This window comes from Thunnus maccoyii, chromosome 22, assembly GCF_910596095.1.
Source record: "Thunnus maccoyii chromosome 22, fThuMac1.1, whole genome shotgun sequence".
Classification (NCBI taxonomy): Eukaryota; Metazoa; Chordata; class Actinopteri; order Scombriformes; family Scombridae; genus Thunnus; species Thunnus maccoyii.
This window is the reverse complement of record NC_056554.1, coordinates 20,397,582-20,536,863: the sequence shown is the minus strand read 5'-3', so window position 1 is coordinate 20,536,863 and position 139,282 is coordinate 20,397,582. Positions and strand designations below refer to the sequence as shown.

The 139,282-nt window shown below is 38.5% G+C and overlaps 12 protein-coding genes and 3 long non-coding RNA genes across 41 annotated transcripts in view; 8 read left to right on the top strand and 7 right to left on the bottom strand.

Moving 5' to 3' along the window:
- The window catches only part of LOC121889430 (E3 ubiquitin-protein ligase TRIM7), a 60,675-nt gene extending 52,672 nt beyond the window's left edge, over positions 1-8,003 (top strand). For all 3 annotated transcript variants that reach the window (XM_042401385.1, XM_042401384.1, XM_042401383.1), the window contains 12 exons: positions 125-351; positions 1,123-1,227; positions 1,497-1,592; positions 3,209-3,442; positions 3,549-3,696; positions 4,595-4,642; positions 4,934-4,960; positions 5,072-5,136; positions 5,618-5,728; positions 6,587-6,705; positions 7,452-7,548; positions 7,632-8,003. In XM_042401385.1, the coding sequence (XP_042257319.1) occupies positions 125-351; positions 1,123-1,227; positions 1,497-1,592; positions 3,209-3,442; positions 3,549-3,696; positions 4,595-4,642; positions 4,934-4,960; positions 5,072-5,136; positions 5,618-5,728; positions 6,587-6,705; positions 7,452-7,548; positions 7,632-7,784 (1,430 nt within the window). In that variant the 3' untranslated portion in view covers positions 7,785-8,003. The remainder of the gene's footprint in view (positions 1-124; positions 352-1,122; positions 1,228-1,496; positions 1,593-3,208; positions 3,443-3,548; positions 3,697-4,594; positions 4,643-4,933; positions 4,961-5,071; positions 5,137-5,617; positions 5,729-6,586; positions 6,706-7,451; positions 7,549-7,631) is intronic.
- Positions 8,004-11,859: 3,856 nt separating this feature from the next.
- Positions 11,860-19,543, bottom strand: cmasa (cytidine monophosphate N-acetylneuraminic acid synthetase a). Its single transcript, XM_042401608.1, has 8 exons — positions 19,096-19,543; positions 18,278-18,420; positions 17,040-17,195; positions 15,966-16,102; positions 15,608-15,702; positions 14,807-14,978; positions 14,557-14,722; positions 11,860-13,732 (listed from the first exon to the last, which is right to left on the bottom strand). Exons 1-8 carry the CDS (start codon positions 19,317-19,319, stop codon positions 13,545-13,547), a joined length of 1,281 nt encoding a protein of 426 aa, XP_042257542.1. The 5' UTR covers positions 19,320-19,543; the 3' UTR covers positions 11,860-13,544.
- Positions 19,544-32,068: 12,525 nt separating this feature from the next.
- Positions 32,069-42,787, top strand: ovol1a (ovo-like zinc finger 1a). 2 transcript variants are annotated; one of them, XM_042400273.1, is made up of 5 exons: positions 32,069-32,692; positions 40,097-40,326; positions 40,593-40,802; positions 41,676-41,820; positions 41,913-42,784. In XM_042400273.1, the coding sequence occupies exons 1-5, from the start codon at positions 32,593-32,595 to the stop codon at positions 42,257-42,259; spliced, it is 1,032 nt and encodes a 343-aa protein (XP_042256207.1). In that variant the 5' UTR covers positions 32,069-32,592; the 3' UTR covers positions 42,260-42,784. The 2 variants fall into 2 exon arrangements, with proteins under 2 accessions (XP_042256207.1, XP_042256208.1); XM_042400274.1 differs by lacking the exon at positions 32,069-32,692 and adding an exon at positions 38,387-38,641 and having other exon boundaries at positions 41,913-42,787.
- Positions 42,788-47,002: 4,215 nt separating this feature from the next.
- mus81 (MUS81 structure-specific endonuclease subunit) lies at positions 47,003-56,266 on the top strand. Of its 3 annotated transcripts, none has more exons than XM_042400960.1 (17): positions 47,003-47,103; positions 47,302-47,452; positions 48,582-48,711; positions 49,323-49,408; positions 49,995-50,123; positions 50,300-50,380; positions 50,499-50,587; positions 51,448-51,633; positions 51,712-51,882; positions 52,028-52,155; positions 52,552-52,664; positions 53,020-53,139; positions 53,407-53,502; positions 54,516-54,644; positions 54,842-54,945; positions 55,710-55,793; positions 55,939-56,266. In XM_042400960.1, the coding sequence occupies exons 2-17, from the start codon at positions 47,312-47,314 to the stop codon at positions 56,003-56,005; spliced, it is 1,854 nt and encodes a 617-aa protein (XP_042256894.1). In that variant the 5' UTR covers positions 47,003-47,103; positions 47,302-47,311; the 3' UTR covers positions 56,006-56,266. The 3 variants fall into 3 exon arrangements, with proteins under 3 accessions (XP_042256894.1, XP_042256895.1, XP_042256896.1); XM_042400961.1 differs by having other exon boundaries at positions 47,014-47,097; XM_042400962.1 differs by lacking the exon at positions 47,003-47,103 and adding an exon at positions 47,104-47,188.
- Positions 56,267-60,199: 3,933 nt separating this feature from the next.
- LOC121889392 lies at positions 60,200-64,838 on the top strand. 2 transcript variants are annotated; one of them, XR_006093510.1, is made up of 3 exons: positions 60,200-60,240; positions 61,364-61,486; positions 64,753-64,838. It is a non-coding gene; the product is annotated as an uncharacterized LOC121889392 (long non-coding RNA). The 2 variants fall into 2 exon arrangements; XR_006093511.1 differs by lacking the exon at positions 64,753-64,838 and adding an exon at positions 64,379-64,465.
- Positions 62,188-68,556, bottom strand: tmem185 (transmembrane protein 185). The gene is made up of 7 exons (XM_042401310.1): positions 68,340-68,556; positions 66,353-66,529; positions 65,063-65,270; positions 64,750-64,833; positions 64,372-64,548; positions 63,469-63,592; positions 62,188-62,676 (listed from the first exon to the last, which is right to left on the bottom strand). The coding sequence occupies exons 1-7, from the start codon at positions 68,375-68,377 to the stop codon at positions 62,426-62,428; spliced, it is 1,059 nt and encodes a 352-aa protein (XP_042257244.1). The 5' UTR covers positions 68,378-68,556; the 3' UTR covers positions 62,188-62,425.
- Positions 68,557-73,513: 4,957 nt separating this feature from the next.
- Positions 73,514-77,772, bottom strand: LOC121889290 (myelin-oligodendrocyte glycoprotein-like). Of its 2 annotated transcripts, none has more exons than XM_042401140.1 (4): positions 77,060-77,772; positions 75,056-75,433; positions 74,372-74,464; positions 73,514-74,207 (listed from the first exon to the last, which is right to left on the bottom strand). In XM_042401140.1, exons 1-4 carry the CDS (start codon positions 77,157-77,159, stop codon positions 74,077-74,079), a joined length of 702 nt encoding a protein of 233 aa, XP_042257074.1. In that variant the 5' UTR covers positions 77,160-77,772; the 3' UTR covers positions 73,514-74,076. The 2 variants fall into 2 exon arrangements, with proteins under 2 accessions (XP_042257074.1, XP_042257075.1); XM_042401141.1 differs by having other exon boundaries at positions 77,200-77,769.
- Positions 77,773-78,994: 1,222 nt separating this feature from the next.
- On the top strand, positions 78,995-83,399 carry LOC121889477 (low affinity immunoglobulin gamma Fc region receptor II-b-like). Of its 5 annotated transcripts, none has more exons than XM_042401462.1 (5): positions 78,995-79,078; positions 79,337-79,591; positions 81,080-81,319; positions 81,958-82,029; positions 82,953-83,399. In XM_042401462.1, the coding sequence occupies exons 3-5, from the start codon at positions 81,145-81,147 to the stop codon at positions 83,027-83,029; spliced, it is 324 nt and encodes a 107-aa protein (XP_042257396.1). In that variant the 5' UTR covers positions 78,995-79,078; positions 79,337-79,591; positions 81,080-81,144; the 3' UTR covers positions 83,030-83,399. The 5 variants fall into 5 exon arrangements, with proteins under 5 accessions (XP_042257396.1, XP_042257395.1, XP_042257394.1 ...); XM_042401461.1 differs by having other exon boundaries at positions 81,076-81,319; XM_042401460.1 differs by lacking the exons at positions 81,958-82,029; positions 82,953-83,399 and adding an exon at positions 81,424-81,522 and having other exon boundaries at positions 79,001-79,078; positions 81,076-81,319.
- Positions 83,400-83,672: 273 nt separating this feature from the next.
- On the bottom strand, positions 83,673-87,239 carry LOC121888882 (myelin-oligodendrocyte glycoprotein-like). 2 transcript variants are annotated; one of them, XM_042400449.1, is made up of 3 exons: positions 87,065-87,239; positions 84,283-84,595; positions 83,673-83,883 (listed from the first exon to the last, which is right to left on the bottom strand). In XM_042400449.1, the coding sequence occupies exons 1-3, from the start codon at positions 87,162-87,164 to the stop codon at positions 83,814-83,816; spliced, it is 483 nt and encodes a 160-aa protein (XP_042256383.1). In that variant the 5' UTR covers positions 87,165-87,239; the 3' UTR covers positions 83,673-83,813. The 2 variants fall into 2 exon arrangements, with proteins under 2 accessions (XP_042256383.1, XP_042256382.1); XM_042400448.1 differs by lacking the exon at positions 83,673-83,883 and having other exon boundaries at positions 83,893-84,595.
- Positions 84,571-92,673, top strand: LOC121888880 (low affinity immunoglobulin gamma Fc region receptor II-c-like). 3 transcript variants are annotated; one of them, XM_042400447.1, is made up of 8 exons: positions 84,571-84,620; positions 87,359-87,414; positions 87,838-87,961; positions 88,805-89,059; positions 90,328-90,576; positions 90,681-90,797; positions 91,205-91,276; positions 91,814-92,673. In XM_042400447.1, the coding sequence occupies exons 3-8, from the start codon at positions 87,853-87,855 to the stop codon at positions 91,864-91,866; spliced, it is 855 nt and encodes a 284-aa protein (XP_042256381.1). In that variant the 5' UTR covers positions 84,571-84,620; positions 87,359-87,414; positions 87,838-87,852; the 3' UTR covers positions 91,867-92,673. The 3 variants fall into 3 exon arrangements, with proteins under 3 accessions (XP_042256381.1, XP_042256380.1, XP_042256379.1); XM_042400446.1 differs by lacking the exons at positions 84,571-84,620; positions 87,359-87,414 and having other exon boundaries at positions 87,815-87,961; positions 90,684-90,797; XM_042400445.1 differs by lacking the exons at positions 84,571-84,620; positions 87,359-87,414 and having other exon boundaries at positions 87,815-87,961.
- A 107-nt stretch (positions 92,674-92,780) lies between these two features.
- On the bottom strand, positions 92,781-105,650 carry LOC121889939. Of its 10 annotated transcripts, none has more exons than XM_042402176.1 (6): positions 105,479-105,650; positions 101,482-101,596; positions 98,279-98,545; positions 97,625-97,885; positions 96,185-96,304; positions 92,781-94,260 (listed from the first exon to the last, which is right to left on the bottom strand). In XM_042402176.1, exons 1-6 carry the CDS (start codon positions 105,512-105,514, stop codon positions 94,232-94,234), a joined length of 828 nt encoding a protein of 275 aa, XP_042258110.1. In that variant the 5' UTR covers positions 105,515-105,650; the 3' UTR covers positions 92,781-94,231. The 10 variants fall into 10 exon arrangements, with proteins under 10 accessions (XP_042258110.1, XP_042258111.1, XP_042258112.1 ...); XM_042402177.1 differs by having other exon boundaries at positions 101,482-101,593; XM_042402178.1 differs by having other exon boundaries at positions 101,482-101,613; positions 105,479-105,494.
- On the top strand, positions 104,673-112,914 carry LOC121889942 (myelin-oligodendrocyte glycoprotein-like). 2 transcript variants are annotated; one of them, XM_042402185.1, is made up of 6 exons: positions 104,673-105,001; positions 107,382-107,723; positions 107,892-107,927; positions 108,129-108,224; positions 112,047-112,067; positions 112,103-112,914. In XM_042402185.1, exons 1-4 carry the CDS (start codon positions 104,932-104,934, stop codon positions 108,212-108,214), a joined length of 534 nt encoding a protein of 177 aa, XP_042258119.1. In that variant the 5' UTR covers positions 104,673-104,931; the 3' UTR covers positions 108,215-108,224; positions 112,047-112,067; positions 112,103-112,914. The 2 variants fall into 2 exon arrangements, with proteins under 2 accessions (XP_042258119.1, XP_042258118.1); XM_042402184.1 differs by having other exon boundaries at positions 112,047-112,914.
- A 2,336-nt stretch (positions 112,915-115,250) lies between these two features.
- LOC121888999 (selection and upkeep of intraepithelial T-cells protein 6-like) lies at positions 115,251-125,155 on the bottom strand. Of its 3 annotated transcripts, none has more exons than XM_042400680.1 (6): positions 124,993-125,155; positions 119,958-120,305; positions 119,432-119,645; positions 118,316-118,380; positions 117,200-117,304; positions 115,251-116,135 (listed from the first exon to the last, which is right to left on the bottom strand). In XM_042400680.1, exons 1-6 carry the CDS (start codon positions 125,030-125,032, stop codon positions 115,465-115,467), a joined length of 1,443 nt encoding a protein of 480 aa, XP_042256614.1. In that variant the 5' UTR covers positions 125,033-125,155; the 3' UTR covers positions 115,251-115,464. The 3 variants fall into 3 exon arrangements, with proteins under 3 accessions (XP_042256614.1, XP_042256613.1, XP_042256615.1); XM_042400679.1 differs by lacking the exon at positions 124,993-125,155 and adding an exon at positions 124,528-124,732; XM_042400681.1 differs by lacking the exons at positions 117,200-117,304; positions 124,993-125,155 and adding an exon at positions 124,528-124,732.
- Positions 125,156-127,627: 2,472 nt separating this feature from the next.
- Positions 127,628-131,322, bottom strand: LOC121889002. Its single transcript, XR_006093407.1, has 2 exons — positions 131,218-131,322; positions 127,628-128,746 (listed from the first exon to the last, which is right to left on the bottom strand). It is a non-coding gene; the product is annotated as an uncharacterized LOC121889002 (long non-coding RNA).
- A 1,870-nt stretch (positions 131,323-133,192) lies between these two features.
- Positions 133,193-133,867, top strand: LOC121889003. Its single transcript, XR_006093408.1, has 2 exons — positions 133,193-133,376; positions 133,495-133,867. It is a non-coding gene; the product is annotated as an uncharacterized LOC121889003 (long non-coding RNA).
- The last annotated feature ends 5,415 nt before the right edge of the window (positions 133,868-139,282 follow it).

Genomic DNA, 139,282 nt, shown 5'->3' with positions numbered 1-139,282 from the left:
TTTGGCTTTTAGCTGCATGCTAATGGGATGGGAATGTCTTTAATTCTGCAGGGCTTTAGAAGCTTTTTTGAGGGATGAAGAGCACACTTTAGCTTCTTCATTTTTCTGTCTTCTACCTTTGAAGGTGAGCCCAACCCGACATTGTTGTCACCAGCAACCATTCCCGTCACCACCTCGCTGGCTTCTTCGTTACCAAACAACAGTCCGATCTCGGCCTTGAACCACACCTCCAGACCTCCTCCGCCACCTCCCCCTGTCTCCCGCTCCAGCGGTCGGAGAAGGTTCACTATGAGTGGGGCTGCGAATAGCAACAACCTCCCTATCTGTGACATCCACCACAGGGGAATAATGGTACTTTTACCTATATTATAAACTCATATCTGTCATTGAGTTTTAGCATTTCAGAGTTCAGTATGCTAGGAGGAACATAACCTCTGATGTACTAGTAAATTATAATAGTGGTCACCACAAGGAATCACAAAATCTTTTTAATTATTACCATATTGGCTCGAATATAAGACGACCCTGATTTTAAGACAACCCCCCCTTTTTCAAGACTAACGCCTTGGATTAAATTACTCTTATTTGCTTTTTACTCACAAAACTTTTATTGCACTTACAGTAACGCAACAGGTGTAAGTGTGAACTGTCTCAGAGACTCAGTGTGACCATAATGACAGCAAGACGCAGTAGAGACCATGTTCATTTGTATTATTTACCTAATTTATGTGCTGTTTTGCTGTCAGTTATGGTTGCGCTGAGTTTCTCTCCTCTCCTGTTCCACACACTCACAGAGCTCAGTGCAGCAGAGGAGAGACGGTGAAGCCCAGTTGACGACAACACTCGTTACATTACTGTTACTCAGTTGTTTGCCTACTTTTGAGTGTTATAGCACCATCTTTTGTTGTGAATGTATATTGACATTTAAAATTCTAGACCCCGAATATAAGTCGACCTCACTTTTTTCACACGTATTTCCAGGGAAAAAACCCTGTCTTATTGGACTAATACGGTATTACAATTCATTGAGGAATAAGTAACAATAGTGTATGATTTTGGGTTGCTCTTGAAGTGAGGTTTATTTGTTTATATTTTTTATATTTTCTCTCTCATTGATTTCAGATTTACTGTAGGACAGACAAAGTATGTATATGTCCTGATTGTGAGACCGAGGACCACCCGGATCATGACACAGTGACTATTGAAGCTGAATGGATGGAAACCAAGGTAGGAAAACAAAACAGAGGAACAGAATTCTTTTAGAGTGAATCATTCAGACAATGACTTTGAAGAGGAAGAACAACTCTACAGCAGGTGATTGTTGCCATGACAGCAAGAAGTTCCTCATGTTTCGAAATCTGAGCCAAACAAAGTAAATTTAATGACACAACACAGAAAGTAACTTTTACTGAAACAAAAAATAATATCACACTAGATGGAAAGCAATAAAAAATTGTTAATGCCGCTGCTGCTGCTTTGTGTGTGTGTGTGTGTAGGTTCAGCTGAGTGCGTCGGAGCAGGAGATCCAGGAGATGATCAGACAAAGAATCAGAAAGATTGAAGAGATCAGAATGTCAGTGAATGAACTGGAGGTACGTTGAACGCACACACACACTTGCAAATACCACAGCTCTGTGAAAAAACCTGTAAATCCTCCTGCCATCCCTTTATCAACATTTTTATCAGAAACACACTGTCACTGACTTTTTTTAGGTTTTCTTTTTTTTCTTCTCTGTGTTTCAGGGTTTCATCCAACTTTTACCCAAATTTTTAGGTGTGTTCCCAACTTTTTAGAGGTTTTACACTTTTGTAGGCCCAATTCAAATTTTGGCTTTTTGAATTTTCCATTATCATTTTACCCAATTTTTAAGGTTGTACCCAAAAGTCTATTTTCAATTTTCAAGGTTTTGATTCCCTAATAAAGGGTAAATTTGTGCATGTATTCCAGACTTTGTAGGGTTTTATCTCAATTTTATGGTTTATTCCCTTCTGATTTGAATTCTCAATTTTGCATATTTGTGTTTGTTTGTATTTGTATGTGTGTCTATTTTCAATTTTCAAGGTTTTAATTTCCTAATTTGCCATAGTTATTTCATAATTCCCAGGGTTTGATACAATTTTAGGGGTTTTACCCAAATTTTTAGGTGTGTTCCTGACTTTTCAGGGTTTTTACTTGAATGTTTTGGGCTCAACTCTTTTTTTCGGTTTTTATCTGAATTCTCCATTATTCTCCCTCTCAATATTTACAATTTTTAGGTCTTATGGGGTTTTACCAAAAAGTCTATTTTCAGTTGTCAAGGTTTTAATTCACTAATTTGGTGTATTTATTCCAGAACTCCATCCAACTTTTTGTTTGCATTCACAACTTTTTACAGTTTTCCTTAAATTTATTTTCCTGATGTTCAGAGATTGGACCAAATATTCAGGGTTCAACCTAACTTTTGGGATTTTATCCAGATTCTATTATCGATTTCTAATTTAATTCACAACTTTTTAGAGTTTTATCTGAATTTTTCAGGTTGTTTCCCTCCTCATTTTCCATTTTTTATGTTTTATCTAACTTTTTGAGTTTAACCCAAATTTTTGATTTTGTGTCTAGTTCTAGTAAAAAATTCAATTTTTGAGGTTTTAAATCCCTAATTTGGGGTATTTATTACACCATTCTTGGGTTTAACACAATCATAGGAGTCTTGCCCAAATTTTTTCAGGGCTTTACCCAAATTTTTGGGGCTACACCCAAATTTCTTGTTGTATTGCAAGTTTCTCTAAATTTGCTGGTTTATTCTCAAATTTCAGGGAAGTATTCAGGGTTGTACCCAAAATTTCAAATCTATTATCAAATTTCAAGGGTTTCATTCTGTAATTTGAGGGGTTTCTTACATAGTTCTTGAGACTTTACCAATAATTATGCAAGGTTTAATAATGACTTTCTAGGGTTCTGCCTGGTTTAAGGGGTTTTATCCAAATTTCAGGTTTACTCCTAACCTTTGTGAAATTTTAACCCAATTTTCAGGGTTTTTATTTTTTTACTTACCTTTTCAGGTTGTTTTTCTAACCTTGTAAATCTAAGCCAGAATCTGTACTGTATATTTTGGTCTGTTTTGAGGGGTAACACCATCTTTAAGTTTATAAAAAGTTTAAAGTGTAGAGTGTCTGGAAACATCCAAGTCATAAAATCCATGAAACATGCATGCACATCTGTCCCCAGTTGGCGGTGGAGCGAGAGACAGCGGGCAGCGTATGTGTGTTCTCAGCACTGGTGTCTGCCATTGAGCGCTCCCAGGCAGAGCTGATGGAGGTGCTGGAGATGAGCCGGAGGGCGGCCGAGCACCAGGCTGATGCCATGATACGGCAGCTGGAGCTGGAGGTCGAAGAACTGCGGAGGAGAGAAAGCGTGCTTGCCCAGCTTGCCCAATCAGACGATCACATACACTGTGTCAAGGTTGGCGAGGATCTAACGAGGTTCAATTTGATGATACAGGGGTTGAGGAAATTTTCACATGGAGTTAATATACTTACATACTGCAAACCTTGGGTTATTTTTCCAGACCTTCCCCATCCTCTCCAGTCCTCCACCTGCCAAAGACTGGTCTGGAGTGTCGGTGAACTCTGACCTGGGAACAGGGACCATCTACAGATCGCTGGCAGTTCTGGTGGAAAGGTTCCAGAAAGAGCTGAATAGTATTGCAGAGACAGGTCTTTGATTGCAAAACACAAACATAAATGAATGACAGTGAAGACATTCAACTGGTAAATTCAGATCTTTAGCTCTCTGTTTTTACTGTAAAGCATTGAGTCTGTAGAAACATGTGCAAAAGGTGGTCAGTGTTGATTTATTGCCAAGGTCTCTTGTCAAAAGAACATTTTCATCTCCATCTTTATCTCCTGATTTTGGGAATCAGATAAAGGGTATGGCTGGTGATTTACTAAATTTTTCTTGTTGACACAAGTGTTATGTGTGGATCCAAACCAACAATGAATTGGTCCTACTTACCAGTATTGTGTGTGTATCCAAAGCCTGATATAGCTTACTCCTCTGGGCCGTAGACCTCAGTTGTAGTGAAAAAACTATTAATTCATTGACGTGTTTTTAATAGTTTTTGGACAACAGCTGAAGTCTATGGCACAGAGGAATAAGATATACCAGGCTTTCAATACACACACAATACTTGTAAGTAATCTATTCATTATTGGTTTGGCTCTGCACATCTGAGATCTGTTGACAATAAGAAAACTATAGAAAAAAAGCCTTATCCTTTAAAAGGATCATGGGTCTTCCTCCACATCTTGCTTTATGAAAAACCCCACCTTTCTTCAAGACAAAAAACGCAGTTTAGATTCTGCTGAGATGCCCTTGAGCAAAACACTACAATAGATCTGTCAAAAATACTGCCCTCTGGTGGTAGAGCTAAGAATGAGCTGGCTATCTTGATGTGTGAAATTATAAATTGCAAGTAATTTATATTACTCCTGACTTCTCCAAAGCACACACAAAATGGCACCAATCACATGGGACAAAATGTATCATTTGTGCAATTAAACGTCACTATGGATTGGTGTTTAGCTCCTGATGCATGACTTCTTGTTCCTCTAGGTTTTCCTGCCACCTTACTGGAACCCAGTCCGGTCCGAACACAGCCCAGTGAGTGTCAACTCCCACTCCACCTTAAATAGGCTAATGATAAAGGTCTATACATAAACCAGTGAATGATATCTGCCGCCCACCTTAAACTTGCTGATAATAGAGATCCAGATACAAACCAGTGAGTGACACCAACCATCCCACCTTAAACAGTTAAACACATCCAGTATACTACACACAATAAAGTGAGCATTCCACCTTAAACCGGTTAATGACACAAATATTGGCATTGCATTTGTGAGTTTTAACAACATTTTGTCCTGTTTTCATGAAACATTTCTTTTTCTTCAGGGATGAGGAGGATACAGGAGTATGCAGGTGTGTTTTGAATTCAATGTAAATATTAAGGACACATAAAGTCACCTTGCAGAGATGATTAAATATAAAATACTTTAACATTTTAATTTTTTTCGTCTTCCTTTAACACAGTGGATGTAACTCTGGACTCCAATACTGCCCATCCCAGATTGATTCTGTCAGAGGACATGAAGAGTGTGAGACACATCACATATTATTACAGCATATAGTAATTGATCATTGAGAGTTAATTTATTTTATTAATCATAACATTTTCAAGATTCTTTTTGAAAAAATAAAGTGCTAATCATTCAATTTCCAGGCAGTTCAGGGACTCAAACTGACAACCCTGCAAACACATCATTTTTCTTCACAGTCTTGAAAATTGGTCTCAAAATTGTGACTAAAATCTCGGTCTGTTCTAGCTTTTTGGAAGGCAAAATTGGAGGGCCTTTTTTCATGTTTGCATAAATCACATGGGAGGATTATGTTACAGGCATATAGACTTAATAAATTTGGAAATGTTTTGCTCACTTGGCTTTAAAATTGTGACAGAGTCGTCCTGTTGACATGCAGCTGCCCTCCTGAAGTGTCCATCATTTCCCTTACTGGCCTTGTACATCACTAATTTTGTTGCGTCAATGTGAAGTTTTGCACTGACAAACTGTCCTTCTGCAGGTGAGGTGTGCAGATCGACACCAGCTGGTTCCAGACAACACAGAGAGGTTTGACAGAGTTGTCTGTGTCCTGGGGAGGGAGGCAATTTCCTCTGGGAGACACTACTGGGAGGTAAAATGCACTCCCCTTTAAAGGGGATGTATCATGCAGATTTCCAGGTCTATATTTATATTTTAGGGCTCTACTGGAATATCTTTGCATGATTTACAGTTCTTATTTATCTATACTGGCTTCCTACTACTAGCTTCCAGATGCTGCCCCTTGGCAGGCTTCTGCCAGCTCCAGAGGCTATGTAAACAAAGTATGAAACAGTACAGTAGTAGGATTTCACAACTTTTTCTCCTTCTGTACTCAAAATGTCAGCTCATCCATACATGTTCGAACCAAAATCCAATCTGAAATATGTGAGTAGACAATGTGAACAACCCATGTCTGTTTGTCAGCATGCACGAACAATCTGACATCAGTTCCAGGAGCAGGCTAAAGCCCTGACTTTTGACTTGAAGGGAGCATTTTACATACATTCACCTCACATTACTGTTATATTGACATCAGACAATGTAACAGTATATAAATAACAAAAATTCACAAAAAGCATGTTACGTATATAGGTACAGTATATGAAGTATGTGTTAATTTACAAAAAGCTAAATTACACAACAATTACTTTGGCTGCAAAAACAAGAGAAGACATTTCTGGTATATCTGGTCAAAGAGAACACGGATAAAGATGATTTTATCAAAATTGTGTTTTTTTTATGATCACAATGTCATCTTGACATGATGAAGTTGTTTACTTGAGTCTTATAAAAAACATTGTGTTATTTTTGTGTTTAAGTTGCAACTTTAAGTCATAATTAGATAATGATCACAAGCTAACAAAACATGACCAAATAGCTATACGCCTTCCATACCTCTCATATGTTTTTGCGTTTGATCTCATAAATATTTCATAATCCCTGTGAACAGGTGCAGGTGGGCGGGAAGACAGACTGGGATCTGGGGGTAGCCAGGCAATCAATCAACAGGAAGGGGAAGTTTGAAATTACCCCAAGCAACGGATACTGGTTCCTCAGCCTGAGAGACAAGTGAGTTTTGCCATCAGTTATCAGTCAACCCAAAAATGTTGCATGTTAAATTGATCAAACTGCTACTGACACCAAATGTGATTTCACCCACGTTCTACATGTATTGATCATTATGTACTGTAATAAAGCCAGTCAGAACAGTGGTAAGGTCATAATTTAATTGCATAATGCTTTAAAAAACAAAAAAGAAAGAAAAGACAGAAAACCTTAAATGCTTTATCTAAAGGACCTTAACCTGTGAAGCACTTTGTACACTTGCTTTTGAAAAGTCCAATATAAATATAGTCAAGTCATTTTTATTTGTAAAGCCCAAATATCACAAATCACAAAATTGCCTCAGAAGGCTTTACAGTCTGTACAGCAATGCAACACCCTCTATCCTTAGACCCTCAATTCGAATAAGGAAAAACACACCCCAAAAAACCCTTTAACGTGTTCAGTATTATGTGTGTACAGAACAGTCCAAAATAGCAACATTACAGAAATACAGCAATGAAAAACAGGATGACAGGATTAATATTTCTTCTGCTGGTGTCCATTCTTTTTAAATTATGGATTTCTTTTTAAATAAAATTGTTTTGAATTCTTTAAATATGTTGTTTTCTTGCTCAATTCTGGAGTTAAGTAGGGTGTATAGTATATAATATAATAATGAAATACTGAAAAAAGAGAGATAACATGCTGTTAAATAGCCACCTGGTGATAAATGTGGCAGACATGAACTATCTTTTCCTTCCTCTCCTCAGGAACAAGTACGCCTTTCGCACTGAACCCTCCACAGACGTCCATTTGAACCTCCGACCCCATAAGATTGGGATATTTGTTGACTTTGAGAAAGGACAGGTGCAGTATGGGAAATACAGTATAAATGTGGCATCTCATTGCAGTAGCATCACATGCTATATTGTCTTATTTCTTTTCCTCAGGTGTCTTTCTACAACGTTGACGCTAAAATGCACATCTACACCTTCAATGACACGTTCACTGAATGCATCTACCCGTTCTTCAGCCCCTGTACGAATAAATCTGGAAAGAACGACGGGCCACTGGTTATCACACCAGTTAACATGACAGAGTGACCGAACACCTGAAAGTTATTTGTTTTTATGACATGTTTCTTCTTCTCTCTTACTGTACCTACTTGTAATTGCTCTGTATTAAGGTTCCTGGTCATTTTTTTGCTATGTGCTTTATAAATATTCATTGTTGGGTTCTCACAACGTTCTGTTCTGTTTTAAACAATGTATTTTATATGATTTGCTGATCTTTTATTAAAACAATCACATTTTCTGATAAGACATTTGTATTTGAATATTATTCATGCAATAACTATTATTATGATTAGCTTTCATTTTGTTCATTATATGCACATGAAAACACTATTTTATAAAAAGATACAAAACTATTAGAAAAAGAAAAAATATTGTGGTGTAGTTTTACAGAATAATTGTCAGCATGAATTTAGACTCTATGCTATTATATTATTATTGTTATTATTTGAGTAATTTTTTATATTAGTCTAATTCACAACATATAACTCTTTCTTAAGGAAACGTCATGCTAAAAAAAGAAAAATTAAAACAATAATTTATCTTTTTTAGTTACAGATATTTCGCTTTTAAGTGTTTATGGAGAAGAGTATTTGTTTCTTTTCTAGTGTAACAGATACACCTTTCTATTCCTCTGTTGTAGTTTAGTAGCTTGAACACCAGGGGGAAGTTTTGTTACATCTGTGGAAAATGTAGGCAAATGAGTAACCTGATCCTCTACCCTAAACACACACACACAAAGTAAAACTCACAATAATAAGAATAATTGTTGTTCAAATAGCACCTTTGATACACAAAATGTAGTTCAAAGTGCTTTACATTAAAAGTAAAAAGCAAAAACAAAGAAAAAGCCAATTTAAACAGTTTAAACTTTAAAATACATCTAAAAAAGGAGGAAAGCTACGCAAGCCCAGTATAGCCATGCTTGCAATTTTTTAATGCCATTATCTCAAGATAATGAGTTAATCAACCCATTAGCTTGAGAAAACAAAAAGTCATTTTGCTTGTTACTTATAGAGTTTATCAGAGATCAGGAGTGCCATGCCAGAATGCATAGATGGTGTCTAAATGTCAGATCTCATTATTAGTACTTATTATTAATCAATGCATAATCAACCCTATCAACTAGAGCTCCAGCAATAGGCTGCATAGATTATGTTGGGCCTGACACTGTTGTTCTTCAAAGGTGTGATGATGTGTAAAGCCAACACCTGTGCAATCTCATCCACTTCAATATAATATTAGGGAATCTATCTTTGTAGAATAGAGCTACTCTTGATCAGCATAACCCATTCAACCACATAAACATGATGTTTTCAATATGATTAACATCAATGTACAGGTCTTTTTCCTTTTATCTATTATTGCTATTATAAGACCTATTATTTGTTAACCTAGGGCTAACTATTCTGGGCTAATATACATGGGTTATCACTGTATATACAGTATTTAACCCACAGAAATGATTTAACCCTGGTTAGCCTGAAGCGGAGCTGTCCAGACCCCTGTGGTGCTGATTAAGCTACTGCAGCTTGTTTTACTTTCCCTCCACATCCAACTACAATGATTACTTGGCGTTAAATGTAGTTACAGCTTTCAATTTGGCCATGAATATGTATTTGGCCAGTCAATCTTATTTTCTCCGTCACCAATGGCTAACGAGTTGCCTTGTTTCAACTGTTAATAGTTAGGCCTAAAAGGAAGACGTTGCAGCGTTGAAAGGATGATAAACATGTAGGCTAAACATAAATGTTTTGATTTTAACATCATTACTTTGCACATACAAAGTCACACTGAGTGTGTTTACATGCCCACAAGTATCCTGGTTATCATCAGGTTTTTTGAGTATCCCAGTTATGTGTTCCGCATGTAAACACCTTTCAGAAACCTGAATAATCCTTTATCCTGGTTTTTGAGAAACCTGGGTTTGCTACCTGGAGTACTCCAATAGAAACCAGAATACTGTCACATGTAAACATGTTATTGAGCGGCTGAGATGTTGAGGAATCAAGACAGAGCTGGACACAGATCAGAAACCTGGATACTGTTAGAATCATGTAAACAGGGATGTTAAAAACCAGGTGTCTTGTCTTCCATGTAAATGCCATATCCAGAATATGGTCAAAACCAGGATAAGACTTAAAACCAGGACACTCATGCGAATGTAAACGCAAATGCGGCAGAGTTCAAACAGCCAGAAACCAAACTTCGCTGTTCATTCTCACCTGTTGAGGTAACTCAGTCGGTACAGACATCAGTGGCTCTGATGTTCAAGAATCAAGACACGCCTGCACGCAATCAGAAACATGGATACTGTTATGATTATGTATATAAGCATAACCAGTGGTTGTTGGCCAAAAAAAAAAAGAAAAAGAGCTTTGAATAAGAAACGTTAAAAACTACATAACTATACTTTAGGATTAAAAGATGATGCAAAGCATTTTTTAACGTCAGAAGATCATCAATGCACCGTGAGGACATTTAGTTCACCCGGTGCAGTAAAAGTTCAAGCATACACACAAACAGGTTTAGCGATCAGATTAAAATAAACACCAGAAGGATAATCGGTGCTTCTTTCATGAACGAAGTGATTTTTTTTTTTCACGTCTTGTAACATGAGTTACCCCACCCAGTTAAGTACATAATTTTATTTGTCTCCAAACCTGTATCTTTTCAAAACACATACTATGCCACACACAATTGGCATATTAATGACACACCAAAGCAAGCGCTCCTCCCTAACAGAAATGACAGTGGCCTTTTCTACGAGCTCCAAATAAATGTCAAACTACAGTCACTGACAGATGACAGGAAAGGAGAAATAAAAGAAGAGAAACTAATATAAATGAGAAAAAGAAGCACATGAACAGAGAAAGACAAAGAAAAGAGAATTTTATCATTTAATTGGACCCCCATTTGTTGTTCTCCCAACAATTGTACTTTCTTTCTTTACATGATATGGCTGGCAATTTTCAAATCTCATGTTTGGAGCCAACCCAACAATTAATTGATCTATTTACAAGTATTATGTGTGTATCCGAAGCCTGATATATCTTACAGTATTCCTCTGTGCTGTAGACCTCCATTGTTGTCCAAAAACTATTAAAAATACATCAATGAGCCACCCATCGTGGCCACTGGGTGACACGTTCCTTCAAAACCAAAGGTTGCAGTCAAGTTAGTTTGTTTAGACACAGCTCCAAAGACTGTGATCACGTTTTCAGTCTCCAGAGAGTCGTTCTGTGTAAGGCAGATGCCACTGTAGTGCTCAGCTAGTATGTTGTGCTACATATCACAACATCTTGACTTACAGTGTTGTACAAAGTCGAAGTCAGTCTTTTTCTGTTTTTAAATAACTTATTTCTATCATTTTACTATATTGTTCAATCAATTTAAATTTATTTCATAGGTTTCTGCTGCTTGGATTACCTCCTGTGTTAGTGTTGAAGGACCAGTGTGTAAGTATGTTTTAATTAGTGTATAATCACTTGGAAATTGATGGTTTTCGTTACCTTAGAATGAGCCCTTTATATCTACAGAGGGAGCAGGTTCTCTTCCATGTTGCACCGCCATGTTTCTACAGTAGCGTTTTTTCATCAGTTTCGTGGCCACTGTAGGTTCTCCAAAACGCTTGGAAGGGGAGCGGTTATCAGTTGGTTGCAATCTGAAACCTCACCACTAGATGCCACTAAATCCTACACACTGGACCCTTGAATGTTGGAGTTTATTAATATCATAATAAATTACATGCTGGGACTGTTTCTTAGTTGGACTGGTGACTTCTTAGAGTCTCAGCAAAGTTGAATCACAGCCACAAGAAGACTCCAGGAAGTCTCAGCCAAGAAAGAACTCCAAAAATCACAATTTACCATTTTTACACTTCTGTTTGTCTAAAAATTAAAACATCTCTTGGCTGTAGCTTTATATGTAGCTACAGGTATGACGATGGTATTGATCTCCGCATTTGGCTCTTAGCAAAAAAGCAAATAAATGTATTTTCAAACTATTACTTTAAGGGATTCAAAAATTGTTGTTTGGTGTTAATGCTGAATAAGTTCTGGTAAGCCAACTGCTGCATATTAAAAACATAAGACCAAGACTCTCATTCATCTTCAATGGACAACTTCATTGAAAATGATTCAAACAAAATCAATAATACACAATTATCAAATAAAACAAAATGAAATAAAATTACATGAAAGAGTGAAATGACAAGTAAACAGTGTAATCAAAACAAAACAATCAACCGAGCACCTATGAGGAGGATAATAGAAACAACAGCACACAGAATTAAATATTGCCATATCCCGTACTAAAATAAATAGAGCTCACACACAGGTTCACTGACTTAATGACACCGCAAAAGACCTCGTTCACCTGAACACACAAGATCAAAGAGCAAACCAGGTTACAATAAACTGGTTTTTTCAGGCCACTTTCTAATAACTCAATCGGCAGTTATAAAATTAATCCTCAGGAATCCTGCTAACCAGGAAGTTTCCACGCTGCAACAGGCACTCAATCGCACTTAGCTTTATGCTGCCTTCATGTTCTGTGTGCAGATATCATAATTGCAGGTTCAAGCAATAGTTAGATATTTTCCCGAGAGTGAGATTAGAAAATTGATACCACTCTCATGTTTGTTCGGTAAAGATTAGCTTAACATAAAGACTTGAAACAAGGGGAAACCTTGAAAAGCTAATCTGGTTCTGACCAAAGGTAACAAAATCCACCTGCATATTATATACACGTTATATCTTGTTTGTTTGACTGGAATAAAACCCTAAGCTTGATAGAACATGTTAATTAGTGAGCTTTAGAGATGCTGGAAGGTGGATTTTGATACTTTTAAGGGAGTCAGACTAACTGTTTCCCTTTGTTTCCAGTCTGTATGCTAAGCAAAGCTTCCATAAGGCTTCTGTCTTGTATTGAACATACAGATATGACAGTAGTATCAATTATCTCGTCTAACTCTCAGCAAGAAAGCAAATACGCTGAGTGTCAAACTATTACTTTAACGGCACATGAGCAAAATAAACAAATGGGTACATACAGCATGACAGGTACAATCAGTTTTACAAAGACGTGACATTTAAAGGTTCGGACAGAACAGAAGATTTGTCAAAAAGTGATTTGTTGGACATTGACTTTGTATTATATTTTGGTTTAAAACGCTACCTCGTGTATAAAATACCAAGTTACTCTTAAATATTAAAAAGTTGTATCTCTATTCCTATTTGGTGTTTTTTTTTTTTTTTTTTTTTTTAAATTAACAGAACTTAACTGGTACTGTAGATCATAAAACTTAAAGTTTACTGCTTTACAAAGAGCGGACCTTTTTCTAGTATTACTTCTTGGGTCCTTGTTTTAAAAGACAAGAGTGATAGCAGTTTCTAGTGTAGTATTTTGGGTGATGGTGGTGAGGTGTTTTGTCTATCAATGCTGAATCAATATCTTGTGTCATTTATGCTCAATCTCAGCCAACAAGGAGAATTCTGCCTCAAGCCCCGACTGCTATGACAAACCTCGGTTGGTTTTTTGTCAAATATGCGATAAATTCTGACTCCTAATATTCACAGCGTTACTTAAATTCCTTCTTTTCTGAAAACTATTTAAGAACATGCATAGTAATCCCAAAAAACTTGATTGTAAACAGAGTGAATTATTTAAATCAATCCTAAATCTAGATATGCATCTTAAATAATATCACTATTAACTCTTAAACCCTTCCATGTAGATTTCATTTGAAATTCTCCTTTAAAATCAGAAGCTGCTGCGGCCAATGCGGTCCTACTTCATCGCAGACTTTGCTTTTTCTTTCTGAAGAAGAATGTGCTCAGCGAACTCTCTGACGGCTCCCTGTCCCCCGACTCTGTGGCAGGTGTACTTTGAAGCGTTAACGGCTACCATTGGAGCATCTGCAGGTACTGCGCTCAACCCTGCCAGGTTTAGACAGTGTACATCCGGCTTATCATTACCTGAGAGGAGGAAAGATAAACATAATTTACATACACATATGTAGAAGCACCTGTACAGACAGATTCATTCTGAAATAGCAAGATACGAGTGATTTAGGGGAATTTGTGGGAATTTTCAGGCTTTGAAGCCTGTTGGACAAGTCGTGAACAGACAGTCTGCCTTTCTCTACAGTGCAAAACACTCATTTGAACTGGAATCATAATGCTTTAATCTGAATTAATAATTTTAAATATGATAACGAAATTAAATAAAATATATAACTGGAACAAACTTAGAGCAAAATTTATATTCTGTTGCCCTATATCATCATCATTATAGTTTGCCAATTTACTGAGAGGTTTATTTTTAGATTTTATGATTTTTATTGGTATATTTCAGCACACAAACTTCTACATTTCAGTGTTTGTTGTAAACGGCTGCCTCTTTCTGCAGGTTTCTGTCCAGTTTTATCTTCTGTTGCACCTGACAGTCTAATATCAACTACTGTAGGCGATAATATTCTCTCCTCTAATATCTCTATGACTGTCACATGCCTTGACCGGCTCCCATATTAGTCACAACATTAGACATTAGACATGACTTTTTTTTTAGCATCTAACTTCTTGATTTCTGTTACAGTACAGTGATGTTCTGATGACACATCGTCAGCACATTTTCCAATTGTTTTGGGGCCTCTAACATGACTACTGACACAATTTGTCTGCTAATTTTTGGCAGCCGTGGTGTGAAATTCTTTTTACTCTTTGGTAAAATCTTTGTGAATGAAACTATTGACTAATTTCCTGATCAACACTATATTACTGTAAATGATTAGCTGCTTTACCCATGTACGCCACGTCCTTCCAGTCCAGCTTCCTGGCCTCCACTATCTTCTTCAAATCATTCAGAGGCTCTTCTCCCACCTCAATGACCTGGCAGCCCATCCTCTTGGCCAGTTTGTCAGCCAGTGACTGAGCCACTGGGTCCTCTCTGGAGGTCAGCAGAATGACCTGTTGATGCAAGAAAGAGGGCAGCGTTGGCGATAAAGGATGATACGAGCCAATTCAACAGCTTCTTATGGTGAAAAATCAAACCTCCACTTCTTCTTTCTGCAGCATGCGGATGCCCGTGGTGTCTCTGGTATTAATAGACACCATCTCCTCTCCGGATACAGACAAAAAGATCCTTCCTTCTGTTAAACATCCGGATACGTTACAGAACATCAGCCGAACCACCTCAGGCGTGACGCGACCGAAGTAACCATACCTGTTGGAAGAAGCAGAAATTGGATGAGTGTCTTATCAAAACCATCTGTTCTCAACTACCAGTGCCTACTAAAGACATGCAAATGGATAAGAAACAGACAAACATATAAATGCAAATGAAAGTCAGAGCCTTTTATCTGACTACACTTGAAAAACAAATATTCATGAAGTGGAGGACGTATAGACAAATAGAACAAGTACCACAGGAAAATGATAAAAAGAAGAGAAACATACATGTGGTTAGAGATGGGGAAAGACTAGAAGGACACAGTCTACACAGTTACTAACAGTCTGAAATATTAAATATTCAATCAACTGTCACATATGAAAAGGAAAAACAGCAAAATAGTTTGCATTTTTGCTTGAATGATCAATTATTTAAAATAGCTGCTGATGAAATTTCTGACGATTGATTAATCGACTAATTGTTGCAGCTCTATTATCTAGTCAACATTTGTGAAATGGCATAAATCATCAAACTGACTTCTGCATCTGTCGGGGCGTAAAGCATTCGATCACTTACAAGCTGGTTGTCGTCACAAATAGTTATCTGGCTGCAAAGGTTTGTCACTGGTTGTGTAATATCTTTTTCTGCCCACTAGGTGCTGAGCATGTTTGAATGTATGTTACCTGAGAACCCTCTGTTCTGCCACAGGCCAGTCGATGTCCACATCTATGTCTACGCTGTACTCTGGCAGCATCTCGTAGTAGCCTACCTTGCCACCCTGAAGAGAGGGGAAACAGAGAGATAACACAGGGAGCATGAGGTAAAAGAAGAGGTCATTTAAAATGTGAATGCACAAAAAAAATCCACTAAAATCACTGATATAACTAGAAATGGTGAGTTACAGCCTTTCAAATCTACATTCAACGTGTAACTAAAGGAGGCAGATGATAAACTGTAAACCTGACATGTTTAGGAGAACTGAAAAGAATTATGTAGACATAAAATTATGAGATACTGCAGTTTATTTTGCTGCCAAATTACCTGCAAAAGTCCCTCGTTCAATATGAGGTCTCTCTTGGTGAAATAAAAGGAACCGTTCTCACACAGCTCTCCATCCCAGTCCTGACGCCGCGGCCGGTTGGCCGGGTCCAGATTAAACGGTTTGGTAAGCTCATCAGCTAGAAGGAGGGAGCAAGGTAAGGGTTAAAGGTCCGTTCTACAATACGCTGCTTAAACAAATGTTATTTTGCATCTACAGTTAATTCACATGGAGAGGCTGCGTTGACAAAAACAGCTGCCGGTTACGGCTTGAGGCTGAAGCCAATGTGAGAGTACAATGAAGTGCAATGCCACCGACTGCCGCTAGATGCTGGCTCCAATTCAAAAAGTGTTAACTTCTCTCTAATAATACTAAGTAATTTAGTTCAACAACTCATTATGGTCTCAGTAGCCAATTCGGATATTACTGCTACATTAATAAGATTTGAAGACTTATAGTAGCTTTGATGTCTGCCATGTGGGCGTTGATTGACATCTGTCACCTAACAATTTAGAGATAACGATTCATGCCGCATAACATGAATGTTATGAATCTGGTGCAACAGGTTACTTCATGACTAAAGGTTACAACAAAGAACCACAATGAAAACACCCATGTAGTTTGTCGAGGTGCTGTGTGCAAAAAACTGTGACTGTGAATTATATTGGAGCTGCAACGATTAGTTGTTTGAGTGATTAGTCAATCAACAGAGAATTAATTGCCAACTATTTTGATCGATTAATCATTTGAGTCATTTTCTTAAAGAAAAAGTGCCAAAATTATGTGGTTAAATGTGAATATTTTCTGGTTTCTTTAGTCCTCTATGATAGTAAACTGAATGGACTCTTTGTTGTGACACAATAAGACATTTTAGGTTGCATCTTGGGCTTTGGGATCGCCATTTTTCATCATTTTCTGACATTTTATAGACCAAACAATGAATCAATTAATTCAGAAAAAAACTGTCAGATTGCTAATCGATAATGAATATAATAGTTGCAGTTCTTTGTGCTGTTAAAAATAGGTGGAACTATTTTCGGTGCACTGTAACAACTGTCCCACATCTGTTGACTTACATCCTTTCTTGACCTCCTGCCAGCGGAACTGGTGCCTCCTGACCACCGAGAAGACCGAATCAAAGCCCCGCAGCGTGATCATCTCCAAGGCCTCCTTCACGTGGAACGGATGGAGACACGGGGCCGTAGCCTGGATGTTACATATGACATCCACCTCTGCGAAAACAAAGTCAACACAAGATGAAAGTGGAACAGGATGCAGGATAGTGTTTCATCACTGATTCAACAGAACACAAAGTAAAGTTGAGATAACACTGTGGCAGTTTGAACGAACAACCTGTGACACTGAGACCACACCTGGGTGCATATAAGTGTTTCCATTGTATATAATGTATATGTGTATATATGTAAATTATTCTGGTCTCAGTTTGTCTCCCTGTGGAAATAAAGGTTTCAATCAACCAATCAGACTAGTTACTCATTTTCTTTTTTGTGCCTCTTTTTTGAACCTGAACATCATGGGAGCCTTTTACGTGCTGGGACCCCACACAGCCAAGGAGGATGATGCTGTCAATATAGGAAGTCTCAAGACCCTGTCCATAAAATTCCTGCTGCAGCCAGAAAATCCTGTACTGTAAGCATGGTCGCTGCACAAGCATCATTTGCTAACTGGAGCATTGCAGGTAAAATGTGAGTCACAATTAATAGGGGGCTTCTGCAGAAAGAGGACTGAGGATTAATGTTGTCCCACTGTCTGTGTTTTATATGTTTCAGGATATGGACCACCTCACCATAATAGGGAAACTGGCATCCCAGTATGATGAAGCTCTACCCTTGGCTTAGCCAGCTGGTGGCTACTGCCCTCAGAGTGCCCATCTCCAGAGTGAGCTGTGAGACTCCTCAACTGTGAGTAGGGTAAGACATTTAATATCTTAAATCAGAGATTGTTTAGTTTCTCTCTGGGTGAGTTTCCCTGACAGAGTCTTAGAGTTCTTTAAAAAGAAAACAACAAAAAAAGTTAAGTGCTCTCAGCCAGGCTGCAAACTTTGCCACTGAGGCTATCATACAGTACCTTCTGTAAGTAGAGGGTCAAAGAGGCATTATGTATTAATAAATAGATGTCAATAAATATGTTCTAAAGGTTGTTTTGCAGTTAAGTGTCATTTTATTTCATATCATTAAATTACCTATTGATATTCACTCCGACGCCAGCAGCACATGCGCACCACCCAGGTACAACAAAAAACCTTTGCCCCCGCTGCTGAAAAACATCCAAGAGGAAACACTGGTCTGCGTACCTGGGTTGAGCCTGGCGAACTCTTGGATGGTTTCCAGTGACGTAGAGGAATCTCTGGAAACTTCAGGACTCCTCCTGTGCACCTTGGCACCCCAGGATTTTGCCACCTTCTCGATCTCATCATGGTCTGTTGATACCCACACACTAAGAAAATACAGGTGTGTTATTATTATAAATATTATATTTACAGTCTTTTTAGCGTAAAATTTCTTCTTTGTGTTTCCCTGTTGAGTTGCGGTGGAAGTATAGTGACAAAAATAGGGACTCTGGCACTATAAAGACTATAACGTTGAAAGATATCTACTAGCTTTTACTGAAGAAGCTTCATGTTAGCTTCAGATAAACTTTTAATTCATTTTTGGTCAGAAGGAGGCTTGTGGATATTGTAAGTGTGTCAGATATCCACTTGATATGACTAACTCAGACTGCTGTAGCCTCACATAAGCTTCAGATACACTTTTAAATGCATTTTTGCGCTAAATGAAAAGGATTTTGGCTCCCCATACATTGTAAGTGCATAATGAAGGGATCTTCTAATAGCCAGTATGAACAGGAGGAATGATTACAGCAAGAAAAACCTGTTTCAGTGTTCATTTCAGCACCTGACAGACTTGAAAAACCGTGAACTTGTCCTTTAATGAGGCCAAAATGAAAGGTGAAACGGGTTTATACACAGAACATAAATACTATAATACGAGCTATATAATATGAATACATACACATATATATAAATAAGCTAAGTACTCTGTTTAAAGGATATTTGGAGCCAATTTTAGGGTTGTCTTCATACAACAGTATCTTATTATTTTTCTCATCTACCTGTCAAACATGTCAGAGTCCACAGCAGCCCTCACCACCCATCCAATGAGCGGGACCCCGGCTAACATTTTGATGTTTTTCAAAGGGATCCCTTTGCTTCCTCCCCTCGCAAGGATCACGGCGGCTACGTGTCTCTTGCCACCCGCCTTGGTCTGCTTGCAGGCGGTCAACAGTCCGTCCTGCTCGCCGTTATCACCGGGGAGAAATCTCTTCCGTGTAGCCATAACGGCTGTAGTTATGCGGTTCAGCGGTTTGTTAAAACGGTGGTCGGTATGTCCGAAATATTGCCCTAAAAGAGGAAACCGTAACCACAGATCTCTGTAGTAACTAAGCAAGTATCTACTTGAATGAAGTATGAATCAATTCCGGGTTTTCTTCTTCGGGTCTTTTATTTCTGGTTTCTAAATTGCGGTAGCGAGCTCACTACCGCCGCCGTCTGCCCCGGAGGAGGAAGTTGGCGTCAAAAAAATCTCTCGAGAGATTTCTCGTTGATATTCGTATGATTTGGTCTTTTGCGTCAGTGAAACAGATAAAAACAAACAAACAAACAAACAAAAAACATCATAAGTTGCTCAAAATAAGGCTGCACGTTGTGTTTTACTATGGAAGCGCATCGCAGTCACCAATGAAAAAAAAAATGGAGGCCATAATTATGACATAGTGTCTCATAATTAGGAAAAACTATCTTCTAATTATGACTTTATCTCATAATTACAAGAAAATATCTCATAATTATGACTTAGCATCTCATAATTATGACTTAGTATGTCATAATTACAAGAAAACTATCTAAACTGAAGGAACCAGCGTAATATATTGTGTATATTGTGCCCTCTGCCAGGGCTTGTGTGTGTTGTGGCGTTGCTATGTTGTGTGTGTCTTTTAGTGTTGCAGGTTCCTGGTTGGGTGGAGCTGGAGGCCATCAGGGAAGTGGAGGCAGCTGGTCACCGTTGCCCAACAGGTTATAAAAGACGTGCCCCATCCTGGCAGCCAGGAGGCCTCACTCTACCTACTTGCACCACCTTGTGTTATGTTGGAGTTGTGTTATGTTGTTATTCGGCCTGGCAGTAGTTCCATCTGCCAGCCTTATCTGATAAAGTTTTTATTATCTTGGTTAAACAAAATGAATCTCTGTTAAATGGAATTCCTTTATTTCAGTTAATCCTTTGTATGTGTTTCCCTTATTTGCTATGGTATTATAAAATAAATGAATATGGAGTACATACAAATGAAAGCAGTAGTACAAATGGAGACACCAAAGTACAGCTCACAGGCAGAGGGAAAACATTAATGTGACCACACATGCTTAAAAAAATGCAATACAGAACAATACACAATATCAATTTAAGAAAAAAATTAACTTATTTAAACAGTTATTTTAATTGAAACTATTTGAATCTGCCCTTAAACAGATCGAAACTCTTTATGTGACGAATGGTGATGACTAAAAACTGGAGGAACAAGCAGGCTTTAATTCGCTGCACCTTTGCTCTTCTTGTCTTAAACTGAGCAACAGCTCCACCTGGGCTGTTTTGTATGTTGGTTGGCAGGGATGATGGTAGGAGACCGTCACTAGCTTTCTGTGGGTGTAACAAAGGACATTATCCTTTTTTTTCCCCTTTGCTGCACCTGGACATTTGCATAAGAAATATGTGTGAACATAATATACAGTATGACACACTTCTTCATGACCGCCATATGAAATAGGATCATTCCAATATTATTACCAATTACCCAATTAAAATAACTTGTGTTTGATGTTGAGCTGCAAGGATTAGCCAATTAATCAATTAGTCACCAACTATTCAATAAATCACCAACTATTTTTGATAATTGATTCATCATTTGGAGTTATTCCTCAAGAAAAACAGTTTTTCTGTCATTATTTTTGTTTAAAACATATTTAGATTTGTATTTTTAACATTTATTATATATTTTATTTTCTATTATTTTTGTGATGTTAAACATCTACAAAAAAATACTGATTATCTTTGGATAATGTTTAATTATTGCCACAGTTATAAAGACTTATTATACCCTGGGTTTTGACTGCCAGGCTACATACAGGCTGTATGTTGCTGTTTGATGCCCATGTTTAGATGCACTTATTCATAATTTTAATAAAGGAAAATATGCTGTAGAATGTGCAAGTATATCAATACAGGCTGCAAAATCTGATTGTCAAGATTTGAATTGACTGTGAGCTTATGGTGCTTTTGTTTTAGATATTAAAATATATTAAAATTAGTTGTGTTTGAATGTACCCTGCTGAGAGAATAAAAGAGGTATTTGAGTAAGATAAAAATCTGCTTGGCTTACACGTTATGTTGTTGATTTCAGATTTGAATACAACTGCTGGACTTAAAGCTGCTATAGAAAATGTGTTTACATTAACAAAAGATCAAATGACTATATGAAATGTGAAAGGGGTCGCTCGTAGTGTTGAACCCACAGATAATTATTACCCCACTCATCAGTTCCCATCAGCTTTTTAGTGTCTTTCAGCTCATTGTTTTGGTTTTATAGTTTTGGATTGCTCTCATTAGCATTGTTTTCTGCCAAGCAGGCAGCTGTTTTCTGTGGAAAAAGTTCTGATAAACCTACTGTACGCTACCGACCCATCACTTAATCGCAGACAGACAAAGTTAGCAACAAGCTGATGACTATAGTGGAGCATTTAACAGCTAAAGAGCCAGATATTTCCCTCAGGAGTAGAAACTGAGCTAAAAGGGGAAGTTAATATTGGACTTAAATTCTTTAGGCGGCCAGTAATACGACTCCAAATGTATGCTACTACTTGTCTGTGTCTAATGGATTTATAAACAGGCAACTGTTTGCTAGCAAGTGTGCCATATCAACTTAAAAGGAGATAATATATCAGTGTTGTGTTCACTGCTTTTTTTTCTGCTGCCCTCGAGTGACCAAAAATCAGTTATTACAGGTTCGAAGGACACTTGTTAATTGTGTCAAAGCCCCAGAGGTGTTGACTATTGTTACATAACTGGTAAGTTTGACTGCAGCACCTGACCGTCATGCTTTCTTTGTTCGTTTAACGCTTTCATAGCTATCCCCATGTTCTTTCTTCCCATTTCTTTCCCAGTTTGTTTTCTTTAGTTTTCATGATTCTTCTCCTATCTAGCAAGTCTATCACCTTTTTTTTCTGCTTCATTTGCAGGTTCTTGTTTTGATTTCTCTACTGAAAAAATTCAGCCTTTGTTTGTGAATCATAAGCTTCATCTTAGAGTATAACAACAACACCAGACAGCATCTAAATATAGACACACATTAACACCTGTTACATATATTTCTCGGTGTAAACAACCACACACACACACACACACACACACATACACAGGTATGCTACCTGACCAGTGCTCCCACTTGTTTCCGAGAAAACAAAACCTATCAAATCAAGTATGCAGGCTGACCTAATAATGTGACGCGGACTAACAACAGAGGGAGGGAGGAAGAGAGACAGTTGTAGAGAATTTGTAGAGAATGGAAAAGTCAAAAAAAAAACAAACAGTAAAAAAGTGTCCATGCATAGTCACACAGTCTAAAACCAGACTTCTATCACACATCAGCAGCAACTTCGTCTCTAACCGAAAGAGGTTTAAAAAGCTAACGGCAGTAGCTCATATCTCCACATACCAGAACATTATTGTCTCTAATGTTTTATAGCTCTATGTGATGACTTTTTGTTGTAAAATATCATATTATTCCGATTATCTACGTCTTATTTTTGCCCGTGTTTTAATTCACTCATAAAGATGTGACAAAGACATTGACTTAAGTTGCTTATGCATGACTTATTCTATCTATAGCGTTTTGTGGTGCAAAATAATAGTGCTGCAAAGGAAGTGATGTATTTTTGTTTATAATAAACAGAAGACACACCTGTTTATTGTCTTACATTATCAAAAGTGCATCAGTTGAAAGTGCAGATGCCATTTATTACCGTCTGTAATCAGAGAGAGTTTTATTTAATTAGTGACATTTCTTCGGGTGCTACAGAGTGGCCTTGACCACTTCCTCCAGTACCAGTTAACAGCAAATTGCACTGCCATCTGAAACAGTTGTGTCATGTATGAACAGATTCAACAAAGAATTTCTGCATCACCATCATAAAACCAATACTTTACTTGGACAGCTGAACCAACAGTTTACCAATCATGTTTTTATCATCTTAGAAATATTACAATAAGATGATCTATTTCAACTTTTAAAGACACAGAGACCATATTACATGCTTTCATCTCATCACACCTGGATTACTGCAACAGCCTTTTTACCAAAACTGTATTGATCAACTCCAGATTGTACAGAACCAGAACCAAGAGACATGATCACATCACTCCTGTTTCAGCCTCTTTACACTGGCTCCCAGTATGTTTTAGAACTGATTTTAAGATATTCCCATTTAAGGCTTTTCATGGCCTCTCTCCCTGCTATATTTCGGATGTCTTAGTACAGTATGAGCTAGTGTGTACTTTGGCAGAGGTCTTTTACCTGTTCCAGAGGCCCAGATGAAAACGAGAGTGTTTGCTTACACTGAATTGGTTTTATCTGTTTATATTTGTTTTATTTTGGTACCTTTGTGAAGCACTTTGTAACTTGGGGTATAATAATCTATCAATAAAGATTATTATTATTACAAGGGCCCTTTTAAATGCTTTGATTTTCATGTTCTGGTGACTCCATGGTCACAGAAAATACTTGTTTCTAATTCACTAGCAGGTTCCAGTAAAATTTCATAACCTGACACACTTCATTGTACTGCATTTGCACAGACAGCTTCCTCTGTGAAAGCCACAACTGGAATGGAGGAATGTCCTACCTGATGATATGAAGAGCTGCAGATCCATCAATACGTTCAAAATCAAATTAAAAAATCTACTAAAAACCACTCAGCTCTGTAACCACTGAATCTAAATTTCATCTATGGTCTTCTCATTAGCGCAAGTAGTCTTGCTTTTAAGTTTACGTTATTAATTTCTAGTTGACATGTGTGTGTGGGTGTATGTGATGTGCTGTTGTGTGTAGCTTTGTATTTTGTATTTTGCATAATGTGTTCTGTGTTCTTTTTTGCTTTGTACTCTTTGTTGTTGTGCTGTTGTATGTTTTGATTGTGGGGTTCCTGCAGATGTAAATTAGCTTTGAGCTAACTCTGGTACAGTGCATCATTTATGTTAAAAAACTGTACACTGTCCTGATAAATAAATACAATACAATGTTCATGTAATGATAGCATCTTTAAAACATTCTAATGTTATAAATTGTCGTTTTGGGAAGGTAACAGTGAGGGTTGCTGTCCGCCATGATGTTTTTGATACGACCATTAAGAGTTGCCGAAGTCAGGTCAGAAATCGTTGAACATACAAGTTCAAAATTTCCACTTTTACAGTTTCTGTTTGATTTTCTCACTAAAATCTCTCCAAACTGTGTCCTCTGACTGCCCAGCCACCAAAATCCAAGTGAGAGAAGAGAGGAAATGTTGAAAAGTGTTCATACACTCATCTGAGTCGCCTTCAGCAATGCTCACAGCAACAAGCTCAGGAGCAGCAGTGAGTGATTTGCAGACCTTTACTTCCCTGGGCTCCACCTCTCAGGCAACATACAGAGTGCCTTATCTTATTTATGAAGGTTGTCGAGGATGAACGTAGTCTGAGAAGACTGTAAAAGAAGTCATTTCACATGCTTTGCATGTTTTCCATGTTAAAAGAAAAAAAAATCTGTTTATTTGCGGTTAATATTCCCCTAAAAAAGACTCTGTAAGTGAACATCAATCAAAGATAAGACAAAGATACAACATTATTTATCAAATACTGAGTCTAATTAGAGTCAAGAACATAATTAATACAGAGATTTACATAACTTTCATTATTTTTCTTCATGTCACACTACCGTTATTACAGAGAGTTTAACCACTGTTCTAAATCACTACGTGAGCTATAATAAACTGCAGGTAACCATGGCGACATTGTTTTTGCTTTGGGCTACAATACCAGTTACCTATCACTGGTGAAACTGATCTTATCGTGGGATATACTGACAAATACAAACAAGCTTTTTTAAGGTTTAAAGTTTAAGGGTTTTTTTTAGGGTTTAAGCACAATAACCCACTGCAAGGTGTCCTGATATAGAAAATAACAGCACTGCAGAGGAAACACCACCCTACTTCACACTGTGGCATTCCCTGCCTCCACCTCTTACTACAGGTGTATCAGGTATCAAGACAGCGTGCTGTGTGTTATCGCTTATACTTAACAAGAAAGAAAATGGGCAACAGAATGATTCCCCCCCCAAAAAAATCTTTGTGTACCTTTACTCGGAACATGTGGACAGAGAAGAGGAAAGAGAAAGAAATAACAGTAGTGTGGAAGAGACTGGAGAGGAGAAGAAAGGTTGTCAATCAGGTTGAACTGGTGTAAAATACACTCTGCTCCCCCCCGATCCTGCTCTTGTCTCTCTCACTGCATCTTTGTCTCTCTTCTGCCATTTTAAATCTGTCTGTGAGCTCAGAGAGATTCAGGAAAGCAGCTAATGTGACGCTGAAATTTGATCTTAAGTCTTAATATTTTGGAAAGATTAGTCGTCAGTGATGGAAGAAGTACCCAGATCCTTTACTTAATGTAAAGATACTCCATTAAAAGTAAAAGTCCTGCATGAAAAATAATACTTAAGTAAAAGTACATAAGTATTATGAGCTTGATGTAGTTAAAGTATTGCAGTAAAAGTAGTGGTTTGGTCCCTCTGACTGATATATTATTATATATGACATCATTAGATTATTAATACTGAAGCATCAGTGTTAGAGCAGCATGTTACTGTTGTAGCTGCTGGAGGTGGAGCTAGTTTCAACTACTTTATATACAGTTAGCTAGTTTAGTCCAGTGGTTCCCAACATAGGGGTCGGGCCCCTCCAAAGGGTCACAAGATAAATCTGAGGGGTCGTGAGATGATTCGTGAGATGGACTTTTTCTCTAATCTTTGATTTTTGGTGAAATATTGGATCATTTAAACATTTATTGAAATGAAACCATGTGAGAAGTTTAGAGGGAAAAATCACTATTTGGTGGAGCTGTTAACAACTCATAGACATGTGAAATGTGACCCCGACTACACACTGCTTTTTGTAAGTCAAAAGCCAAAAAGGCTGAAAACCACTGGTTTCATCTTTAACGACGTGTTGTGTTTTAAAAGCTTGTTATATTATCCATTGTGTCAAATCTTCATCTGAAAAGTAACTAAAGCTGTCAAATAAATGTAGTGGAGTAGAAAGTATAAAGTAGCATCAAATGGAAATACTCAAGTTAAGTACAAGGACCTCAAAATTGTACTTAAGTACAGTACTTGAGTAAATGTACTTAGTTACTTTTGACCACTGTGAATCATGTAGATGTGAATGACATAGAAGAACATGGGTATAGTATGTAGCAGCAAAAGATTTTCTCCATAAACACCCTTCAAATGGTATCTTGACTGACATATTTTCCTGTTAATTGAAAATTTATTGAAAAATATGATATCTGGACAAACTGCAGAGTAGACCACACAGCACGTAAACATTTGAGGATTTCCTCTCCCTTAAAGATCTTTTTAAACATAACACACATCTACAGATGGTTTAGACACAAAAAAGGGTTAAAGGTGATGTCAGAAAAAAAAGTCAGTGACAGTTAGGAAAGGGATTTAAAGGAAAGACAAGGGTAGATCATCTGCCCCAACTACTCCGACAGCCCAGACGGCATACCATTCATTCATTCATCCTGCACCACTCCTCTGATCAGACTACTCTCCTTCACAACTGGCTCTAACTGGTTCTCTCGTTGTCTCTAGTCAGAGGAATTAACAGCTGACAAATGCTGTGTAAGTTTTGTATTTTAAGCGTGTCTATTTTAGACACTAGATTTTGTTCATCTGCACATGAAAATGGAAAACCCTGCAGGAGGCTAAGAGAAACCTGGAGGAGCATGGAGGGATAAAATCAAAATCTGAAACACACAAGTAAACAGAAACTACACAACACTGAACAACCAAGTGTATGGCTCTTTGCAAAGGTTAGAGGACCCACACTGCGAGTTTAAGGCCTGTGGAATAAAAGCTGACATTTGAGTGTATATTAGAGTAAGCGTGTGCATCTGGTAAATAAAATTAAAACATTAACATATTCCTGATGCAATATGACAATAGTAGTATCACAGGAAATGTCAATGATACATTATTGGTCCAAGTAATAATAACTTTATTTATATAACACCTTTTAAAACAAAGTTACAAAGTGCTTTAAATTTTTAAAAAAGTAAATAAAATTCAAAACATAAAAATCAAGATAAAACAATCAAGAATAGTTACACAAACTCCTATCAGTTAAAAAAAAAGCAGAAGATAAAAATGAGTTTTAAGAAGAGATTTAAAAGAGGATACTGAGTCTCACGTCTACAACATAGGTTGGTCACCCTTATTGACAAAGCGAGATTTAGGAAGCATTAATATGGCCCTACTAATGAGAGAGATATCAAGTAGCAATCAGGCTCATATATACCATGCAAGGCTTTAAAAGCAAACAATGAAACCTTAAAATCAATTCTAAAACTCACTGGAAGGGCAGGCACTGGAAGGGCAGCAAGGATCAGTGTGATGTGATCGCTTCTCTCTGAACATGTTAAAAGTCTGGAAGCAGGGACTTGTATAAGTTGTAGTCTTTGGACGTTTCTTCTACTTAGACAAGAATAAAGTGTGTTGCATTGCAACAGCAGGCCACAGCTGCCACTGAAGATATCGGCGTCATGCGCTCTGTATTTTTGGCTCAAAATGTGGGTGTTGAGAGGCGAAGAAGTCAGTTTACATTCTGTAATTGACTCTCTGTGACAAACCAGGAATTTGTCATTTAAATCTTTCCATATGACTGTTTTTTTGTGAGCACACAGTGACACAAACATACTGTATGTTTATACAACTGACTAACATGTTAAAAAAAGATGGGCGACAAATGTGAATACTGTGAACTTCAAACTTGTGCTGGGTTGGAGTGCCTGGAGGGAGACTTGGACTCATGACTTCACTATCGCTATGATACTGCCTACTCCCCTGTATGAAACTGTTCCCTTGCTGGAAATTTTGCCACACTACTGGCACTTTGGTCCAGACTGACATACTTCAACAACTATTATATGGATTACCATGAAATTCGGTACAGACATTCATGGTCCCCAGAGGATCCTAATGTACCCAGTATTCTTCATCAGAACTGCTTGTCAGACAACTTTGGAAACCCCCTTGTCCCACGCCTTCCTGTTTTTGGATTAGTCAGTTGTTGTGTACGGCCATTTTGATAACTTTCCAAAACAATCCAATATTCACACCCACTGATTGGCCAGCTGTGTGAAGTTGAGAAAGGAGCCAGTGTTTGAACTTCACTCTCAAGTTCTCTTTTTCTATTCTTGACACAACTACTGCTGTCACTTTTTATGTGAACAACTGAGTGCAACAGTATGATAGCCTTCCAGGAGAGACTGGCTGAAAAAATACACCATTATCACAATTAGCCCCCCCACTTTTTTTACTCTACCTTCGAGTGTGGCCATTCAGAACAACTATAAACACTTTTGATTTCCAACGTGGTCAGACAACATGTTGTACAAACTAGTTTGAGTATAGACCAACCCCCTATGACTTTGGAGATCCCCTGACCTTTCTTTTCCTGGAGGAACCTTTATGGTTTTCAGTGAAATATCTCAACAAATATTGGATAGATTGTTGTGAAATTTGATTCAGACATTCATGTTCGCCTCAGGATGAATTGTTTAACTTTAGTGATCCTGTAACTTTTCATCTGTCATCATGTCAAAATGTTGGTTTATGAACTCCCCAAGAACTACCCTGAGACAGTGAACAAGGTAAATATTACACCTGCTAAACATCAACGTGTTAGCATTGTCATTGTGTGCATGTTAGCCTGCTGGTGTATGCATTTATCTCAAAGCACTACTGTGCCAAAGTACAGCCTCACAGAGCTGCTAGCATGACTGTAGTCTTGTCTTTGCCTCTAAATGATAAGGAAACTAAGCAGCCACAGCCTGCTTATGTCAACTCCACCATATCTGACCATATAAGACTCAGTGGAACAGTCCAACAAATCACAAAGGCTGCTCCATGCAATAAAGGCCTCTTTACACTGTGCAATTATGGGCTGTCTGAGATGAAAGTTGACCTTTTTGAGAGAAATGTGGTAAAATCTTTGGTAGTCAATCCAAAACTGGTCCTAAATGACACTGTGAGACTCATCCACTGTGCCATTATTGGAGCTTTGATGACCAAAGATGGCCTGAGGCAAAATTCTGACAGTGTCAGAAATTTCGGACGAGAATCTCACAATGTGACTGTTGCCATGACCCACAACTATAAACAAACCAATCAGAATGCAATATGAAATGACACCAAATACATTGGCCAGTGTGAGATTTCATAAGTGCAGTTCGTTGAGTAAAATTTAGGGAGAAAACACACTTGTTCTCCCTGATGGCACACAAAAACCAAAACAATGGAGGTCAAATGGAAAAGAAGTTTGTGTGGCTTTGCTGCATTTTCAAAACATATGATCGGTGCAGAAGGATGATGCAAGCTGCTTTCTTACACTTTTTTCTATTTACATTGTAGCGCTACGATTCACCACACATTCAGCGCCTCTGACAGCCTCATATTGACATCAAGATTTCATAATAGGCATTTTGCACAATGTGCCATGCAGTAAACTTACATGATTGTTGTTGTTGCACAGTCTAAAGGCGCCTTAAGAGATGCTGAAAGTCCAGAAAATTCTGCATTTTGTACTTTATATGACCAATTGTTTGTCCCCATAATATCTGTTTGAAGATACCTGATAATGCATTTACATAAAGCCATATGGGACTGCACCGTTTTTCACCTCAGCTGTAAAACTGAACGCAGGGATGATACTGTGAGTCATTATGTTTATTTTGTGGTTAAATGTAAAATGGATGCAGGGTCATGAGGAAGAAAGACCAGAAGGGAGTAAAAGCCTTGCTGCTCTTACTGAAGAAGGAAAACATTTGAGGTGAACGCATCAAAATACACGTAGGCGTCTCTTCATGATGTGTGAAAGAGGTTCAATGAAGTAAGGACCTGGGTATCAGTTGTATATTACACTTGCTTTTGCTTTTTGTTTCTTTGTGCGTGCGTGTGTTATTATAATCAGGTTTCAGGTCTGTCAAGAGCCCATTTAGTGGATGGTGTGTATGTGTGAGTGTGTGTCGGGGTAATTACAAAGACAGGAGAACAGTGGAGAGGCAGTAGGGGGTTGTAAACACACAGCAGGGAGGGAAAGGTGGGGCAAACAATGATCTCTCAATGAGCCATTTACATACCTATTGGCTAATATTTGTCTTTTTAGCTGTGATCAATTAACCACCGTGATGCTGCTGTTTAACGGCAGCGTCACGTAGATGTGAAGTATACACAACTCTCATAGTAATCAGCGGATAATCTATAGCTGATATAAGCAGTAAGGTACAGTGTCTCACATGCATTTAGGCTTGGATTGGCGGGTTCTCCAGTTTAGTGACAAATAATCAGTGTTTGGGTCAGAATTCGCACATACTTCACTCGTGATTCTGACATTTCTTGCATGATTAAAAAGGCTGCACTGAGGTAAAGAGCAACCCTTCCATAACTAAAAAAGATGTTAAAAAAAGATAAAGAAGGAACCCCCCCCCCCCCCCCCCCAAAAAAAAGCAGCTTTCTGTTCAATCAATAACTGGAACGTGGTTAGTAAAACAAGAATGCTTTATTTTACTCCATGACTGGAAAGTTAAGTAATTGTTTTGGTTTGCTGTATGGCTTTAATTCATTGTTGTTACCAGTGAATTTCTCCTAAAGGCATATGTGTACTCACCATAATTACAGAAGCTACTGGCCTACAATATTATTCAAATACAACATTATGTGAATCACCTGCGCAGGCCTGCACAGAGACCCTTTTATAATGATATATTTACATATTTAACATGTACTGTAGCACACACTCCTGAGTATCAACAGTGTGCAGAAGAGCTTTCGGTGCAAAGCTAAAACAATCTAAAATGAAAAAAAATAGTAAAGAAAGACTCAGACTTCCCTAAAAATATACAGAAGGCCATGTGGAAATACATTCCAGTGAGTGATCATTTACAGCAGAAAAGGGAAGAAAACCACATCAGTACCAAAATTGCCCTTTAATTATACAGTATATCAGATAAGCTGATATGATGAAACTTCCTCCCTGAACAGTCTGCAAAACCTGCAGTGAAACTTGATTTCAGTCACATTTTTAATCACTGAAAGTTTCATTTGTAGTAATCCAGAGAGAGGCCTAACGTACAGGATGTTAACCTGCCACCAAATATGTCACTAGTGTCACCCTGAGACATTCACTTAATTTCATCTAGGATTCAGTTATTCATCCTGAAATTAAACCTCCTAACCCTGAAAATAACATATTTCTGTTAAAAACACTGAATTTTCAACCTATTTAGCATAAAAATAGTCAAACAAAAAGGCTCAAATATCAAAAATGATTCACTTGGGCCACCTGCTACCTGAGTTAGTCCCATCATATTCTCTCCTGGAGGTGTTTATTTGCTGGATGGGGTTGAAATAATCGCCTTTAGACTGCTGTTCATGCAGCTCCAGGGGGAAAGTGTGTGTGCAGGCCGTATGTGTGTGTGTGTTCCTGTGTGTCTATATTGTATAACTGCCTTTCACCCCCCTCACCTCACACACTCTCTGTTCCCCACATTTTCTTCTTTGCCCTTTCCACCGTTCCCCACGCCTTAAAGCGGAATGGAGAAGAGGTGGAGATAGAGAGAGGAAAGACTGAGACAGAGAGAGAGAGAGAAAGGAGGGGGAAACCGGTTCAGCAGGTATACTGAGGCCTAACCCTGGCTCTCTCCAGCTTGTCACCGTTATTTCTGAGGCGCATGCGCGCTGGCGTCTGTTTCCTGCTTTTTAAATGAGTACCTGTGCTGCTTTTTGACCCACCTCTGTCGAGTGTGTGTGTGTGTGTGATCAGGATATCGTATCTGCTGTTTTTTTCCCCCCCTTAAAACTCGCTCTCTCACCCACTCACACACACTCCCGTTATTTCAGGGCGCTGTGGCTGATATTCACTCTTTACCTGTCCGGGTTGCTCACCTGAGCGGACTCACCTGTCCCGACGCCATAAGACTTTTTGTTTCCTTTTTGCTTCCAGAGCTGGAAAGAAAATCAAACTGAGAACAAGGTGTGTGTGAAGGAAAAGAAGAGATTAAAGCTTACGAAACGAGCAGAAAAGACGCAAGGAGGAAGGAGAAAACGGGGACCGACACCTTCCATTTTTTTTTCCTTGCAACTTTAGAGTTTCCTGCTTTTGTAACTTTTTGGTTGACTTTACGTCGCGAAAAGCGGCTTCTCCAAAAACAAACGAACCCTTAAAGGATAAGGGTATTCGCTTAATTGAGCATGCCGAGGGCTTTCTTGGTGAAAAAGGCGAATGTTTCGCCGGGAAAGCGGAACTGGAGTGAACTCCCTGATCATGAACGAGGGGACGTCTACATCCCAGGTGAGTCCACACCGCTGTAATGAGCCATATTTGTTGTTTTAAATAAGCAACCAAAGTATAGCCGGTGCCAGGTCTCGACGCGTATTGGGGTGCTTTTACGCACGGATTCGTGGATTTCATGCGGTTTTTTGGGGGGGACACCGGGAATGTCAGTGGGGAGGAGGTCGAGTGGTGATTGTAACGGGGCCGCTTCAGTACGGGGCCACCGAATAACGGGAAACACAACGGGCCGTGAAGAGACAATGTAGTATCTGCCTGCGAGACTGCATATTATATTTCTTTTCACCTATTTAAGCCTCATTTTAAATATTTTGTTCGCCACAAACTTATTTTAAAACTAGTGGGATTCAATTTGTAGTATTTAATTGTTAATATATAGGCTAAATACAATTTAAATATCCCATTAAACATATTATGTCACAGCAAAAGTCGGTATATTTGTACTTCTATATTTTTTTGTCGATGTGTCATTTATCACTCTGTGTCGCGGCCTAACAAGCTGTCACAAGGGCCCGTTGCTTTTCTCATATCGACCTTCAACCCCTGATTGCAGGCTTTCTTCCTTGTACAGCAAAGATACTATGTGGTCTAAATATAGGCCCATAATATAACCTACTCATTCAGCTTTGGGCTGTTGGTAAAGTCTTAAGTTTAAATCTCACTACAGGGTTGTGATTTTTGAATCATTGGTTGGAACTACTTTGTGTTTTTTTTTTTTAAACACCAAACTTGTCCTTAAAATAAACACAAACACACCTGCCCTCTTGAGCTATGAGTCAAGACATTATGTGGTTTAACGGGCCTCTCATGTGATGACAGAGTTATTATCATTGCCACTGAAAAATAACGTTTTCTCATTTGAGTACCCCCAAGTGAAAAAGTGCAAGAGCTGGCATGTAACTGTCAACTTTGAGCTTGACAATGTTTGGCTTCAGCTGCGGTTTGTTTGTCACTGACTTTGCATTTAAATGACAAATTGAGGGAGCCCACCTCTTTCCCAATAACTTCTTTCTATCTCTCTCTTCTCGAGAACAATCCCTATTGTCGCCATCGGCAGAGTTTTTATTGTAGGACCACGTCGGTATCAGATAACAAATAACGGACTACACCCAAAACCTCTCTCTCTCTAGCTCTCACCCTTCCCCCCCTCCTCTCTCTCTCTCTCTCTCTCTCTCTCTCTCTCTCTCTCTCTCTCTCTCTTTCTCTCTCTCTCTCTCTCCCTCTGTGCTTCTTTTCCTCTCTCATCCCGTCACCGTTAACTTTTAATCATTGACTCTTACATCCTTTTGAGTGTTTGAAACCGGAACATTTGATTAGCTGAACCGCCGCTAATTTCCTGGTGGTTTTAAACGCATGTAAAAAAGAGCTAATAGATTACCAAATAATAATTTAATGGTCTCGATTGACGCATGCATGCATTTAAGGCTTGGCCAAATGTAAAGTCTTGGATACTCATTTTACGCACAAAACCAGCGAAATTTACTGATCTTACAATGAGTTTCTGTAATTCTGACTTTTGGTCAGTTTTGACCTTAAGAAACCGGGAAAAAAACACCAAATCATCAAGAATCAGTTAAAGAAAAGTCGCACCTTTTAATTAAAAGATCCAGTTTGCTATGACAACATTTGTCCATACTGAACAACAGAGCGTCAGTGCGTAATTACGCACCAAACCCAGCAACGGTCTTAGCTCTAAGTTTCTGGTATATGCCGTTACTTGATGTACCTGCCTGACGTGTGTGTGTGTGTGTGTGTGTGTGTGTGTGTGTGTGTGTGTGTGTGTGTGTGTGTGTGTGTGTGTGTGTGTGTGTGTGTGTGTGACACACAGAGAGGTATGATAATTGCCCGCAGAAACAGGCGTGTTGAATACTTTTATGAGGCGCCAGATGCCATCAGTTTGGACAGTTTTGTGTGAGTGTGTGTGTGTATGAATGTGTTTATTTTTATCTCTTAATCCAGAAACATGTGCCAGGGCCTGTTTCTGATGGATCATCAGTTCCAAATCAGCCTCTTGTTAGCTTATGATCTATTAACAGCATCCCCAGAGAGTTTACCCAAAGTCAGGCATAACATTGCTTATATAACAATAAATTGGATTTAATATGAAACAAAAAAAGAAAAAAAAAACAGGTTTTAACAGTCAGTACAAAAAGAACCTAATTAAAATACATAGTATGACAAAGGAAAAATAGGAAAGAAGTTTTAAAAAGTATCCTCTCATTATCGATGCATGTAAATCTACAATTGTATTCAGTGCCTTCATTTTGAGCTTTGCTGAAATTGAATGACATTTCAGCTTTTATTACAGGTTTTTAAGATAATATTAAAATCTTATCGAAATGTATGGGACAATCAGGGCATGGGGGAAAAAATAAAACAAAGAAGGAAATGTTAACATAAAATAATTAATAAAACTGCAAAAGATTGAACAAAACAGAATACAAATAAAACATTTTTATAAATTGAATTGTGCTTTTATAATGTACACATTTTCAGGGGAAAATACTGTAGCCAGTCAAATAGAAATAGGTTAATAATGACAATAATAATGATAATATCCTAATAATTTATGTAAAAAAAACAAAAACAAACAAAGCATGAAACATGCAGGATAAAACATAATTCTATATTTAAAATCTTAATGTAAACCAAATGTTTTTTTTTTTTCTATTTTACAATTCGGCAATGCGTGGATAAGACAAGGGGGTAGTTTTTCAATGAGAGCCTGACTGATACAAGATTTTTGAGGCCAATCAATGTCATCAATATTTGTGTTATTAAAGGAATGGTTTGACATTATGATAAATACACTAAAGGTATTTGTTTTCTTGGCAAGAGTTAGATGAGAAGATTGATACCACTCTCATGTCTGTGAAGCTAAAGCCACCTGTCGGTTAGCGTAGCTTAGCACAAAGACTGAAAACAGGTGGAAACAGCTAGCTAGGTGCTGTCTCATTTGTTCAATCCTTACAAAAACCACAGTGTAAAACTGGTAAGTTGTTTTTATAGAGTTTTATGTGCAGGACTATCTCTTGGCACAGTCATCGACTTGTTGTCACAGCGTGTCATTTTTACACTGTGGTTTTTGTACAGATTAAATAAATGACTTTGGGGGATTTTGGGGTGCTAGTGAGCATTATTTTTACCTTTGGACATAGCCAGGCTAGCTGTTCCCCCCTGTTTTGAATCTTTATGCTAAGCTAAGCTAAGCTAGGCTAAGCTAACTGGCTGTTTTCTTATATTTAGTGTACAGACATGAGACTGGTAACATCTTTTCATCTAACTCTCACCAAGAAGTGAGTGCAATTGTCAGACACATGCAACATACAGTATATGCAACAGGTTAATTTAAGCAGAAAATGTTTATGGTGGAGCTCTATTTATGCTATTTACACCAAGGTTTTCCACTGTTTGTCTTAAGGCTGCTGCAAGGTTAATGTTTATTGGACAGGAGGAAATGTAACGGACCCTACAGACAGCCAACTGCTGCAGGCAATACGCCTTTGGCAAACACACACACGCACGTACATGCACACACACCCTGCGTTTTGATAAAGTTATCTACAGATTGTTGACTCTTTCTCATTGCTAAGCGATGTTGAATGGATAGAGAGAAAATATTAAAGAGCATTCAGCAAAACACAACTCTCTGTCTTACTCCGTTTCTTTCTCTCATGTCGTAGAAACTGGAGTATTTTGAACCCCCCTCTCAAACACACACACACACACACACCCCAAGAACACACACACCTCATTCATTGGTGAGGGGGGAAGGAGGGGTGAACAAACAATACAAGATGAGATTAAATATCCAGCCAGCAGCAGTCACCACAGAAACTATCACCACACATGGATAATTAAATTAAATACAATTTAAAAACATATTTGAAACAAAGTCCACTGTTAAGTGAGCTGAAATGATCCGTTCACTTTAACAATTTATATTGTAAAATAAACCACCAAATAAGATCAGATTTCCCAAGTTCTCTCGGGTATATTACATCCTTTATGTAATATACCATATATTTTTGTAGGAAACAAGGCTACATAGACTTTTTTTTTTAGCACAAATGTGAGCCTGTACAGGTAAATATTTTAGGAATTATAATGAAAGGGCACCGGAGGCATACCTGTAAGCTGTCTTCACAAACTTAGTGCTGTGTACTCAGACTTTTATTCAAGAATAGACCATTATACCACTTTTAAAGCAGGCTGTTGAATCTTTAAGGCAAATTCCTCCTGTAGCTCAAGTCAGAGCCGCTTGACCATTTTGTGTTACATATCTAGAAGTGTCTTTGTCTTTCAGCAAGATACTGACTGAACCAAAATCGCTCCGGATGTTGTGTATGGGGAAAAAAATGTTGCTATGTGCAGAAGCATCAGGCATATTAATGAAATATAAATGTAAACAATGTAAGTCTGGTATCTGAGTGCTGACGAATGAATTAACATAGTATTTGAACATTTTTACTTTCAAAGCTGTGCGTGTCAAGTTATCCGTCATAGCACGACACATATGCACTTTAAAACATTTACGTTTAACAGTTTTACCACTCAAAATTCGTAATAATTTTTCATTTCAAACAAAAGTGACAAAAGCAGCTTCTCGTTTCTAGCTGGTATTGAATTTTCAGTCTGGAATTATGAATATCAGCTGTAGCTAGCTTGCTAAGTAAGCTAATGTTAGCTTAATAAAATAGTTGTAAAAAAAACACAGTCTCCGGTAGACTTTTTAATGTGTGCTGACTCATTTCAAAACACAAATCCTGTAATGGGGTCTTAAACATGCACTTCATGGATGATGTCTTGCTAGAAGACTGAGGCTAAAGCTAAAGCTCCATGTTCTATGCAATAAGTCAGAATCCTTGCCGGTTCCCATGTCTCCATGTTGAAGACATAGGAAAAGCAGCGTAGTTCTTGTATTTTTAGGGAAAGCTAGTTAGTCTTTGAAAAGAAAAAAGTAAGACCAGACTGTTTTGTTCTAATAACCCTGTTATGCTGCTTAGCTTACACACTTGGACTAGCAAGTCAGAAGTCAGATTTATGCTTAATTGTTTGTGTTTCTAGCAGTATGTTTTCACTTTTAACGTTACAAGAGAAAAGGCCAATGCGTTTGGCAAACATAACGCTATCTCGGGTAATTCCTCGCTGTGGCTGCTTGAGTGCAAACTTCCCCAAATCCAACAAGGAGCAGGACAAAGCCGTTAACGTTAGCTTAAACTGTGATAGCATCCAGGACTGGCTTCCACACAGTGGGTTTTAAAACTTATATCTTAGAAAGTAATTATGTGATCTTTGGCCTGTGATGTAGGCTTGGTTACTACTGATAGGTAGCTGGACATTCTAATGATTGCTGTTAAAGATTAATATCATTATAAGGACAATATAGGTCACTACTAGGGCGTTAAAACCTTTTTTGTACTGACCAATATGTCTCCGTTACACCCAGTATTGATAACTGTCAAGTACAGAAGGTTAGCATTGAATGCCTTGTCAGGTTTATAGTATTGTTTACATATTCTTTGTTCAGCTAGTTCCTAATGTAAAGTATAATTTTGCCCATTTTGAACTGTATTTTATTCAGGCAAAATATTGGTATCAAAACATTTTAAACAATACCCATAGGCAATTATCAGGAGGCTGCAGTCTTAGGCAGTGACCTCATTTAGGATCCTAGTGGCCTGAGGGTAGCCTCTCAGTGCTGGCCTGGTGTATCCAGTACCTTCTTCCCGACCGCAGCAGGGAGAAAAGACCGTTATCTGTGTGGTTGGAGTCCTTAATGATTCTCCTAGCTTTATTCTTGCAGCGCCTGGTGTAAATATCCTTTAAGGCGGGGTAGAGCACCGCCTATGTTCAGCCGAACAAACCACTCTTTGCAGGGCCTTGCGGTCCTGTTTGGTGCTGCTTCCATACCAGGCAGTGATGTTCCCCCTCAGGACGCTCTTGATGGTGCGGGAGTAGAAATTCCTCAGTATTTTAGGGGATACCCAGTATTTCCTCAAACGTGTGAGGTGAAACAGTCTCTGCCTTGCCTTTCTAACCAGTGAGTCAGTATGCAGCTCACGGTGGAGCTTCATTTGCATTTACATTTGAGTTTTATCTGATGGAGGCCCTGCAGAGTCAACTGATTCGTTGTCTTCACCGAGCTGAACCACACCTGCCTTTGGGCCGCCTGAACATGCACACAAAGAGATGCACGCACACTTTTATGTTGTATGTTCAATGGTTTCTATAGACCCTATATCTCTCTCTGTCTCCCTCTTTCAGTGGTGTTTTGTTATCGTGTGCTTATACACACAACACGCACACACACTTCCCTCCACACACACACACACACACACACACACACACATACAGTCAGGCATTCACCCCTGCGGAGGTGGATTGTTTGAGGAAGGTACACAGAGCTGGTGCTGCAAGACTGTCTGGTCAGACAAGTCTAACTGTAGTGGTTAAGAGAGTGACTATGTGTGCGTATGTGTGCGGGCATGTGTGTGCGTGCAAAAAATAAGTTGCACAAAACAATAGGGCCAAATGTGTGCACACCCACTCCCACACATGAATACATACTGTACACATATTTAGCTCTGCATGTTTGCTAATTATGAGATTGCGCAAATATGAAGCGGTACAGGCTGTCTGACTATTGTGAAATTCTATAGTACAAGAAAGTTCTACCTCAGTGTCCTTATGTTTCCTCCCTGTCCTTGTTCTCTTATATGTCTCTCACACTTTGTTTCTGTCTGTTTTTAAAGAGATTTCCTGTCTTTTTTAACCTGTAGTTACATTAATAAATCAATTATGTGGAGTGGCAGCATCAGAGCAAAGTAAATGAAAGTGTGGTAAAATTAAAAACAGAACAAGAGTTAGAAATCATACAGAGGCTCAAGTAATTCTTATTTCTACTGTAATATAAAGCAAATGGTAAAACACAGTGTACAGTATGAAAAAACATGAATGTAATCATAAAAATAGTACAACAAAATTAAGTAAAATAAACTTAAATCGAGTGAAATCTGGACATACTTTTTTACAATAAAGTGTGTTTAAAGTAGAGCTGCAACAAATGATTATTTCTTTGATTAATCAATTAATTAAGTCTGTAAAATGTCAGAAAGTAATGAAAAACTATGAATTCATTTCCCAGAGCCAAAGATAATGTCTTCAAACATCTTGTTTTTTTTCCGACCAACAGTCCAAATACCCAAAAATATTCAGTTATAATGATTTTAATTGTTTAAAATGCTGGATTTTTTGGTGTATTTTGCTTGAAAAATCAGACACCTTTAATGTATTATTAAAATTGTTGTCAGTTATTTTTCTTTTGATTGAGTAATTGTTTCAGCTCTAGTTTAAAAACGAGACTTAAAATATGACCCTGACTCTTCCTCTCTCTCCCTCCAGTCTCCATCTTCCCTCCGTCCGTCTTGGTGATGGATTCTGAAGCCAGCCCCGCCGAGACGCCTCCTCTCTGCCTCACCAAGCACTCTCTCTCCGACACGCGAACGCACGCCGAGCTGCCGTCCAGCACGGTGCTGGGCCGACCCCAGAGCTCCGCGGCTCCACCGGAGGAGAGGTTAGGGATCAAGAGGAGGTCGCAGGGCGCCTCCACGTACATCCGATCTAAAATTAAGGTGAGGAAACAAGCAATGAGCGACAAAGTATTTTATGTTTAAAAACGACAGTGTGCATCATCTTCTAAATGTGTGTTTATTCATTATTCACCAATCAATTTTGGAATAAAATCCTTTTTAATAGGTCAAGTCCCAGCTCTGTTTGCACCTTAAGTGATGAAAATTAAATAAAATATTGGCTTTATAATTACAGATAAATTAAAGTTATATCAATATTAACAATTAATTTCTGTTCTTATTTCTCTCTGTCTGTCTTTTTACCACAGGTGACTACAGGCGAGTTACCCCCCGATCCTTCTCTCCCTCTCCCTCTCCTTGCTATTCCTACCCCGCCTTCCTTAACCTCAAACGCCACTGCGATGCCGGTTGCCTTGACGACAACCCCTGCCCCCCTAGAGACGGTCTCCACGGTGACCAGATCAGCGGTTCAAAGTCAGAGTTCTTCGACAGGGACGACGGGGGCGTTCGTGTGTCAGGTACGCCGACGAGACGAGGTTTTACTGAAGCTATAAGACTGAAATCCAGAAAGTAATATTTTATTCTTATATGTAGGGATGTAACTAACAGTTATTTTCATTCTCTTGATAAATCGGTTAATCATTTTGTCTTTAAAATATCAGAAAATAATGAAAAATGCCCGTTTCCCAAAGTCAAAGTTGACATCTTCATATGTCTTGATTTGTTTGACCAACAGAACAAAACCCAAAGATAATCAGTCATATGACAGAAAATCATTAAATCATCACATTTGAGAAGCTGAAACAAGCTAATGTTTGGCATTTTTGCTTAAAAACAATTAAAACGATTACTTGATTATCAAAATAGTTGCCGATTAATTTCCTGTTGATTGACTAATCGTTGCAGCTCTACTTATATCACAGTAGATTTAAAGGTACTATGTGGAGTTTTTGACCAATAGCAACGCTGTGGAGCAATGTTTTAATGAGTGGGTCACCATTTTGTTTGTATCATGCACGGACATGAACACAAATAGGCAACATGATTCACATTCCTGCTGCTGGTTTCACATTATTCCACTGATTGACAGTTGTTGGCAGTAACAGGCAAAGAAACGTAGCAATGTACCCGCAAAGGCAGTGAAGAAGAAAACCGCAAGCTAGCAAACATGACTGTAAACAAAACAGGATTTAAAAAGTTTTACGAGGAAGAAAATGCATTAATTATTTTTGTTTGGCTTCCAAGGATACACACAATGCTTTTTTGATGAGAAACACTCAATGTTTGTCTATAAGAAAACTCCACAGGGTACCTTTTAATGTTTTAACTGTGCGATAAGCCCCTAAGATGTGTTTTTTAAAAGAAAAAAACTACATTGTTGTTGCATTTAGGTTTGTCAGAAGACGTTCCAGTACCAGCGGATGTTAAACAGACATATCAAGTGTCACAACGAGACCAAGAGACACCTCTGCAGCCACTGCGGCAAAGGCTTCAACGATACCTTCGACCTCAAGAGACACGTTCGCACACATACAGGTAGATACACACTCTCATATTCACACACTCATAAAAAAGATAGAAGTAACAGTTGAAAGCAAGTTTATGACCTTTTTAAAATTTTCCCTCAGGCGTCCGCCCCTACAAGTGCAGCCTGTGCGACAAGGCCTTCACCCAGCGCTGCTCCCTGGAGTCCCACATGAAGAAGATCCACAACGTCACCCTGAAGTACGCCTACAAAGAGCGACGCAACAAGCTGTACGTCTGCGAGGAGTGCGGCCACACGGTGGGAACTCAGGACGAGCTGCTGCTCCACCTCCAGTCGCTCCACCCCGACAGCGCCCTGTTGAAGGGGAAAGTCGCAAGGAGAGCAGGAGGAGGAGGAGGAGGAAGAGAGGGAGGGTCAGTCGGAGGATCAACCCCAGGTTCTCCCCAAGGAGCTGATAGCGACGATACCACCGGATCAGCAGGGCAGTAGAGGAGAGGGAAGCCCGAAAGATCATCAAAACTCAGGGTGGATGGATGAAGGATGGATGTAGGCATTAACTCATATGAATAGGTGAAGTGATAGAGTTACAAACAGATTACATAACAGTGGTGAAAGTAAATGTATGTGTTTATGGATTTAGGCTTATAACAAGGTTAAATGACATGTCTGACTTTGACTAATATATTATATATATATATTTTTACATGTGATTGCGATGTGGATGAGATAACTAACGTGTGACAATACCAACCTATTTTCCTTCTTTTGTATTGCATGTGAATATTAAGTGTGGGATTCTCTGTACAGCAAAAAGATGAGTTTTCTATGAAAAAAATAACATTAAAGGGAGTAATATATTACACAAGAATGAATTATCCTTGTTTTTTTTTAAAGTATAAATTGTGATTATTATGTAACCTACATTATGGACAGCCTGAAACTGGTCGATGGTGGTATTGGTGGTGGTTCCCGGCCAGTGAAGTGAACTCATAAAGATACTGTTTCATAATGAAACCTTTGATATGCTAAAGAAGCTATTTTGTGGACTGTAAATTTAAAAATAAACAAAAAAGTACCAAAAAAAGTTACCCTTATTCAATGAAAATATATTAAAACTCATTTATTAAAACTCTGCCATCAGTCAGATGTTCCTTTTCCCCTTTCCCAACTCCCAAACAACTTCTGTCCTTGAATCTTTCCAGTACCAACATGTATCTAAAAGCTAAGATGATCTAAGCCTCATTGGGCGCCACTAGACCAAAAATATGCTTTGTGGTGTTAATAGTTAGTCTATTTTACGGAAACAATTAAGCCTATCAACATAGACTTTAAATCAAAGTAAAATGCCTTGATATAGTTGTTCTGTCAGGGTCTATACTAACCATCTAACCATAACAACCCAAATAAACACTAATATATACAGTCAGCGAGTGCAAAATTAATCCCCGACCCTTCAGAACAATCAAACCCTGCTCTTCATTACATACATTATATTCTTACATTAACGAATGCACACAGCAGTAAATCCATTTTCATGCCTGCATGTGCATAGATTGCCAAGAATAGACTTATTATATTAGTTACACTGCATTTATGAGGCACATTTAGACAGTTTAGTTCTATAATGGTGACACTTTTTAACAACTGACAGCTTAAGTTGAGACTTAGCCAATAGAGAGACTGCAATTCACCAATTCTAGGTTCAGTTAGCCTCCAAATTTGCCATTAAAATCCATTTTTATTTGAACTTTAAAGAACTACTATGTGAGAATGAAGACTATGTCACTGTAGATAAATTGCTACCTCAGTTGATACTGAGGTATTTGTTTGGTGATTCAGAGGATAATTGATCCCACACCCGGGGTGTGCAAACTCCAACGTTCTTTAATTGTATTTATGTAGTTTTGTATATACAGTAGTTTGTACAACTATTAACAGGCTGTTGACACCCTTAAAAGCATGAGAGTCAATAATATGAGCCTTTTTACTGCATTTAGCTATTAATTAATCTTGCAAAACCTCATATCTCCAGTTTTCTTGTAAATAAAAGACAGTTTACTTTGTCTCTCGTCTCTCTTCGCCTTTCAAACCAGCTTCATTTCACAACAACGTGCCTCCCAAACTGTGTGTGTGACTGCATGAAAGATGGCTATGATGCACTAATTATGCCGTTTTCCTTTTTTTTTTTTTCCTCTTCCATGCTTTGACTATGTGTGTGTGTTTAAGAGAAGCGAGAGGTTGTGGTTGGGAGGGTGAGGTTGGATTCCTGGTCTCTGTCGGGTCTTGTTGGAGGATTCCAGCAGACTCCCTTCAGCCTGAGGATACGAGGAGGCGGATTCAGGTGACAACCAGATAACGGTCTTGTAACTTAACTGACACTGAGGTCTGAAAGTCATTTGGTCCTTCACACAATCCATCTCATGATTAAAATCACATTTGATACGCCAGAATAGTTTTGAAGCTATTTTTCAACGCTTAAGCATCACAAAGGAATGTGGTTGAAAATGCACATTACTCACTGTAGAGACAAGTTTCCCTGTTTTTACTATTGTTTTCTGCTTTTGTTGATTGATTTTTAATTGTCATTTATTCATTTATTGGTGAGATGCATTCATAAGGCCATTTTGTTTTTGTTTTTTTTTTAATCTCAGTAACACAATCTTTATTTTTTAAGCATTAATGTATGTTTTTTGTGTGTGTAGTTATGTCTTCAAATGCATTTTTATATCCCATCCCACCTTTTGTTCCCTTGCTCTCATATACGTTAAGGTACATGTACGTACATGCATGACATTAACAGGTTTTTGACTTACTGTATTTAAACATGAGGCCATATTATTTTGTAAGATCACATATATATACATATATATATATATATATATGTGTGTATTTTTGGTTATTCTGGACATAGTAAGTGCAATTCCATATTCATTCATTCCTTTGACGTTATTTTGCTTATTTATAGAATGTATCCTTGTGTTTGTCTGTTTACAGATATATTTATTCATTTACATTTGTCCTCAAATCTCAGCACACACGCAAGAAATCTAGGTGTCATCTTTGACCCTGCATTCATAATTGAAAAGCAAATAAATTCGGTCATCAGCGGTAGTTTTTTTCACGGCGATGGCAAAGATAAAAACCTTTTTTTTTCTTTTGGCAATCTGGAGATCTATTTTACACGCTTTTATCACCTCACGTCTCGACTGCTGTTCCTCCCTTTATGTGGGAGTCAGTCAGTCCTCCCTTTCTAATCTGCAAATGGTTCAAAGTGCAGCAGCGAGACTCCTCACTGGCACCAAGATGAGAGACCACCCATCACCCCTGTACTGGCCTCCCTTTACTGGTTACCAGTGAAATATAGTATTGATTTTAAGATTCTTTTATTTGTTTTTAAAGCTCTGACTGTTTTGGCACCAGCGTACATCTCTGAATCTCTGATCTCCTCAATCTATATTCTACATCCAAACCCCCCAGATAGCAAAATTGTTGTGGCCCAGATCCGGCCCACACCTGACACTTTCGGCACTTTCATCCGGCCCACATACTGCATGGAAACCAGATAAACCAGAACTGGCCCACATCCAGAATATACATACCTGAGAGCACCACATCTTTACCAAGAAAGGCCCACATTTGTTTTGGGATATTTTGGACAGATTTGCTATTTTACATGTGGGTAATTTCAGGCTCACATCCATTTTATCTGGGCCAGAAGAAGACTTGAAGTGGCTGACTTCCGTATGCTATCTGGGCCCTCAGCTCCTCTGATCAGTTACTTCTCTCTGTTCAACGTTCCCGGTCAAGATCAAAAGGTGACCGAGCTTTTTCCATCGCTGCTCGCAGACTGTGGAACAGTTTACCCCTCAGCGTCAGATCTTCCCATCTATCACCACTTTTAAATCTCAGCTAATGACCCACCTTTGTAGAATCACTTTTGTATGATAAAATTGTTAACTTTGTCTATTACAGTGACTTATCTATTTATTTTGGGTTTTTTTTTTTTTAACTATTTAACTATATTTTACATTTCTCTGTAAAGCATTTTTGTCAGCTGCTGTGGTTTTTAAATGTGCTCTATAAATAAATCTGACCTCACTTGACAGTATTTACTTTTTTATGAGTAATATCGCCGCCAGGTCTCACTATTCATGTTTTTTTTCCCCTTTACCCCGCCTTCTTCTGCGATCATGTGACTGGTGTCAACAAGACATGAGACAGGGCAGGAATGGAGTTTAAAGGTGCAGTGTGTAGAATTTAGTTGTATTTAGTGGAACGGACTCGACAGAAATATAATATAATATTTATAAGTATGCTTTAATTAGTGTATAATCGCCTGAAAATGAGAATCATTGGGTTTTTGTTACCTTAGACTGAGCCCTTTATATCTACATAGAGAGCGGGTCCTCTTCCACGGAGCCCACCATGTTGCACTGCCATGTTTCTATAGTAGCCCAGAACAAACAAACCAAACATTGGCTCTACAGTGTAGGAGTGGAGCCAAATCCAAATATTGTATTCGGAAACGCACAAATAGTGTTTCTTATAATGAATATTTATTTGGTTGAAATACTCTCCTCTGCTCCGCTGTGCCGTCTGTGTTATGGAAGCTTTAGCTGAGTAGTCAGCGCAGTTGTCCGTGACCTGGAGGAGTGTGAGACCTAGCGTGGGGACCTCCTACACAAAATAGTTTATTGATGAATACTTATTTTAACACTTTAATATCCTAAAATTAGAAATATAATAAGAACAAAAACTTTTTTAATGACTATTTCCACCTTTATTCGAATACAAATAATTTTGCTGCCTCAACAAATACAGATACAAATACTGGGCTCTCTGCACATCCCTATAAGAGAGGGTGTTTCACATTTTTCACAAGTTTTGCAGCCACCATATTCAGTTGGTTGCACTCTACAACCTCATTGCTGAATGCCACAAAATCCTACATACTGGTCCTTTAAAATCACTTCTGAGCTCAGTACAGGACTTCAGGGAAATCAGAAGGGGGTGTTGATAGTCCTAGGTTATATAATACAGACAGGATTAGGAAATAAGGTGTTATTTTTTAAATAATTTCAATTTTTGTGGTTTATTTATTTTTTTGCTTAGTTTTTATTTTGTTTTGTTTGTTTTTCTATAGAACAATCAGATTATCTAATGCTATGTATCTACACACTCCACTACATCAGGTGGCGATATGCACCTTTAAAGTTAGTTTGCGAGCCGCCAATAAAACCACAGAAGAAGAAGAAGCCGCGTCAACAAGGAAGTGTGCTGCGTCTTTAAAAACAAGGCGCCAGTAGCTGCAGCTGCACGTCCACAAGGTAAAGGTGAGCAGCATTTCCAGACACAAAACACCTCACTGTTTTCTCTGATAAGACTTTATAAAAGTGTCGCTTGCTACTTTATAACCCGGTGAGTTGTTGGTGAACACACATACAAGCTAACTGCTCTGCTAACGTTAGCTGGTTAAAGTTACCGGCTAAAGCAGCTGTCGGTCTGCTGCTGTGTCATTTCTCTCCCGTCAGACACAAAGGGATGCCCGCCTCGGAGCCGGTCCGGCTGGGTCGGAAACGAGTCCTGCCCTCCTGCCCGAACCCGCTGTTCCTCCAGTGGCTCACCGAGCTCCGGGACGAGGCGAAAGAGAAAGGACTGAAGATCCAGTACACCTACCAGAAGGTGAAGAGGATTATCTACTGATCAGACTTTAGCTTCCGTGTGTGTGTGTATATAACTGACTTTATAAGCAATAATAAATATACAGTTTATTTTATAAAGATCCTATAAAAACAAGCAATAACAAAGTGCTTTACAAGGCAGAGATAAAAGGAACAAATGATAAGATACAATGCCAGATACACACACATCCCCACATATATATCAGTAAAATAAATGACCATATAAAATCAAGCAAATAATAGACAAAGTTTATAATAAAGACTTACGATAAAAGTGAGTTTTCAAAAGCAATTTAAAGGACCAGTGTGTAAGATTAAGATTAAATTATTGAAATATTGGCTGAAATTTAGTATAATACTCCTAAGTATGTTTTCATTAGTGTATAATCACCCGAAACCAAGAATCATTGTGTTTTTGTCTCTGTAAAATCAGCCCTTTATATCTACAGAGGGAGCAGGTCCTCCTCCTCAGAGCCCGCCATACATGAAAGTTTCTCAGTGGCACATGAATCCAAAAAAAAATCACTTCCTGCTGTAAAGAAATTACCCAGATGAAAACATACTCACTAGAGACTTCCATTGGCTGACACAGCTAACTTCCCGCTCAGCCCTCCGCTAACTTGAATGGGGATAAAACGATTCAGTCATGTGGCTCTGCTCGACTGTCCAAATGTTATCAGACCGACTATCAAATTCTGATAGTGGAATGAGTCATTTCACAGGGGGTTGTGTTCATTTGGGCTCCTGACTGTTGTTTTAAGACATGAAAAAACGTGAACCCTTCCTTTTACTTTCATGAAAGCATCACATCGACTTTGTTGTAAAGCAACAAAGAGATCAAATCAATCTTCCCTTCTTGCAAGTTTAACCCCTCTCAAGTTTAATTCTTGACTGCAGTTATATATTCCTGCTATATATTCTTCACATCTTTAACTTATTGTTGGTTTTGTTGTTAGAGCAGTGTTCATTTATAGGCAGTCATGGTTCAGTTAGTTGTCATATTTGTTTAACAACGTTCCGCCAAGAAACTGAAGTTTAAAGGAAAAAGTATTTCAAAACAGGGAAAAATGTGATCAGAATGAAATCAGTGGAAACATAAATAATTTGTGTGTTTTTTATCTTTTTATCAGGCGATCAGCTCTTTGAATAAGTATCCACTACCGCTTCAAAACGCCAAAGAAGCAAAGATCCTCCAGAACTTTGGAGACGGGATCTGTAAAATACTGGATGAAAAACTGCAACGATACTATAGAGAGAGAGGTGAGGAAAAGACGGACGGACGGATGGATGAAGGGATGTCTGGATTAATAGATTGAAGGATTATTTATTTACATTTTAGGTATTTTGCTGCAAAACACTTTATAATAATATAAATAATAAATAAACGGATTAAAAGGTAAAGTGATTCTGTACAATACTAGATAACGTACAGATAAACTAGATTGATGGCTGTATGGATGGAAGAGATTAATTATGTAAAATACAAAATGGGAAAGTAAAGATATCAGACTGAAAGAAATGTAGAAGGAAAATACAGAAATATGGACACCAAACTGCAAAAATGACACTGTGAATGACACTATGAACTAAAGAAATGGATGGATGGACAGAAAAAAAGATTTATAATAGAAATATAATAAAACGCTAGTAGAGAGCAGAGAGACGGACTCAACTTTTTCTTTTTAGCCATTTAACTGACAGTCACACAAGAACAACAATAACATTAAACAGATCAACAAGGTATCAGTCACATTTAAACTCATAAATTCTTTCTATTTGGTCAATTTAAAAAGCAAAATAGCTTTAAAGTCTGTTAAAGTCATCACATTACAACAGCTCACTTGTCTTTTCTCTCATTACCTCTCCTCCAGGTCCAAACGCTCCTATCCACACGCTCCCCGAAGGAGCGCCCCCTCCTGGCAGACCAGACAACAACAGCCTGGCTCCCTCCAGGAAGGTAAATTATTAGAGATTAAAGCTGGATTTATACCTGATGTAAGGGGTTAATGGCAGTCCCCGAGTAGATTAATGGTTCAGCATCAGTTTTCACCCGTTGAAAGCAACACTAGACGCATTTATTATAGATGATCAGGCCATATATGCTCTAAATCTGTACCCATAACGTGATTATGTTACTGTTTGTTCTTGTAATCGTGGGATATCTGATGAAAAATGCAAAACAACTGCACCTTTTTTATATTCTTCTGTTTTTTTGGGGTGGGGGGGGGGGGGTTATTTGAAAGGGTAATAAATATTGCCATTTGACGCACTGTACCAGGGTTAGCTTAGCTTTTCATTTATTTACTCTTACGGCTGATGGTAATGGTAAAGGAATCAGGATTTTCCCCCACAAATAGCTACTAATCAAAGAGTAAATATGGTAAATATTAAAGCTTTTATGAACAGGACATATTATATGTTGAATCATTCTTTGTTATTTCATTCAGTAATAAGGGGAAAGTGAAACATTTGTACGTTTTGTGGATTACATAGCGTGGCCTCGAACATTTAATTTGTTTTCCTAATCCATCTTTCCTTTTTAGAAAAATGCTGCAGGGGATCAAGGGAAGGAAAAAGGAGGAGGAGGGAAGAAGAAGAAGAAGAGGGAGTACGTACCCCAGAAGAGGTCTGGGGGTTATGCGGTCCTGCTGACCCTTTACAGACAATCACAGGTACCATCACACGTTGTCATTATTGTCAACAGTTACAGATTAGCCTTCAAATAATCCAAGGAGAGTGTGTTTTTTAAGGATGAAGCAGGCTTAAATAAATCATTTAAATAATATTGCTGTGAATTAAATTGTGGCTTCAGTAATCAAAACTGCATTGTACTCATATCTCTCTCTAGATCCCAGGAAGTAAAGGTTATATGTTTAAGATGGAGCTACAAACCGAAGCCCAGCGTCTCTGTGATAAGTCTTTCAGTGTAGTAAGTGAAATATCATCAGCCGTCACGTCTCAGTCTAATCCCTGCCCTGTATCTTCTAGTACAGCAGGTAATTTAACTGTTTTATTGAGTTTGTTAATCGTATCTTTCCTGCTCGTAGCCGGATCTCGGCAGTAAGTACACCGCCTGGTCTTCAGTCAGCACTCTGATCCAGAAGAACCTGTTGATAAAGACCCACAATCCTGCGAGGTACACAGGAAGCACTTCTTATTAATTTTTGTCTAGTTTTTGATTTATTACCTGCTTGTTTGTGACCCGGTCAGTGAACCAACATGATCTTTTATTTATGACGCACATAAATGACGTGGGTAGGTGTGCCTCCCAGTGATACATCATAATAATCAATAAAACAATAAATTAAGCTAGATAAGGACCATTATTTCAACCAGTTTTCTATGAGTAACCCGGAAAAGAAGGCAGCATAAATACTATTAATACAAGGCTGACAGCATAAAGTAAAGCCTGAACTACCTGTTATTTATATTCAGGTTACCTGAACTGCTTTTAGGTACACAAGGGCTGAAAACAAGACAAGTTTAGCACAATTTTATAATTAAAGTTGTAATCCTGAAGATTTTTATTAAATCAAACCCAGTTTTGCTACTGTTGTTCAACAGTTGCTTCTCTGTCCGGTAGTTTTCACTGTTTGTGGCGAGGCTGCCGCTGGAGTCCAGTCCTGTGTGTTTGTAATTTTATCTCGGTGATATCAGCCTCACTGTTTACTTTCAGTTTACTAATGTTGTATCAGAGCAGTATAAAGTTACTGCTGATGCGAACCCAACATCCTACTGTTGCTGCTGTTCATTAAAAACAGATGAAACACCAGGAACCACAGGGGTCACTTGAAATCTTAAGGGTTATAATTTTAACCTCTACGTCCTCCTCAACACTCCTTCATCTCCTTTTTGATGATGATTATGGCCAAATATGACAAGCCAATGAGCTTCTTACCTAAGTAGACGATAGTTTTTCCAGGTCACCAGGTGCGCTGAGGTCACTCTTCAACGCTGAAGGTCGTCTTCTCTCTTCTTCTGTTGTCTTTCTCTCAGGTATTCTCTGACAGATGAGGGTCTGGCTTTGGCTGAACGACTGGAGTCTGTAGAAAAAGGGACTAAAGACGGTCCAGAGGGGGACAGAGAGGAGTGTAGGAGTGAAGACGAGGAGGAAGAGGACAGCGGTCCTGGAGTCGTGGACCTCACCGGTAGTGATGATGACAACGAAGAGGACAGAATAGAGTGAGTGTACACTAAACGACTGATGTATTTCATGCTCTTCTTCCTCCTGGACCAAAACAAATCATCTTCTCGTCACAGTCCTGCAGAGACGCCGGCTGGTGTCGTCCAGCCCAGGAAGGAGGCGGATGAGATGGGTTTTTCAGGAAAATCCCAGAATTCACAGGCAGTGAGCAGGAAGCCGAACGGAGCTTGTCTCCTACCTGGAACCTATGAGATTATACTCTGTGTTGACTTCATTGAGACAACTGGGTAAGACGACTTAAATTACTATGCAGTCATCATATATTAACCTGTGATTTGTGGTTGTATTTATGTCTCTTCATCCAGATTTGGTCAATTTGTTTGTCTTTATTTGTTTGTGTAACTTTCATGACCTGTTGGTTTGTTTGTGCAGCGGCAGCCACCATCGTAAGCAGGAGCTGGTCAAAGAGCTTCAGAGAAACGGAGTGAACTTCGATGTCAGGAAGCTAAACGTCGGAGACTTCCTGTGGGTGGCTCGGGAAAAAGTCGCGCCGGTTCCAGGTAACACAAGTATTCACACAAGACGACGAAACCCAGAGAGAGAAATGAGGCAGCTTCACCTATTAACTGACATTTACATTAACACATTTGCCTTCAGATTTATCTCCGAAACGACATGTTCGACACTTTCTCAGCTTCTAAAAGAAGACATGACATAAAAAAAGTTATGAACCATAAATACTGTTGCTTCCTGTCATGAATGATGTCATCAAACCTAATGTCATGCCTGTTTTCCCCACTTATTTAAGTCATGTTGTCTAGCTCTCACCTTTTTAATTCCAGCTTTTTATGTGTGAGATTTAATAAAAAAATCATGATTCTCACCTAATCTTACCTCTGCATGTTGCCCAACTATCCACATGAAGTGAGTATGAATTATAATCTTGCTCTTCCCAGGTCAGCTGCGAGCGCCCGAAGGCCGGGAGCTCGTCCTCGATTACATCATCGAGAGGAAGAGGATGGACGACCTGTGTGGAAGCATCATTGACGGACGCTTCAGGGAACAGAAGGTCGGTGGGATTTTGCATTTTTTTTCTTGTGCCAATTATTTGTTTAACTTTACTCTATAAATCATAAAACATGTCCGACATAAAGTCTTAAAATTGCTTGTTTGTTGTTTTTAACAGCCAATTACAAAATGTATTAGTTTATATGAAATTGGAAAATGCAAGAAAGTGTTCGGTATTTGTACCTTAATAACTTGAATAATTGATAACTAATCAAAATTGTTACATGTTCTGTAAATAAATCAGTAGTTTCAACAATAATCTAACCCTTTTCTCTCTCACTCCCTGTATCTTTTGATTAATAACACAAGTTTTACATTATTATGTTCTTCTTCTCGTCCCGTTTTCCCTCCGTCAGTTTCGGCTCAAGAGGTGCGGTCTTCGTAGGCCCGTCTATCTGGTAGAGGAGTGTGGGACGGCTGCATCCCACCTGAGTTTACCTGAAACTACACTACAGCAGGCCATAGTCAACACGCAGGTGCGAGTACACACACACTCCTACACTTGAATGTTTACTTTTGACTACGCAGGAGCCTGAATGATATATTGGTCAATATTATTAGACAGTAGTGACGAAACACAGATATACTAGAATCATCGTACTGTTTGTGTTGGCGTTAGTTCAAACATGGTACGAATAAGCAAACCACAGCTGTCACGAGTAACTGGCGATGAGTGCAGATGTGGCTTTGTGTTTGCACTTATATATAAAGTGTGTGTGTGTGTGTGTGTGTGTGTGTGGTAGGTGGTTGACGGCTTCTTTGTGAAGAGAGTCCAGGATGTGAGAGAGTCTGCGGCTTACCTCACTATCATGACGCGATACCTCACTAAACTGTACCAGGTGAACCACACACACACACACACACACACACACACACACACACACACAGTCGTGTTTATATCACTTCAGAGGACATTACATTGACATTACATACATTGACCGCAAAAGCAGAAAACACAACAACATTAACTTCTACCAGAAAAAGTAGGTACGTGCTATCGACAAAGCTTGTTGCTGATTGGACGCTTTCCCATTCTCCCATTGACAAGGATCATCGCTGATTGGACGGACGCACTGTTCATCTTTTTTAACAAGAAGGAGGCACTGTCATATTTATATATATATATATATATGTATATATATATATATATATATATAACTGCTTTTGTGGTTGTGTTTTGTCATTTGTCGTTGTGATTTGCAATTCAGGACCACCGTACTTATCCAAACCATGACCAGTACTTGCCTAAACAAAACCTTAATATAACCCTAAATTTTAAACCAAGTCTACACCCTAAAATTAATGATTTACGTTAAGGGGACTTGCTTTTTGTCCCCATAAGGGAGGCGAGTCCCCACAACATGAGGAATACCTGGAACACACACACACACATACACACACGTTGTCCCAGGTCACTTTTGGGGACATTTCATAGACTTACCTTAACCTAATCTTGGGGATGCAGCTTTTGTCTCCAGTTGGACAAACACACAAACACTGATGATGAAAACACATAATTTATGTTTAAGTTTTAATGAGATTTCAAAGCTTTTTTGTAAAAAAAAATGCTACAGTTGGAAAGACATGAAAATATAGCTTGTCATGACCCACCTTGATAAAACAACGCCATGTTGCTTTATCCTTTTCTTTTCTTTCCTTGGTTTACTTGTTGTTTCTCCTGTTTTTAATGAAAACCTTTACATGGGTCTAGAAATAAACCCCCCAAAAGTGTTTCAGAAAGCAGGATTATCAAGTTAACTAGATGATATTAAGAAAGGCTTCTCTCTTCTTCTCATCTATCTTTCTGTGCTTTACGCTTTGTTTTGTCCTTTTTTTAAAATCTTTATTTCAGAACCGTACGCTGATCTGTCGCTCCAGAGAGCTGGAGGGTGATGGAGGGAGTGATGAGGAGGAGAAAGGGATGCCTTCCTGCTCTCTCATTTCTTTTGCTGAGTTCAACCACGGAGCGATTAAAAACAAGGTGTGTGTGTTCAAGCCCTCACTAAGAACAATTTCCATATTTCTGTTTTAATCAGCATTTTGAATTCAAACATAAAAAAATGAATGAAAAGGTCAGAAATTTAAAAGAGAAAGACCTAATGAAAAAAAACATTGTGGGACCTTAAGCTGTCTATTTAGTGCGTCTGTGAAGGTGTAAACCTCTGTTTCCTGTTTTAGTGTCAGACAGTTAGAGAAGTGTTTGCCAGACAGTTGATGCAGATTAGCGGTTTGTCCGGAGACAAAGCAGCTGCTATACTGGAGCACTACAGCACTCCGCACAGGTAACGCACACATTACAGCATGTATTTTTACCCATCACCACCCTCTTTCTATAATTTCCTGTTTATCTTTTACTCTGGTAGGTCTTGCATGTCTTTGCTCTGGTGCAACAGGAAATGATCTTGTGCCGTAGCAGCAAAGGTTTATATAATTTACACAGAAAAAGAACTGCATGATCAGAGACGGGTGTCATGGCTGCACAAAAAACTGAGTACCACTGTAAAAAAATTCAACAAGAAAAAAAGGGTAACACTTTATTTTAAGTCCCCCTATTTAGCATTTATAAGTAGTATATAAACATTCAAGAAATGGCTTATAACAGCCTGTAATATATGTTTATTAATGAATTTGAACTATAACTCCTCCTGTGGGCATCCATACATGGAGGCTGGTGAGTATAAAATATGTCTTCATAGGAGAAGTGATAATTAGACAAATACTGTACATTAATAAACCCTTAAAATGTTCTTATAACTACATTATAGTGTTCTAAACATTTGTTAAATGTTTATATACTGCTTATAAATGCTAAATATGGGGGATTTAAAGTAAAGTGTTACCAAATTGAGACATTACTTGTTCACAAAGATTATGCGACTACAGTATAAATGTCAAATTATGTCTTTAAGACACTGTACCCGTTTCACAAAGTTTCAACAGATAACACGTATAAAATAACAAATAATACCCATAAAAACATGGCCCCAAGCAACTGTAAAAGACAGAATATAAAGTTTATATCTTTCTGCTTCTGTCTCAATCTCAGCCTTCTGACGGCCTACGAACGGTGTGCAAGTGAAGCTGAGAAAGAGAAACTTCTCTCCTCCATCCGATACGGGAAGCTCAAGAGGTTTGTAATTTGATTTGTATGTTTCCCAGCGATTCATGTAGAAAAGACCAAATATCTCACTCAAGTCTTAGCATTAGCTACTCAGCGACGGTACCAGGAATAACTGCAGTTAGTTATACTTTATTTTTCTGTCTTTGTTTTTCAGGAATCTGGGTCCTGCTCTGAGCAGAACAGTTTATCAGCTTTACTGCACTCAGGGAGCTTTATCATAGATGGAAACAGTCACCATGCACACTATTTATACCTCTCAGTCTCACAGATGGATGCAACCTCATAATGTGAATACATTTAGTAATTCATTTCCAATTCCTCCGTTACTTGAATAAAATTACTTTGAGTATGTTTCTTTACATGTTTATGTAAATATAAAGATGCTGTTATATTTTGATTACTGTAAAATATTTCTACTGAAAACCATGAAAACGTGTATGAAGTCACAAATGCATTAATAAAGTTTATTATTTTGTATCATATTTGGTTGTTTTAATGCAAGTGTTAGTGGACCAACAGCAACAGTAGATTGTACATCACTTATATGACCTAGTGACAAGTATTTAGAATCAAAATTTGTCAAAATGATTCATTATTTGACTGTGTAGTGAACCCTGCTATTAATTGTTCCCTACTAAATTATGTTGGTTACACTGTTTCTAAAGTGTTCCTTTCACTAATATAATATGAAAAGTAACCATAATAGTAAGTAAGTGTGGTGGCTGATGTCCTTCAGCGTGTTTTTTGATATTTCAAAGTTGCTGAAGAACACTTCAACAAGGCTAGTATTTGAAAAGACAAACACAAATTTTATTTTAGAATAAATCTTGAATCGTATACCTTTTTATTATATAGGGAGAGAGAGAAGACCATAGACTGTATGGAGAAAATAGGGAATGAACAGAACTCCTTGAACTACATTTATGCTATCTTTGGTAATAAGGGACATTTCCTATCCCTTATCACAGCTCCAATTTTCCAAATCTTTAATGTTAATGAGATGGGTGTGTTCAGAGTAATAGACTGTTTTCATGGCAGACATTTTGTCTTGTAAAAGCAATTTTGTGGCAGAGCAGTGAGTGCAAAAACTGCAGCAACATTTCAGGAACAGATGATGGTGAACTGAGGCCAAAGGCACAGGATTCTGGGATTGTAGGTGTTGTAGGCACCGTCAGCCAGAGTGCTCTGTCTAGGAGTCCCCACCCTGTCCCTCACACTTCCCACTCATACTTACCTGGCAGAGGAGAAGATGCTTCACCCTATGCCTATGCCTAAACCTATGGCATGATCACAAAAAACCTAAAAGAGGGTCCTCTGCAAATTCCACCTGATAACATCACAAGAACCACTGTTAAGACGGAGCTGTGCCTCCAGCTGGCAAACTGACAGAGAAACAATGCAAATTGGCATCTGTAAATAGCAAAAAGTTTGATAAACAGCTACAAAGATCTGGCATGTCAGATCAATGTTTGCCCTCAAGACTTTTCTTTGAGAGAAGGGGTTGCCCAAGGATGCCCAATGGAAGCTTGTGCAGAAAATGAAACTGACTTATTTATTATGGACATGACAATTTGCCAGTGTTTGGACTTTCTTATCTCCTTGGTTAGGAGATTTGTATAACTGCCCACCCACCAATGAAAATATACCATACGGTTGTCTGCAAAGAAAATATTAGTCGATAGTGGGTTATTGTGAACAGCGTTAAAGGAAACTTATGGAAAGGTTGAAGAAATACAAGGTTGTGTAAGGACAAAAATGAGAGGGTGAGAATGTGGAAGGTTCCTAATATATATTTAATGGAAAAGTTGCAAAATAATAAAACTCCAGGCTTAGACGACCTCCCAAAACACTTTAATGTTACCTTCTGGGACCAACTCAAAAGGCCTCCAGGTGTAAACTGGAGTGATAGATTATTCAACAAATAGGCTATGTATTTTAAACCATCCACATTCTGGTTCTTTCTTTCTCAATGTGTAGTAAACCTCCAGCACTGTTGTGTAAACACCTTTTGTGGAAGGATTGAAGGGATGAAGATTGGGTCTTAATTTAGGCACACAGGTGTTGGTGGAAGACTTGATTTAATTGCCTCAGTTGCTGCAGCTGGGATCAAGGTGCTACACTTTCTACGCAGGCCAAAAAAAGACTTTGGTAAATGTGGTTCTTTAAGACATTTTGCAGCTGAATCCACATTTTGCAAGATCATTCAACAAAAGGAATACAGACAGCCTGTGAAGTACAATTCATGAGAAGTATCTACCCACAACTTTAGAGGTTCCCTTCAGGACAAAGAAACAAGTCTTTAAGAAAAAAAACCTGCCCCTGAAAATGATCCATCAACTAACGCCCAAGGAAACCCCTGTAAGGTGACTGAACTGTAGTCAATTTGAAGTAAATTTCTATCATCAAAAGGAGAGCAACTGGACTGAAGAGCTGAACTTTTGGAGTCTCAAACAATTTCGACTCCTCAAGACTGAATTCTGTGACTGTGGTGTACATCAAGCAGGAAGCTGAGATAGCAGTTAACATGTTTTTAATAAACACTCTCAAAGTATTCAAAGTACTTGACAAGTTTCTGGTCTTTTGAAGATGCAATCAGTCACATTTTACTGGTCCTTTACTGTGTCTTTCCACAAAAGGACAAAAGTTTTTCAGCAGGGGTTCAAATGTTCTGTGATCAATATTACCTCCATTCTCCCAGACCATCAGGACCACATAGTCCACCACCCACTCTGCACTTGGTTTAGCATTTTGTAAGTTTGAAGGAGCTTCAGACTCCACAGTTTATTTGTTTGACCATAAACAAGTCATGATGTAGCCAACCTTATCTTAAAAAAGCCTTTTTTTTTAATTAAACAGCAAACATCAGACACAGCATTGCATTTATAATCATCTAGTTGTAGCCATCATCCAATGATCATTTTAGCTGAAGGATATTTAAACCACCTCGTCTCTCTCTCTGCTTCACCCCACCACCACCAGTGTCAAGGCCCCATCTATGGTTCCCCTGAGGGGGGGGGGGGGGGGGATCTCCAATTGGATGCTATTTATAGGACTCCATTACTTTTATATCCATTTAATCGACCGCGTCAATGCCAAAGACTATCAAATTAAACCATTAAATTCATGTCAACTTGTGTCTTCCCTGATTGAACTGTCATTGTGCCAAATCTTACCAGCTGTTTGTCAGTTTATACAGGAGTTAAATATACAGAGATGAATACTTGAAGTCTTTTTTTTCCTGTAACATGAATCAGCAAGATGTTGTGGTGCTTCGGCCCCTAGACTTGAACAGCTGCTGTGAACTTCTGCTGTCACTGCGCTTGCTGAGTTTAATGCTTCAACTGTCTCAGATAGAAAGCCTCAAAGCTTCATAAGGCTTCAACTGTTCATCACTAGTAGATAAACTAAACACTTTTACGATATACAACCTCAAGTCTTTTGTTTGTTTGTGCCATAGGATATCCTTTATAGTTGCTAAAAAATCCCAAAATAGACTTTGGGATATGGAGGAGTACGTATATTTCCAGTTGTTGCAGTTTCCTAAAGCTGCCATTAGATGGTACTGAAGAGTCACATTTCAACTAATTGCATCTTATAATCACATCCCTTTCTACAGAGTAAATGTGAATGCTTTCCCTCAGTATAATCACACATCAGACCCCTCAGGATCTGACTCTGCTTTAGTGAACCGCCTCGTGTTTTATACATGTAGCTGAAGTTCATGTCTAGACTGACATTAAATAAATCCATAAATAGAATTGAGTGAATTCCTGCCACATTAACAAGCTAAATGAGTGCGAAGTCAACGCTTATCCATGTGATTCTACAAATCATATTTATATATTATAGCTTTTTTTGAAGAAACCTGCAGTTGACTTTCTATTGTTCCAGACATCTGTTTGTTTATCTATAAAGACTCTTAAAACTTTTTTGAGTCGTGTGATCGATCACGTTGAACATCATGTCTGCGTTATTTCATTCAGACAATGTTGTGCAGACTTTGAGTCAATCTGCACTTTAACTACATCACCACCATACGATACAAACAGATATTATTATCACAGACTGCATGTTTATTGTGATCAACTCAAGCTGGTTTCAAGAATAATTGATTTTCATATCATATTGACCATGAATAGAAACAAATGACTGCCTGGAACAGCAGGAAAAATACATCCAAAAGTATAAAACTTCATATTGTGCTGACTATTTTCAAATACATGTTATTAAGTTTAGAGTTAAGCTAAACCTCGCAAACATATTGTCCTTTTAATTCTCACTGTGTAAAGTTAATGCAGCTACTCAAACATTTAGCTTCATGCAGCTGTTTTCAGTCAAAAGTTTAATGTTTTTAGAATATTTGCAGTGTTGAACAAACCTCATATGACACATTTCTTCACCTGTGCTCACTTTTGCAGAAACTGAAATGAGACGAAGAACCCCGCGTAGGAAATTCGTGAGTATTCTTCTAAATCCAGTGGATCAACTGGCCAAACACAGATTACGCGACATCACGTCAGTATTTCTTGAGTTTAATCCGAGAGAATCCGACAAATGCTCGTCAGATTTTAAGTGTCAGTTCCATACAATCCATGTAAATTAGCCACATTTTAAATAACATAATGTTCAATGGTCATACAAGAAGAAATTATGAAATATAATGAAATCAAGCAGAACAATTTGAGAGTGGATTTTTTTTTTTCTCCTTTCTTAATATAATTCCAAAATAAATATATTTTAAAAAGCGATGATGTCTGCTATCACCAGAAGAAACCCAAGTTGCTCAACTTGCAGCATTAAGGGAGAATAATGAGTAAATCAGACCAATTTAATGGAAAAAAAAAAAGACAATATGTAGAAAACAAAGTTACACACAGGATGCCGGACGATCCAGCGATCAGTTTTTCAGAGTAAAATAAAAGATGGGGTTGGGGGGATGAATGTTTTTGCTTTTCTGAATAACTTGATACATTGAGGAAATCTGGCAATGTGCACACATACACGGGGAATAATCAGGAGTTACACTCTCTACTCACCAGATCTAAATAAAAACGTATTTTGCAAGTTTTCATCGTCTCAACTAAGTCAAAGCCGATATGTGCAGGATTTTTTTCTTTTTAAAAAAAATTTCTGGCTTTGACGACTATAGTTGGAGTATGAAAATAAGACACAGCAAAACCGATGGCCAAACACTCCCTTCCTCCTCCTCCTCCTCCTCCACACACCCTTCAAAACAGAGACACCAATTTTCACAGGAATTGTCTTTAAATTTTTCTACGACCAAAAAAAAAAAAACATCAGAATAATGTGAAAGCTGCTAAATCACATTCAAATTCTAGACGTATGAGCTTCGAGTCCCGTATGGGAGCTACAGTGAGGTGCCGTATTTGCTGCATACTGTGAGATTGTCTTGAAAAAAACGTCTAAAGAAAAACCAAAAAGCCAATTAAGAATTCTGTTTACCAACATGTTTAACGCTGTCTTGATTGTATTATGGTGATTCTTGATCATTCGCACTGACCCTAACCCTTAAAACGGGAGAGGATGACTGCAATTTTTCTTTTCTCCCTCCCCCCCAGGTCTGCCTCTTACCTTCAACCCTGCCATCTCCACTCTGGTCCCTAACTTGAAAACTTCTGGTATTTACAATAAAAAACAAAACAAGAATACAAAAGAAACAGACAGGACTTCTCTTGGAACAGGTTAACAAAGTGCCATTTCCATTATTCCGTTTTTTGTTTTTTTTTTAAAGGACAGGTGAAGATTTTTTCAAGTGTTTTTAAAAACAATACTCCTGTGCCAAATGTACATTACAGCAGTTACTGGTCGCTGTAATTGTTCCTCCAGACTTTTAACCCAACTCTAATATAAGAGATGTTGTGATGGGGGGAAAATCCAGTTCATGGCCAATATAGAGGAGGAAGGATTACAGAGACCAGTAGCTCAGTGAAAGTACATTTGGGCTTATGAGTGTTGTACAAAGACTAGGAAAAATCTGAACTTTTCCTTTAACCCCACACACACACACATCCTCGTTTTCTCCACCTGCATGATCAACAGGGTTACACTCTGATCCCAAATTCAGGCTAGAGAATCTCTCCAATGGTCCCCGTCACAGAGCAAGGCAAGCGTCGTCTTAGATGGATGCTCTTTGAACCTAAAGCAGAGAGATCTACCGCTGTTTTTTTACAGAGTCGCATATATTCAAGTCCACGCAGATCCAGCCTCTTCCGTGTGTCTCGTCAGTTATGTTTTGACCCGAATGTTTATCTGAGACGTGGTCAGTTTTCCCCTCCCCCCCCCCCCCCCCCAAAAAATGTCCATCTTCAGAATGGATAAAAAATTTTGGGAGTAAAGCAACACAGTGACACTTCACCTGCGAGTGGAAAAACAAAGCAGTCAGTCAGGCAGGGGAGTCTTTTTACTGCAAAACACAGCTGCTGAAACCAATGTGAGGATTCTGGATCCGTTTAGTAATCCGCCGTCCGTATCGGCTCTAGTTCGTCACCCTGGGCAGACGTGCTGATGCAGAGTTTAGGTGAGGGGACCGGATGCAGAGCCCAGACGTCCTCTGCTGTTTTGGCTTCACGACTTGAACGCATCAACACAGCAGCCCCTTCCTCTCCGGCCGTGACGTGCCGTTAGTCGGGCATGTCGATGCAGAGTTTAGGCGGCGGGACAAAGTACTTCCCGGGGCTCTGCGTGATCACCACGCCGGTCTTCTTGTGGAACATGGGGGCGATCTTCGGAGGAGGCTCGGGGACGGGCAGGTCCTCTGCCGCCTCGGGGTCGTCGCTGCGTTGGAGGTCGTAGGACACGTTGCCGTACTCACGCAGGAAGGGGAGGAGCTCCAACAGGAAGTGGCAGAAGTCCTTACGGATGCCGAACCACCCTGCGGGAAGATCGGGAGAGAGCGGAGCTTAAACACTGCAGCAACGATAACAATCGTTTTTACTTTGCAACTACTATAGGTGCACAAATGTGACCTTCTAAAAGAGTACAGATGATTTTTTTCATTATCGATTATCTGATGATTATTTTCAAGATTCATTGATTAGTTGTTTGGTCTATAAAATGTCAGAAAATGTTGATCACTGTTTCCCAAAACCAAAACTGACATCTTCAAATGTCTTGTTTTGTCCACAACCACATTTGAGAAGCTTTAAAAAATGACTCAAAACCAATTAATCAATCAAAATAGTTACGAAATTAAATACAATTGAATTTATGTCACTTTAGTAGCAAAAATGACTCATTCTTTCTCCTTTTTCTATGATAGTAAACTAAACTAAATATGAGTTTTGGACTAGTGGTTGGCCACAACAAGCGATTGGAGGACGTCATCTCGCCCTAAGACAAATCATAAAGGGCATCTCTCACTACTTTTTTCAATTTTATCGACCAAACTGTTCATTAATTAAGAAGATAATCAGCTGATTAATCTACAGTGAACAAATAAAGGTTAGTTGCTGCTCTAGAACTGAGAGACAAAGCAAAGAAAAGCTTTCTGCATAGTAGAAGAACAACTAAGTATAGCAAAAGATACACATATGTTGATAAATACTGTAGAATATAAGGCTTTATAAAAGCTATATTAAGTGAAATTATTAAAGGATCACTGTGGTGAGAGGAGCAGAGGAGATATTCAGCAGTCCGCAGCACATCACTGGCTTTAAATACTCACAGTGGTTCCCTCCCTTCTGGCCGAAGGTGGTGGCCATGAGTGTGAGCAGGGAGAGCCAGAGAGGCACAAACACGCACACGTAGCTCAGACTGTTGTGGCCGTCCAGCTTGTGCACCAGAAGGATCTGAAGAGACACGTGAATGTTGTGAGGAAAAAAGTCTTTCATCGGGAGCCAAATGTGTGAGCTGCATGTGTGTGTGTACACAGGAAGTATGGGTTACACAGAGTAAATCACTGCCTAATGATTGGTGGTGGTCATTGATTTAAAATGACAGATTTTAATAATCACAAAAATGTTATTGGATAATTTCAGCTATAAAAATGAAGCTACAAAATTAAAAAATGAGTAAATACAACATGGTTAAAAACCTCTTATGATACCAATAAAACGTTGTTATAAAGGCTACTGACGGATTTACATGTTTATACTCTTGCACAGTCTTTTTTTGTGAATTTTCACTCAGCACCCTGAAATAAACTGAACATCTGAGATTTTTTTTTTTTCATCTTATTTTAGAAGGAGTCATTTGGTCTTCATTAGTTACCAGAACATCCTGTATGCAGTTAACATTGACGTTTAAAAGGACTGTACATGTTTTCAGACAGTAGAGGGCAGGACAGGCTAATTATACTGTTACAGCAACATCGTTTAGATCCAACTTTTCCTGTTTAACTTGTTGAGAAATGTAAGTTTGAGGAATTAAGTAACTGCAATTATAACCTGTATAACACAGGCTTAACCCTAGAAAATACACCGTATAATAAACTTTATTCTCCACTGTAACTGGTTAACAAGCAAGTTAACTTGATGAGATGACGACTGATAAGATTGTGTGTATTTATGTCAAAGCTTGAACTACTTTAAAAAAAGGCAATAATGAAGTATTAATAATCACAACTTGCCTCAAAGGTGAGAAGAGGTACCACAATGGTCATCCAGCTGATCGCCATGGTGATGTGAGTCCGCCGTTGCTCGGCGATGATATCGATGGAGCGGAGGAAGAGGACTGACCAGATGATGTAGTAGAGGACAACAAGGCACAAGAAGGACATCAGGATCCACAGCGGGACACACACCACCTGCACGCACACACACACACACACACATACAAACGTCATTGAAGAAGATGAAGGATCAGGACGATATTATTACCAATAGTGGCTTTAATTTCTACACATGGTTGAGTAATAATACAGATCTATGATACATGTGGAATTTCAGTGTGTGAAACAAAAGTCAATTAATTAATTTTGAATCTTCTTTGTGTCTGTATGTCTCACCAGCCAAGGCCAGTTGATGATCCTGTCCAGCCTCAGAGCGATGAAGATGAACTGGAGGATGTTAACTGAACACAACACCTCCAGCTGAGGAGAAGGACAGAGAGGAAGGGATGAAGGATACAAGACAAGCATAAAAACTGATCTTTTTCTCTAGAAAATGCTACACAATTCGATCTCAGGCTAAAGAAATCAAACATTTGTAACCTTTCTTTGATATTTTATGTATTTATGTTCTTAGTAACAAGCGTCTGGCTGTCGGTTTGGTGTTTATTTCCGACGCCGGGTCTCAGTGTCTCCTCCTCACGTTTCTTACCTCGAGGGAGCGGTCGTGTCTAAACCCCCAGACGCAGGCCGCTACGGAGACGGGCGACACGAAGAAGAGAGGCATGAAGACGAGAAGCCAGAAGTAGTTTCCTCTCGCCACGCGGTCGCACACCAACACCTCGAACATCAGCAACAGGACGTGGAGCCCCACTGCGATCAGCATGGCCTTGAACTCCACGCACGTCTCCCCTTCAGCCCTAACGGAGGACAGACGGAAATCAAAAACATCAGAGAGTTCCTCCATACTGACACTAATCATCACAATTCAATGACTTGTTGCACACTTTGATGATTTAGGAGTCTAACAAAAAAGACAAAGTAGGAGGAGGTTTGAGACATTTAATCAATATCATGATATGAGTCTTACATGTTTGATTATTGTAATAAAGCTTAACTGAGTGTTTGTTTTAATGAAGACACATTATAATTTAAAATGATTGTTATAGTTTCCCACAGCCCAAGATGACGTCTTCAAAAGTCTTGTATTGTCTGACCAACAGTCAAAAACTTAAAGATATTCAGTATAATTATATAAAACAGAAAAAAAACAGCAAATCTTTGCATTTAAGCAGCTGGAAACAGCAAATGTTTGGCATCCTTGCTATAAAAAAGTACCAAAAACAATTATGAATTTTCACTCAGCACCCTGAAATAAACTGAACATCTGAGATTTTGTTTTTTCATCTTATTTCAGACGGAGCCATTTGGTCTTCATTAGTTACCAGAACATCCTGTATGCAGTTAACATTGACGTTTAAAAGGATTGTACATGTTTTCAGACAGTAGAGGGCAGGACAGGCTAATTATACTGTTACAGCAACATAGTTTAGATCCAACTTCTCCTGTTTAATTTGCTGAGAGAAATGTAGGTTTGAGGATAAACACCTAAGATTAAGAAACTGCAATTATAACCTGTATTACAATATGAAAATAGTCACCACCTCAAATCCAGTAATTGTTGCAGCTTTAATATCAATATTGAGGTTTCGTCAGTGAGTTATTGTGATGTCTGATCTTGTCATTGTCACCGAAATCTGACATAAATCATGTAATTAATCTATAATTTGTGAGAATTTACATCTATAAATATGATCAATGAGAGCAAGAGCGCATGTAGTTTAGCCTTGTTAGCATGTGGGTTTGTTCTGGTGTTGATATGACGTACATAGTTAGTGGGTGAGTAAGTTGACAGTTTCATGTGCTGGATTTGTTGCTGTATTGTATTTTTATAGCATAATTAGATAGATACTGCACCACTAATGTGTATGAGAGAGTTTACCTGTACTGGGGGTTGTGCGCCCAGACTCCAGTTCCCACAGAGGCCCCGATGATGACCAGCAGTTTCCACAGCCATATCGGGGTGAACACAGCCCAGTAGCTCCACTGGATGACTCCATCCAGCCTCAAGGACAACAACACGGAAAATAGCAGCAGGCACGAGTAGATCAGGAACTTACTGCGACAGGAGACGAGAGAGAGAGATGCTTTTAAAGGTTTATACCAATGGAAACAGAGTCCATATGCACCCTTGTGTGTGTTTTACTGTTTGGAGTTTTGATCTGTAACAAGTAATAAAAGGAAACTTATCAAATCAATAGAGATGTCTTTAGTAGATGATGGGAAGTGTGGAGAGTGTGAATTAGGGCTGCAGTAATGATTATTTTTGATAAAGATTTTAAGCTGTTTGGTCTAAAAAATGTCAGAAAATGGTGAAAAATGTTTCCCAAAGCCCAAGATGCAGCTTCAAATGTCTTGTTTTGTCCACAACGCAAAGACATTCAGTTTACTGTCGTAGAAGACTGAAGAAAACAGGAATAATTCACATTTAAGAAGCTGGAACGAGAGAATTTTAGTATTTTTTATTCAAAAATGACTCAAATGATTAATTGATTATCAGAATAGTTGGCGACTAATCGTTGCAGCTCTAACGTGTATTAGTGATATGTAAAGTCCTTAAGAAGGAGAATCATCAAACAGGAACAATTGATGATATATGGAAAACCTGACTTGGTCAAAGGTTACGATGATAAAGACACAAGGCTGTGTTGACGTTAATCGTAGGTGTACATAAACTGTAGATAAATGGATGAAAAAGAGGGCGGAAAATTAACCTTAGTTTGTAGCATAGTGATAATGTGACTGTCAAGCAGTTGATAGTCACATCCTGCTAACTAAGCAGCACCAACTTCACCATTAAAACTGTGGCTGTCGTTACAAATGACACTTATTTCACTATTATTTCTTGAACACATTTTATTGGACTATATGTACTGGATCTGCATCATTAGTACATTGTCAGATTATAATTCACCTTAACTAGAGCTGCAACTAACAATTACTCTCATTGTTGATTAATCTTCCAATTATCATGATTAATCGATCACTCATTTGGTCCATAAAATATCAGAAAACGGTGAAAATTGTCCATCACAATTTCCTAAAGCCCGATGTGACGTCTTGAAATGTCTTGTTTCGTCCGACCAACAGTCTAAAATTCCCAAAATATTCAGTCTATGTCTATTTATAATGTAAGACCAAGAGATGCAGCAAATTTCAGAACCTGGAAGCATCAATTATGTAACTTCTTTGCTTAAAGATTATTTGAATGATTAAGCTGCAGTGGCACTTACACTTTAAGTACATTATGAAGGGATCTTCTAATGGTCAGTATGAACAGGAGGAATGATTACAGCAAGAAAAACCTGTTTCATTGTTCATTTGGGCTCCTGGCTGTTGTTTTAAGACAGACTTGAAAAACTGTGAACCTGTCCGTTCTGTGTTATGAATATTTGGGGAGTAACTTATTTAATTTACATCTTGACTCGTTGCTGTTAGGTGCCCGCATGGCAAAATACTACACTTTTATGTGACAACAATCAAATAAAATAAAGCACTGACTCGCCTTCTCGGGTGAAGTATAGTGACAGAAAACATGTGTGATAAAGTGGCCTAATAAAGCAATTATTTTACAGTTACCGCAAATATGCCGTGAGCTATCCATTAACGTTATGTTAGCTGGCATGTTAGCCAGGCCTTGCTTAGCCACAGGTTACCTTCTCTTCACATTAGCTACTCATTTAAGAGTTATTTACAAGTTAACGCTGTCTGCCAAGCCACTAAGAAAAAAATGTATAACAATTCACACTTAACACACACCATTTCTGGGTGTTTTTCGTACGGCGGCGTAACAAACTACTCAGTCTTAACTATGCTAACCAGCTAATGCTACATAGTTAGCTAAAGTAGTAAATCGTTGTTAACGTTACCTGGGATTGAAGTCCTGAAAAAGTCCTCTTAAATTCATGGTGCTAAAAAGCTTGTTAGACAGCTAACATTAGTGTCCCGCTAATTCATCGACTAATTTGTATGCTATACATAATAATTTCGGTGGTAGACGAGCCTTTCGGTTTCATGCTAGCCCGTGTGTTTTGGTTTTTGTTTTTTTTTCCCTTGACGAACGTTGCCTCGGAAATTACGTCATTAATTCTTCTTCTTCTTCACCTTTATTGGCGGATTGTAATACCAATTTATAGGTGCATAGCGCCACCTATTGTATGTAGAACAGGATCCTGGTTACAAAACAAAACCAAAACCAAAAAGAGAACCCAATAAACCCTATACTATATTCTGTTAAATAGTACATTGTTTACATAGAATTCTACTTCCCCTCTCTGAATTTCCCTCACCTTATCACCATTAGTTCTTAGTATTTCTTCAAATCCCATCCCCGTCTGGCCTCTCTCACCCTTTGTTGTATCTTTACTCTTTCTTCATTATATTTGACACAGTGCATTAATACATGTTCAACATTTTTAGTTATAAAAGCATAGCATAGCACAAAAAGTAAGGAAATTTGTGTGGCATTCCACTCTTCAACCAGCATTTGTCGGTTTGTGGGGTTTATCAGAGACTACCTCCAGAATTTGGGAGTGGGGAGGATGGAATGGCATGCCAGCAGTCCTGACCTCAACCCCACTAAAAACTTGTGGGATCAGCTTGGGTGTGCTGTTCGTGCCAGAGTGACCAACACAACCACATTGGCTGACTTGCAACAAATGCTGGTTGAAAAATGGGATGCCATCCCACAGCAGTGAGTGACCAGGCTGGTGACCAGCATGAGAAGCAGGTGCCAGGCTGTTGTGGCTGTGTATGGTTCTTTCACACGCTACTGAGGCTCCTATTTGTTAAATAAATAAATTGTTAAATAGCCAATATGTCTTGTTTCTTCAAACTTCAATCATCCAATCCACCAAACACCAAACAACATCATTCTTCTTCTCCCCTCCTCATATCTCCAGCATGAAGTCATGATGACACAGTCTTCCTCCCTGTACACTGATCTCAATGGCAAGATGGGTGTTTTCCAATGATGAATAATGTGTTGTTCAGATTGCTATGGCCAATTCTTAACCAGTTTTACAATTACTTGTTCTTTTCTGTCACTTCAACCATTTCTTTCCACTCCTACTTTATTCTGTATTCTATATAAGTGTCTTCCTTTTGCTGCACTATCCCAATACTGTTGCCACTACCTAATTATTTAGCTCACTCCAGTTGAAGCTGTCCAGTCTGAGAACTTAAGAAGCCGCATCATGTAGGCAGGGATTGCAGCAGTGGTCCATGGAGGCTGGCATTACATCACTGAGACTCTTGGTCTAGTTTTTCCCTCTCTAGTGGTGTCAGCTGAGACTCAAGGATGGCAGGAGGAAGGCCGGGGGGGGGGGGCTTATTCGCAGCTGCAGTGAAGGTCAGAAAGATTAAGCTCTGCAGGACGTCAAGGAGCATCAGTGGCGGGACGCTCTGAGAGGGCAGACTGGGCAAAGTTTACGTGGAGGGTAAAACCTCCAGTAACAAAAAGATCAGGGAATCTGCAGTGGAGGGTGCTTCATGGGGCCCTGGCAACTCATTTTTTTCTGTCCAAAATAAATAAAAATATGGGGAATGGCCGTCCTTTCTATAATTTCCTTGAGACTGTTGTTCATCTGTTTACTGACTGTAACAATGTGTCAGCTGTTCTTGCTTTGTCTGATGTGCTATGTGGGAAAGTGCAGGTTCTTTTGTCTGTGGGGCTGTACATACTGGGAATTCACCATGTATTCTGTGAAAAACAAAACAAAACATGTGTTGTTGAACTTTCTGTTTGAGCAGGCTGAACTGGCCTACTTGGCTCACAAGGATGAAGTGAAGGAATGTGTGCTGGTAGAACCCGGTGTTATTGTTGAAGGAGCTGGTCTCTGCACGCCTCAGGACTGAATATGCTTATTACAGTCTGGTGAATGATACTGTGGGGTTTCAGAAGGTCTGGTGTATAGACTGGGCTGTTTATATTGTAGGGGAGGGGGTTCTCTGTATATGTCTCTCACAAGTAATGTTTTATGTTCTGGGTACCAGGATATGAGATAAGGCAATAGCCTTGGATGGGTAACGAAGCTATCTTCGTTATTTATAGTTAGAGTTCACTCTGACCCTGTGTGCCCAAGTGTTTCTTCCTCTCAGGTTGCATGATGTGTGCTATACTGTAAGAACTCACAGTCTCCTGTAATCCTTTAAGTTTTTGGTGTGACTTTATCCATGTACACATTGTGCCAAAGGTTTCTCTGATATCCAGTATTTGTTTTTAATAAACTTCATATATTCAAGTAAGAATCAACTAGAGCTTGTGGAGTTTCTTCAACTTTGTTCTTCATCATTGTGTTATTAGCCAGACATTGATCAAGAACAAGATTACTCCAACAGTATGTTGGGACTACATGTGGACCACAGTTTACCACATGCTTAGTTTTCTAGCGCCAGCAGCTACCACACAAGTCTGCTGGCTGGTTTAACAAGTACAGGAGCCACGAAACAGAGTTAGCTTGCCACTAACTCTACACAAAGGACTGGACCTGGTCCCTCTGATCTGCACGACTGGAGCACCAGACCTACACAGTAAATCCTGCATCCTTTCAGCTTTGGAGCCAAACCCTTCTCAGCCTGTCTCTTCCACATGACATGACAATTTGGTAACTGGGAATCACCACAGCTCCCCCAGTTGCTTCTGATAATGGATCCTTTGACTCATCTGTAAAACTCCTACACTAAGTCTGCTGTTTTGTTTCAGTTCTTAATGTTCTAATGATAGCATGTCTACACAAGCATTTTGCAACAGTTTAGTCACAGCACAGTTGTCTTTGTCTACCCACCCAAAGCTTGTTTTATGTCCTTTTCCTCTCTCCCAGCAAGCCTCCAAAACTCTCGTAGTTGGATGATTCTCTTTGTGTCTCCTATTAATCCAGTAGTCGGCCATTATCTGCTTCCTGTGGAGCCACAGTGGCATTTCTCCTGCCTCGACTCGAAGAGCACACACATCCGGGTCTGCTACACCGCACTACCATAATCTGTTCTTGACTGTATTAATGCGACATATATATGCTTTAATGACGAAATATTAGCCCCCCATTCCAGCCCCTCAAGACACCTCATGACATTAACGACTTTTGTACTTTACTTCACTATGTTTCTTATATGTTTCCTCCATGTTAGTCTAAGGTCAAAATAAACTCCCAAGAAACAAAAGCTTTCTACTTTGATTATGATTAGGAAATCATCAGAAAAATATTCCAATCTCTTCAACTCTCGCACAGTAAATGGGATATTTAGTTCAAAGGTAACTCAACCCCCCCATCTCCCCTGTCCCGCCTAATTGCCACATACCCTATTTTAAATGAAATCTAGTATTCTGACTGTAGATGAACTGTTGCTGCCGTACTGCAGCCTCTTGTTTCATTATTACGCAACACTCTGTTTTCCATAGTTGCAATATCTTGGATTTGTATTGTCTCTGTACATCCGATACTCATGATCCTGACTTCATTCTTTTTCTTCTTCTTCTGCACACTAGCCTTCCCACCCCTACCTCCCTTCCCTAAATGTTCCCATTCATGTCGTCCTCTCTCACTCCCATACACCTCCTCAAAAATAATTTGGGATGACTAAAGTCTTGTGTTATCTCTTTAAAAAAAATACTGTTGGTTTATGAAAGAACTGAATGGTTTAGCGGCCAAAATACATTTCTGGTCTGAATGCTGCATTATGAACCATCTAGACCTCTCAGATCATCTGGGACAGGTCTGCTTACTGTCCATGTAATCAAAACTAAACATGAGCATTCAGTTTTTATCCACCACCAGTGGTGGAAAGTAACTAAGTACATTTGCTCATGTACTGTACTTAAGTACAGTACATGAGTACTTTCTACTCCACTACATTTATTTGACAGCTTTAGTTACTTTTCAGATGAAGATTTGACACAATGGATAATATAACAAGCTTTTAAAATACAACACATTATTAAAGATGAAACCAGTGGTTTCCAACCTTTTTGGCTTTTGACATCTTACATAAAACAGTGTGTAGTCAAGGTCACATTTCAGATGTCTATGAGTTGTTAACAGCTCCACCAAATAGTGATTTTTCATTCTAAACTTCTCACATGGTTTCATTTCAATAAATGTTTAAATGATCCAATATTTCACCAAAAATCAAAGATTAGAGAAAAAGTCCAAAAACTGAAAACAGATTTGTGTATCAGAACTTTGTTTTTTCTTCTTTCCTCTCCCATTAATCATCTCACGACCCCTCAGATTTATCTGCTGACCCTTTGGAGGGGCCCGACCCCTAGGTTAGGAACCACTGGACTGAACTAGCTAACTGTATATAAAGTAGTTGAAACTAGCTCCACCTCCAGCAGCTACAACAGTAACATGCTGCTCTAACACTGATGCTTCAGTATTAATAATCCAATGATGTCATATATAATAATATATCAGTCAGAGGGACCAAACCACTACTTTTACTGCAATACTTTAACTACATCAAGCTGATAATACTTACTGAGCTTTGGCTAAGGAACATTAGGTTTCCATCAACTCTTGATCAAGTGCTGAATCTGTAGGAAGAAATGGTTCAGTTGTTTTTTATGAAACCTCATTTAGCCCTACCTGTTTTTCCACTGATCTGAATTTTTTCCATTGGATTAAGCTTATATTATACATCCTGTTTTTTGTGAGAGTCCATATTTCTATGTAAATTGTTCCCCTGGGTGCTTCCCCAGTGGATGTTTTCAGTAGTAACTGGAGGAGGACTTCACAGAAATTATAACTTTAGTCTGTAACATGCAGACTAAAATACTGTAGTTAATGTAGAGTGATTATGTTTATTATCATGAACATTGTGATCCAGCTGATGTTCTCATCTGAACTTCATACATAATCTTGTATGGATGGGCTGCCAACACCTAAAAAAGGCAGGTTTAGCTGACCAAAAACTAGAATTATCAAGATTTTGTATTGAATCATATGAACTGAGAATATGAGGTAGCATTTAAACAGATTTATAATGCTTTAGTGGGAGGATATTAACAGAGAATCTTAATAATAATTAATAAACACTATACTACAGGCAATAAAAGACCAGCTTTTATTTGAACATTTAAAAACAACAAATTAAGAAATACAACATTAGATCGCTATCACTTCGTTGTTCTTTTCATTATCGATAGGTGACCGGCACAAAAGCACTTTGAAAGCGAACGCTGTAAAGGGAGGAACAATTTCCTCCATATTGAGGAAATGTAGTTCCTGACGTGCAAACTTCTACAAAACCCAAATGTGGATTCAAAACTAAAACAATATGCACTTTGGCTCACAATCAGAGATTTGTGTTGTTTCAGCAGTGGGTTTGGGATGTAGGCTGAGGTACAATCTGCTCCTCCTGTTCAGGCATTGTGAAAATGAAAGGAGGAAAAAAACTTTATTCAAAACAACTAAGGTTCAACTTTCACAGTATTGAGATGACTGCAGCTCCATTGCAGAATTCTGTAGAATGACATACAGTGCCTCTTTGGAAATAAAAAAACTAATAGACAGTCTATTAGTTTTTTTCTCCCAAAAGAGCCTGACATTATTCATATAAAAGGATTTTCCAACACTTATTCTTCTCTACTGTAGATAGATAAAAAGAAACTTAAAGACTCTGATGTAGTGTTTGTTTGGGATGCTTCTGTATAAGTCTGTATCCTCCGACTCCAATGCTCAGGATCAGCAAGACGCATATGACCCCAACCAGGGTCAGTCTGCTCCGACTGGACCAACCATCTGATGGGAAATAAAATTTAAAAGAAATCCAAACAGAGACGATATTAACTGGACTACACCAAACAAGACATGAAACAACATGCAATGTCACTGCTATATGGGGATTTTATCAAAAAACTATAAAATGAAACACTGAAAATGTTGAACATTTGACCTTTCCTCACCTCTAATGTCAGTCTCTTCCTTTGGATCAGGAGTTTGGAGATTTCTGGGATGCAGTGGCATCTCTGTTGTCCAGTTTTTATCGTAGTTTGGCTCTAGGAAAACACAAGACTTGTAATGATGTATAGCACAACATTTAAAGGAAACACTAGCAGTTTCTTACAAGTAAAAAACAAAGTAAGTTGTTGACAAAATGATCCTCAAAGTTTTAAAGGTGCAGTGTATAGAATTTAGTGGCATCTAGCTGAAAAGACTGGCAGAAATGGAATATAATATTCATAAGTATGTTTTAATCAGTGTATAATCTCCTGAAAATAAGAATTATTGTGTTTTTGTTATCTTAGAATGAGCCCTTTATATCTACATTGGGAGCAGGTCTATGTTGCACCTCCATGTTTCTACAGTAGCCCAGAACAAACTAAACACTGGATCTAGAGAGGGACTTTCCTGTTTTTCAAGAGCTTTGCAGCCGTCGTAGGTTCTCCTACACATTTGGAAGGAGAGGGGGAGGGGAGTTGGCCACTAAATCCTACACACTGGTCCTTTAAAGGTATTAAAGACACTGATCTTTTATGTGTATTATTTTTGACGCTCTATAGACGAGACAAAATATCGATAATAATAATAAAAAATTCATGTTAATTTTTAATCTGGACCATAAACAACATTTTAAGAGATTAACTCACCAATGACAAGATGAACAACTGAAGCCTGGTTTGTGCTCTTTAACTTCGGGATGAAACACTTGTACCTCCCTTTGTCTGCAAGCGTCACATTAATGATTTTGAGCGATATGTTGCCTTGTCTCAGTCCGTCTGTGAACAACTCCGTCCTGCTGACGTACGACGGGATCTTCATGTCCGGGACCTCGCGATTGTCTCGGTAAAGATGGACGTACTCGACCCTGCTAAGCCGATCTCTGGGGTCAGGCTTACGGTCGGGCCTCGACCACTCCACCATCAGTCCCCTCACATCGATCGGAGGCTCCACGTGACACGGCAGGACGACACTGTCACCTGGGGCGGCCATGATTGGCTGGAGTGAACCAATCACCTGAGGCTGACCTGAGAAATGGAGGGAATATTGATGGTGAAACATATTTAATGATATTATCGCCACTGTTGTTTTTCTTCCAAAAAAGTCAGACACTTTCCATAAATTCATACCCAATTTCCACATATAACTTCACAACAGCAGCGCTAAAAGTGAAGGTTAACAGCCACCTTTCATTCTTAGCCTCTTTTTTGTTGCACTGTTACAAATGTTAAATATGAATGATTAGAAATGACTAAAAATCTTCTTAACAATACAAATTTGGCTTTAAACATCTGTTAAACCAGGTGCAGAGGTGTCATACCCATTCAACTTGGGAGTGCATGTTCTTGGTGTGAAACCCCGGACAGGTGTGAAGCAAATTTAACTCAAGCTTCAGTGACCGTGTGGTATTTCTACAGAAAACCACAACCAAGTTTAGCCTGAACCAAATATGCAGTTTAAAGTATCACCTCTGATGACCCTTAAAACAGCTTGAACTTTGAACAGCAACTCGGCTAATCATAGAATTCAGTGCCAAAAAAGGTCAAACTGAACCAAAAAAGAGAAATAGCACATAATAGATGCAGATGTAGGACCTAAAGTTAGTTTTACAGCAGCAGTTTCTGTTGTTGTCTCCAGTGTTTCGGGCTTTTCTTTACATTTCAAAATTGCAGAGAACACATAACCTGACAAACAAGGTCGTTAAGGAGACACAGTACTGACAATGAGGCCCAAATCCCAGAAACAAATAAAACGGATGTCAAAAAGGGTGAACTGACCCTTTAAATGGGCCGGTATGAAAGCGTATGTCAGGTGTATCTGAGGAACTTAAACGTTCACTTCCCTGAAGAACCAGTAACATTGATACTCATTTCTGTGTATAACAATAGCCTTATCTGTCCAATCAGACAACAACTAACTTATAGCATAACAAAATGTTATTCCTTTAATGATTTACTGTAATGATTAGAGGGTGCATTCAGTATATAGAAACGCTTCCATGCTTGCAGTTATGTCACTACAGACATTGCAGTTAAACAGCAAAACTGAGAACTGAGAACTGAGAAGGATTTTGGACTATTTACAATAAAAATGCCCCAACAGCTGTGATGAAGCTCAGGAGTCATCGTGAGAAGGGCTGCTTTATTACAAACTGTTTCACTGTGTAAACCTGGACATTCACACCACATGTAAAAATCTGCGAAAAAGTATAAGTATTATATTCGCCTACACTATTTATTTATCCCATACCCACATAGTCCCTCCAACGCCTGGCGGAGAGGTATCATCCACACTTTTGTGTCGTATGTGTCTTTTGTGTGGAAAGTGTGTGTCGTATAGGAATTATTTCGCTGTAAGTTAAGTTTAGAGCATTTCTAAAATTATATTTCATTTAAGGCATGTAGGCCTAGTCAAAGACCTACATGACAAAAACATCACTTCGGTTGGACTTGACATACCTATATAATCTAAAGCATTATTTGCCAAAAACTGTCACACTTTCACCTTAAAACACGTCTCATACCAACAACGATCAGCGGTTTACTAACTAACTAACTCAGACACAAAGAAACTACGCGAACGATGTTGGATATATCGGGCTACAAGTTAAAATTAGTCGTTGAAATGAACAAATACATAATGGAGAGACTTACCTTTAGCAGGCGTGTAGGCGAATAGCAGCAAAAAGAGGACGACAGTCAAGCGTATAGTTAGAGGCGAGAGTGGACAACTGTAAAGGAACTCATAATCCATTTAAATATGTTAAAGCTTATCTGACAGACAGGATACCCACATCACAGAGTCACAGTGCAGAATGGTTTGTCTTAGTGAAAAGGTGTCATTTAGACTGTCTAAATAAGACTATGACCTCAGCATGGAAATTAAAACTCGACTCCACCCATAAAAAAACGTTATGTTCGCTCTGCCTCAAATCAACTTATATTTCACAGATATTGGCTTTATGTTGCAGATGTTTGCAGTATTTGGGTGAAATCCATCTGAGAAACCAGCGGAAGACCTGTGGAAGTACAGCAATTTCGATTTTTCCTCATATCTGGACACTAGAAAGTATTGGCTCTGCCTAAAATCAACTTTTATTTCATTAATGCGGGCTCTATGTTATAGATTATAACCATATTTAATAGGCTATACTCAGGGTATAACATGAATGTGTTGTTTTTTCAAAGACTGCTATCTTACATTTTGTCAATCTGCTTTTTGATTTTAAAAAGTGTCATAGACTATAGACATACAGGCAAATTCAAAGGACCAGTGTGTACAATTTAGTGACATCTAGTGGTGAGGTTGCAGATTGCAACTCTATATAGCCTATAAATATAACCACAGTTTCCATATCTGGTTTCTGTTTCCTCTCTCTCTGCATGTCTGCATCATTTACTTTGTATCCTTACTGTAGAATCTGCTCTTGGTATTTTTCTTAAATTTCAAAACATTCCCTCTCTGTGTTTCATGTGTTTATTTGTGCTTTGGAACGTAACCACTGTGAAACAATCAGAAAATAATGTTTTATTACTCTGGCTTTGTTCTCATCAGCATTTCTCTCTCTCTCTCTCTCTCTTTCTCTCTCTCTGAATCTGGGGCTCTACTGGAATATCTTTACATGATTTACAGTTTAAAAAACTCCTTATTTATCTTATACTGGTCCTTTATGCAGCCCCTCAGTTCAGCCTCTGTCTGAAACAGGTCGTTTTAGCTCCTGTCTCTTTAAGGCCCCCCTTCCGATGAGCCCACTCTGTACATACACCACTCTACGTAAACAAACTATGGTAGCAGGATGCCACTTCTTTTACTTGTTCTTCACTCGAAATATCAACTTCTCACACACATTCGTACGTGTCAGAGCCAAAACCAACACCTTAGCAACAACTGTAGCGACAAAGTCTACAGAATGGATGGCCATTTGTGTACATGTGCAACAAGCTGACATCAACTCATTGACAAGGTATAAAAAAAACCGTCACAAACAAAGCCTTCAGGGCAGGTTGAAGCCCTGACTTTTGACTTGCAGGGAGTATTTCTGAAGTTTTGGACCTTTGCCCATGTTTTAACATAGATATCTGACATCATAACAGTATATAAATAAAAGAAAATCACAAAAAACATAATAAATCCCCTTTCACATAAATATATAGTTTTTTTTCTAAGTAAATCCATTTAAAATACTTTTTAAATTACTACTTTTCATTTTCAGACCATTTCAGAACTTGCAGCATGCATTGTTTGAGAGTTAAAGCTCTGCAGAGACCCTTCTTTTTGTAGTTTGAAGGAAACATACATGCTTTTTTATAAAACAATGTAAACAATGATAAAAAAAAAAAAAACAATGCTAATCCTGATAAAGATTAATATTGAATTCAGTCCCCTGTACACTAAGAATAGCCTCACATGTTCTTCAGCACTTCCTGTTATTAAAACAACACATTTCAGATCATCAGATTTAAAAAAAAGTCAAGAAAAAGCCACTGTTGAGGTTTTAAAAAAGAAAACTGACCCACATCCTGTACAACACATTTCATTATACATGCAGGAAGTTGAGGTCTCTATGGCACGTAGCAGACAGCAAGGGCGTGTGATGCAGCCCCCTCAGCCTCATCAGTCAGTCTATCAACAGCCAAGCAGCATGGAGATAACAACACTGTGTGCTATTGTTGGTGAGTAATGTATGTGTGTGTGTTCAGGTGGGCATCCTTGATTATTTGCATGTTTGTATCTATTTCTGATTTGATTTTACTCTCTGTTGAATCTTGAGCAGTTAGCGTTAGATTGGATTAAAAAATGGAGACTGGTCTGATGATTTTTTTTTAACATAATTTAAGAAAATTAGAGAAGAAGCATATTACAGTAATTAACACATCGACCGCAACGAGACATTCTCTCACCTTTTTTTTTCTGTCTCTGTTTCTTCGCAGCTGCTCTGAAAATCATCCCCAGCAGAACTCAGTTCTTTCAATATGAGTCTGTCTCTCTGAGCTGTGGGGAGCATGGAGACTCCTCCAAATGGACAGTTAAGAGGAACACATCCCTACACTTAAACGCAGAGTGCTGGGTAAAAACAAATGAGTCCCACTGCGTCATTGATGGCATGTACCTGTCTGACAGTGGAGTGTACTGGTGTGAGTCAGGAGCAGGAGAGTGCCACGATGCTGTCAACATCACTGTGACTGGTGGGTTTAAACTAAATACCAGCTGGGACCAGTAGATTCTCAAGGGCTCCTCAGTGAAACATTTATTTTGAATCATCCCTCTTTGAGGGGCTAGACAAACAAAAGACTTTTATAAGTAAAAAGAACTTTGATCATTTGAAATGAACTATCTGGCTTTACCTTGTAATTTATTTAATGGTACCTATAAGTATACTTACTTAAAGGGCCTCCTAAATGCTAATTTGTAACCAATTTATTCCCTGTGCTTCTTCCCTTGTACCTGCTGGGATACCCGGTAAGTATTTCATCAGTGCCCCATATGCAAAATATATTTCACTGTAATTTGACAACCTTGTCTCCCAGAAATTCAGTTCATATACGACTAAATTGCAACAGCAAATACATTTTCTCCAAGTGGGTAGCTTTGGGTCTGAAAAGTGAAGCCAGTGCGGAGGTGCCTTAAACCTCCATTCTCTCTAATGGCCAGCAGGGGGCGACTCCACTGGCTCCAAAAAGAAATCTGTTTGTATAGAAGTCTATGAGAAAATTACCCTACTTCTCACTTGATTTACTACATCAGTAAACACTTTCCTAATGTGTTTATGTTCTCAATCACTAGTTTCAAGTCTTCTTCAAAACAGCATGATGTTCATTTTGCAAATTATGGTCCCACAGGCATGGCTACATTGTGATTGACAAGTTGCTACCACGACAACAACGCTGGTTGGGTAACAAACATGGTGTAACCCCAGATTCACAGAGTATAGGAGCAGCAAAGTTAATTGTAACATTTTGGTCATCTAAAAAAGACTTGTTCAGTGTTTGGTTGTACAAAAAGACCCTCTAAGGAGTAGAATGTTCAGTTTTTCCTCTAAGTACATTTTGTGTTAATGGTCTTAAACCCATTTTTCACTAGTGAAAATTAGCATTAGCATTATCACAGTTAACCATAGACTGTAAATGCACCTTGCTAATCAAGCTACCAGCTAGCGTTATGGTGAGCTCCACCCTCTCATCCAAATATGGCCACCTCTCATCACTTCTGGTTCCAAAACTCCAAGTTGGCGACGGTCAAAATGCCAAACTCCAGGCTTCAAAACGCATCCATTATGTCCATTATTTTTATACAGTCTATGGTCAATATAATGAGAAAATGTTGTTAATTGAAGTATTTGGCAAGCTGCAAAAATGTTTTTTGCTGAACATATGTGTTCTGGCTTTCTACGATGCTTTCAAATAAAGCTGGTCAGACTTCCAACATGCACGTTTATCTTCTAACCATAAGACGATTTTACTTGTAGGCCTTTCGCACAGATGAGGTGAATGGATGTTTGAATATGTTATGTAAATGTGTATCTATGGCGGCCTTACGTCAAGTTCAAATCAAAGTGCTTAATGTAAGTTAAAGAAAATTATTCATATGAACTGAAAGTATCAAAACAACAAAACGGTAATAAAGATAATCAACAAACTAAGAAGCGTTGCTCTGCCTGTCTGTCATTCAGCTAGCTCTGTGATCCTGGAGAGTCCAGTCCTTCCTGTGCAGGAGGGAGAAGATGTGACTCTGCACAAATATGGTAAAATCATCATCCAACCTCACAGCTGAATTTTATAGAGATGGTCTCCACATCGGGAGCAGCTCTACAGGTCACATGACCATCCACAGTGTTTCCAAATCTGATGAAGGTCTCTACAAGTGCTACATCTCCGGGGCTGGAGAATCACCAGACAGCTGGCTGGCTGTCAGAGGTGAGATGAGCCTCAGACATGTGTTTATATTATTTATTTATCCTAGCTTAGCACAAGGTCTGTTGTTGTGTTTGCACTGAAGTCAAACTGTGGTTTTTTTCAAGAAGCTGAGCATCATGAATCTTTTCTTCTGCCCCTGTCACACATTCTGCTTCCTGTGGTTGGCGTCGGCCTCTTGCTGGCATCTGTGATGCTGTTCTGCGTACGGCGGAGCCACAAAGTTCAGAGAGTTTTCTGTTTTTCTGTTACTTTTGTCAAGAAAGTAAACTGAATGTTTCAAGCTAATTCTTTTTAAATGCCAGGAATACAATTTCCTAATGAACCAACTGATGACCATAGTACCATAATGAGCTTTTTATGCTGTATATAAATAAGAATGTCAACATGGACACTACTATTGTGCTGCTGCATTGTACTGTTGAGAAGTTAAACTTATCTTATTGAACCGATATTTGAAATTCGTGTAATTGCTTTTTTGTCCGAAAAGCCTCTGAACCTCAAGTGATGCGAAAAATGGTTTGCGTCACTTTCCTATTTTCCATTCAGCTCTTCTGATTCATCATAATTCACCTAGAAATGTGTAAATTTAAATGTTTAAATCCATCTGGGGTGTAACAGTGAGAAGTGTTGTGTTACAGATGAATTCGATCCTGATGTGTCATACACTGACGTCACCATCACCGAGGTGCAGCAACCAAAGAGGTACAAAGGTAAAAACATGCAAACACACACGCAGGGACACAGTTTTTGACCTCTCTCTCCAAATAATTAGCTGCAACTGATGATAAAAATGTAAAACTGTCAGCACAAAACAAAGATTTATGTCTGACTCTCCACGCAGTTTAAAGTCAATCTAACCAGTGTATCAGGGTCCACTGACACAAATATAACAACTGTTTTCTTGATCCATTGTTTGGTATGAAAAACATCTTCCAGAATGTCTGAGTATGCTACTCTACTACATGTTACCTTTATTACATTTTTAAAGCATTATTTTATTATTTTAATGAATTTAAGTTCACAAAAAGGAGACTTGGCTCTTATGGGAGACGGGCCTTTAAGAGACAGAAGTTAAAACAGCCTGTTTCAGACAGAGGTTGAACTGAGGGGCTGCATAATGGGCCAGTATAAGATAAATAAGGAGTTTTTTTGAACTGTAAATCATGAAAAGATATCCCAATAGAACCCCAGAATTTAAATATAGACCTGGAAAAGTGCAAAATATGTCACCTTTAAGTGCCAAGTTGGATGTAAAGCTAGATATACTGTAGCTTTTAGAGAAATCCCAGTTTCCCAATTGTAATTACGACTTGGAGGTTGACGTGAATGCTATTTACATGGCGGAAACTCATAATTACAGTAACTCTGATATAACATGAACGTGACATCACTGTCACACTATCATGGTTTACTCAGACACTTGAATAGAACAGAGTCATTGTTAATGTTATTAGTAACACCTGTGCTTTTTGTAACATGACAGGTTAAAATGTCCACTGTAAAAAAGAGTCTATTACCCAAGAGAACCCAAAAATCTGCCTTTATACCATTTTTTCAAATATTTTGTCCATCCTAACACTCTCTCGTGTAAAATACAGTTTGCTTATAGTTTGCTTGTGTGTTTCCTCCACAGAGATGTATACTACATCAGCTGTCTACTCATCAGTCAAACCAGGAGCCACCTGTCAGAAACAGCAGAACCAATGTTGAAATCTATTTTCTATTTCTGAATCTTTAAGGATTTTATGTATGTATTAAACTGAAGAAATGTTCCATGTCTTTTTATAGAAAATACAGTGAATTAATAGTTTATTGATACTTGTTGTCCGCTTTGTGTCTCACCTGCACAAGTTTTGTTTTGTATTCTCAATTTCTAACATTTGCACTAATAAACTAAACCTCATCCACTTCACCAACAGGTGAATAAGGTGTTGTAGTTGAACAAATATGCACACTGGGAAACTTAGCCAAAAATTTACATAAATACAAATGCACACGTTTTAAACCTGAGAGTAGACAATGACAAAAGACAAAAGAGTAGACAACAGAGAGCTCAGTGTCAGCTGTGGTATCACTCAGCCTCTCTTTCTCTCATTCAGAACCACAAATTTGAACTTGTAAATTCTGTCAAACTGGCCCGATTTAAAGACTTTCAACGTTATTTCCTTGAAGATGAAAATGAATTATAAATTCTTATTATTATGGTAAAGTGTGATCATTTCTACTTTCACTTTGAATGACTGCAGTTCCTCTTTGTGAATCTGTTGAGTTGTTACACCGCAGTTTCCTGTGACAGCCCGGCTCCTAGGCTGCGACCAAAAATAAAAGACCAGATAAATTTACAACAGTGGATAAGCATATTTATTTACAAATAATGTAAGAAACGGAAGAAACGTGGAAGTCGGTAATAAGTGGTGTAAGCGTGTGTGTGTGTGTGTAGCAAACAAAAGCAATAAAAGTGGGTTAGGGGTGAGCTCCATGGAAAAGCGATGCTTTAAATCAGAAACCACATCGGGGCCAGGTGTGGCTCAGGAAGCAGATGACAACCCTCCGCCCTTTTGATCCTGCGAAACAAAGAAAAACCAGCACAGCGAACCCAAAGAACATAAGAGCACGTTGGAGCGGAGGGGTCGTCATAATCAGAGAAAACACACAACTACTTCCTCATCTAAAACATTCCCCTCTTCTCATTTCTCAGTTTGTACATTCTCGATTCCTTTCCTCACCTCCTCTCCTCGCGCCTTGAGTTGGCCACTAAATCCTACACACTGGTCCTTTAAAGGTATTAGAGACACTGATCTTTTATGTGTATTATTTTTGACGCTCGATAGACGAGATAAAATATTGATAATAATAATAAAAATTTCATGTTAATTTTTAATCTGGACCATAAACAACATTTTAAGAGATTAACAATTGAATCCTGTTTTGTGCTCTTTAACTTCGGGATGAAACACCTGTACCTCCCTTCGTCTGCAAGCGTCACGTTAATGATTTTGAGCGATATGTTGCCTTGTCTCAGTCCATCTGTGAACAGCGCCGTCCTGCTGACGTACGACGGGATCTTCATGTCCGGGACCTCGCGATTGTCTCGGTAAAGATGGACGTACTCGACCCTGCTCAGCCCATCTCTGGGGTCAGGCTTACGGTCGGGCCTCGACCACTCCACCATCAGTCCCCTCACATCGATCGGAGGCTCCACGTGACACGGCAGGATGACGCTGTCACCCGGGGCGGCCATGATTGGCTGGAGTGAACCAATCACCTGAGGCTGACCTGAGAAATGGAGGGAATATTGATGGTGAAACATATTCAATGATATTATCGCCACTGTTGTTTTTCTTCCAAAAAAGTCAGACACTTTCCATAAATTCATACCCAATTTCCACATATAACTTCACAACAACAGCGCTAAAAGTGAAGGTTAACAGCCACCTTTCATTCTTAGCCTCTTTTTTGTTGCACTGTTACAAATGTTAAATATGAATGATTAGAAATGACTAAAAATCTTCTTAACAATACAAATTTGGCTTTAAACATCTGTTAAACCAGGTGCAGAGGTGTCATACCCATTCAACTTGGGAGTGCATGTTTTGGTGTAAAGCAAATTTAACTCAAGCTTAATTCAGTGACCCTGTGGTATTTCTACAGAAAACCACAACCAAGTTTAGCCTGAACCAAATATGCAGTTTAAAGTATCATCTCTGATGACCCTTAAAACAGCTTGAACTTTGAACAGCAACTCGGCTAATCATAGAATTCAGTGCCAAAAAAGGTCAAACTGAACCAAAAAAGAGAAATAGCACATAATAGATGCAGATGTAGGACCTAAAGTTAGTTTTACAGCAGCAGTTTCTGTTGTTGTCTCCAGTGTTTCAGGCTTTTCTTTACATTTCAAAATTGCAGAGAACACATAACCTGACAAACAAGGTCGTTAAGGAGACACAGTACTGACAATGAGGCCCAAATCCCAGAAACAAATAAAACGGATGTCAAAAAGGGTGAACTGACCCTTTAAATGGGCCGGTATGAAAGCGTATGTCAGGTGTATCTGAGGAACTTAAAACTTTCACTTCCCTGAAGAACCAGTAACATTGATACTCATTTCTGTGTATAACAATAGCCTTATCTGTCCAATCAGACAACAACTAACTTATAGTATAACAAAATGTTATTCCTTTAATGATTTACTGTAATGATTAGAAGGTGCGTTCAGTATATAGAAACGCTTCCATGCTTGCAGTCAGACACTTTCCATAAATTCATACCCAATTTCCACATATAACTTCACAACAACAGCGCTAAAAGTGAAGGTTAACAGCCACCTTTCATTCTTAGCCTCTTTTTTGTTGCACTGTTACAAATGTTAAATATGAATGATTAGAAATGACTAAAAATCTTCTTAACAATACAAATTTGGCTTTAAACATCTGTTAAACCAGGTGCAGAGGTGTCATACCCATTCAACTTGGGAGTGCATGTTTTGGTGTAAAGCAAATTTAACTCAAGCTTAATTCAGTGACCCTGTGGTATTTCTACAGAAAACCACAACCAAGTTTAGCCTGAACCAAATATGCAGTTTAAAGTATCATCTCTGATGACCCTTAAAACAGCTTGAACTTTGAACAGCAACTCGGCTAATCATAGAATTCAGTGCCAAAAAAGGTCAAACTGAACCAAAAAAGAGAAACAGCACATAATAGATACAGATGCAGGACCTAAAGTTAGTTTTACAGCAGCAGTTTCTGTTGTTGTCTCCAGTGTTTCAGGCTTTTCTTCACATTTCAGCACAGAGATTTGTCCATAATAAAAATTGCAGAGAGCACATAACCTGACTAACTAAGGAGACACAGTGCTGACAATGAGGCCAAAATCCCAGAAACAGAAATCTCCAAACCTGAACAAATAAAACGGAGGTAAAAAAGGGTGACGTGACCCTTTAAATGGAGCCAGTAACATTGATTTTCCTGTCTGTGCATAATAATAGCCTTATCTTTCCACTCAGGCAAAAACTAACTTAATGCACAACAAAATGTTATTCCTTTAATGATTTACTGTAATGATTAGAAGGTGCGTTCAGTTTATAGAAACGTTTCCATGCGTGCAGTTATGTCACTACAGACATTGCAGTTAAACAGCAAAACTGAAAACTGAGAAGGATTTTGGACCATTTAAAATAAAAATGCCCCAACAGCTGTAATGAAGCTCAGGAGTCATCGTGAGAAGGGCTGCTTTATTACAAACTGTTTCACTGTGTAAACCTGGACATTCACACCACATGTAAAAATCTGCGAAAAAGTATAAGTATTATATTCGCCTACACTATTTATTTATCCCATACCCACATAGTCCCTCCAACGCCTGGCGGAGAGGTATCATCCACACTTTTGTGTCGTATGTGTCTTTTGTGTGGAAAGTGTGTGTCGTATAAAAATTATTTCGCTGTAAGTTAAGTTTAGAGCATTTCTAAAATTATATTTCATTTAAGGCATGTAGGCCTAGTCAAAGACCTACATGACAAAAACATCACTTCGGTTGGACTTGACATACTTATATAATCTAAAGCACTATTTGCCAAAAACTGTCACACTTTCACCTTAAAACACGTCTCATACCAACAACGATCAGCGGTTTACTAACTAACTAACTCAGACACAAAGAAACTACGTGAACGATGTTGGATATATCGGGCTACAAGTTGAAATTAGTCGTTGAAATGAACAAATACATAATGGAGAGACTTACCTTTAGCAGGCGTGTAGGCGAATAGCAGCAAAAAGAGGACGACAGTCAAGTGTATAGTGAGAGGCGAGAGTGGACAACTGTAAAGGAACTCATAATCCATTTAAATATGTTAAAGCTTATCTGACAGACAGGATACCCACATCACAGAGTCACAGTGCAGAATGGTTTGTCTTAGTGAAAGGGTGTCATTTAGACTATGACCTCAGCATGGACATTAGACTACACCTATAAAAAACGTTGTTTGCTCTGCCTCAAATCAACTTATATTTAACAGATGTTGGCTTTATGTTGCAGATGTTTGCAGTATTTGGGTGAAATCCATCTGAGAAACCAGCGGAGGACCTCTGGAAGTACAGCAATTTTGATTTTTCCTCATATCTGGACACTAGAAAGTATTGGCTCTGCCTAAAATCAACTTTTATTTCATTAATGCGGGCTCTATGTTATAGATTATAACCATATTTAATAGGCTATACTCAGGGTATAACATGAATGTGTTGTTTTTTCAAAGACTGCTATCTTACATTTTGTAAGCATGCATTGTTTTAGAGTTAAAGCTCTGCAGCGACCCTTCTTTTTGTAGTTTGAAGGAAACATACATGCTTTTTTTTAATAAAACAATGCAAACAATTCACTTCACTGCACTTCCTATTATTAAAACAACACATTTCAGATCATCAGATTAAAAAAAAAGTCAAGAAAAAGCCACTGTTGAGGTTTTAAAAAAGAAAACTGACCCACATCCTGTACAACACATTTCATTATACATGCAGGAAGTTGAGGTCTCTATGACACGTAGCAGACAGCAAGGGCGTGTGATGCAGCCCCCTCAGCCTCATCAGTCAGTCTATCAACAGCCAAGCAGCATGGAGATAACAACACTGTGTGCTATTGTTGGTGAGTAATGTATGTGTGTGTGTTCAGGTGGGCATCCTTGATTATTTGCATGTTTAATGTTTGTATCTATTTCTGATTTGATTTTACTCTCTGTTGAATCTTTAGCAGTTAGCGTTAGCGATTAAAAAATGGAGCCTGGTCTGTAATGTTAGGATGACTTTTTTGACATAATTTAAGAAAATTAGAGAAGAAGCATATTACAGTATTTAACAACAACTTATTTTTGATAACTAAATAATGATTGATAATTATTTCAAAACTGTTCTACTAAATTATGTCTTTATTTGCACCTGTGGTATTTCTTAGTGCTCATTAAATTACATAACAGCTACTAATCCGATTTATCTTATGAAAACCAGATAATTAGTAGTATTACTACTTTATGACTACCATGTAATTGCTAATTAAGAGTCAGGAAGAGAAGACCTGACACAAAAACCATCGTCTTTGCTTCACAACCAATTATTTCTGATCACTTTTCAAGCAAGATTGTTTAAAAGGATAAAATAGTTTGACCTTCAAATTGACCTTGTTTGTCTCTGCAGAGAGATACAAGATGTACAGTAGCCGTATTTTTAAATTGTGTGTTCACACTGACAACCGCTAATTTGACAAGTCATTGTTTTCTCACTGATTGTGGACAACACATGATGCGTCATTATATAACATGCTGCCGCTGCAAAGTTGTGAAAAGGCAGGTGTCACCTTCACCTTACCGTACATTATAGGCACTCATTCGGTGTTATTGATGGAAAAACACTCAACAAAACTGCTTACAGCCTTCACATCGACCACAACGAGACATTCTCTCACCTTTTTTTTTCTGTCTCTGTTTCTTCGCAGCTGCTCTGAAAATCATCCCCAACAGAACTCAGTTCTTTCAATATGATTCTGTCTCTCTGAGCTGTGGGGAGCATGGAGACTCCTCCAAATGGACAGTTAAGAGGAACACATCCCAACACTTAAACGCAGAGTGCTGGACAAAAACAAATGAATCCCACTGCTTCATCGATGGCATATACCCGTCTGACAGTGGAGTGTACTGGTGTGAGTCAGGAGCAGGAGAGTGCCATGATGCTGTCAACATCACTGTGACTGGTGGGTTTAAACTAAATACCAGCTGGGACCAGTAGATTCTCGAGTGAAACATTAATCTTGAATCATCCTTCTTTGAGGGGCTAGACAAACAAAAGACTTTTATAAGTAAAAAAAAAACTTTGATCATTTGAAATGAACTATCTGGCTTTACCTTGTAATTTATTCAAAGGTACCTATAAGTATCCTTACTTAAAGGGCCCTCCTAAATGCTAATTTGTAACCGCCTTATTCCCTGTACTTCTTCCCTTGTACCTGCTGAGATAATACACAAAAATATCCAATCTCGCAGTACAATATCTGCTAGTTGCAAATACAGCAATATTAAACTTTTTATAGTTATGTTCAGGCACCGGCTACACTTTGTTTAAATTATAATCTTGAAGATTTTCATTCAAATGAATGTCTGTTATGTCATTTTCAATTGCCGAATGAGGTAACACAATGGTGACTGAACCTATAACCCACTGATGAAAGCCTTTGCATTTGCAGTATTATATTACCGGGTGTCAGTGACACCTACTCTTGGCTTTTTACTTGTAAAGCTGTTATTGCAAGTACACTTACTGTCTCTCCTGTGCTGCGCTGTGTGTGTAGCACGTAAACGAAAGTATGAGCTCCGCCCCTCGCTGCTCCTCAGAGCAGAGGAGAGAGGACAAAGTAGCGCGACAGCAAAACACAGTAGAGCCTCTCACACTGAGCTGAAATGAAACAAGTGCACATAAATTAGGTGATTAACATAAATAAACAGTATCTGCTGCATTTTGCTGTCATTTATGGTCGCGCTAGATCCACTCCACTCGTGTTTCAGCGAAGGCTCCTTCTGTGTGTGTAGCAGAGGAGAGTGAACCAGGTGAAGTACTCCAGTTGGTAACAACTACACCCGAACGTTACTGTTAGTGCAATAAAAGCTATGCGAGTAAAAAGCCAATAAGAGTAATTTATTAAAGTAATCCGCACAAAAGAACGACACACCTGCAATTACAACTTATTGCCATATGGTGCCATCAAAGAGAACGGAACAGAGATCTTCGTGATTAACACGTTAAGGTTAGGGAAATATGATCTTGGTTCAATACAGAAACAAAGTCTGCAATGACGTGAAGCATAACATGTTAAGATTTATGCAAGACCACAAAACCACTTTCGCCATTCTTAAAGGGGACCTATATTTGCAATTTGCAGGCTTTAATCTCAAATGTTACCAAAGAACCTAAAAGTTACTTGAACTCCAAACTGTTTTCTCCTCGCTCTGCCTGTCTGTCATTCAGCTGGCTCTGTGATCCTGGAGAGTCCAGTCCTTCCTGTGCAGGAGGGAGAAGCTGTGACTCTGCTCTGCACAAATATGGTAAAATCATCGTCCAACCTCACAGCTGAATTTTATAGAGATGGTCTCCACATCGGGAGCAGCTCTACAGGACACATGACCATCCACAGTGTTTCTAAATCTGATGAAGGTCTCTACAAGTGTAACATCTCCGGAGCTGGACAATCACCAGACAGCTGGCTGGCTGTCAGAGGTGAGATGAGCCTCAGACATGTGTTTATATTATTTGTTTATCCTAGCTTAGCACAAAGTCTGTTGTTGTGTTTGCACTGAAGTCAAACTGTGGTTTTTCTCAAGAAGCTGAGCATCATGAATCTTTTCTTCCGCCCCTGTCACACATTCTGCTTCCTGTGGTTGGCGTCTGCCTCTTACTGGCATCTGTGATGCTGTTCTGCCTACGGCGGAGACACAAAGGTCAGAGAGTTTTCTGTTTTTCTTTTACTTTGGTCAAGAAAGTAAACTGAATGTTTCCAGCTAATTCTTACAATACAATTTTCTAATGAACCAACTGATGACCATAGTACCATAATGAGCTTTTTATGCTGTATATAAATAAGAATGTCAACATGGACACTACTATTGTGCTGCTGCATTGTACTGTTGAGAAGTTAAACTTAACTTATTGAACCGATATTTGAAATTCGTGTAATTGCTTTTTTTGTTCGAAAAGCCTCTGAACCTCAAGTGATGCGAAAAGTGGTTTGCGTCACTTTCCTATTTTCCATTCAGCTTTTCTGATTCATCATAATTCGCCTAGAAATGTGCAAATTTAAATGTTTACATCCACCTGGGGTGTAACAGTGAGAAGTGTTGTGTTACAGATGAATTCGATCCTGATGTGTCGTACACTGACGTCACCATCACCGAGGTGCAGCAACCAAAGAGGTACAAAGGTAAAAACACGCACGCACACACGCTCTCTCTCTCCACGCAGTTTAAAGTCAATCTAACCAGTGTATCAGTGTAACAGTGTATCCACTGTCACAAATATAACAGCTGTTTTCTTGATCCATTGACATCTTCCAGAATGTCTGAGTATGCTACTCTACTACATGATACCTCCATTACATTTTTTAAGGATTATTTTAATGAATTTAAGTTCACAAAAAGGAGAATTGGTTCTTTTTGGGAGGGGGGCCTTAAAGAGACAGGAGCTAAAACAGCCTGATTCAGACAGAGGCTGAACTGAGGGGCTGCATAAAGGACCAGTATAAGATAAATAAGGAGTTTTTTGAATTGTAAATCATGCAAAAATATTCCAGTAGAGCCCCAGATTAAAAATATAGACCTTAACAAAAAAACGCATGTATCCCCTTTAAGTGCCAAGTCGGATGTAAAGCTATATATACTGTAGCTTTTATTTTGTCATTCCTAACACTCTCATAGTGTTAAATATAGTTTGCTAATAGTTTGCTTGTGTGTTTCGACAGAAATGGATGCCACATCAACTGTCTACTCAACAGTCATACCAAGAGCCACCTGACAGAAACAGCAGAACCAATGTTGAAATCTATTAAGATTTTATATATGTATTTTATTTATGTATTAAATAAATGTTCCATGTCTTTTTATAGAAAACACAGTGAATTAGTAGTTTATTGATAATTGTTGTCCGCTTTGTGTCTCACCTGAACAAGTTTGTATTTTTGTATTCTCAATTTCTAACATTTGCACTAATAAACTAAACCTCATCCACTTCACCAACAGGTGAATAAGGTGTTGTAGTTGAACAAATAAACATGCTGGGAAACTTAGCCAAAAATTTACATAAATAGAAATGCACACATGTTTTAAACCTGAGAGTAGACAATGAAACAGAGAGCTCAGTGTCTGTTTCAGCTGTGGTATCACTCACCTCTCAACACACCTACAGTATCTGTTTTTCCATGAGTGGGTGTATAGTTTCAAATTCTTTGCAATCCTTTGAATCTTATTTTTAGGAGGACGAAGTATCTATTTATATAGTGTTAACTATTTATAACCTGTGAACAGATAATTCCTCACACCTTTGCCAATGATTTACTCCACTTCCTGTTTGACGTCAGCTGATCAACACAGTCTATTAGGCTTTAATTTTGATCATGTTTCGTACACTTTTTAACACAAATAATCATTGTGTCAACATGGATTGACAGTATCTGCCTCACATTAACATGTAGGTATTAAAATTATTGTGAAACAACATTGTTATAGAAATCTTGAGCTTGTCTTGTAATTATACCTCCTGTTCATACTGACCATTAGAAGATCCCTTCATAATGTACTTACAATGGAGTGATGGGGGACAAAATCCACAGTCCTCCTTCTGTGCAAAAATGTATTTAAAAGTTTATCTGAAGCTAATATGATCATGAGCATCCAAATGAGTCAAATCAAGTAGATATCTTTCAACATTACAGTCTTTTTAGTGCCAAAGTCCACTTTTAAATACATAGTTTCACAAAATGACTGTGTAGACACACTCTGGATTTTGTCCATCACTTGCATTGAAAGCACATTTGAATTGGATCTTTTAATAGCCAGTATGAACAGGAGGAATAATTAAACCGAGGAGAACCTCTTTCAATGATCATATGGGCAATGAAAATAGAAATATCAAACACTAACTTCATAATAGTAATAGAGTGGGTGCCATGTGTTAACAGACACTAGGGGGCAACAAGACATTAAAAGCATTTTGTGTGTCCAAGAATTAATATAAATATAAGTAGACTAAGAGGAATATCACATGCCATGTATGCATATAGATCCTTGAAGAAATAAGACAGAAGAAAAAGAATACATATATATACACTTGAAGTAGGACTATATGTGTTAGAGGCACTAGAAACAAATGTACAGTATAGCCAGAATGATTGGATAACCTACAATAATATTAAAGTCTTAGTCCAAGTGTATATATATATAAAGATTTTTTTCTTCTGTCTTATTTACTCTTAGTCTATTTACATATATATTTATATTAATTCTAAAAATTCTAAATTGGACACACTATATACAGTATGTTTTTTAATTACCCTTGTTGCCCCTTAGTGTCTTGTTAACATATGGCACCCATCCTATTACTATTACTTTTATATAAAATTAGTGTTTGATATTTCTATTTTTATTATATTTTTTGTGACTTAAAGAACTTCCGTCATATTTGTATGACTTTTCATATTCATGTTTTTATTTCTTCTTTCTTATGATGATAGTGTCTTGACAATTGTGAACATGATTGTGATGTCATGGGTCATTTGACCACATATATATATATATATATATATACATATATATGCCTCATTTCTCTCTTGTGGGTGTTTGCCTGAAGAAGACCTGGAGTTGTTTGAAATGCCACAAATAGTGGAAGCTCTGATTCTTTGTTCAACTTTTTTTTTTTTGTGATTCAGCATACATGTTAAATATAGGTTATAGATTATGGAGAAGGATTTTTTTTTTTTGGTTTAGAGTTTTGGTTCTTGTTGTCTTCATATGATATAAAAATATCCACTGGTGACTTGAGACACTAATGTATGGTCGTCGACATTTGATCTAAAGTATGTGTCAGCTCCAAAATGTTCAGCTTCTCCATAAAAAACATTTAAAAACAAATGCAGAAAGTTTGATTTTTGCTCAGTTTTTTCAATCAACAGCACCAGGTAAGAAATTACAAAAGAAAAGATGATACAAAGTTTAAAAATTAGATAAATAAATTTACAATATTGCCTTTAGTGAATTATTGGGTTGATTATTTCCAGAAATATTGGTTAGCATATAAGCATTTTCAAAGTCATAATATATACAGTAGTTGCTCCTTTTCCTTCTTAGTCTCAGCAGGAAACAGGACTCGTCACTTCACTGGAGGATCATCGGAAGCACTTTGCTTCAGCTCGAGCTGTAGAAATAGAAGAGCAGAGAGTCTAATAATCATAATTTCCATTAGAACTGAAATCCAGATAAGCTGGCAGGACCTTAACGCTTCCATTGAGGACATCACGGACATGTCCTCTGCAATATTTTTTGGGAATTTGTTGGCAGGGAGGTTACTGACATTAATTAGTACACAAATATTACACTTGGTGGGATTTTTTACTCAATTTGGACAAGAAAGTTTAAGGATTTAGCAGGAAGTATAGAGAAGCCTTTACGATTTAGACCACTTAGACTAAAATTTTGTTGAACAGCTAGATGAATGAATAAAATGGGAAATTTTGTGATTCTTTTTAAGTAAGTAAGCTTTTATTTATATAGCACTTTTTAAAACACACAGTTACAAAGCGCTTCACAGACACAGATAGATTAATAAAGTAGACAACCATGTAGACAAAGTAGCAAACATCACACAGAGAGAAATCAACCAGAATGAAATAAAACAGGACAGGGGAACAAGAAGGGAGGTCTATAGAAAGGCTTGACGATATAAATGAGTTTTGAGGCGGCGTTTAAAACGGTCCAAGGATTCAGCAGATCTAACAGATTGTGGAAGATGGTTCCACAGAGTTGGGGCTAGCAATGCAAATGCGCGGTCACCTTTTGATTTGCGGTTTGTGCGAGGGATAGATAGAAGGCCAAAATTTGTGGATCGGAGTGGTCGTGTAGTGGAATGAGGAAGCCAATGGAGAGATGCAAGAACAGGGGTAATGTGGGACCTATGGCTAGTTCTGGTAGGAAGTCTAGCTGCTGTATTTTGGATCAACTGTAAACGTTTTAGAGAAGACTGACTGAGGCAGGTGTAAAGGGAGTAACAGTAGTCTAACTGGGAGAAAATGAATGTGTGGAGTAATTGTTCAAGAACAGTAGAGGGCAATATAGGTCTTATTTTAGCAATATTTCTTAACTGAAGAAAACAGGACTGGACAAGTTTATTAACATGATGGTCAAATGTCATATACTGGTCAAAGATGATACCAAGATTCTTAGCAGTGGATTTAATGTTTGGGTGAAGTGGGCCAATAAACTGAGTAGCAGAAGTGACAAAGATTTCAGGACCAATTAAAAGAACTTCAGTTTTGTCAGGGTTTAGATGGAGAAAATTTCAGGTCATCCACTCTTTGGCAGCAGCTAAACAATCATGGAGGGAGGACAGTTTGTTCAAGGTGAAAGAAGTACTCTGAAAGTTTAATGGAGTTTGGTTGGTGGCAAGTCAGACATTTGGGTGAGGGGAATTCTTCTGGGTGAATTAAGACTCATGACTGGCTTTACCACACCTGTTGGGCATAGTGACATACTGTCATCTACTCTGAGGCTCAGGTAGGGACTTCAGGGTAAATGACAGCAGTCACTGTCACTGGATGTTTAGCTTTTTTTCTGTTATTTTTTGCTGTGACACCTTGTCCCCAAGACACTCTTCAAAACACGCTGAAAAAGCATTATCAAGCAATGTTTTGAGCATATGGGCAGACACAAGCAGCTGCACTATAAAATATACAGTTTATAAAACATTTGGTGTGTTGTTGTTTTTAATTAAATGCTTCTTTTATGCATCAAGCAGCACCTTACAAAGTTTTCTCACATTTTCTAAACCTGTTTTGTCAGAGACTTAAAGGACTTTTTCTCTTTGACTCCAACAAAACTACTACTGTATGGAAACAAAAAAATGCTGCAGGACTTAGGTTCAAGCATAAGACATTGTTGGAACATACAGTATAATTCAGGTCATAAAAATCCTATGAAAATCATATGTTTTTGCATCATACACAGCTACACAAATCTTAAGTTGTTGCTCAGTTTTTTGGTGTTGATGTTAGGACAACTTTTGATTAAGGTTTTGTTTAAAGTTACATTTACTTCCATTTCTATGATTTCCCAGATGTTCCTACCTTGAGCCTGGCGGTGGTGTACGTTCACACACACTATGAGCAACACAATGTAGACGATGATCAGCAGGGTGGTACACACCAGCCCGGGCAGCGACATGACTGGAGGAGACGGAGGTCGGACTGTGAGGAAGAAACAACATCAGACTTTCAAACTCGTCAACTCATCAGTTACATATTTTCATCTGAATATTACACAAACTTTAAAGCTGCACTAATCAATATCTTATATTAAGAAAGGCTCAAATAATTTTGTGTAATGTAGAAAGAGTCTCTTGTAATGATAAAACCAGAGAGAATTACCACACCAACTGTGCCGTTCCCCTCCTCATTTTAGTGTCTTTTAGCTAATTGTTTTGGTTTTATGACCCACAACTTTACTGTTTTGGCTCAGTCTCACGGCTCTCATGAACCTTGTTTCCAGATGCAGCACAGCTGTTTTCAGGGAAAAGCTACCTGCCCAGAACCAATATAAGAAAAATGAATGTAGCTTTAAGTTGATTTTTACAAAACTGCAAAAAATGAATAAATATTTTTTAAATGTATGTAATTTAGTGCTATTGTATATGAATATTCTCAACAGGGTGCATCAATGGGACGTAATCAGAAACGTACAAGCGTTACTCTTTGGTGTTGTCCGACTCTCAGAGCCGACCCAACGCATAAGTGAACTAAGTGCATGGATGTATTATAAATGCTGGATAGGGCACCGCCGCTCTTGCAGCCAATTTTCCCAGTGGTCACTGGTGGTACTGCAGCAAAAAATCACCCTGAGGACCAAAGAGCATTTTCTCCATAGACCACCATTGTAAGAGATGTCTGTAAAACTGTTGACAGGACACCTCGAACTGCAAACAATGTAAATTATGACTTTCTATTATGAATTTTTGATCCATGGAGGTTTTATATTTGTAAAACTTTCCTTAAGCCGAGAAAAGCTATTTAAAAATCAGTGACGTCATCACAATGTTAACTCAGGGGCGGGGCCAGCAGGGGAAACACTACTGCGCATATTCAGTGGGCCACACAACACGGGAGCAAACCAGGAAGCTAGAAACTTTTTTTGGCATATATGCCAGCTGAGAAATTCTTACTGGACTGAATGGGTGCCATTTTTGGTCCAGTATCCAGTTTTAAACATGTATGCATTTGCTATTTTAATATTGCCTTTAATTGGGTATTTTTTATTAATGTAAAGCCCTTTGTGATTTTGTATCTGTGAAAGGTGCTATACAAATAAACTTTACTTACTTACTAACTAATAATTTATATATTGTGTGGCATTAAGTAAGAACTTCTCGGGTATGAATTACAAAACTGTGCACACAGATTATAAATTCAGAGGCTTCAACTAAATGTTTCTTGTATTAAACACACATATGCATATTACATACATACCATACATGCATATTGTATGCAGAGAGAGCAGAACGTCACTGTTACCTCTAACATCCATCCAGCTCTGCGGCGACACTCCTTTTATGGGGATTTCACACTTATAGAAGCCTCTGTCAGACATGGATACTGCTGGAAAAACCATCATTCCTGCATCCTGAGTCCCAATGAAATCACCATCTTTGTAGAACTTTGCAGGAAGATTGGACACAGCTTTTTTGTTGTCTGCTTCTCTGTAGGAACAGCGAAGTGCCACTTCATCTCCTTCTGTTACGGGAAGTACAGGGCTTTCCAAGATCACAATGCCGTCTGAAAAACAAACCATGCTGTCATTCTTCAGACTTGATGTATTTTAATCCTGACTTTTGGATTGTTCAGGTGACTACGTTGATATGGTCAACCATTGTGTACTCCTGGACCATCTCAAGCATTTGGTATGCATTCGAGGTAAGGCGTTACAGTGGTTTAAATCATACAACAAAGATCTGTATCTGTTATGATTGATAAATTGTCATCCTCATCTGCTACTGCATCCTTCTCTGTAAAGCACTTTGGTAAATACCTGTTGTGTTTAAATGTGCTGTATAAATACATTTGACTTGACTGTGACTAAAGACATTCTGGTCTCTGTCAAACCAGCAGAACATAAAGTCAGTATGAAAATAATAAATACATAAAAACTCCATGCACATTTGGTATTACCTGTCACGGTGATGTTGACAATGGTGCTGCACTTCCCGCCCTTAGACTCACACCAGTAAACTCCGGTGTCCGATGGGTAGGCATCTTCAATGATGCAGGATGAATCCCGTGACACTCCCCAGCCAGAGTTGCATGAATCAGAAGTCTGAGAGGAGGTGTTTCTCTTCAGTGTCCAGTTGTCAGAGTTTGCCGGAACTGCACAGTTCAGAGAGATGGATTCGTACCAAAAGAACTGAGATCTGTTGGGAAGGACGTTCACTGTGGCTGCTGTGGGTTCAAACAGGACAATTAAGAATAACAGAAGGAATGTAAAACCATCAGATTGAGACGTGATCTTAGGGTAAAGGGTGTTGCATGTTGTGCGGATTGTAAAGCCCTCTGAGGCAAATATGTGATTAACTTTACTTTGTGGTTGTCTAAAAATGTGCTTTTTCTCGTTCTAAAAGTCAGCCACAAGCAAAACCGCTGCTGTTGGACTGTTGGTAAGTTGCAAGTTTCATGAGCATTCATATACTTTTTGATATATACTTTTTATCAATACGAAAAATTAGATAAGCAATGGCCATGTGAGCATTGTTCATACTGTACTTGCCCACAAGCTTTGTGTGTACTGTACATGGAAGTTTCTGTCATTGTTGTTGGCATTAGTTCAGCTGATGATCTTACTTCACATATGTAACTAACACTCCTTTCCCGAGGTTTTATTTTTAAACTTAATTATGTGTGATGACAATTACTTGCTTATCTGAGCGTTCACTGTTTTCATCGGTAAATCGAGCTGGTTCAGGTCTCATAAAGTGACCCAAGTGTGGCACTTTGGTCATGTGATAACAAAGTAAAATGTAAGTGAAAGCTCCAATAAGCTGGACCTTTGAGGTTAGATGATTTTGTCACACATACTGTTCCCAGTGTTTAAAAATCAGCTGATCGAAGTAAATGCCTTTACACACTGGGGGCGACGCGAATAAACGACACGAAATTGCGAAATAATCTCCTGCGAATAGTTAACATCAAAACTATTCACACCGGCAGCGATACGAAGTTGCGACAGAAACACAAATAAACGAATTTGCGAAGGAATTTGCGACAGCTGCTGCATTCTGCTGTCAGTCAGCCTGGTGAAAGCAGTTTGTCCAGCGGCTGCTTCTGTGGACAGAGACGCTGAACGCAGGTCGGAGCCGTTGTGGACTGAGCGGATATAACGCTCTCCTCTTCTTTTGTCGTCACTGGAGGATGTTGAGATCATCCTCCAGTGATGATGATGATCTCTGACCTGCATTCAGCGTCTCATGTCCACAGAAGTAGCCGCCTGTCAGCTGCAGCTCCTGGGGAGCTGAGAGGACAAACTGCCTTCACCAGGCTGACTGACAGCAGGGAGTTACTGAACCAAAACAGTTTACATGTCCGCTCTACGGGAAGAAATCCACAGTGTTTGTATTTATAAATACATGGTGATGATGCATATGATACATGATACATCAATGTATCGATTCATTGGCTTTATTTCTCCGCCCACTGTAGCGAGTGAACCTACCTGTCTGCCTGCAGTGCTCACAGACAGACCTGGAGCTGATCAATCAATATAGATACGGTAAATAAGTTCAAAACATATACAGCAGGATACTCAACACCCCACGTGGGCCGTCGCAAGAAACAGCTGTCTGTGCAGATTACGCTTTTCGACCTGGGTCCGAAAAAAATCACGTCGCTTTTGCGCCTCGTAATATTCGCGTTCTGTGTGAAAGTCCTCATGACACAAACAACAGTTCGAAAAAATATATTGACGTGCGAATTAATCGCACGAAAAAATCGCGTCCAGTGTGTAAAGGCCTTAAGGCCTTAAAGGCCTGTAGCCGCCTGTCAGCTGCAGCTCCTGGGGAGCTGAGAGGATAAACTGCCTTCACCAGGCTGACTGACAGCAGGGAGTTACTGAACCTAAACAGTTTGCATGTCCGCTCCACGGGAAGAAATCGACAGTGTTTGTATTTATAAATACATGGTGATGATGCATATGTTACACTGGCTTTATTTCTCCGCCCACTGTAGCGAGTGAACCTACCTGTCTGCCTGCAGTGCTCACAGACAGACCTGGAGCTGATCAATCAATATAGATACGGTAAATAAGTTCAAAACACAGACAGCAGGATACTCAACACCCCAAGTGGCCCGTCGCATGAAACAGCTGTCTGTGCAGATTACACTTTGTGGTTGGTTGATGCTTTTATTCGCTGTGTGAAAACTGGGAAAAATCGACCTGGGTCCGAAAAAAATCACGTCGCTTTTTCGCCTCGTAACAGTTCGAAAAAATATACAGACGTGCGAATCAATCGCACGAAAAAATCGCTTTCACCAGGCTGACTGCCAGCAGAATGAGCTGTCGCAAATTCCTTCGCAAATTCGTTTTTCTGTCGCAAATTCGTATCGCTGCTGGTGTGAATAGTTTTGATGCGAACTATTCGCAAACGATTATTTCGCAATGTCGTGTCGCCCCCAGTGTGTAAAGGCCTTAAGTGTTATAAAGCTAAGTTTGAGTCCAATAGGATGTAGATGCCAACAGGCAATGCATAGAGTGCATATATTGCACTAAAATATTAAAAAAAAAAATTTCTTTGTATTTTTGAATCCTTCTGTAGAACATGATCATTCATGCTCTAAACCAACAGAGTGAAAGTGAAGTAAGATAACTGTCAAATCAGGACGTGCACTAGGCTTCTTGTCTTTTGTAAAGAAGCTGTAGCAATATCTTAACCACATACAAAGGTGAACAGAACACATTCAATGCAGAAAAAAACTAAATTATAAGAGAAAAATTGAAAGAATAAAGTAAATAAGAAAGATTGCCTAACAGATGTGTATATTTCTTTGCAGTCAGTTATATTTTTGGCATTGAAAAGGACACAAAACGAGACGTAATTACAAGTAAAGTTGGCTTATTTATGTGTAAATTATGTGCACATTATAAATACTTCTTTGTCTGATTGTTTAATAAAAATCAGACAATGAATTATTTATAATCAGCTTAACATTTAAACAGTCAACACTCACTGCAATCATCCGAGTAGTGGATGGATTTGATTTCAGCCTATTCTTTAAATTCCAACCGTATTAAAACTATAGCCTACTTCAAAGATGTTTTCTTAAAGGCTTCAGGCAGGAAAAACAGAGCAGGAGGAAAAAATTTTTTAGTAAGTAAAAGTTCTCACAGAGCATTAAGCAGAGTAAGGGGATCTCCATCTTGTCTTGATGTTGTCCATCCGTCGTCTTCTTGTCAGGTACGATGTAGTCAGCCCACATCCTGCACACACTCACAGGAAACTGCTGATACAAAACAAAACCTAACAAAAGTGATGTGGGCTGTTTCCCCTAACATGAGTGGTGGCTGTGGCTTTAAATGTCAAAGATAGGCTCACAATTTACAGTGAAATGGGAGGACATCTTGTATCCAGCAGTTAAACTTATGAAGTTAAAAATATTTGCATATTCATCCATGCTGGATTTTTTGTTTTGGAAAAACCACGTCACACAAAATATTAGTCAAAGCAGATTATTGTATGTGACTTCTAATATGTCTGGAAGGGATCTTTAAAGCTTGTCTGAGATATTATGCTTTTCTGTTATTTATATACTGTTATGATGTGGGATATCTATGCTAAATATGGTCAACGTTCCAAAACTTGAGTAGCGTATATAAAAATGCTCCCTGCAAGTCAAATTTTAAATATAATTTTAAATATAGTGATTATTTTTCTTGGGTTGAGCTGCTTTCTGTCTATTGTTGTCACATCCTGCCTGGACTTTCTGTTGTATTTGGACTCTTTATGTCTTTGTTCTTTTGGGTTTTCAATGTTACACTTATGCCTGGTCATTTGGTTGAGCTTGTTTATGTTTTTTGTCTTTGGGGGACTTTCTTGCATTTTCGATCGGAGCCCTTGTTAGCTTTAACCTGCTCCTAGTGTCTTCCCCAGTCTATCAGCTCCCAGTCTGCCCTTGTGTTGTGTCGCATTTGTTGATTGCCTCATGTATTTCACTCAGCTGTGTTCAGTTTGTAATCAGACCCTGTGTATTTAATCCTGTTCTCAGTTCAGTTTTGGTCGAGTCGTCTGCGTTTCTGGTCAGTCTTCCTTGTTCCTGTGTCTCGGTGTCTCGGTGTCTCCTGAGTGTCTAGTCAGTGTTCCTGGTTCCTGTTCTCAGTGTCTCCTGTATCTTTTGAGAGTTTAAATAAATATTTCTGCATTTGATCCTGCCTGCCTGCCTGCCGTCTTCTTCATCCACCTGCTCCACTCACTTCATGACAATTGCTGCTGCTATCAGCTGATCAAAATAAGTATCAGCAGGTTGTAAAAGTATCCAATACCCCATTGTATGAGGGTCTTTTTCTGAGAAGCATAAATAGTAAATAGTATTTAACGCAGCTATATTGCTCACAATTTCTCAGTTAAACACATCATAGCCTCCTCACTGTTACTGAAATCGGCCCCAAAGAGTTTGCAGAATTTGAACAGAAGGGCCTCAACTATATATTTAACACTTTTAAATTACATTTATTAGTGAATGCTTCTGCAGAACATTATTCTTACTAAAAGACAACCGAGCATGTGAAAGTGAAATAAGAGAAATGGGCACAAATCAGGATGTGCACAACTTTTGTACAGAAACTGTAATAACATCTTAACCATATACAGAGGTGAACAGAACATATTAGACACAGAAGAATTATATTACAACAGAAAAATAGATATAAAATTAAACATTTAAAGTGAGAGCAACTTGATGTGTTATCTGTGATGATAACTTGCTTCCAAAGTGAGTCGAAAGTGTTAAAAGAGGTACTGTTCATTTTCAGTTTCAGTTTTATGCAAATATGAAGATCCTTTTAGGTCTGTAACAAGATGAGATGACATCATGAGCTAAATGACAGAGTTACCATCTGATAATATGTCGGACAATTCAACTCAAGGAAATTCGACCCCTCTTCTGAAAATGTGCTCTCCTGCTCTCTGGTGGTGTGAACTGTTTTTTTGCAGAATTTGAACCGAAGGGCCTCAACTATATATTTAACACTTTTAAATTACATTTATTAGTGAATGCTTCTGCAGAACATTATTCTTACTCAAAGACAACAGAGCATGTGAAAGTGAAATAAGAGAAATGGGCACAAATCAGGATGTGCACAACCTTTGTACAGAAACTGTAACAACATCTTAACCATATACAGAGGTGAACAGAACATATTAGACACAGAAGAACTATATTACAACAGAAAAATAGATATGAAATCAAACATTTAAAGTGAGAGCAACTTGATGTGTTATCTGTGATGATAACTTGCTTCCAAAGTGAGTCGAAAGTGTTAAAAGAGGTACTGTTCATTTTCAGTTTCAGTTTTATGCAAATATGAAGATCCTTTTAGGTCTGTAACAAGATGAGATGACATCATGAGCTAAATGACAGAGTTACCATCTGATAATATGTCGGACAATTCAATTCAAGGAAACTCAACCCCTCTTCTGAAAATGTGCTCTGATTGCTCTCTGGTGGTGTGAACTGTTTTTCTTTTTTTGTTTTTTTTTTAAAAACAACCTTTCAACAGTGAAATGAACTGAGATACAAAATCAGAAAATCAATGAAAGCATCAACCAGTCAGTATATCTGTAATGGCAATTTTCATTTTTCAATGTCCTTTCTTTCCCTGTTTTTCCAGTTTGCCATTAATACATAGGTAGGTTAGGTTAGGAGTGATCTTACGCAGATTCAAAAACAGATTTTCCAGTCTGTTGGCTGTCGTTTAGTTTGTTGTTTTATTGAAGTCTTTGTACATGTCATGAACATACCGGGTTTCTGTCCTGCCAGCTGTAGTGTGCGTCTGTTACCGATCTGGTAAGAACTGTATATGCTCCACCTGCCTGTGCCACCCGTTTCCTGTCACCTATGCCTCTAGATATACAACCCTGTGCATCTAATGACCGCCACCCAGTGTCCAAAATAATACTGCAAGTTATAACTAAACAAATGACATGCCAACAATCAACATAAATGACTCCTACAATATCATATAACATAACATATTGGTAGATGTTGCAGTTATGTGATATGTGCCTTAACCATTAGGCCACCAGGGTGCCCAACTTTCCAGATTATAATTTTACATTAAAACAATTTTCTAACTGTTGTTTAAATTGTCTCATTCAGAAAAAAATGTATGATACACATATAATATAATGCAGTACTATTACTATTCATCTACCCAAAGTATCTAAAATTGGCTCCCCATTGATGCACTACAGCATTAAAATGCTGTTACATGTATTTGTTGGTGATAAAAACAAACAATATAATATACCATAATAATAGAACACTCTAAAATAAGCCAGTTTGCATAATGAGTACTTACCTTTGATACTTTAACTACAAATTGCTGATTGTACTTATTGTCTCCTTATTTTTAGACTACATATACATTCTACTTTTACTCAAGTAAAGGATGTGAATAGTTATTTCACCAATGATCAGATTATATCAGAATTAACTGCAATGCAGAGAGGGATAGTCCCTGTACACGTAATCTGTACCCTCCCCTCCCTCCAGTTACTTAAACAGAAAGACTTCTGTCAGTGTGTCTGTGTGGACCCTTGACACCCTTACTGTCTTCAACAATGAGAGACGTTATCATCATTTTGGGAACAGTAGTGGTTTTCCTCATCGTGGCTGCGGTGGATTGCCAAGGTACCTTCATTTTAATTTTAACAGAGATTTGTCATGACTAGTTGGTATTATTCACTCCTTAAATTAGGGATGTCGCTATTTCTTGCTTTAACGTGTAGCCATTTGTATGTATATGTGTCACCAAGTGTTGGTGTGCTTTTTTTTTGCCCTTTTTGATTGGTATGCTTTAGATTGTAATGGTGTAATATGAGAACTTTATACGTATCATATCGGCTACTACTTAATATCAGTGGTTGCAGTCAAATGAGCTCCATCGAGAGCAACGATCATCTTTTATTTAACCAGGAGGAAATATCAGATCGTTAACTTAAATATGCAATGTGTCAGAATCTGAAATTCCTTCTTATTAATGACATCGGTGCCCGTTAAATGAGCTGCAGTCAGCATCCTGTTGAGTGAGCAGCGGCGCTAACATTAGCCAGCTAAAATTACAATATCACACTATATTTCACACGTTTTGCAGCAATGTTAGCTTACCTGTCCAATAGGAAGAAAGTCAAGGTCGGACTCCATTTCTAAACTGGTGTTGCACCCTGTCGGCGCTGTAGAGGGACTGGAGAGAGGCGAGGCACTCCCTTGGATTTTCCCATCAGAACCATCCCGAGTCCTTTACATAGAAATCAGTCCACAGACTGTTACAGGCAACTGAGAAAGTCAGAGAAGGTCTCATTTTATTATTTCTCACATAATTCTTACATATTGCACCTCTAAGTAAAAGCACTACATTAAAAATCTTACTTAAGTAAAAGTACAAAAGTATTATCAGCTTGAAAGAAGATAAAACAAAGTTCGGATACACAAATCTTTGATTTTTAGTGAAATATTGGATCATTTGAACATTTATTGAAATGAAAGCATGTGAGAAGATTAGAGGGAAAAATCACTATTTGGTGGAGCTGTTAACAACTCATAGACATCTGAAATATGACCCCGACTACACACTGCTTTTTGTAAGATGTCAAAAGCCAGAAAGGTTGGAAACCACTGGTTTCATCTTTAACAATGTGTTGTATTTTAAAAGCTTGTTATATTATCCATTGTGTCAAATCTTCATCTGAAAAGTAACTAAAGCTGTCAAATAAATGTGGTGGAGTGGAAGTATAAAGTAGCATCACATGTAAATACTCAAGTAAAGTACCTCCTCTAGTCACTACTGAAAACATCCACTGGGGAAGCACCCTGAGGAACAATTTACACAGAAATATGGACTCTCTATTATCCACTGTGTCAAATCTTCATCTGAAAAGTAACTAAAGCTGTCAAATAAATGTAGTGGAGAAGAAAGTACAATATTTCCCTCTGAAATGTAGTGGAGTGGAAGTATAAGGTAGCATCACATAAAAATACTCAAGTAAAGTACAAGTACTTCAAAATTGTACTTTTTAAGAGAGGCAAATAGTGGTCCCAGCAAGAAGCCTATTCAAAGCATGTATGCCAAAATCATCGTCAGACATTTAGATTAACTAGGCATCCCTTTCTAAGTGATCACCTTCTCCCTCTTTTTTTTTTTTTTTAACAAATGTATTATACTGTATCCCAGTAGAAACCCCATCTAGAGGTCTTATTCTCAGATCTGAACTGGTACCTCATTTTGCATAACATGCAGCAACTGGGGATCTGAAAGTTATTCATTTAAATTCTCCACAGAACAAACCGTTTTGTGCACTTTTTGTTTTTTTACATGAGTGGGATCTCCCACTGATTCCTGGAAAAGACAGTTTAAGGGATCATTGAAACCATACTGTCCAAGTGATATCCTGACTCAGCAGTCTAAATTACAGCTGTAACTCAAAGCAGAAGAATCATCTCTGGTTTACTCAGCAATTTTCTGAGTTGGGATTTTTGGGGGATTTTCCGGTCCACATTAAAAGCGGCATAGCGCCTGTAGAGGACATTGTTCAGCCAGTTTCAAACAGAGGCATGAATTGAAACATGTAACCAATAAGCAAATAAAATGAACAACTTTGAGGTTCTACCATAGAGTGAAATACTCCTTGATTAAAGGATAGCATCAAACATTTTCAAATCTGTCTTAAACACATGTTAACATCAGGTTTTGCTACTTTGACCATGTTTAAAATAGATATCCAACATTATAACTGTATATAAATGACAGATAATGAGACTGTGTAATATGGAAGAGGTAGAAGCATTGTAAGTGAGCAGAAATAGCAACAAAACGCCATTTCATGTCACTACCATGTTCAGATGGTACCAACAAAAAAAATGCTACATAAGACCAATAAGTAATAAATTTTTTGAATTGTAAACCATGCAAATATATTCCAATAGAGCCCCAGAATATAAATATAGACATGGAAATGTGATTGATACATACACTTTAACGTGTTCTGTGCTGCTGTTGTTAATGTTTTCTCAGGAGACTACAGGGTGATTGGCTCCAATGAAGAGATTGAAGTATTAGTCGGTCAGGAAGTCATCCTGCCGTGCCACTTGGAGTCCCCAGTCGATGTGACAAATCTGACCGTGGAGTGGAGTCTTGGAACAACCTTGGTGCACGTTTACCGGAATAGGAAGGATGATCTCACTCTTCAGCACAATGACTTCAAAGGGAGGACATCTCTCTTCCATGAGGAGATGAGAAATGGAAACCTTTCCATTCAGATCTCCAGAGTAAATAAGGGAGATGGAGGAGATTATACCTGTTTCATCCCCAAGCTGAAGAGTAGTACGAGAAGAGGACACGTTTCCCTCATTGTCAGTGAGTCAGTTGATATAATACTTGATCAGATATGTATAGTTTGTGTCACATTTATGGATGTCTTAACACTAAATGTCTGTCCAACACACATGCTTATATATATATATAAAAAAAACGTTTTTGAGTCCAAATGGAGTATTTTAACAATTCTTTTTCATTTTTCAACAGAGGACAAAGATGAGCCAAAGCCAATAGTCGACTCCAGTAAGTAAATATCTTGAAATCTTTTCTTGAGAGATTATTACATTAAAAATCAGTTTAAACCAGTATATTTCCAGTAAGTAAATATGTTGACTTCTTCTCTGGGGAAACTAACTATTATAAATATAGACTACAGACAAAAGTAGGGTAAGTTGCAAGCCTGCAGTAAAGCACAAATCTTGACTTCTTTTTACACTCTTTCAGCTCCAGGTGTTGGAGTCCATGTTGGCGTCGAACTTGGAATGCTGAGTGTCCAATTTATCATCTTCCTTTATATGGCCGTGAATTAATTGAATACTGGTAAGTCTCATCCTTTTTCCTCATCATAAATTTGAATTTGAAGTGGCTCAGTCATCAGGTGACTGCAGCCATCTTGCTATTGTCTTCCCTACACACACACACACATACACACACACTCACACTTGTATATAGGTACACTTAGCTAGATTAGTATTGTGTGTTTTGCTTTTACCCTTTGTTAAATAAATGCTTTTGGATATACCTGTTGTCTGTTTTAATGTTGCACAAGAATGAGTTTTGCCAACCTCTGCTCTGTAAAGAACTCCAAATCCTTAAACCATAACTAACTACTGATATGGTGATTTTGATTATAGTTATTAAATTAATTATTAATCAAAGTCCCAAATTCATAGATTAGTACACTTTGAGACTGAATTGGCTATCTTTTTCCCTGAGTCCAGGGTGGTGCCCCGTTATTATTAATTCTTATTAATAATTTTATTGATTTTTTGTTTTTTTTCCCCCAAAACAAAACGGAACCTCTCTGCCTTATTGCTCCTGATACTGACTGTGCGTATGGAGGTGAGCTTGTGTACGTGAGTCGAAGTATGCTTGCTGAGTTCGTTAGTCCTTTTTAAACTTTTTTGACGATTCGGGAAGGGGGAGAAGGATCAGCATAGCACCAAAGACAATTCTACATTATTATTTCTTTGATAATTGTTAATGGTATTATCTTTGATAATCGTTAATTATTGCTGATAGCCAAACTTGTAGCCAAGGCCCAACAAAAGGGCGCCCCGCATGAGGCAGAGTATTGTTGGCAATTATTCATAATTGTACAATATTAATTTCAGCATAATTTTGACCAGTACCAAAATTCTGGAATCTAAAACTTTAGACTATCCAAAAGTCTTTATATTTAACACAACTAGTTTGCCACAGGAGTAGATATCTATCTGTACTTACAAACAAGTTAAGTGTGGTGAGATTTGATTTTTCAAATCAAATTTAGCTAAGGCAATTAATAACCCAAATCTTGAGTTATTGGTAACTACCGCTTTAAGCCCTCAGTGTTACATTAAGAGCTTGCTGTTGCTGCTCGCCATTCAGGTTGAACCTACTCTGTAGAAATTGTAAGAATTTCAATTCAGCATTTGAATAGCACATATTCAATGCCATTTAGTCAAGCTGTCAGAATTAGTGCTCCTCTTGTGAATTAAAACACAGTGTGACACCGGCCCTGTGACACATAGAGAGCTCGTACCTGGCTGTTACTGCCATGCATTCCAGCCTGAGTAAGAAATAGAGCCTGTGAGATAGAGCCACAGCGTGCTACCAGCCCTGTGAAATCTAAAAGTTATCCTCTAGCTGTTACTGCCCTGCATCCCAGTTAGTGCATGTTGAAATCTGTTGTGCCCACTAGAGCCATTAGACAGTGATGTAGCTACCCCTTCTCCACAGGAAGCTACTCCCCATAGTGTAGGCCACCTCAGTGTTTGGTTAGGCTAGTGTACTGCCCAAACTACACTTCAGTGTCTGCCACGCAACACCATAGCCAACCACATTGTTTTGTTGTACCAATCAACTTAATCTAACCCTCCGTTCCAGAGACTATAATGGAGAACCCTGTGTAGAGCAGTTTATTTAGTCCCTAGCACAGAGCCTATAACCTGGCTACCCAGAATTCATCAGCAGATTGAATTTTAGTGAGTGCAGGAAAGAAATAGACTCGCTACTCAAGGACAGGAATGATGCACAGACCGCATCCAAAGATCCATTGTTATGCCTGCTTCTGAACTTCCACAGGCAAACCAGCCTTGCCTGTCAGAGCAAAGCAGCCCTAGAAAAGGAGGTAGATTTCCTTAGAGCGCAAAATGCTTGCCTCCTCCACGAGGTTCAGACGGCCAATAAGAAAGCCATGCGCTATCTAGAAGACCTGCACTCAGCAGAGTTAGACCTCTGCTCACACAAGGTGGAAGTGTTAAGGCTTAGGTCAGAACGTCCTGCCCCACTACAGGCATTCAGCCAGTGTGATTCCGGTTACTCCGATTCACACTCCTCCCATCATGAAAGGTTAACGCCCTCTCCACTCAGAAGATTGGAACAATTCCCAATCAACCCTAAGTTCTTGGGAATGAAGTCAGCTTCTCAACCTCCACTGAGAGACAGAGCTAACAGCTACCTGACTCCCCATCTTTCTGAAACAGACACTGAGGAGACATGTAGTTTATCCTCTAGAAGATATTCTGCCCAGTGTTTTTCTCAGCCACTGATACATGACACATTCATCTGTGCTCATCCATCCGAAGGGGGGACTAGAACATCCCAGAACTGTTCAGCCTCTCCTCTGCACTATCAGGAAAGTGATAATAGTTGTTCAGCCCCTGCCCTTCAACCAGAGAGAACTGTAGTATGTGATGCAGATGTCCATGGTAGTGCTAGTTTAGTCTTGTCTGCGCCAGAAATGACCCCACAGTGTCCCCGCCTTAAAGTGCTTGAGCTTATAGCTAAGGACATTGATCATTTTGACCCAGACAACTGTAATCATCACATTGAAGATTACTTTAAGGAACTAGAATACAATCTAGTTGACTTGCCCCATGCAACCCAAAGTGAGAAAGTTAAACTTGTGTGGAAAACCAGCTCTAAAGTTATACACAAGTTTATACAATCACAACCTTCCAGAGTCAGAAATGACTACCAAGAGCTCCGTCAAGCACTAGTAGAAGAATTCTCTTTTGCTGCTGATGAGACCATATCAATGGTTACAGCCCTCCAAATTAAACATTCCCGTCGTGAGCCTCCCAGGGATTATTACCAACGTTTGAGGCATGCGTACTTCCAGGGCAAGAATGCACCAGGCTTAGAAGAAAACCCCACTTTCAAGTCCTTATTCTTGCAGAACCTTCATCCATGTGTACGCACTCACATTGTACTTATGACGCACCAAGGTAACCCCTCACTGCATGAGATAAGAAAGATGACACAGGTGGCTTAGGAAACTATTGTCAAGTCCAAAGCAGGAGGGCAAACAACTGAGCCTGCCTACCCAAGCATTGAAGTGTCATACAGGTCTGCTACCTCAAAAGATAACCCTCACAACAGTCCAAAGAGGGGTGACAAAAAGCCGCATAGGGACACTGAGCATAACCGCCGTGTCCATCAACTGCGTCGAGATAGGCATTCAGCATCGTAGCTTGACCACGGCGATGTCACATCATGAAACATCATTATTTTTTTAGCAGTGATTTGTTTTGGAAAGCACAGACAAATAATATTGACTGCTGATTACTGCCAATAGGGGCGTCAGGTTAGAAAACAATGCTATGGGTCGTTCTGGAGTCACATGGTCAAATTGACCCATTTCGTCTTATTTAGAGGACTTGTTGACTTATCCTTATGTGTAAGGTGTCAGCTATGGTTCAGTTGTTCATGTATAGTACTACTTATTTCACTCTTACACGCAAAAAATATTAAAATATTTGCTGAAACAAAGTCTCTGCAGACCACAAGGAGTGATAATTCTGTCTAGTGATCTATTTCTTGTCACGTTAGGCTAAGTGCTTTGTCCAGGCACTATTTAAACTACAAGGGTAATTTATCTGAACAGCTAGCTTTGTGCTATTACAGGGAAAAATTAATTTAGTGTTAGATAGAACATCACCTGCACAAAAGAAGCTGCATCATCTTTGAATCCTTACTTTACACGATTTCTAACTTCTTATGGATATTTGCTGCAGAGGATTGTGTCAAAACCTGCCATTTATTCAAAACTGCCGTTGATTGCACTGTCCTGCCACGTTATCACAAAGTGCTTTTAACCAAGTGGTTTTAATGAATTGTTATGGCAGATACTAACAAATGATCTATTTTGTTGTGTAGCTGATGCGGTCAAGAGTGGAAGTAACACTGGGGAGAATCACAGGAACAAAGCTAAGGGACTACTTGAAAAACACTGCCAGTACTTGATTCCAGCCTCTGTTTTTTCTCTGAAGAGAGAGAGAAAAAAAAAAGGTTTCCGTTCCATCCGAAGCTTTTTATCAGGTGATCCTCCTCCAGGTGTGTTGCATGTGATGTGTGTGAAAATGCTGAGGAATGTTATGTTTTGTTGTTGCTAATTGTATATAAATGTATTTATAAAACACTCCAGTCAAAAAAGATGATAAGCTCCAGCACTGCAGAAAACACTGACACTTATGGCACTCTTCTTCCAAATGTTTCCTGCAATGTGATATAGAATTTTTTTTTTGTTTCGACCAAATATACTGGTTTATAAAATCGGTACAGACAATTGGTTGCATTTTTTTTCTTCCTAGAGATGCAGATTTTTGATTGAGATTATCAGAATTGTAAACAGTTCTCATTTTAATATTTCTCTCATTTAATAATTTCTTTTTTTTGTTTTTGTTTTTTTACTGAAGTGTACTTATGTGACTGAAAGCTGTTGCAGTGTGTCTCCTTTATAAGATACAAGATTGTTGTTTTTTTTTTTTTAACATGAACTGGACTTTATATCGAATTGATTTATATATTCATATTTGTACCTGACTTTCCCCTTGTGATCAAAGAGCCCAACATTTCCTCCGTCATTGACTCATCACAACTTTCAGTCTGAGTCATTTTGCTAGGGTTAGGGTTAGCAGTGGGTTAGGGCTAACCTTAACCCCCTGTGGGTTTAATGATCATAAAAAGCTTTGTATCTTTATCATTGCATTGTATATTTATAAATAAAAAATGGGATGATGTTTCATTCCTCACTTGTGCCTTCCCAAGTCTAATTAAATTTAACCTCTTCGTCAAGGGCTGCATGGCATTATATGCATTTAGATCAATCATATGCAGTTACATCAGTATGTGAAGACATTTGGTTGTTGGCTTTTCATTAAAAATATTCAACCAGAAGGACGCATAAGAAACCATTGAGTTTTTTTAAAAAATATATACTATTTTTGATCAAATCCATCTCTTTTTCTTCTAAGGGTTGAGTAATTTTGGACAAAAGCATCCACCAGATGAATGTAATGATTAGACATTTAGTGAACTACCTCACTCTAGAAAGGTTAAGACATTAAAGAGTGAAGGTGTAAGAACCATCCACAGCTTATCTGGTTTGACACCCTGTATGATATTAACTTCACCTACATCACTATTGTATAGACACTACGGTGCTTTTATATGGACTGCATGACTGGCAGGTGAATGTTTGAGTTTATCTGCTTGAAAATAAAGTTGGGTTTTTTTTTTTTTTTAAAGGCAAGACTATTTATTGGTATAGCATATTTCATAGAAAGGGTAATTAAAAGTGAGTATTTTACAAAAGATGTTGACTACTAGAACAAATTACAAATTGACAAATGAAAGTTGAGGATATAATGTGGTGAAACAGAAGGAAAGAATTAAATATATCTACATCAAGAAATGGCAATCAGATGCTTTTGTAGTTTTAATTTAGAATTTACTTCAAACCTTGAAGGTTTTGATAAATCAGTTAAGTGTTAAAAAGCTTAATGCTGATGAATTTAAAAACTCAATCAAAAGTTTCAGTCTGGCATTGTATGAAGTAAGGGAGCTGAAATTAAAATAAAAGTTTTTTATTTTCTTAGAGTGTAGAGGATATACAAAAGGACAGCTTTAAAAACATACAAACGTTTCATTGACATAATCCTAAATATTGTCATGTAAAAAATGTGCACACATTTTTGAAATAAAGATTATGCACTTAACAGATTATTAGAAAATACAGAATATACATAGAAATGTACAATAACAATAATTTATATTACAGTAATAAGGTGCTTTGTCTTCTTCATGTATATTAATCTACATAAAAGGAAGGTTTCAGGTTTGGATACCAGAACCTGAATCCATTTAAGTGTTAAGAGACTATTTTAAATTTCTATACTCTCAGGTAGGTCTTTCAAAGGGAAAACCCTTCCTCACATCTGCAGAAGAACTAAATAGTTAGCATGAGCACCATAGTCCACCCAAACGGTTTCACTTACAAGTCATATATGGGCGGTGCCAAGACAATTAGCTGCTTGTTAAGCTTACTGCGACAGGTTAAGCATTTTCATATTGAAAACATGTTAATTCTGACATGTTAAAGAAGTCTTGTTTTTGCTTCACTTGCTTATTTTAAAAAGCTACAAAGAGAAAAAGGCTAATTTTCATATAGAAAACCATGATTAACTGCAATTAAAACACAGTTTGAAAGCGTCAGGTCATCCAAATTATGAAAAAAAAAAATCATACAGTAGTTCCCCACTGTCTCTTTGATAGAGGTTTTTAGATGTCTGCTACTGAAACCATAGGTGCAAACCCCTGACTGTACAACAGGTTTCAATGGCTTTATGAGTGCCAAGCAGTTTGTAAACATCTATAATGCAAACTATTTTTGTAGGATAACCACCCAAACTCTGTCCCAACTGGACATGGATTTAGCAGCATCTAGTGGTGAGGTTGCAAATTGCAACCAACACCCTTCCCCTTCTAAGCGTGAAGGAACCTAAGATGGCCACGGAACTGGTGAAAAACGCAAATAATAGCAAAACCTATGCTATTACTAGTAGCTAAATTATTGTTTTGGTCAAAACAAATTTGCAGCATTGAAATGCGTCCTAAGAAACAGGTGATTAGGAGTGAAGTGTCAGTAAAAACAGTAGCTACGTGTTTGTGAGCTTTCTTTACTTCACGTCAAATAATCAATGGTGCTGACTAGCTAACCAGCTAATGTTAGCCCTGAGTTTAAAGCCTTTTCACTAACGTTTTCTTCTTGTAGCCTGGTTCTAGACAGATACTGACAGGGGGCAGTTTGATCATAAAAAAAGAAGCCAAAGCAGATAATTACTGGTAGCAACTTGTTATTGTTATGATTGTTGTCATTCTGCCCCCCCCCCCACCCCCTCTTTCTTTCTCTCTCTCAACCCAACCCGTCAAGGCAGATGGCCGCCCACCAAGAGCTGGGTTCTGCTTGAGGTTTCTACCCGTTAAAGGGGAGTTTTTCCTTGCCGCTGTTGCCAAGTGCTTGCTCATGGGGGAATTGTTGGGTCTCTGTAAATTAAAAAATATGGTCTAGACCTGCTCTATGTGAAAAGTGCCCTGAGATGACTTTTGTTGTGATTTGGCGCTATATAAATGAAAATTGATTGATTGATTGAATTGAACTTGGTTTGCTGTGGACATTAACAGCATTGTTATACGGTGCCCCCTCAAAAAAACTGACTGCATGACTCCCCTGCACCTGGACATAATCCTTCACCTCATATTTCCATTATCTCTGTTCACATTAGTGCGACTCCGACTATTCAGGTAAATTTTCCAGGATAGTGTAGCGGTTATAAAGCGCACCTGAAGTGGTATATCTACGTTTGGGCCTGGCACTCTTTGAACGAGACTCAGACATGCTCATCGAACGAACCAAACAATTTTCCTCTGAAGTGCTGGCTGAAGAAGAACTGGATGACCCAGCAGCATTATTTGTCAAAAGAGCTGGACTGCTATTGTTATGACTGCTTCTTTGATGCAGGGGGCCAGGTGCTGGATTACCACTTTGTCTTAACACACCAGGTTTTTGATCATTGCTCTGGGGTAAGTTGCAAGATTTTGGATGGTTGCTGTTGGTCGAGGCCACTGGTTTTGGATTGTTGTCGTGGGAAAACTTACTGGCTTTAGGGCTGTGGTCAGGGGGAACGTTATTGGGTTTTGGGGCATCCAGTGAGGATTTGGAAAGACCATTGTCAATCGTGGGCTGGTTCTGCTGGCTAACAACAGCACCTTGCCTAGATCTGAGGTCATTCAATTCTTCAGTTAGCTGGTGGATGGTCTCGTCTTTCTCATGAAGGTTTGACTTCAGTTCATCTATTCTTCTCTGCTGCTCAATGTTGGCATTTCTGATGTCATCAGCCTGGTCCAACTGAGGGTCACTGCCTGTAAAATGACTCTTTGCCGACACTGACAATTTTTGATCTCCCACTGTGTGAATACAAAAAAAAGGATTTTCTGTTAGCATTTGCTTAATTTCTGACATTTATTAAAAGACATAAGTGTTATTCTACTGTTGCTGCTGTTTGCACTTAATATTTCCTGCATCTGGTTAACAGATTAAAAGCTCTACAGAGGTTTAGAGAACATCACTTGTCTTTGATGGAAAGGCGTATCCAGCTGCAGCTGATGTTCTTTGTGAGTCACCAGGAAGCTTCCTGAGTCATGACAACCACCAGGAAACCACCACACTGAAAATATACCATGGGATCATTTTTGACCCACAAAGTAGAGCTGAACTATTTTGATATTGGATCATTCATTGTAGTAAATCCTTTCAGAAATTCTCTAATTCCAGCCTCTAGATTGTGAGGATTTGCTCTTTCTTTACAAATGTGACAGTAAATTGAATATCTTTATATTGTGGACTGCTGGTGGCACAAAATAGGACATTTGACAACGTCACCTTAGGCTTTAGGAAATGTGTCGGGTAATTTTCACGATATTGACATTTTTTTTCCTAATCGAACAAATAATCGGTATATTAATAGATAATGAAAATAATCACTAGCTGCAAACAACAAAGCTTCCAAAGAACTACTCACCTACAACTAGGTTGTTCTAACAGATTTGTCTGAGCTTTTCTGCTATGAAAGTTACTACAAAACATTAAGTTCTCCAACATGTTGGTGTATAACCAGAAAGGCAACAATTTTGTACTTTTACTTTTTCTAAGTGAGTTGTGACCTGATCTGAGTTTCCGACTTTGGTGACCCCCCAGTGCGAGCATCTAAAAAGACACTGTGGCAGACAATAAACACAACATCCCCCATCAACCCTGAATACACTGAGATCAATGGGCTATAAGGAACACATATACTGTACAATTTTTCACTAAAATGGTCTTATTTTTCTACAAATATAAATCACACATTTTCTACAGATATCTCTGTCTCGAAGGTATTTGGCTGTAGAAGCTGAATTTTGAGAATTAGTAGCAGCAGACATTAAACAAGTTTTCATCTCCTCAAGAAGAAAAATGTGAACTGACTTACCGGAGTCATAATATTTCTTGCATGAAACGGCAATTAAGCCACAGAGAAATGTGGTCACTAGCACAGCGATGCTGATGGTTAAAGTGCAGGACCTCGTGCAGTCAGCTGAAATGATGATATGATAATGAGATGAGATCACGCTGACATACATACATTACCTATATTACATACAAAAGTGCATTATATGATATGTCATGAATATCATCACCTAGATAATCTGTGGTCAGATTATTCTGAGCTGCTTTCTGTCATGCACTGCATGTTTTTTCAGTCCCTGCAATTTTACCAAACTAAGAATTAACAACTAACATCTACAAATGTTACACTTATAAGTCAGTGGACTCTCCTCCCCAAATTTATGAATTAGAAAGTTACCCGATGAAGGCCTCAAGCCGTAACGCACTGGTCTAATAAAGAATTTGCTCCATATACTCAAAGTTTTGCTGGAGTTTTGATCTCTTTAGACTTTTTTCCCTGCTCCATGCACCTTGGAAGTAGGTGAAGTTGTGCCAGAAACCCCTACTCTGCTTCTGAATCAGAAAGTGAGTCAGTACCATGAGTGACATGAGATGTATTCCAAAGAAATGGGGAGAATTAGACAGTCAAATACAAATATTTTAAGTAATACATTTACATTTTTTCATTTGGAAAATGCTTTTGTCCAAAACGACATTATATTGGCCTGAATAATCTCAGTACTGTATGTTATTAACCACCAAATTACTGGAATAAATGTCAATCTTTCAAGAGTGTTAGAACATGCATTAATGACCAAAATACCTCACCAAATCTATTTTTTAGCATTTAGAATATAGATATTCAGAACAATGACTGTGCAACTTTTTCTGTCTTTTTCTAACAAATTGCTTTTGGTAACCAGTACAGATATGGCCAAATTGGACAAAAATTATGATTGTCATGAAGAAAATGTCCAGTAATGCCAGAAATAAAAAAAATAATTTAATCTATTTACCAAATATGGTATATTGAATATTTCCTTATTCTTATAGCTAAACTGTATGTAGGTGGCAGAACGGCAGGAAGGGTTTAAGCAAAAACGTGAATTAAGGTCTTAGTTTATCTAGTTGATACAGGTGGGTTGTTACACCAGCACACCTGGTATGTAGATCTCCATGGCTCTGGTCTGGTTTATCTCCGGCCGGTGAACTCTGCAGGTGACCCTGTGATGAAAAGACATGAGACAAAATTTTAGTCTATTGATGTGGAGTTTTCCGATAGTCTCGCTGTGCTGTGAAATAATATTTTATAACATTTTAATATTATGAAAAGCTTCTTTTTTGGAACCCTTTTTTTTTTTAGCAATATGACACACAATAAAACCAACATTCATGGTAGTGTAGACCTTCACTCTAGCCCACATTAACTATGTTCCTAGCTTAGTTGCAATAAGCACAAGAGGAGCTGCATTGTCAATGCAGACATCACACTGACAAAACATCTGTTTTTATCCACACCAGCTGCGGGGCTCAAGGGAAGGTGATATTTGTCAGTTGGTTCATCACCAGTTGGTCCACATGTATTTTAAGAGGCTTGTGGGGTAGGTTTTAGCTTTTTAAAAAAAAACTAAGGTCTGTGTGCCAAAGTCACTTAATGTGTTTTACCAGGCTGTAAGACAAATTTCTCTTTGGGGACAATAAAGTTAAAGTTGAAAGTTGAAGCTGAAACATGGCTGTAGACTCTTAAGGCTAAAACCCACTATAGTTCAGCCTCATTCATTTTCTATGGGACACGAGCAAAACGCTTTGCAAGGTATTGTGGGATTCCACAATGACTTGCAACACGTGACTGACCAGTGCCAGCAAAAAAGGGCAGCCTGGTCTCTATCTGCTAAATAACACCACTTTTCACTTTCAAATTGCATGCCAAGTCCAATTTTGTGTGCAGGCTATACATCAATCCTTCCCAGGCAAGTGACGTCTATATAAACTGACTTTTTATTTAAGGAGATTTATGGTTTAGGAGGAGGCAATGTGGGATGATTTGTTGACTTCCAGTAAATCTGATGCTATAAATTACTCTCCTCCTTTTAGAGTGCAAGAGCCTTTACAGCTGGAAACAGATTTTTGCCTTGAACAACCAAGAGATTGATTGCATTTTTTATTGATATCTTGATATCTTACCTTGGCTCAGGTAAATAAAGTAAATGATCAGTTAGAATGAACAACAGAACCAAATAAACATCTCTTGTAGAACATAAAACTGAAATAAAACCTGTTGGTAGTGGTCTGCACAGTCGCTCTCCTTGTGATGGTGAAAAATCCCCTGGAATCTGGATGTCTCTTTGGGTTTTCAGCACTGATGTTGTTTCCCTGATCATCAAGAAATGTTATCTCGGGCTCTTGCTGCCAGTGGTCCGCTTCACACTGCAGAGTCACTTCACCACACTTAGCCGAAACGACTGAGAGTTTTGGCTCAGAAACTGCAACTATAAAAACAAGAATTATACAATTATTATATGACCTTTGAACTTCCCAACCAATATTTCAATATTTGGTCAAAAGAACTTAACAGATTCGCTCATACATTTCATGAGGGTGAAACAGGCCTCAAGAAAAGTTAAAGGAATACTTTGACAATTTGGGAAAGAAGTATTTCCCAAAATCTAAGACCTTTTCTTTGATGATAAACTACTCAAATGTACCTGACCACTAAAGTAACAAACCCTTTTCCATAACTGAAACGGGCAGTTTTTAGGAGACTATGATACAACTGCAAAGCCTATAAAAAGAACTCATACCCACAAGGAGCTCCAGAGTTTTAACAACTGGTTGGGTCTTCCTCCAGAGCGTCATGCATCTGTATTTTCCGGCATCAGACAGCTGCACGTTGGAAATCCTCAGGGAGATGTTTCCGTTTTTCAATTCGCTCATGATGAGTTGTGTCCTGTACTGGAAGACCGGATTCTTCATCTCGTGGGTTTCACAGCCATCCCGGTACAGGAAGGTAATGTTTGGCTCAGCCAGACCTTCCTTGGACCACTCCACTGTTGGGAATTCATCGCTGACAGGGATTTGGCAGGGTAGAATGACTGTTTGGCCAGCGAAGGCTCGGATCTTCTCTGACACTCTAGTTGCCAAAGCTTCTCCTAGAAATAATAATTAAACAAAAACAAAACATGGGAGTGTAGGCAATATTTTATATTGTCCATATTGTCAAATCCTACAAAAAGCCCCAAACCAACGGTGAATTGATCGAAAGTATTGTTTGTGTATCCAAAGCTTGATATATCTTACTCCTCTGTGCCGTAGAGCTCTGTTGTTGTCCAAAAACTATTAAAAACAAATCAGTGAGCCACACTATTACACTGGATGACATGTTCCTTCATTAGCATGAACACACACTGTAGTATATTTTATGAAAACCCAACATACACCTTCCTGCTACGATAAATATTCACTAGAGTGCCAAATGTGTATTAATCTGACTGAAAACAGTCCCTGACGGATCATTAACTATTAGCTCCTGTTTACGCAATGTTTGCTAAAAACTACAGTGTCCAGCTGTTTTAGGAAATTAATAAGCCTTTTTCAAAAATTAAAGTACATATTTGTGAGTTATTTAAAAATTTTATGAGTTTTTAAAAATTGAGGGACAAATGGGCTTTGGGTTGAGAGCTACAGAGCTATTGAGAGATTAACATTGACGGTTTTGATGTTTTCATGTGATTTGATGACAATAACAAAAGTATAGAATAACGCCAGACTTATCCTATAAGAGCTCCCTCTGTGTGCCTGTGTACATTTATGTGTGTAATTAGTCATGATGATTTACAGCTTCTTTCAGCTCATTGTTTTGTTTTTATGGCCCGCAACCTTCCTGTTTTAGTTTACTTTCTCTCATGAGCATTCTCTCATTTCAAGGAGCAGCTGGCAGCTGTTTTCAGTAAAAAAGCTCTAAAAACTTGTCATACGCTACCTGTCCAGCCCTAAAATGACAGGCTCTTCCTTGTCAGTAAATGTAACAGCATGTGACCAAAGATTTGCAGCTCATGACAGTTTGGCTGTTGCAATGTGTTGTGTCGTCTGTGAAAGCAGGGTTTCGTTCCTCTTTTACCTTAGAAATGATTCAAATGGACGTTGGTGGAACTGGTCACGTCTATGTCAAAGTTTTTTGTGTTTAGTCACACTGTTAGCACGGCTCTGGGGATGTCCACCACTTCCATCCAGACTGAAATATTTCAACAGCTCTTAAAAGGATTGCTATGAAATTATGTAAAAGCATTGATGGTCCCCAGAGGATAAAGCCTGATGACTTGGTGATCCTCTAATGTTTCCTCTAGCACCACCAGCAGGTTGACATCTGTTTTGAGAGAAATGTCTCACTCAAGTCTTGCATGGAATACCATGAAATCTGGTACAGACCCCTTCAGACAGATCCATTAATGTTTCATCTCAATCATCAGCTTCAAGCGTTTATGACCAAATACCTGCAAAACTAATGTTGCTTAGTGCTAATTAGCAAATGTTAGCATGCTGATGTTTTTATTCCTCTGTGCCATAGAGCTCCATTGTCCCAGAACTATTAAAAACACATCAATGAGCCACACTGCTGCACTCTGTGACATGTTTCTTCATTATGATGAACATCACTGTAGTTTATTTTGACTCAATCCCAAAAAACACCGTCCTGCTGCCAGAAATACTCACTAAAGCACCAAATACAGTGTGTATTAACACAGCATGCTAACAGGCTAAACTATGATGGTGAACATAGTAAACATCATACCTGCTAAACATCAGCACGTTATCTTGTCTTTATGAGCTTGTTAGCATGCTGATGTTAGCATTTAGGTACCACTGTGTCAATGTGTTCAGCCTTATATGGCTGTAGACTATTTGTCTTGTTTGCTGAAGCACTAGCAGCACTAAAATATTGACTTAATTAAAGCATTAAGCTCAAACACATCCTATCATGGAATGTATCTTGATATAACTTAAGCTGCACATCATTACTGGTAAAGATTCATTGCTGTTATTGTCTTTTGTCATAAAAAAAGGAATCATTTTGTAGAGAATAAACAATTTATATGCAATGTAATCTACATACTGCAATGTAATCTACATATGACAGTCAAAGCAAAACAAGGTCTGAGGAGGCCTATGTTCAAATAATGAACCGCAGTTGATTGAATCTTTTGCATGATATGAGTCACCGTTCAAGATATATTTCATGACAGTTGTGTTTGTGCTTAATGCTTTGCCAATTGCCCCTCTGGGGACAAATAAAGTTGCACTATTACTACTACTACCCTCCAACAAAGTTACAGTACATGCTTGCCCAACATGTGCATGCAGCAAACAGCAAACTTAGACTCATTTGAGAAAAATAAAGAGAGCACCATCATAACTGGAAATCCCCAAACAATGGGATGAATACTTGTCAAAATGCTGACATCCACATTTGTGAGACACGGGTGGAATTTCAACCAACAGGAAGACACAATCTGAAAACATGAAGCATCAGGTGACTGCCAGCAGTTTCATCATCATCTAAATGTCAAGCATGCAACAAAGAAAATTCCAGCATGGACTGTACGTCAGCACAGCATGGGTGTTCATGTACTGCATGCATCAGTAATAATATTCCAATAATATAATGCAATACTCTGAAACAGGCCATTCATTTTCACAGTATCTGACAGCCAGTTACATTGGAGGGTTTTACACCGAAAATACGTTATCCATTGTCATAAATATAACAACCCAAGAGCATATAACGTTATTAAAATTAACTCCACCTTACTACAGCATTAAAAAAGCTGCCTACAGTTTAATGTGTCAGTAATAATAAGGTAGTTATAACACGTCCAAACCTTTTCTGAATACAGGACATCAATGCATTTTTGTAAAGGAGTATTTTTTCATTGTAGCACTACTACTTAACTAAAGGATCTTATTTGAACACTGAGTAGTAGTGGTGCAGTACTTTTAGCAGTTGTGGCACCACTTTGTATTAAGGCAGACTTTAAAATGGTGTGTAAGTTGTGGTTGTATTAAAGCTGCAATGATTAGTCGACTAAACGGTTAGTTGTGAACTATTAAATCAATCTCCAACTATTTTGATAATCAATTAATTGTTTTGCATTGCTTTTTAAGAAAGAAATGTCCAAATCCTCTCAAATATGAATATTTTCTGGTTTCTTTAGTCTTCTGTGACAATAAACTGAATATATTTGGGTTGTGGACTGTTGGTCAGGACAAAACAAGACATTTGAGGACATCATCATGGCCTTTAGGACACAGTGATCGACATTTCACCATTTTCTAACATTTTTTAGACCAAATTACTAATCGATTAATCAAGAAAATAATCGACAGATTAATTGATGATGAAAATAGGTTTACAATAGTTGTGGCCCTAGGTTTTTATTTGTTCATTTTTTATTACAACTTTTTGGCACGACACGAACAACATAAACAAAATAAAACAATAACTAAACCTCCATCTTTGGTTGCGTGTTACATCATGATCCTATATGCACATCTGCACCATCCTGGCCCATTATCAAGGTACTCATTACAGACCATTTTATCACAGTACTCATTACAGACCATGTTATCAGAGTTCTCATTATAGACCACATTATCAAGGTACTCTTTTCAGTTTTGCTAACTGTCAGATAAAATGAGGGAAGTGAACAGTTAACAAACCTTTTAATTATGCTTTAATTGTCTGTTGTAAGCCATTTCAACATTTTCAACAACTTTTTTTGCTGGGATTAAAAACATTCATAACTGCAGATAAGATTATTTAGAGAATGAAACGCGAAAAAACAGCAGATGAAAGATTTTTTCACAGCCTGTTACTTGTAATATCAGTAGTAACAGTAGTAGCAGGCAGTACTTGTAATGGTAGTGGGAGGCTATTAAGAGTATAACTATTTCTATTCGTAGTACAGTAGATGTTATTTCGGACAGTTAGTAAACTTTAACCTCAACTTCCTGCTTTTTTTGAGTGAACTAAAATTAGCAATTTATTGATTAACTGTAATTTCTTTAAATATTTTACACATGAACATATAAAACATGAAGCGAAAGACTCTATAGGTCTGCTTTTCAGGTGGTCTTGGTCCGGGTCAGCCCAACAGAACCGCGTTTAACGACAAAACACAACACGGGTATGAAATCACCATTAAAACGTCGATACTTTATCTCACCGACGACGACGAGGCTATTAAACTACAATAAACCCAGAATACGTGTCTGTATTTCAACCGTTTCTAACAAGCAGGCTACATTCATGTCTAGTCCGTAACTGACCGACGCGACGTGACGCACTCAAAAGATTTAAAACTGTCACATACATACCTGTAAAAGACAACAGAGCAGCCAGGAAAAGGAGAGCAGGCATCGCAAAACACAAAAAATGTCAGCTATTCCCTGTTTTAAAAAAGAAAAGGAAAAGAAGAAATTGTTTCCCAATTGTCCGCGGAGTCACTCAGCAGCTCATCGCTTCTTTCAAGGATTCCCAAAAAATGAAGGACTTTCGAGAGGGAGAGGATATCGACACGCATCCGACAGGAAGACGACGCCGGTGGGGGGCGGGGAGAAAGAAAACAATTAAAGGAAAAGCAGCTAAATTCTCTTAGGTAATCTCACAGCATATAGTTGCTTTGAACAGAGTCTTACACCACCTACATGCTTTTATAATGTATTTTTAGGGCCCGAGCACCGAACAGTGATTTTGCCATTTCCAGGTTGGATACTTTAACGAACTTCTCCAAGAGATTTGACCTCAGCGACTTCAAATTCAGTCAGTCATCATCTACAGACCTTGAAGATGAAAAGTTATCAAACGGTGAGTTTCCGACATTGCCAAGGGGGCGTGGCCGGGCGGTGAATTTCAATCCTTCGCCATGAAAATTGAAACGACCATAACTTCACCATACATGATCCTAAGAGACCAAAACCTTTTGTGCTTGTAAAGAGTCCCGCCCTGAACACATCCATGTGTCAATATTGGATCTGAGTCATAGCGCCACCTACTGGCAACAGGAAGTAACATGTTTTACGCTTTAACGCCCTGTGGGTAGCACGGTGATTGGATCCACCTCAAATTTACTCAGAATAGCCTCAAGACCTTGGAGTTTGTATTGTCTGAAGTTGGTGACTTTTTGTTGAAAGGTGTTGCCACAGACGACGCAGCGAATTTCGATGTCTTGCCATGAAATTTCAAAGCCTTATAACTTGACTCCACATGGTCTGATCTTTCCCAAATTTCATATGCTTGTTAAGAGTCCGGGTCTCAACACATGTAAAGGCCCATATTTAGTGACAGTCATAGCGCCACCTACTGGCAACAGGAAGTTTGAAGCGCCACTCTTTTGCAAACTACTCCTAGCAGGTTAGTCAGAAAGACATAAAATTTGGTAAGCCAAGGTGTAAGATCTTGATGATGATAACTCCTGAAGCCTTTGAGTTTTCATCAAAAGCCGTTGCCATGGCAACACATTGTTCGCCACAAAATACAAAGCTGTTTTTAAGGGCCAAGACATGCTTGAAAACTCACAAACCTTGCAGACACATGGCAGGTCTTACAGTCTATAATATCGTATCGGTGACTGGCATAAGTGTAGCAGAATGGCTCTACAGCGCCCCCTACAATATTTCAATGAAGCAGCCTGGACCCATAGCTGAAACCCAACAGGAAGTCGGCCATTTTGAATTTAGTTGTCAATTTTGGCGATTTCGCATGTCTTATATTTTAACGAACTCTTCCTACAGAATTTATCATAACGACTTCAAAATCAGTGTGTGTCATCTAGACTAGTTTGTGATCAAAAGTTATTAAAAGATTTAGTTATCATTGAAGCATGTGGCTATGGCATGGCGTTGACTTTTGATGTTTCGCCATTCCAGAGGAAATTGCTATAACTTTAACTGGAGGTTAAAGTTATAGCAATGCTCCAATCTGCCCCAAACTTTCCATGTTTGATAAGAGTCCTGGCCTGAACACGTTTACATGACAATATTCAATCAGTAAGGCAAACTGGCTCCATAGTGCCCCCTATGAAATTTCAAGGAAGCAGCCCAAGCAGCAGGCATAATAGTGAACAAAGGAAGTGATGTTTATCTCCTTCTTGCACCGTCTGAAAACAGCCCGGGTCTGAACACATCTACATGCGAGTGACAGAAGCCCTTCGACTGCGCCACGCGGCGACGTACACAAGGGTGCGAGAGCCCGATCATCGCTGCTTGCAGCTTTAATTGTAACTTATTCTCGTGACGGTCGATGAAATGTCAACTTCAAAGGCCTTTACACACCGGGGGGCGGAAAGATGCATATGATACATTAATGTATTGATTCTTAGGCTCACAGACAGACTGGGAGCTGATCAATCAATGTATATACAGCAAATAAGTTCAAAACACATAGAGCAGGACATTTAATACCCCACGTGGGCCTTGCCCTGCCTGTTCAGATTACGCTTTGTGATTGGTTAATGCGTTTATTCGCTGTTTGAAAACTCAGAAAAATCGATCTCGTTCCGAAAAAAATCCCGTCGCTTGTTCGCCTCGTAATATTCACGTTCTGTGTGAAAGTACTCACGACAAAAACAACAGTTCGAAAAAACATATTGACGTACAAATTAATCGCGCGAAAAAACGACATCCGGTGTGTGAAGGCCTTAAATATTAATTTTGGTGTCAGATTTATATTAAAATGTAAAAATCAGTCAACATTTCAACAAAACGTATTATATCAACATTTCCAAAATATGTATAATCTCAACATTTCTAAAGTGACGTAATTTACATGGAACTGAGTACAATTGCGTAATCTCAACATATAATTTGTGAGGGCTTGAATTTGTAGTGACGCAGAGACGCGTTTTTAGGTTTTGGAAAGATCTGAGGCGAACAACAACGATGAAAAACAAATACACTGTAAAAAAGATTTGTTGACTCAACTTGACTTGGTCAAGTCATCTTGTTGCATTGACTAATTTAAGTTAGGTAAACTTAAAAGTGCCAAGTTCATTACACTTAAATAAATGACTTCGTACAATATGCAGTATGTTGACTTAACTCTCTGAGTTCAGTTATGTCAATATAATGTGTCAAGTTTATCACACTTAAATAAATTAGTTGATGCAACATGCAGTTTGTTCACTCAACTTCCTGTGTCAAATAATTTGAACTAGAAAAGATTAGTTAAGAGAAGTGAAAAAGATGTTGGTTGAACTCGTTTTATCAAGTTTTTATAAATGTGAATCAAGTTGGCTCAACATGAAATACTTAATTCTCTCAACTTACGTTACAAAGTTACTTAAGTTTACACAAGTTGACAGATTTCTAAAACTTACCAGGACAAGCGAACAATACTTACAAAGCTACTATAAATCTACATGAGAACTAACCAAGTCCAACCTAAATATTAACACATGAAAAAAAGTAGCTGAAGACATTTCAGTCAAGAATTTTATTCATGTAAAGTGTATTTCAACTTCGACCCACTCACTCACAAGTGTTCAGTGTTGCTTTTAAAAGCTAAAATCAGTGTGTAGACAAAACAAAAGCCTTCAGGCCCCCTCACACATCCTTGCTTTTGGCTGCTCAAAAAAATTGCGTCCCACACGTAAAAAAGCAGGGCAACCTCCTTTAATGAAGAAAAAAAAAAAAAGATTATAAGTGACTTGTTCAACAGACTCCAGTCAGGGGAGTGAGTGTTGAGGGTTGCTGCAGTAAAATGCAGAAAAACGTTTTAAAAAATTCTCAAACTGAGAAACTGTCTGTCAGAACAAATACTTAAAGCAATACTATGTATCTTCTGAAGAAAGATAGTTGATTGTTGAGTCTCATTCTCTGGTTGTAAAATACCGTCATTTTGGGTTGGTGGTTCGGACAAGTGACAATGAGAATCAAACCAAACCACGGGTATTTTACGACCTGGGAATGAGACTCGACAATCTACTATCTTTCTGCAGAAGTTACATAGAGTTCCCTTAATACAGGACTCTGTTCATCGTTGCTCCACAACATAAAATACGTGTCTCAGACACATTTCCTCCAAATAGAGCAACAGAGCTAAATTAGAACATGGAAACATACTTGATACATTACTCAAATATCCACTCTGTTAATGGCTGTTCTGCACCATAAAATACAGTCTCAGTGCATGAAAACATTTTTTCCCCTCTTACATAGTGCAATGGACAAATGGCAAAAAAAATAGAATTCTTTGGGACAAATGCAGAGACATCTTACATGCCCATCTCTCTATCTGAGCAATTTGTTCTTCAGTGTGTGGACCTTGGCAGTACAGGAGACCAACCCAATTCCCATGATTAGGCGCTGAATCACCTCAATTGTGTATTTGAAGTCTTTTGGATAGTCAAGGTTCAGCATGTACAGCAGTCCCATCAGGTTCACAAAAGCGTTGGGTACCTCACGCAGGTGACACATGACAATCTTTTCCTCGATCACGATAGCAACATCGTTGTAGGAAAGTGGAAGGAGTTCCTTCAGCTACTAAAAGGATTCCAATCACCATTCCCTTGATGATGTCGTCTTCAGAATCCGTTGACTTTATGCAAAAACAAAGAAAAAACAACAACAAAGGTGTCTGTGCTTTAGACATGCTTTACCATTTAGTGCATAGACACATGATGCAGGAAAAAAAACAAGTGTAACCCATGGTTCTATTTCAGGAAGCAGGTTTAAAAACTTTGAGTAACCCTGAGATGGGAAACTCTGAGGTTTCCAGTTCCATCAACTCCAAGTATTTTCACTCTGAGTTAAGCTTGGGCATGGTGCAGATTAATCGCTTGAAAAAACGACATCCGGTGTGTGAAGGCCTTAAAGGCCTTAAATATTAATTTTGGTGTCAGATTTATATTAAAATGTAAAAATCAGTCAACATTTCAACAAAATGTATTATATCAACATTTACGAAATATGTAGAATCTCAACATTTCTTAAGTGATGTAATTTACATGGAACTGTGAGTACAATTGCGTAATCTCAACATATAATTTGTGAGGGCTTCATGTGAATTTGTAGTGACGCAGAGACGCGTTTTTAGGTTTTGGAAAGATCTGAGGCGAACAACAACGATGAAAAACAAATACACTGTAAAAAAGATTTGTTGACTCGACTTAGTCAAGTCATCTTGTTGCATTGACTAATTTAAGTTAGGTAAACTTAACAGTGCCAAGTTCATTACACTTAAATAAATGACTCCAAGTATTTTCACTCTGAGTTAAGCTTGTGCATGGTGAAATAGTGAAAATGGTGAAAAAAGCCATCATCAATGGAGCTCAGATACTACAATTCAGCACACCAACAGGTAAATAAAAGACAGAGCCTTCATTTTAAAAGGATAGTTCGGATTATTTGAAGTGGGGTTGTATGAGGTACTTGTCGATAGTCAGTGTATTACCTACAGTAGATGGCGGTTGACACATCCCCAGTTTGGAGAAGCAGACAGGAGAAAAAGCACAGAAGCTGAGCAATATATTGCTGTGGACAGGGTCAGCAGCAAAACATATTTAAGCCACTTTAAAGAAAAAAAAAAGGAAAAGGGAAACTGCCGTTATATAAGCTAAATATTGCTCCCTCTCCCTTAACCAGACTCCAGTAGCAAAATCAGTCATTTTTAAAATCAGCCCTGTGTTCAGCTTTGTGACGATGCATTTTCCAGCTGATCCAAGAAGGTTTTTCAATAGTTTAAAGAAGTAGGAGAATTTTCTCAACCCATAAAGGAATAGTTATTCTTGCAATTTATGACAAACATTCAAAATCATCAAATTTGGAGATACATGGTTTTCAGTGGACAGGAAAGATACGATAAGTAACTAAAGCTGTCAGACAAATGAAGTGGAGTAAAAAGTAGAATATTTGCTTCTGAATTGGAGTGGAGTAGAAGTAGAAAGTCGTATAAAATGAAAAAACTCAAGTAAAGTACAAGTACCTTGAATATGTCCTTAGGTACAGTAGGTACAGTATTAAATGTAGTAAATGAGTAAATGTACTTAGTTACATTCCACCGCTGAGCACAAGGATGAGCTGACTTTTCAGTTGAGGGACGGCACAAAGATCAAGTGCCAGAAACACCAAGGTAGTAGCCCCTCCAGTAAATAGACACCATCTTCAGCTATTTGTGTATTTTAAATAAACCCAAAAAATAGCGCACAACAAATCTTACAAATCTATTTCGGCTGACACATGTTAGTATACCATTTATGGTGCCTGGCCAATACAGGTGAACAGGTGAAGTTGATAGTTAAACTTTAATAAATTTAAATTTTACCTTACCTTTTACTGGTGTGTGTCTTTAATCAATCAATTGCACAATGGGAAGGTGATGATCAAACAAATTTAATATATTTCATCACATACTGGAACTGTTCAGTGCAAGAAAGTTTCAGAGCTCTTCCACTCCTGCCTGTCCACTGACACTGGCAACGGAGAGGAGAGAGAGGCCCTTTTTTACACAGAGATCGCGCAATATCAGCGTAACAAACACTTCTATATTCTGCCTTTTGTTGGGTTTTTTTTAAACACAGAACCGGGCATAAAGGCGTAACATGCATGACAACGCGGGCTCAGACTGGGGGGAGAAGCCTGAACAGCCCCGCTGTTCACCAACGCATTTATCTACGCCGAACAACACGTCAATCTGCCTCTCTGCTCCACTGTAATCACACATAGAGCGGATCTCTATGACAAAATAATCTAATTAATTTATACCGTCAAGCTTTTTATAAGCAAGATGTCGCTTTTTTTTGCAGCAATGAAGTTTAAAAAAGACCATCGCCTTGCTTAAACTCCCCAACAAAAAGAAGAAAATGATACTCCCTAACGGATGCGAACATGAACAGGTGCGGGGTCCGACGCCATTTGTCAGCAAAATTTACAACCGACGGCTAGCTAGTTCGCTAACATGCTAACTTATTCCCCATAAGCAAAACGAACAAAACATGAAATATGCAACAAATGAATGAATTAATTAATCCGCATTACCTACGATGAAGTTGCTAGCTAAAATATGCTTACTTGATGATGGCGCGCGGTTCCAGCTCTGAGGAAAATGGCGGCCAGCTTCTTTGCTCTATTTCAGATTTGCGCGAGACCGCGCGGAAGGCGTCATGACGTCATACAGCAGCGCATGCGTGTTACATAAAATGACGACGCTAACATAGTACTTGCAGTTATCCATAGACTGTATAAAAATATGGACGTTGTTACCGTGACGTCAGCCGTTGGTTTCTGAAGAGCGGTTTTAGAGGAAGAGTTATAAAAAAATAAAAAATAAAATGTGTAAAGTTGGGCATTTTAACATGGGGGTCTATGGGGATTGACTCGCTTTTGGAGCCACGCTCAAGTGGCCATTCGAGGAACTGCAGTTTTTGACACTTCCGCATTGGCTTCATTTTACAGCCCCGGAGGTTGCCACTTGCAGTTAACTGAACGGATTACTATGAGTTTTAAGTATTTTTTTTAAGTTGAAGTTGTTGTAACTCATCTTGCTTTGTTGTAATGGACAATGAGTTCACTCAGCATGATTACACTAGTCCATCTGACTAAAACTTCTAATCCCTTTTACAGTGTATATCTTATTGTTCAATCAACAAACAAGTCTTGTTAGTAATTGCAATAAGTTAGTAAGTAATGCAGGAACACAAGACTGAATGTAATGTAATAGTAAAAAGACGTTTAACAGGTTTGTTATTTAACCATGTGTCACCAGTAGGGGGCGTTGAAGCACCACTGCTTATAATAAATCAGTGGATTTGAATTCTTTGTGGCTTTATTATCAGCAGTATTAAAATGTGCAAACCATCCAACCCACACAAAGCAATATTTATACACTTTAAAACCACCAACAACATATGAAACATTAGAAAATAATAATTATCATCATTAAAATAACTGGATCAAATATAACTAAAGAAATAAATTAAATCAATCAAAAGGTCAATTCGATTGTAGGCATATTTTTTAAAAACCGAAAAAGAAAATATTTCCAGTTGGAATCAAATTTAAGACATTTTCGTGCCAAGACTTGATTGTTTTCATTCCTCTGCTCGCTCTATCCGTGTGTGGTTCTTCGAAAGAGAGAAAATGCAACATCTCAACCTTTTAATGTGTAGTACTTAAACAAAAACTTGGAAATAAGAAGACAATGGATAACATACATATATAATGAATCTCTTTTCATAACGTCCTAACCGATCAGTATGTCTGGACAATGGCGCCATCTGCTGGCCAAATACTGTCAACACCATAAAAGGCCTCACGGCAGAGCGACATAAGTGATTACGGCTGCAGAGATTAAAAGAAAAGAAGAAGCTACACATATAATTTGGAATCAACAAAAATAAATTAGTTGTCTTAAACCAATATCGAGAATTATGTCTCCTCAATTAGACGTAATACCACCAGAAATGACTGTAAACTGTTGACAAAAGACACATTTCTTGCCGAATGGTAAACTAGAAAAAGTAATGCTCATACTTCAGGATTATTTTATATAGGAGAAAAATGTTCTCACCTTACTGGCGCATAAATGCTGCTACATTTCTCTCCTTCGCTTTATTGAACAGTAATACAGTAATATAAGGATAATCGATATGATCCTGAAGATGTCCGAGTAGGTAAACGAAATACACAAGTTATTAATATTAAAAATAAACAAATAGCTCAATATTAGATTAGTAATGAAAACGATTTTTAGAAAAAATACACAAATTTAAATTAAAGGTTCATACAGTCAGACTCTCCATTTGTGCAGTTTTACACGTCTCAGTAGTTCTTTTGCAAATTTGAAATTGATACGTTTCACGGATTTACTGAACAACCGGAATCCGTTATAAAATAATTTTAAAAAGGTGTACAACTGGGGTTTCATGAACTGATGCTACTTGGGGCCGTTTAAGTCCATCTTGTGACTATACTCATGTCTGGTATTTCCCTGTTTTTTGTGATCCACAGTATTTCAGTTATAAATGAATCTGAAAACTTTGCTTACTTTACTTTGCCCTATGACGTACTGGTAACTGGTGGAGAAAAAGTCAAACCTCCATACTACTTCGCTACTTTTAGGTGAACATGATGTGCGAGGGAAAGACGGAAGAAAGAAGTCTGCTGTTGTGAGGCTGAAGTTCAAAGAGAAGAACTCTGGTCAGATCGCCTTCACACCGCTGACTGCATCTGTGAGTAGAAATACATCATCTCAAAATAACGTGTATAGCTTCATGTAAACTTGCGGTGTAATAGTGTGTGAATTTAACTAAATTCTTCAATTTTCCTTTTTGTCTTTTCGTCGTACAGCCGCCACAGAGCAGAGTCATACAAATATGACGAACAATCGTGTGCAAAACCTCCATAAAAATGCAAAAAGCAGTAACAAGAAAAATATGTCTCTGAATAACAGGAGGACAAATATCATATGTTGCGATTGCAACAGCCAGATAAGAGGCCTGGGAAACTCCATGGCATGCAGAATTACGCTTCATGGGTATCGAGACTGTTCTGCCACTGATGAGAGGAAGTAATAGTGTCTTGGATTCGTCTGCACATTGCTGAAGATGATGTGAAAACAGGTTTGATTTCCAGGAAATTGTTGACGTAAATGATAAAAGTCACATTCGCTTCTACGGTGTATCTCTTCTTTTAGCAATTAAATTGTTCTAATTTGTTTTAATTGTTTGTCACTTGAAGGTGGTTGTTCGTATGTATATACACGCATTTGTAGACTATTATATTTATTACAGAGATGCTGCACATGATGTTATTTTTATTGTTAATGTATAAATCAATCGATCATTGTTTGGCCGTTGCACATAATGTGGTACATCTCATCGGGTGACTTGAATTGTTTTGGATTTTCCTGTTATTGTTCTTGTCGGTACTAGTTTTTTGATGATGCCTGTTTATATGATTTGTATCAGCTGGTTTTAACACACATTCGGAGGTGGTCTGGGCCGCATGTGGCCACATTCTGTCAGTATTGTAACTACTTTTAACTGAAGTATAGACGTTTAACAACAGCTAGTGGAAATGACTCAGAGCAGTGTCAGAGAGAGAGAGGAACAGAGTCTAGCAGAGGCCAGCCAAAGTCAAGCCCAAGGCAGCTCCGACCCCTCTTCACCAGGTCAGAAAACATTTAGACACAGCAAGATAATAATAATGGTAAAAAAAAAACAAAAAAAAAACTGCAGTCTATATAACATGACAAATGGACATACTGATGTGAGTTTATTTAAGCAAATACCTGAATTCTTGTCCCTTATGGTGATGAGGTTTAATGGTTTTGTTCTACCGGAGCTCTCTCTAAATGTTTCAAGCATTGAGTCTTTTCCTTTAACATTTTTACTAATAGTTGTGATTGTATAGTTGTCAGATGGCATGGTTTTAGCGGAGTACAAGCATGGATTTTTGTGATGTGTATTTGTGTTTTAGCTGCAAATTTGGATGACACAGATATGGATGAAAACAGCCAGAGTGAGGTTGGTGCAGGCAGGGCTGGCTCTTGACAACAGGGGACCCTAAGCAAGATTTTCTTTGGGGGCCCTCCTTAAGCCGAAATCATACTTTCCACGTCTGTGAATATGCAAAGGTCCACGTGACATAAATTTCCACATCAGAGGGTGTTTATCGAGGCTCTGTGCGTACCTCCAATTTTTTGTAGTCCAGGCAGCTATGGAGTTACTTTTGTGTCTTTATTATGCAATTAAACGGAATAGGTTTGCAATCAAAAAATAGATTTGGGAGTAAAACCATCGACACTGCAATCAAAAATGTTTTATTGCAAGTAAAATAAACTTGTGATTAAAATGCAAATCAAAAACTTTTCTTGTGAATCCAAAAGTTTTGTTTGTGAATCCAAAAGTTTTGTTTGCTGTTGAGCTGAATTTCGCTGAAAGATGTAAGACACGTCTCTATTGGCCAGTCTTGAACAGAGCAGGAGTGAAGACAGATAATCAATGTACAGCTACATTTACTCATAACTTCTGTCTTAGTAATAGCAAGAATATCATGTTTGAACTGGTGCATGTAGATTGCTTTTGTTTAACGATCTGTGATGTTGTCGTGGGGACTGTAAGCAGGCGTTTAGTTTGCTTATGCGTCATTTACATATAAGTACATCACATGTTCCATTATATGAGCAGAGAAGGAGGGAGGAAGAATAGAGTGAGAAGGGGCATCAAGTGTGATATTGTGATTTTGTGCGTGTGAGTGTTGAAGGAGTGGTTTTTCAGTCTGAGCTGAAAGGACAAATATGAAGACAAGTTTTTCTGCACGTATGCTCACACATTCTAAAGCCATCACGTGTAATGACTCAGAACCTCAGAACCCAACAGCAAGACCTCAGAGACAGGAGCAGAGTCCAGTATTCTTTAATCAGTCCAAAAAAAACCCAAACAAGCAGGGGTCACAAACCAGGCAAACAACTCCAAGGGACTAGGCAAATCTCAAGACCGGGAAACAGGTAGGATCTCAGGTAACAGGCGAGCGAACAGGTAGATATAGAACTGCTGGAAAGCTAGGCAAACACACTAGACAATCTGGCAAGGAGCATGTGAATATATAAGGAATGACTGATGAGCCTAATGGGATCCAGGTGAGGAGATAGGTGAGGAAACTCAGGTGAGGGGAATGGGGTGATTGCAGGGCAGATGGTGTGGCAGGATCTGCAATGACAGGAGAGTTAGAAATCAGAACAACATGAAAAATAGTCACTAAGACGGTGAACCCGTGACATCACATTACAAAAGGCTCCGCTTGTCTCTTGGACTGACACGAATGTGCCTACGCTGATTAAACCAAACCAAAAGCAGAGCAAGAAACACAATCAGCAAATACAAACCGCAACCACATTGTACACCAACCAATTTTTATATTTCCCCTAATCTACTTGATTTGATTTATTGAACAGGACCGTGTGCAGTATTAAGCATAAATGATGCACTGCACCGGAAAACACACCATACAAAATACAAAGCCACACACAACAGCACATCACATACACCCACAATGTCCACTGACTGCCCAAATGCAGTGTGACGAAATGGTATAGTACAATCTCGTATAGAGGATATTCTGGAGGATCTAATAGAGGTTACTGAGCGAGTGTACACAAAGTCACATAGTGGAGGAGGGGCCAAACAATTTAAAATTTTTATAAACTAGGCACAAATTTGAGAATAATCTAAAATTGTCAAAGCTCAGTAAATTGTATTTCTCCAATACCCTACAGTGATGGAAATGCATGGAATGCATGGAAATGCATCCAGAGTTTTTAGAGGACTCAAGGTTTTATGGCTGTTTCTCCAGTCTGCGCCCAACATGCGATGCGATATGGGAAAGAATCATAGCATGCATAAATATCTTGGTTCAAAGAGTTATTAATCCCAAACATCTGCGTTAAAAGAGAGACCTTGCTCTATTCTTTTGCTCTATTCTTCTCCAATATTTTCATATTTCTTCTGATTACTCTGTTTCCGCTGTTTTCCCCTGACACAGTCAGTTTTTGTATGGGTGGATGAAGTGGGTTCAAAAAGTATTTCACAACTCACCACTCAATGGGGAAAGATCTCTGCCTGCACATCTGTCCTGTCACTAGGGAGTCTCCCATTTGTAATTTGTACTCTTTGTTCACTGCTGAACTGCTAATTAAGAAAAGTTTTTGACCATCCCATTCAGGGTAAGGAAGCAGCCAGCAGACTCCTCTCCCTCCGTCAGGGCTCTAGATCAGTCGCAGATTATTCTATTAAGTTTAGGATTGGGTTTGGATGGGATGAATCTGCATCACAGGGTGTGTTTATTTATGGCTTAGCAGCTAATATTAGGGACGAGAAAGCAGCTAGGGATGAAACTAATAGTTTAGACTCCCTTATATCCCAGTCTACTCGCCTAAATAACTGCATTTGTTAAGGCTGTAGGGAGAAGACAGACCGCCCGCAAGCTCCCACCTCTTGCTTTCAGCCCAGTTCAGTCCCCTGTCAGCTCTGATAACCATCTTTTTTCCAGCCATTCCCTTAGCTCCTCATCCCTAGCGCCCATGAAAGAAGAGCCCATGCAGTTGTGGAAAGCTCCATCTGTGTGGTCCACTCAGCAAACTACAGTCCCCTTTTCCTGATCCTCCTGACCTCAGTCATCAGTCCATCATCATTTGGAGAAGTTTTTAGCAAACAGTGAGCTCTTTCTCTTCCAACCTGTTGCGTACAGACAGAGGGAGGAAGGCCATGGAAAAATACTGTGATAAAATAAAATGAATTCAAATAGAGACCAGAATGTATGTCAAGTAAATGACCGAGATGTCAGAATAACCACCACAAGACCACAAAGAATAACATGCAAAGAATGAATCTTCATTAAAAAAACAAAAACATTGATTACAAAAGGGTCTGGAATTTGACTAGGTTGGAGAGTTACCACGCTTGAGGGGGAGTCAGGACTGACTACACTATAAAAACTTACACCCCCATCCGGTAATGCAAAACACACATCACGGAAAAGAGCACATCACTACATTCTTCCTGAGAATTCCTGAGAAAATGCCTGAGAATCTGCCACACTACGCCCAATGGAGTCACAAGTTATAAGAAGGACTTAATTTAACCCCACCCAGCTTCTCTCCTGTCCCCACTATAATAAAATACACAAGAAAAATACACTATACATACAAGTGTAAGGTTTAAAAGTGAAGTTAATTTATACATTCAAGTTAATTCACAAAATATGTATTTACAATGTTTACACAGTTAATTATTTATATATCGATGCTGTATTATTTACATATTCATAGGTTTAAATATTTGCATCAGCATCCTGTGAAGGTTGAAACAGTATTGAATCTGCTTCTGTGGTTTTACCTCATTACAGTTGGATCCGCCTCAGTCTAGCCTATGATTGGTTGGTTTAGTCACATGTGCCAAAAAGACGAGGAAGTGTTGTTGTTATGCCTCTTATGCCGGGAGGTAGAGTAAAAGTGCTGCTTAAAAAGTCACCTGTCTCCATCCTGCTATTTTCTCTTATGAAGAGTGTCAAATTACCACTTATCGAACCCTCACGTTACACAAGTTAAAATATAGACTAAACTTGTGTGGTGGACAAACCCCCCACCGGCCTACATCTGACATTTCTGGCACTTTCATCCTGCCCATATAGGGACACTGGAATGATGGTACTTGGGCGGTCCACTCCTGTTTCCCAGATCTGGGCCACAAGCAAGCTGTATGTCAACCAAGAACAAACCAGATAAACCAGAATTGGCCCACATCCAGAATATACATACTTGAGAGCAACACATCTTTACCAAAAAAAGGCCCACATTTGATTTGGGATATTTGGACCATATTTGCTATTTTACATGTGGGCCATTTCAGGTTCACATCCATTTTGTCCAGGACAGAGGAAGGTCAGCAGTGCCGCATCATTGCCTGAAGTGGCCCACTTCTGTATGCTATCTGGATTACTTGGTAGTTCACCTCTGTCTCTGCTACACTGTCCCTGCCATCCCTTTCCTCCTTGCTGTACCCTCCCAGACAGCATACAGAAGAGGGGTCTAGGGCTTTCCACTCCTCTTCTTGCTCATTTTTTTGTATCAATTGTCTGTGTCATATTTCTTCTAATGAGGTGAACCGGTTCCGATCATTTTGTGTGACGCTGGGTTGGTCTCACTTCTTGTCCTGCTTGCAGAATATCAATACCAATCAATAATTAGATTAAACCAATTAAAACTGGAACTGAAAACATGCAACATAATAGCCTTATAGCTTTAAGTAAATGTGGTATAACTGAATAAAACAAACAGCCATGAATGAACTTCTATGGAAAATGTTTATTAAACTACTTTTCCCAATTAAGATGAACATTTTATATTGTGATTCAGAATATAAAGAAAACACCCCTGTGTTAAAAAGAATGCCCCTTAGAGGGCAACTCACTGCTCAGTGGGAACAGATCTCTGTCCACACGTCTCCCCCAGCTCAGACTTCTCCAGTCATACTCTCCTAGAAGCCTCACATCCCGACCCCGGTGTCAAGGAAATCGCTAGAGCTGGTTAACTCTGCTAACACTATTCTGGGCATTTGCTTGTGAGTAGTTTCTTTTG

What these genes read in the sequence shown, in the direction of transcription:
- cmasa (XM_042401608.1), bottom strand. Translation starts at nt 19,319, where the DNA reads ATGGCTACACGGAAGAGATTTCTCCCCGGTGATAACGGCGAGCAGGAC. An exon ending in TGAACGAGGGACTTTTGCAG is followed by an intron (nt 15,703 to 15,965) that starts GTAATTTGGCAG and finishes CCCTCTCTTCAG; the next exon opens with GGTGGCAAGGTAGGCTACTA. An exon ending in GCAGAACAGAGGGTTCTCAG is followed by an intron (nt 14,979 to 15,607) that starts GTAACATACATT and finishes TTCTTCCAACAG; the next exon opens with GTATGGTTACTTCGGTCGCG.
- ovol1a (XM_042400274.1), top strand. Translation starts at nt 38,542, where the DNA reads ATGTTCAGCCGAACAAACCACTCTTTGCAGGGCCTTGCGGTCCTGTTT. An exon ending in CGGGGGCGTTCGTGTGTCAG is followed by an intron (nt 40,803 to 41,675) that starts GTACGCCGACGA and finishes TGTTGCATTTAG; the next exon opens with GTTTGTCAGAAGACGTTCCA. An exon ending in ACACGTTCGCACACATACAG is followed by an intron (nt 41,821 to 41,912) that starts GTAGATACACAC and finishes ATTTTCCCTCAG; the next exon opens with GCGTCCGCCCCTACAAGTGC.
- mus81 (XM_042400960.1), top strand. Translation starts at nt 47,312, where the DNA reads ATGCCCGCCTCGGAGCCGGTCCGGCTGGGTCGGAAACGAGTCCTGCCC. An exon ending in CCCTTTACAGACAATCACAG is followed by an intron (nt 50,124 to 50,299) that starts GTACCATCACAC and finishes ATCTCTCTCTAG; the next exon opens with ATCCCAGGAAGTAAAGGTTA. An exon ending in AACGAAGAGGACAGAATAGA is followed by an intron (nt 51,634 to 51,711) that starts GTGAGTGTACAC and finishes TTCTCGTCACAG; the next exon opens with TCCTGCAGAGACGCCGGCTG.
- tmem185 (XM_042401310.1), bottom strand. Translation starts at nt 68,377, where the DNA reads ATGAATTTAAGAGGACTTTTTCAGGACTTCAATCCCAG. An exon ending in TCATCAACTGGCCTTGGCTG is followed by an intron (nt 64,549 to 64,749) that starts GTGAGACATACA and finishes GTGTGCGTGCAG; the next exon opens with GTGGTGTGTGTCCCGCTGTG. An exon ending in CCAGAAGGGAGGGAACCACT is followed by an intron (nt 62,677 to 63,468) that starts GTGAGTATTTAA and finishes ATCTTCCCGCAG; the next exon opens with GGTGGTTCGGCATCCGTAAG.
- LOC121889290 (XM_042401140.1), bottom strand. Translation starts at nt 77,159, where the DNA reads ATGGATTATGAGTTCCTTTACAGTTGTCCACTCTCGCCTCTAACTATA. An exon ending in CGCCTACACGCCTGCTAAAG is followed by an intron (nt 75,434 to 77,059) that starts GTAAGTCTCTCC and finishes TCCATTTCTCAG; the next exon opens with GTCAGCCTCAGGTGATTGGT. An exon ending in AGTTGTTCATCTTGTCATTG is followed by an intron (nt 74,465 to 75,055) that starts GTGAGTTAATCT and finishes GTGTTTTCCTAG; the next exon opens with AGCCAAACTACGATAAAAAC.
- LOC121889477 (XM_042401460.1), top strand. Translation starts at nt 79,048, where the DNA reads ATGGAGATAACAACACTGTGTGCTATTGTTG. An exon ending in AACACTGTGTGCTATTGTTG is followed by an intron (nt 79,079 to 79,336) that starts GTGAGTAATGTA and finishes GTTTCTTCGCAG; the next exon opens with CTGCTCTGAAAATCATCCCC. An exon ending in TGTCAACATCACTGTGACTG is followed by an intron (nt 79,592 to 81,075) that starts GTGGGTTTAAAC and finishes TCTGTCATTCAG; the next exon opens with CTAGCTCTGTGATCCTGGAG.
- LOC121888882 (XM_042400448.1), bottom strand. Translation starts at nt 87,164, where the DNA reads ATGGATTATGAGTTCCTTTACAGTTGTCCACTCTCGCCTCTCACTATA. An exon ending in CGCCTACACGCCTGCTAAAG is followed by an intron (nt 84,596 to 87,064) that starts GTAAGTCTCTCC and finishes TCCATTTCTCAG; the next exon opens with GTCAGCCTCAGGTGATTGGT.
- LOC121888880 (XM_042400445.1), top strand. Translation starts at nt 87,832, where the DNA reads ATGCAGGAAGTTGAGGTCTCTATGACACGTAGCAGACAGCAAGGGCGT. An exon ending in AACACTGTGTGCTATTGTTG is followed by an intron (nt 87,962 to 88,804) that starts GTGAGTAATGTA and finishes GTTTCTTCGCAG; the next exon opens with CTGCTCTGAAAATCATCCCC. An exon ending in GCAACCAAAGAGGTACAAAG is followed by an intron (nt 91,277 to 91,813) that starts GTAAAAACACGC and finishes GTGTTTCGACAG; the next exon opens with AAATGGATGCCACATCAACT.
- LOC121889939 (XM_042402175.1), bottom strand. Translation starts at nt 101,767, where the DNA reads ATGGATGAATATGCAAATATTTTTAACTTCATAAGTTTAACTGCTGGA. An exon ending in AGATGTCCTCCCATTTCACT is followed by an intron (nt 101,597 to 101,695) that starts GTAAATTGTGAG and finishes GTTTTGTATCAG; the next exon opens with CAGTTTCCTGTGAGTGTGTG. An exon ending in ACACCACCGCCAGGCTCAAG is followed by an intron (nt 94,261 to 96,184) that starts GTAGGAACATCT and finishes CTATTTCTACAG; the next exon opens with CTCGAGCTGAAGCAAAGTGC.
- LOC121889942 (XM_042402185.1), top strand. Translation starts at nt 104,932, where the DNA reads ATGAGAGACGTTATCATCATTTTGGGAACAGTAGTGGTTTTCCTCATC. An exon ending in ACACGTTTCCCTCATTGTCA is followed by an intron (nt 107,724 to 107,891) that starts GTGAGTCAGTTG and finishes ATTTTTCAACAG; the next exon opens with AGGACAAAGATGAGCCAAAG. An exon ending in AAAGCCAATAGTCGACTCCA is followed by an intron (nt 107,928 to 108,128) that starts GTAAGTAAATAT and finishes ACACTCTTTCAG; the next exon opens with CTCCAGGTGTTGGAGTCCAT.
- LOC121888999 (XM_042400679.1), bottom strand. Translation starts at nt 124,570, where the DNA reads ATGCCTGCTCTCCTTTTCCTGGCTGCTCTGTTGTCTTTTACAG. An exon ending in AACTCTGGAGCTCCTTGTGG is followed by an intron (nt 119,646 to 119,957) that starts GTATGAGTTCTT and finishes TTGTTTTTATAG; the next exon opens with TTGCAGTTTCTGAGCCAAAA. An exon ending in CAAGAAATATTATGACTCCG is followed by an intron (nt 116,136 to 117,199) that starts GTAAGTCAGTTC and finishes GTATTCACACAG; the next exon opens with TGGGAGATCAAAAATTGTCA.